The sequence below is a fragment of the Peromyscus californicus genome, unplaced genomic scaffold (assembly GCF_007827085.1).
Source record: "Peromyscus californicus insignis strain IS unplaced genomic scaffold, ASM782708v3 Scaffold_10__1_contigs__length_136768540, whole genome shotgun sequence".
Classification (NCBI taxonomy): Eukaryota; Metazoa; Chordata; class Mammalia; order Rodentia; family Cricetidae; genus Peromyscus; species Peromyscus californicus.
Window position 1 is genome coordinate 117,731,670 of NW_026294391.1, and position 144,179 is coordinate 117,875,848.

Consider the following 144,179-nt stretch of genomic DNA (forward strand, 5'->3'; position numbering starts at 1 on the left):
CACTTATGTGCCAGGGACTGTGTTGGGCACTGTAATTCCAACAAGTACTATATAAGGTGAGTTGTATTGCCCCACTTTGCCAGGGTGTTCTTACATTTGCTGTGAAAAGAAGCAATAAAAGGAAGGAAAGACTGGTTTTGGAGCACAGTTTGTGGGTACAGTCCATCATGGCAGGAAAGCTCCAGTGGCAGGAGCCTGAGGCAACTGATCACATTGTGTTCATGGGTAAGAAACAGAGAGATGAATGCTGGAACTCAGCTTCCTTTCTCCTTTTTATTCAGTCTGGAACACAAGCCTATGGGATAGTGCTGCGCACATTCAGGATAGGCTTTTCCTCCATAGTTAAGCTTTTCTGGAACTACCCTCAGATACGTACACAGGCATGTTTTCATGCTCATTCTGAATCTTGGAGTTGACAATAAAATTTAACCATCATAGCCAGTGATTTAAAAAAAAAAAAAAAAAAAACCTAAAACCCTGAGAAGGAGGTACTGGATAAGGTCAAAGCTCCTTTCCATTGGACCATCTTTATTTATCTATTTATTTATTTACTTGGCGCTGGGCTGGTGTAGCTAGAGTTTTCCTGCCTGGCCCACAGTCAGGGCAAATCTCTCTCACCTGCCAGTCCCACAGCCGCTCAGACCCAACCAAGTAAACACAGAGACTTATATTGCTTACAAACTGTATGGCCGTGGCAGGCTTCTTGCTAACTGTTCTTATAGCTTAAATTAATCCATTTCCATAAATCTATACCTTGCCACGTAGCTCGTGGCTTACCAGCATCTTCACATGCTGTTTGTCATCGTGGCGGCTGGCAGTGTCTCTGACTCAGCCTTCCACTTCCCAGCTTTATTCTCCTCCTTGTCCCGCCTATACTTCCTGCCTGGCCACTGGCCAATCAGTGATTTATTTATTGACCAATCAGCAACACACTTGACATACAGACCATCCCACAGCACACTGGAGACAAAACTAAGACCTCATGTGTGCTATGAGCTCGTGTATGCTTTATCGCCAGTTGGTGGCCGCATACGCCTTTAATCCCAACACTTTAAGAGGCAGAGGCAAGCAGATCTCTGAGTTCCAGACAGCCTGATTTATAGAGCGAGTTTTAGGACAGCCAAGACTGTTACACGGAGAAACTGTCTCGAAAAATGAAATAAAAAATGCTTTATCAATAAGCTGCTCACTCTATTTCACCCTGCCAAGATTTTGGTCTTTTTTTTTTTTCAGATTTATTTATTTATTATGTATACAGCATGTATGAAGGCCAGAAGAGGGCACGACATCTCATTACAGATGGTTGTGAGCCACCACGTGGTTGCTGGAAATTGAACTCAGGGTCTCTGGAAAAGCAGCCAGTGCTCTTAACCTCTGAGCCACCTCTATAGCCCAAGATTTCAGTTTTTTTTTTTGTTTTTTTGTTTTTTTGTTTTTCGAGACAGGGTTTCTCTGTGTAGCTTTGCGCCTTTCCTGGAACTCACTTGGTAGCCCAGGCTGGCCTCGAACTCACAGAGATCCGCCTGGCTCTGCCAAAAGAGCTATCTAAGGCTGGGTGGTGGTAGCACATGCCTTTAATCCCAGCACTCGGGAGGCAGAGTCAGGCAGATCTCTGAGTTCGAGGCCTGCCTGGTCTACAGAATGAGATTCAGGACAAACACAAAAACAACACAGAGAAACCCTATCTCAAAAAACAAAAAAAGGGCGGGGCGGGGGGGGGGGGAGCTATCTAATTTATTATCTCTTAGCCATCGTAATATCTGCAGTTTTCAAAGACATAGTTCAAACTGAAAATGTTTTACCACATTTCACAAAACATAATAGAGACCCATGGCAGTACAACCTCTCATTTTATAGTTTGAAATATACTACCGTTCATTTTGTATCCCTGAAAATGTAGCAATTATACTCAATATCAACCTGGTATCTCATCCTTCAACAGGAAACCAGGTATTAGTGTTAAACTGTGACTCCTCTATGTCTGCCTTTGGTCACTCATCCCTGAGTAGGCCTCTTCATTGGCCAAACAAGGCCAATCCATCATGGTCAAAGTGAAGCCAAGGAATCACTTTGTATTGGCCATTGTACTATCCTGCCACTAACACTAAGAAGGCACTGAGACGAAAGGAATGGAGCACCTCCAAGAGACATTCAAAGAAAACACGTTTTCAATTAGTCATGGATCCAGCATAGCCCACATTCTATCTGGAAAAAAAGGACTTCTTTTAAAAGAAGAAGTGGAGAAGAGACAGAAGACGGAAACTATGCCCAAAAATTGAGAGCGACTTGGGCTCTTCTACATCTTAGAAACAGATCTCCTTCTGCCTGGAAGTGAGGGGTCTTATCAACAGTCTACAATACAACCAAAGCATCAGTCGCCAGCTTCCCAGGCTATTACTGAGCACCTGACACATGTTTTGTTTGGGGGCATGAGAGAGAATGAAGAGTATGAACCAAGCCCTGTTCTCAAGGGATGCCATATTTGGGATGGTGAATACATGCTGAAGTATTGGTACTCAGGGTAGTGCTTTTAGAAAACTGGGAGCTCATTGGAACTGTATTCTTAAAGGAGGAGGAGGAAGATTCTGGTCCTTTCATCTTTTACTTCATTTTGTCATTTGTGATGAGTGGTTTGCCACTACCATGCATATCGGACATAATGTTCAATCTTCCTCACCACAGTCCATAAGTACCCAGGCCAACCAACCATGGACCGGAACTTCTACAACTAGAACCAAAATAACTCATTTCCATTTACAAACTGATACTCTTAGCTGTTTGTTACTGTAACAAAACACTAACTAATAAAAGGAGATGGGCAAATGATTCCAATGAGCAACAGCCAAATAAGGTTCAAGTAAAAAGTACCCAAATTGCATTGGCAGTCAGGACCGGGGATAATCTTATCCTGTTGGAAATATCAGTGAATGTTTCCAGGAAAAACTGTGTTTGAGGTGGTTTTATTTTTTCTAATTTCATTTGTGTGCACTGTATTGACATCATTTCCCCACTCTTCCCTCTAATTCTTCCCATGTTCTCCCTATTCCTTCTAAAATTCATGACTTCTTTTTCTTTAATTATTATTCTTTAATTGCACACACACATAAGAATAAGTACATAAATGCAGCCTAAATCTAAATTAAATTAATCTAAATCCATTTAATGTTGCTTGTGTGTATGTTTTTAGGGCTGACCACTTGGTATTGGATAACCAGTTAGAGCGCATCTCTGGGGAAGACTGATTCTGCCTTTCTTAGAGGTCATGAATTACCTCTAGCTCTTCATCTAGGGGTAGTTCTTGTGAGATTTCTTCCATTCACATTAGCATGTCAACTGGTGTCATTGATCAGGTCTTGTTTAGGTAACTATATTGTTGACACTTCATAGATACAGCTCCCCTGTCATACACAGAAGGCACAATCTTATAGCAGATGTTCTGGCCCTCTGGCTCTTACAGTCTTTCCCCCCTCTCTTTCATGATATTCTCTAAGTTGTAGGTGTAGAGGTTATGCTATAGATGATCAGTTGGGGCTGAAACATGCCCTATGGTCAGCTGTTCTGTGTATTTTGACCAGTGTGACTTTCTGTAATGGTTTCTGTCTGCTGCAAAAAGAAGCTTCTTTGGTGAGGTGTGAGAGCTGCAACTTATCTGTGGGTATAAGGATGGGTATTTAGAATGCAGCTAGAAATTATACTGGCTTGGCAAAGTGGCAGTAATACATTCTCCTTTAGGTTCTGCAGCCTTATCAGTAAAATAGGTAGAATTTCCATACATGACCTTAAGAAGCTGGAAGTATACAGAGAGAAGCAGCGTAAGCAAAACAAAACATGGAAATGCAAAGTGTACAGTATAGTCAGGTCACTCTAGTTCAGCTATAGTATAAGGAGTGTTTACTGCACAAATGGATAAATGAGTGAAATATAAACACGGACAGGCATGTGAGTAGAATCTAAATCAACAGACTCTAAATAACTATTTCACTAGAAAGACTTGTATTGTTAACAAGCAATGTAATGATTTTTAGTAAGTCTAAATGATGCAAAAAAAAATTATCCAGTAAAATATCACGTAGCTTTACCATAAAGCAAAAAAACTATACCAATATTGTATACACTAAGACAAATACCAGAAATAAACAAGCTAAGGAAGAAAACATTGATTTGGACTCATGGTTTCATAGGTGTTGGTCCTATCAGTCCATAATCCCTTGTACTCATGTGCTTAGACAGCGCAACATGATGGTAGGGGACCTAGAGTGGAGATTCTCCATCTCCTGTCAGGCAGAACAGAGGATCCAGGGGTAAGATACAGTCCCACAGATATATCTTCTTTACATCCTTCCCCCAGGTACTCCCCACCTTCTAAAGTTTCAGAAACTTCCCAAAATAGTCTCTCCAGCTGGTCCCCAACCTTCATTAAGTGAACCTTTTCAGAGAACACTTCATGTCCAAACCAAACTTCAGTATTACCCTGCCAGTTACTAAAGCACACTGTATGGCCAGCATGATTGAAAAACAAAATGAAACAAAGAAACAAAAATAGTGTGGTACTGACACAGAAAACAAGATAGATCAATAGTGCAATGGATCTGAACCAGCAGTTAGACAGTCTCTTAGGATGAGAGTGTAGCTCGGTGGGAGATGCTAGCCTAGCCTGTGGGAGTCCTAGGGATTCGATACCCAGCACTCCCCTACTTGTGCTTATTTACTCTCTCTCTCTCTCTCTCTCTCTCTCTCTCTCTCTCTCTCTCTCTCTCTCTCTCTCTCTCTCTCTGTCTCTCTCTCTCTCCCCACTAAACACATATTCTCACACACATAATTTCAGTTAAATACCCCTATGAAGAATGCTGGGGATGTATCTCAGTTGGTAAAGTGGAGTTCAGATCCTCAGCACCCACAAAAATGCCAAGCATGGTGACACAGACTGTTGTTATTTTAGAGGTCATCCTGAAGAATGACCTCTGTCCTTCACACGCACCTGAACAAACAAAACATATATCCACACCTGTGTATATGCACACACACACACACACACACACACACACACACACACACACACACACACTCCTGTGTCACGGATCACTCTTACCTTTCTCAATCTCCATGGAGCCAGAGATCAATTTACTTAAAACTAAATATTAGATTATGTCACTTGTGTACTCTTCCAATGGCTTTTTAGCCTACACTCAAAAGAAAATCCTCAACCCCTAATATGACCTATAAAGCCCTCTGTGTCACGGCCCTTGTTACTTATCCAAGCTTACATATGTCTTTTAAAACAGTGTCTCTAGCATTCCAGGCAAGCCTCAAAAAAACTACATAACCAAGGAAGCCCTTGAATTTCTGATCCTCCTACCTGCCCCTTGGAACTGGGATGACTATGGGCCACCAATGTTTGAACCCTCTCTCCTTTGCTCAAATCATCTGTCAGATGAAGTATCATCCTTCAACAATTATACCTGAGGAAATTAGCTGTTTCCTAGGCTTGAATACAAACCCCCATGTCGCCCACCTCATTGCTAATTTTGTCTCTTTTTTTCCCCACCATGTGGCTAACCTGTGTTCTTATCCAGGTACTATAAATTTTATTTTAACAAGTGGGGCACATTTTTTTTCCAGCGATCTTATTTGGAACTTTAATGTAGAAAATAGATCAAAGTAGAGGTGCTTTGGTTGAAATTGGGGTATGTGTCCCTTCTGTCTGGCCTTCCTTCTATCTCTGTGCATTCTCTAAAGCAGCTCCAGAAAACCCAATTTGCAGATGATATTCTAGTAATATATGATGGCTTGGTGACTCATGTCTGTAGTCCCAGCCCTGGAGAGCCTATGGCAGGACTTTTGCTTTGATTTCTAGGCCAGCTTGGGTCACATAGTGAGTTCTAGAACAGCCTCTGGTACAATGAAAGAGCCTATGTTGAAAAGAAAAAAGGATAGAAGAAAAAGAAAGGAAAAAACATATTCTAGCCAGTTTAAAACATTCTATGTCTTCTGGTATCCCTGGCATCTCATGTACCCCATCCTGGATTTCCATCAAGACTATTAATTCAAGTTAAAATCCTATCTAGATTCTAGGCCTAATCAAATACCACCTTTTCCATTAGTTCATTGATCTTAGTAGACAAACAGGAATTTTCTTTCCTCTGAACTTTGTTTAAATCTGTTTGTTTGTTTGTTTGTTTGTTTTTGATACAGGGTTTCTCTGTATAGCCCTGACTGTCCTGGAACTCACTCTGTAGACCAGGCTGGCCTTGAACTTAGAGATCTGCCTGGAGTAGAGTTTAATATTTTTAATGACATTTACTGTTTACATTACTTCTTTAGTTTCTGTATTAGGAAAACCAGTTATCACTGTTATTGTTGTAACATGGGCTTGTGTGTAGCCCTGGCTGGCCTGGAATTCACTACATAAACCAGGTTAGCCTCAAAACTATGATCCTCCTACCTCAGCCTTCCAACTACTAAAATTAGAGTAAGGTATCAGTATTCCCAGCTTAGGGGGTCATTTTACAAAATAGCATTCTTTAAAGACTGAAAACTCCTTAAAGAAGTGAGCAGTAGGTGATTGCTGAGTGGACGATTCATCTGTGCAGCCTCAGTACTTCTAGCAGCGTCTGGTACCTAGCAGGTGCTCCATACACTTTTGTTCATTTAATCCATGGGTGTGTTTCCTACACTGCATGAAACTGAACATGTTTTATAGTTGAGCTTATTTAGCTTGTTTGTGCTTACTTGTTTTCTTTCTTCCTTCCTTCCTTCCTTCCTTCCTTCCTTTCTTTCTTTCTTTCTTTCTTTCTTTCTTTCTTTCTTTCTTTCTTTCTTTTCTCTTTGTCATAAAAACAGACAATGCATCCTGTCTCCTGTGGTTCCTGAAGACTTCAGTAAGCTGCCAAATAGCATTATTGAATTTATGATTGGATTAATGAAAAGCTTGTAGCAAAATTATCCTAGTGAGGAAATGATCCTTTCGGGGACTTCATTTTCAACTGGTGAGGCAACATTAGTTTTAAATGAAGGAAAGCCTCTCATTGTGCAGACTTAGCCCAGCTGATAATCATGCCGGAAGGAGTTTGTCCCAGGGTGCCCCACAGTAGATGCAAAGAAGAAGACACTCTCTCTAGCAAACTGAAGAAAAGGAAAGCATGTCGTGTGACTTTAGAAAAACTAGCCCCCTTCTTGGGGCCTCCATTTCTCAGGTTTTCAGTGTATTCGTGCATTTTCATTGCAATGATCTCCAAGTTTCCCTCTAGACTACATCATCTATGATTCTCTCACACTGTAAGCAAAACACTTATTTCCACTGGACAGGGTCCCAGACTGCTACTTCTCTCAAGCACCTGGCATTTGGTCATAATTTTCCTTCAGGGAAACCTTTGAGAAACCCTGCTGGATCGAGGGGCGATAGCTAGTTCAGAGATTGTCATTTGCCAATGACCAACTGGATACATTTCCATGGCAGAATAATTCCCTACTCGAGATCTATCTAGCAAACAAAACCCAAGTCATCAAATTGGACAAATCATCACTCTTGCCTGCAAACACTTACGTGTTAAAAGGGAGTGAAACCACCAGCCACAGTCTACATATGATATTTCACTTACTACCTGGTTGTCCCAACCCCAAAACCGTAGTAATCATAGAAGTAGCTAATTTCATGACAATTGCATATCTCCTCCCATTGTGTCTTATGGTTCAGAGTGGCAGGTGTCAGCCATTAGTAAATGGGAATAATTATACCCTCACCTTTTCCCTACATGATGAAAGGAGTACTTCTGTGAGTCCCTTTCCTGCAAGCACCACAGTGAGTTTGCTGGAACTAGTGACCTGGTTATTAGCAATTTGATGCTATCCCACCATTGTTGCTGGAAGAATAAGGAAGTTGCTGTTCAAACAGTGAAACAGGAATGAGACTGCTCAACAGACATGGGTTTGAAATAGGGCTTCATCAATTATTAGCCATGTGGGGGCTGGAGAAATGGCTCATGGGTTAGCATTGTTCTTGCAGAGGACTCAGGTTTGATTCCCAGAACCCACACAGTGCCTCACAACCATTCATAACTCCAGTTCCAGGGCATCAGACACCCTCTCTGGCCTCCACAGGCACTTGAAAAGCACATGGTGCACAAATGTATATGCAGGCAAAATAGTCATACACATAAAATAAAATAAACCTAAAATTCATTTTCAATAGATATCTGTGTGAACCACGTCAAGCTAACTTTTGTGAAATGTGAGTGATAACAGTACCCTCCTCCAAGAGCTGATACTTGCAGCAAAAAACTTAGAAAAGTACCTCATATAAAAATAAATCTTCACCAGGCAGCGGTGGCACACACCTTTAATCCCAGCACTCGGGAGGCAGAGCCAGGCAGATCTCTGTGAGTTTGAGGCCAGCCTGGTCTACAGAGCAAGATCCAGGACAGGCACCAAAAGTACACAGAGAAACCCTGTCTCGAAAAAACAAAAAAATAAAAAATAAAAATAAATAAGTCTTCATTTGCCTGGCAGATATAAGGCCTTGAATTCAATCCTCAGCACCAAAAGTAAGTAAATGAACACTATTTTTACCTCCCAAAATTTGACAGTAAGGCCCTAATACAGAAGACATCACTTGTGTGAGTCATAGAATACAGAGATCTCAAGTTGATACTCAGTGGGAGCCTAGTTCCACCTGGCTAGCTTTCATAATGCTGGAAGATACTAGGCACACTACCAGAGAAGAAAAGTAGTTATCAGCCTTATTCAACTGTGAACCTTGTGAGTTATAATAACATTTGGCCTTGTAAGATATGCCCACTGGTGCAATAGTGGTATGAACAAATGGGAGTAAGCAACCACTATCTGATTGGATTTAAGGCCTGATTCACAAGATGAAACTCTCACCTGACACCATTGTCAAACCAGGAAGCTGAGGCTAGATAGGTCATAAACCCTAAGGAAGAACCTATTATTTTTCTGCTAAAGCATGCACCTTTGAATCCTCATCAAAGAGGCTTCTATTTGCACTTAATGATGACTAATACAGAGACCCACAACTTATCAAAGAGCACAGAATAAGAGACTGTGGAATGCCTCTCCCTAAACTGGACATCTACATCACACTCCCTCCTTCCAAGATTCAGAGATCATTGCAAAGGAGGGACTAGAAAGACTATAAAAGACAGGCATGTGGACATGAGGTCTCACCCCTGGTTGAGAAGCTACTGGCAATTGAAAGGTTCTGGGAAAGGGAGAGTCAGCTTCCTTTAAGAGGGTGACCCCTAATAAATAAACAAAGCTCCAGTGGAAGGCCACACACACTCAAGAATATTTGGGCAGCACAAACTGCACTTGATGGGTTAAAAAATGACACAGATTTGGTTGGGTAGGGAAGGGGTGTGGATCTTCGAGGAGTTGAGGGAAGGGTGAAAATGATCAAAACATGTTGTATTAAATTCTCAAAAACTAATAAGTTTTTTAAAAAATTAAACAAAGGAGTAAATAAATAAAAACATAAATCTCTAACAAATATTAGTTATTGTAATTATTACTAATAATAATGCTTCTTGGGTATATTTAAGCTCCACTAATTCTGAATAAGATGCTACTGAATAATAGCTGAAAATTAGACATCTATTAAAAATCGTCATGATATTCCAATTATATTTAATTGGGGTTTAATATGCATCCAAGTACTATATGTATTTTAACTGAATTTCTAAGACAATCCTATGAAATACACATCTTTATTACCACTCCTTATTATCACCATGTTTTAGAAAGAAGGGTGATAAGATTCCAGTTCTCAAGTGACAAAGTTGGAGTGTGATCCCAAGTTCTGTGGCACTCAAACCTGCATGTTGAACTCCACTGCTCTGCTGCTCTCACAGAATTAACTGTAGAGTATGTGAATGGAAATACACTTTCATCATCTCAAACCTGGTTGTTGTGACCTTTCCAATCACATACTCTCCTATAACAAATGGCCAGTAATTAGTTGTAATTAGCACATTATTCATGAGAAATAGTTGGAGGCAATTTGGTACCATGAGAGGTAGAAACTAGGAAGAAATGTACTTGTTTTCCTCAAGAAAGCAAACATTTCTTCTATCGTGTGTGTGTGTGTGTGTGTGTGTGTGTGTGTGTGTGTGTGTGTGTGTATGGATGTGCGCGCATGCGCATGCAGGTGTTTATGCTGGGGAGGAAACACAGAGCTTCCCATGTGTGAAACAGGGGTTCTATCACTGTGTCACACCCTAGCCCCTTTTCTTCTGTTTTAATTCAATGTAATTTGGCTTACTCACCTTCATTCCCATTTGAGGTAGGCTCGAGACTCACAATATTAATGTTTTTTATGAAAAGGAATTCTTATCTCATGCTTAAGGTTTGCTCATGAAAGTATTTGCAAAATATTGTGAAGTCATTTCTACATCTTTCTCACCTACCTCCCCTCAAATGTAATCCCAAATGTCTGCTTCATTCCTTTGGAGAGAAAGAAATCAAAGAGGCTCCATTTTAATTCATGGTGTGATTACAACATTCTAGGTGCCAGTCTAACATTATGGGAGGGGTGTGTTTGAGTGTTGTGGGTTTTCTTTCTCATTTTCTAAAATTATACTTACGTGTGTGTGTGTGTGTGTGTGTGTGTGTGTGTGTGTGTGTGTGTGTAAATCATGGCCCATTTGTGGCATGTTATCATCTGTGTTTTTTTAATAGTTTTAAAAGTAGAAGTTTGAAAATTGTTTCTGGAAACAACACAAATATAGAGGGACAAGCTGGGCCTCTGTCCTGGGTTCTGTACTTTTGAGGTCCTGCATCTGGCCTCCTTCTAACAGGGGAAGAAGAGACTCTGAATGTCCACCCAGAACCTGGGTCCTCTCCACACTGCTCCTAAACCAGACAGAATAGAAATGTTTGGGTTTGTTGTTTGTTTTTTCTCCATATGAGTCCAAACCCTCTTCAAGGACCTGATTGTCATCCTCCTTTATTTCTTCTCAAAATAACCAATAATGCTGCTAGTGGAAGTGCACCTAGAGTTGACCTGTAATCTAAGTGGGGCAGTTTTGATGAATTTTCCATTTGAGGGCTGAGTCATCTCCTGAATGTGCATGAAGCCTACTGTGGTAAGGGATGAAACCAAGGATAGAGAAAGGATAGGCTATAGGTTCAGGACTCTTTCCTTACAGCCTGGTTCCATCCCAGAATTCCAAAGAGTACAAAAATTGAAATTCCAATTTGGCTTCTCAATTATCATGGATATACATTTATCAAGTTAGGAAGGTAGGACCTATTTTATTTACCAAAATGTTAGTTTTTCTAGTCAAAGCCTTTTCCTAGCCTCACAAAATTTATGTGTGCTTACTGTGTTAGTCAGGGTTCTCTAAAGGAATAGAACTGATAGAATGCATTGTAACTGGAGTTTTCCTGTGTCCACACGGCTCCTGTAGCCGCTCAGGTCCAATTAAACACACAGAGACTTTTATTACTTATAAACTGTATGGCCGTGGCAGGCTTCTTGCTATCTAGTTCTTATATCTTAAATTAACCCATTTCTATTAATCTATAAATTGCCACGTGGCTCGTGGCTTACCGGTATCTTACATCATGCTTCTCATGGTGGCTGGCAGTGTCTCCTCACTCTGCCTTCTTCCACCCAGCCTACTCCTCTCTTCTTGTCCCGTCTACACTATCCTTCCTGCCTGACTACTGGCCAATCAGCATTTTATTTATCAATCAATCATAGCAACATATATTCACAGTGTACAGGACATCCCACAGCAATGCATGGACTTATTAGAGTGGCTTGCAGACTGTGTGGTCCAGACAATGCCTGTGTCTCAGTGGAAGGGCTACGAGTCTAGTAGTTGTTCAGTCCACATGGCTCAATATCTCAGCTGGTCTTTAATCTGCACTGGAATCCTGAAGAAATGCTTCAGCAGCAGGATAGATGAACTCAGAGTGAGGGCAAGCAGGCAAAAAGCAAAATCTTCCTTCTTCCACGTGCTTTTTAGGCTGCTAGCAAAAGGTATTGCCCAAGTTTAGGGTGGTTCGTCCTATCTCAAATGATCCAATCAAGAGAAGAATTCCCAGACATGCCCAGCTACTTGGGTTTTAGTTGATTCCAAATGTAGTCAAGTTGACAACCAAGATTAGCCACCACATTTGCCTCCCCTGTAGCCACCTACCACGGTTGCTTCTTTGGGGGAGCAGTTCAAATCCTGCTCCCAGTTACTCCTTTCAAATACCAACCAGATTGGTTTTCTTCTCACTTTCTCTCATGTTACTTTTCCTCCCACCCCCTCTGGCCATGTCTGTCTGTGTGCTGTCAGTCTTCTTCAGGTGATTGTGACTGAAGAACAGGGTTCATCCATCTGCCTGCCTCTCAGTGTCCTGCCCAAACCCCATAGCTAGGAATCCTTGTTGAGAGTTTTCTATGAGAAAAGAGAAATGAGAGATGGTTATTTTCTTTTGTCATTATTGTCATTGTTCTTCTTTAATGGAAACTTTCCAACACACGAAAAACAGAGAACAGTATAATAAGTTTCCAAAAGCACCTCTTCTGGCTGCAGCAATAATGAGCTCATAGCAATAGTGGGTCGTCTATATCAAGGGTTCTCAACCTATAGGTCATGACCCCTTTAGGATCGTATATCAGATATTTACATTAGGATTCATAACTATACCAAAATTACAGTTATTAAATAGCAATGAAATAATTTTATGAGTAGGGGTCACCATAACATGAGGAACTGTATTAAAGGGTCGCAGCATTAGGAAGGTTGAAAACCACTGGTCTATATCTCACTCTCCCAGACACAAGCCCCCAACGATCATATCATTTCGACCCTAAGTATTGAAGTATGAAAGACAAGAATTTGTGTATCGTGGAGCTGATGCTATCAAGCCCAGCTGAGTTACTGCTAGAAAGTGACAAGGCCTGAGAAGAATTAATTCTGGCAGCTGCAAAGGCTTGCGGGACAGGGGCTCATGCAAGCTGGTAGCCTCTGTGTGAGCAGGGAAGGCAGTCTCTCTCCTTCCCACTGTGATCCCCAGTGGCCAGGAGCTGGGGCAGCGTGGGGCCCATGGCTGTGGCTTCTTACTAAGCTGGTCATCTTTCTTTGCTCGCTTCAAACCCTGTACTTAGTGGTTTTAGACACCTTTGTGCACATCCATACTGACTTGTCTTAATTCTGTCAAAGCCTTCTCCCTCTCCCCTGGAGCTGTCTGGGAATTCTGGTTCATTGTTGCTGGCCGTTTTTTACTTCCTTTGTGCTTAACTTGTTGAAATACGAAAGGGGTTGGACAGTGTCAGACAATATGGCCCCCGTCACGCCGCATTTTACATTGAAATCATCTTTAAGGGCTTTGCTCCTTGACACAGATGGTCTCCATATCCTAGGAGATGGTCTTTTGGCACGAAAATGAAAAAGCTGTGCCCCCTGGGAATCAAGAAACTTGGCGAGTTTATTCTCGCTCAAGTCAAACGGACACATCATTGTCCTAGGGTCTGGCTTCTCAGTTTTACCTCCTCTAGCAAGCATTTTTGACACTTAGTGTTAAATACGTGTCTGAATCTCATTCTTATTCTTACTTAGTAGTGAGCCCTTATTAGTACTAAAGCCTCTCCCTTGTCCTAGGACCCAAAATGGCCTTTACTTTTAATGCCGCCACATTCGGACTCACCTTGCCTGAATCCTCTCTCAGCTTCCCCAAGGCCTATCTGTAAGTGTAAGTACCCATCTTTTCACAGGCTCCTGCAGCAAGTTGTTGTACTCCTGCCCAGACTACTCTGAGGCTGCCACCTCTTGGAAGCCTTACTTTCTAATTCTTTTTTTTTTTTTTCCTGGAAGGTAAGGCTGAGGCTCCGATCACCTTTTTCCTTGGGGCTTCTTCATCAATTACTACCTCTCCAAGTAGGGAAAGTAACCAAATGTACCATCACTCCTCCAGTATCTTTTTCTGACTTGTTTTACACTCCGATGGTTCTGGTTGGGCTTAGACAGCACATCACTGTGTTCATTCCGTTTCCTTTTACTTAAGTCCCAGTTACTCTTGATTTTCTGTCTTCCTTATGGATTTCTCCACCCACTGGGCCAGACTGACATCAGGTGTTGATTTTCCTGGAAAACTCTTTTTCCACCTTATGGATGCATTCCATACTTCTCCTTCGTGGCACATATTAAATCTAAATCTAGTCTCTGATTGCTGAGTTAAATGTTAAATGATTATTCTATTCTTTCCCGCTGCAATTCAAAGAGGAATACCAAACAGTGAACAAATATTTGAAACCTTCTTATCTCTCTGCATTGGTGTCTGTGTGTTCCTCCATGTCTGCCAACATAGCTCAGTAGTAGAGTACTTAGTTGCAGTAGAGTACTTAGCTGCACAAGGCTCAGGGTTCTTTCTCCAACATGAAAGAAACATGTGTGCCACAAGACTGTTAGAAAAGAACTATAGCCACCATGCCCATCAATAAAAGGATGACTAAACAAATTGTAGCATATTTGTACAATGGAAAACTTCATGGCAATGATTAGGAATGAACTAAAGGTACATGCCACACTAGAATGTATCTCAAAAACCTAATATTGGGCTAGGAAGATGCCTCAGTAAGATGCATGCTGCATAAGCATAAGGGCCTTAGTTCAGATGCCAGACTTGGTACCATGTGTCTGTATAATTCCAGTGTAGGATGGAGAAGGTAGAGACAGGCGATTCCTGGAATGTGGATCTAGCCTTAGATTTCCATCAACTGATTAAAGGGTAATGAAATTGTGATGCATATACACACTGGAATTTTGTGCAGTTGTAAAGGAAAATGAAATTATGAAATTTGTACATAAATGGGTGGAACTGGAAAAAGTCATACCAACTGAGGAGCCCAGACCCAGAAAGACAAATGTCACATGTTCTTTCTCATATGTGAATCCTAGCTTCAAGTCCTTAGAACTGTGTGATTAGCTTGGAGTACCTGTAGAAGCCAGGAAACTTGAGGGAGACCAGTGACACACAGAAGAGATTTTAAAGTAGGGAGGCTAGCGGAACACTGGTGGTATAAAGAGGGAAAGAGGTTAATCAGAGGCATAGGTGTAAGTAGGGAACAGGATGGGAGACTAGGGAAGAGAAGGGAGGAGAGGAAGGATAATTAACACTAAAGACGATTGAAAAGCCACTAAGAAACCTACTATTTTAGAAGTTTCCACATACCAAGAGCTTAAGTGTAATTATCCTATCCTCTATGGAAGGAAATATGTTGGCACCATATGTTATCAAATAAAAAGCCCAGTTTAAGTGTGAGATACCACCCTTTCAGTTGGTGGTGGTGATGCCTAAACCCCTTTAAAAAGGGAGTATTGCCACTTATCAGTTTACTTTCTACTGCTGTAATAAAACACTATGACCAAAAGCAACTAGGGGTGGAAAGGGTTATTTCAGCTTACAGCTTACAGTCTACTATGAAATGAAATCAGAGCAGGAAGTCAAGGCAGAAACTAATGCAGAAGCCATAGAGGAAAGCTGCTTACTGGCTTGTTCCCCATGGCTCACTTAGCGTGCTTTGTTTTATAGCCCAGGACCACTTGTCCAGGTACAGCACTGCCCACAGAGAGCTGGGCCCTCCCATGCCAAACATTAATCAAGAAAATGCTCCCACAAACTTGCTTATGGGCCAATCTTTATGGAGGCATTTTCTCAATTGATGCTCATTCTTCGCCAATAACCCTAGCTCATATCAAGTTGATTAAAACAAAATTAATCAGTATACCACTGTTCCTTGTTGCCCACCAGAACTTGATGGTAAGATCCTATTGCTGAACACATTACCCACTCGAGTCAGGACATGGAGAAATTAAGCTGATACTGAATTGGACATTTCTTTCATACTAACTAGATTTCATAGTGCTGGAAAATATTATACAGGCTCTTGAGGAAGAAAAGTTATCAAAAAGTATTACCCAGCTGTGAACCATTCGAGCTACAGTAATGAATAACCTGGCAAGATCTGCCCGTTGGTGCAATAGTGGCATGAATGGGGTAACCAACTACTTCTGACTATGTTAAAGGTTCACCTCACAGGACAGAATCCATTCCTGGTACTGTAAACTTGGCCAAGAAAACTCCATGGCTAAGGAGATCATAGAACCTAGGGAAGAACATATTACTATTACATTGCTAAATCGACACAGGGTCTAACTGCTTTCTAAATGCTTGTCTGTATACCCACAGATTAGTGCAGCTCTCAACTGTCATCAGAGATACTCCTTTCTGCAGCAGTTAGTGATTGATACTGGTACTCACAGCTGGTCAGAGTACAGAGAATGAGGAACTGTGGAGTGCGCAGACCTAAACTGAACATCTATGTCACATTGCCTCCCCACAAGCTTCAGGGAACTTTGCAGAACATGGAACAGAGAGATCGTAAGAGCTGGAGGTTGAGAAAGAGTGCTTCAGCACACTGTTAGGGACATGGCAAGGCTATTGCACCTGTGAATCGGTCAAGCCAATCAAAACTCTAGCATAGGTGGAGGGGGGGCTCATTAAGCTCTACCCCTAGCTGAGGAGCTTTGGCAGTTGAAGGCTGCAGGGGTAAGGGCATCCCATTTTCTTTGGGGAAGTGGCCCTAGTCGGTTGTCCATGCTTCAATGCATAGCTCCATACCCATCTATGTATGGACAATACTAAATGACCTTGGTGGGTTATGAAAAGACATAAATTTGGAAGAAGACTATGGAATGGGGGTCTGAGAGGAGTTGGAGGGCTAGAAGTAAATATGATGAAAATACATATATCCACATATGAAATTCTCCAGTAACTGAATGTAAAATATTTCTAAAGTAAGAAGGTGTTCTAGATTAAGAAATCCTGTCCTCCCAGTATTGTTTGGGAAGGGTTTCAATTCCCTAGTTCTGTGTAAAAATCTACCCCAACACTTAGTAGCTTCCAACTGCTATCACTGGATTCACTTGAGGCTTTTCACTAGAGTTCGGCTTCATCTGGGTGGGTCTTCTCCAGATCTGGTGAGTGGTCCTCTGTGAGGCTGCACAGTGGGAGTTAGAGCAGGTAGCACCAGGTATGGCTCAAATGTTGGCACAACTGGACTCTCTCTCTCTCAAGTAGTCTCAGATGTTTCCTCATCCCTGTAGACTCCACATGTCTCCTGCAGCATGTCCCACATGATACCTCAAAGTTCCTAAGAGCACTGAAACAAAAGCAGGTTGTTTGAAGAAAAAAAGAGGCCCCAGTGAGAATGGATTCCTTCCTATCACAACCCAGTCTATTGCCTGGACCCAATACGAAGGTGCCCTTCCCCACCACCTCAGACACAGGTACTCTTCTATTGCCCCCCTCACTCTAAACAGAGATGCCCCACTTTTGTAGTCCCCTCCATCCAAGCATAGACTCCCTTCTATTCCAGCCCCACACTCAAAACAGGGGTACCCCTCTATTGTTGTTCCCTGACACCCGACAGAGGTGCCTTTCTTTTTTATTATTATTACATTTTTTCTATTTATTTTACATACCAACCACAGCTTCCCCTCCCTCCTCTCCTCCCACTCTCTCCACCCTTCCATACCCTCCCCATCAACTCCTGAGAAAGGACAAGGCCTCCCATGAGAGTCAACAAAACATGACATGTCAAGTTGAGGCAGGACCAAGCTCCTCCCCACTGCATCAAGACTGAACAAGGCATCCCACCACAGGGAATAGGTTCCAAAAAGCCAGCTCATTCACCAGGGACAGATCCCAGTCCCACTGCCAGGGGCCCCACAAACAGAACAAGCTACACAACTGTCACTCACATGAAGAGGACCTAGGTCGGTCCCATGCAGGCTCCCTAGCTGTCAGTCCAGAGTTCATGAGTTCCCACTAGCTTGGGTCAGCTATCTTTGTGGGTTTCCCTGTAATGATCTTGATGCCCCTTGCTCATATAATCCCTCCTTCCTCTCTTTAGCTGGACTTTCCGGAGCTCGACCTGGTGCTTGGCTGTGGATCTCTGCATCTGCTTCCATAGTTACTGGATGAAGGTTCTATGATGACAATTAGGGTAGTCACCAATCTGATTACAGGAGAAGGCCAGTTCAGGCACTCTCTCCACTATGGCTAGGAGTCTTAGCTGGGGTTGTCCTTGTGGATTCCTGGTATTTTTCCTGGCGCCAGGTTTCTCCCTAACCCCATAATGCCCCCCTCTATCAAGATATCGCTTTCATTGCTTGCCCTCAGAGGTGCCTTTCTAGTCTAGCCCCACCACCACGAACACAGGTGCCTTCTATTTTAGTTCCCCAGGCCCAAACAGAGATGCCTTTCTTTTCCAGTCTCCCCCTGCAAATAGAGGTTCCCTTCTACTCTAGTCCCCCAGTTCCAAACAGAGGTTGTCTTCTTTTATAGTTCCCCCCAACCCAAAACAGAGGCATCCTTCTATTCTCATGCACTGTATCACTTAGCAGAGGCTTAGATACCACACACAGGCCACTCCAGGTACTCTCTCTTCTCCACACCTGGGCTCATTTATAAACCTCTCTTGCAAACCTTTCAATCCCATACACATGTATGATATGACTATTTGGGTGTGGGGCACTGTGCTGTTTTTTGGAAACTTCTGAATGAATCACAATTATTTGGATCCTTGAAGAGTTAATAGTGCATCTAGCAAGGAGGGTTAGAATCCATGTTCCGAGATATTAAACAAATGAGTTCAGAGTGACATCAAGGCTAAGTGGTTGCCCAAGAGCCATTGACCTAACAGGCTGAATACTTGGGCAGAAAGAGGCATCTGGTTACCCTAGCAAGGCATAATTTTTGTAAGAATTTAAAGTTGTTACCACTGTGTGGCTTTTTGTTGTGATAGTTAATATCACAAGCTTGACAGGATTTAGCATTACCATGGAAATAAACCTCTAAACATGTCTATGAGAAAAATTTTAGACTAGGTTAATTGAAGACTGAAGAGACACCCAAATGTAGGTATCACTATTCAATCATCTAGGAGTTAGGACTGAATAAAAAAGAGAATGTGAGCTGATTAGCATTCATCTCCCTCAACTTCGGACTACAGATGAAATGTGACCCACTGTCCCATGTTCCTCCCTCATGACTTCCTCACCATAATGGACCGTACTTTGGAACTGTGAAGCCTAAAATAAACCCTTCCTTCCTAAAGTTGCTTTCTTGGGTATCTTGTCACAGCAATACAAAAAGTAACGAATAAAAGTATTTAGATGCATTCTTAGGTTTGTATTTACATTGTTATATATTTAGTGTTTAAATTTATGTATAAGACCTTTGCCCTGTAAGACCTAGAACCACTTGCCTTGTTCATAATAATCACCAATGACACGTTCACTTATTTTTTGAGCAAAGGTTCTTTAATTAGATTTTGCAAATACACTGGAGAATCATGTGATGTTGCCTGCATCGGATGCAATGTTGTGGGATATTCACCAAAAGAGACTATTTGAACATGGGTTTAAACCAACAGAAAATCTTTATTAGCTGGCTGAGGACTATACTAGGTGCTCTGGATCCCAGTGTAGCCCTGAGCCTTTCTCAGGATGAATTTTTAAACACACACACACACACACACACACACACACACACACACACACACACACACACACACACACAATGTACTGGGTTGACACACTTCAGTTAACAAGAACAGTTAGCCAGAAGCAGAACTACAGAAGCCAAAAAACAAGGTTAGTACATTTAGAGACTTTCCCAGAACTATGAACACTGATGGATTAGGTCTTTGCATTTTGGGGGGGGGGGTGGCAGTTGGTGATGTCTATGTGCTGAGTTTTACAGCCTGATTGGCACAACCATCACAGAGTCAGTTGTGCTAAGGTCTGGGGCTCTATTACACAATTCTGCACACTACTTTGTAACTGGACCTGTGGCGGCAGAACCTCTCATCTTGCCTTTATTGTTTACTGTGACCCCTGCATTGTCTTCAAAAGAAAGACACATACTGTCCTTTCTTCAATATTCATTGTTGAATTGCCCCTGCAGGATGCACCTTTTTTTCCTTACTTCTTGCATGCCTTTCTTAACTGTGGCCATCACTGATCACCCACACCAGCACTGGAAAGTTTGTTCAGTTGTGCCTTGATTCCCTTCGCAGACACGAAATACGGTTTTGGCTCCTGTATTGTCAGCATGGTTGATCACAACTCCTACCAGAAGAGCGAGGGAAATCTGAAATTCACTCAAGAAGATGCACCAAGTCCTTGCTTAGACATCTTGAGCACCCAGAAAGTAAAGGTATTTCGTTTTTTGGATTTTTGATAGTACTGGGATTAAACTCAGGGCCTTGTGCATGTTAGGTAAGCACTCTACCACTGTGCTACTTCACTTCCCCGTTCACTTTTCAGCTTAACCTACCCTGTGATTGCTGAATGTCTAGGAAATGCTACTTCACTACACATGACACATACAACGCTGCTTAAAAAAATACTCAGAAAAGCCACACCTGTACTCTCAGTACTCATAAGGCTGAGACAGGAAGATTCCCATGAGGCAACATGAAAAAAAATTTTTTACATAGCTTATTTTAATTGAGGTTTGAAATCCATGCCACAGCTTGCAAAGATATTCTTCTCAATATGGCTGCTACTGAATGAATGAACTTTCTATTCATGACAAACAGTTACATGAGGAGCAGGGCATGTAACTAAGTGGTGGAACATTGGCCTAATATGTGGAAGTTGTTGGGTTCACACCCCAGAAACATACACATGCACACACACACACAACACACATACCTGCTAAATTCTTATATAAAAAATCTCACACAATAACACAGAGCTATGGGACTGGAGAGACCGCTCAGCGGTTAAGAGCAGTGACTGCTCTTCTAGAGGACCTGGGTTCAATTCTCAGCACCCACATGGCAGCAGGATTTAACTCTAGGATAGTTTAACACCCTCACACAAACATACATACAGGCAAAATACCAATGCACACAAAAGAAAAATAAATAAATTATTTTTAAAAATACCACAGAGCTAACTAGTCTTTTCCTGCCATCATCACAAAGTGTTACTGTTAACTACACCAGGTTTTCTCATGGGCCTAAGAAAGTGACTTCTGTCTTTGCAGTAAGAACTTAGTTGTTTAATCATGGCATGGGGGAATCAAACCCAAGACCCCAAATGCTGAACCCATACTCTATCACTGAGCACCAACCATAACCCCTAGGACTTCCCATTAAATGGAATCTTACTAAATCTGATATGCTGGAACTGTGGGCAGAACTGTTATTACCTCTCAGGTAAACGGGAGTTGGAATACACCTACCTTTTTTTTTTTTTCAAAGCCCTGAGTTTTCGTAATGGGCTATACGACTTGCCTGACATCATTAAGTCCCTTTGTCTGGTTTTAATCTGTAGTTTGGACACTGGATAGTGTTAAGCTATTTTCTGTCTTTAAAATGACACAGCTTGGTTAATGGAAGGAAGAAGATGAACCCCTGAGGCTCCCTAACTAAAAGCATTACTTATAGGAGAAATCAGTCTTCTATTTGGGGTGGAGAAAATCAGCTGAAGAGGGGTGCTGAGTGGCCAGGAAATGGCAAGGAATCTGAAGAAAGGAAAATGGGGAAAGAATGAGTCAAGCCATCTCCATGGTCTTCACCATTCTTCTTCACAATGGGATCCTTTCTTTTCTCCAAGCTCCTTCTTTCATGCACAGAGCCTGAGAGCCTAAAATTGCAGGCAGAAGAGTAGTGGTACCATTAACAGCTAAAGGGGAAAAAACTGCCCATGCCTGCCCCAGATCAGCCAAGTACTATGTCTGTCAGCATAAAACTTGAAAAATAAGGGCATGCATAGAGCAGAAAAAATAGCTTTACTTAGAAAGTATCGAAGAAGGGGGAGGGCAAATTACAATTTTAAACTTACTGTGAAAGTGTGTTTTATTCATTCCATTTTCCTGTCTTGATGCATCTACATCCTTACACATGGATTTATGCTATACTGTTACTATTTCTGTTACAATTTTTGAATGAAATTCATAAAGAAGGATTCAATCCTAACTTTCTTGAATACTTTCATTGTTGTTTAATTCTACCGGATCTAGGATTCATTAATCACCTGTCATGTTTTGATATGTGGATCAGGAATTGATCAATAGCTGGCAAAATTTAATAAAAGGAACTCATTTCTGGAGAAATGAGTTCGTTGCCATGCCAACTATCGATCTTCTCAGATGGAAGCTTGGCAGCCAGTTGCAAAATGGGTCCTGTTAGGCAGGCCCTACGATCTGCCCATAGGAAATCACCAGGTCGCTTATTAAATGATTTGCCAAAAATGGCTTCAGGAGAGAACTGGGCTATGCCGGCTTGTGGAAAGACTGTGTGTTGTGATCGTTCCATTGAATGCCTGAGACTCTTGTCGCATAGCTAGATAGGGCACACAGCACTAGTCCAGGGGCTTGTGCAGCCCTGCTTTCTGCTTGTGCATTCCTTAACATCTTAAAGCCGCAGAGAAAGAATGAGCAGTTTAATCTATTACCACGTTATGTTTATGAAGTGTAAATTCGGAAAAAAATCTGTTTACTCTGTGTCATTATGAACACGCTTTCTAGGTGTGAGAAAGATTAATAGCAGCTTTATCAAAGAGAGATCTGGAGCTGCACTGAGTTGTATAACATAAAGGCCAAAGGAAGAAGCGGAGAGGTGGGGGGAGAGAATAGTAATCAAAGAACTCTTTGAGCTTTTGAAACTCAGAAAACTCCTTTAAAGTTAGGAAGTTATCAGAATATTTTAAAATGTCACAGATTCTAATTTGAGGAATTCCAGTTGCTTTTATTAGAACCGAGATAACTTTCAACACAGAAAATTCATTTTTCTGCATTGTTAGCAGGTGAATAAAGTGCTCTACTGTTTGTTAAACGAATACTTATTTGAGCATTCACAATGTGGATAGCGGAACTCGTAGATTCTACTACATGCAGAATATGATACTTTGAGCCATGCTGCCTCATGATAGAGAAGTGAAGTCATTCTGTTTCTAGTCAACAGTAAACTGCAAGTCCTTTGGACATGATCTTTTGTTTCTCAATCTACTAGATTCAAGAAATAGGTCATGCTGGCTGTGGCAACTTACACAGGCAGCAAGCAGATATCTGTGAGTTTGAGGCCAGCCTTGTTTGCACAATAAGTTCTAAGTCAGTGATAACCTGTGTCAAAAAAAAAAAAGAAAGAAAGGAAGGAAGGAAGGAAGGAAGGAAGGAAGGAAGGAAGAGGGAAAAAGGAATGAAGGAAGTAGGAAAGGAAAACAGAAGGAAAAGGAAGATGGAAGAAAAGAAACAGGTCGTAATGAGCACCACACTCAAAATAGAACCAGCCAGTCTATGTTGGGTCTGTGAGTTTTTTATTGTCGTTATTTGAACCAAGGTCTTGTTATGTAACACAGGCCAACCTCAAAGTCATGATCTTCTTGCTTCCATCTACCAAATGCTTGGATTGCAGGCATGTGACACTTCATCCTGCTTTGACTAATTTTTGACAAAGGTGCCCAAACCATTCAACAGGGAAAGGACAATCTTATAAATAAATGGTGCACAAAAATTATGCACCCATTTGTAAGTGAGTGGTTGGTTCTGTACACAAATGTGAGATCAAAAGAATACAGTATTATGGTTTTTCATTTGGTTGGTTGGTTTCATTTGGGGATTTTTTTTTTTTTTTTTTGAGACACGGTTTCTCTATGTAGCCCTGACTGTCCTAGAACTCACTTTGTAGACCAGGCTGGCCTTGAACTCAGAGATCCACCTGCCTCTGCCTCCTAAGTGCTGGGATTAAGGGTTTGGGTCACCACTGTCCGGCTCAGTATTATGTTTTGATACACATATGCCTAGTGAAATGATTACTACAGTCCAGTAAATGAATATATTCATCACCACACAGTTACTTTTTCCCCTAGTGCTGGGCATCAAAATGGTCTCTCTCACATGGTTGGTAGGTACTCTACCACTGAAGCAGATAGTAGACCTCATTATGCAGTCACTTTCTTTTCTTTATAGTAAGAATTCCTGAACTTCACTCAATCAGAAAGTTTTCAGTACAGAATACAATATTGTCAACTATAAGGGTATAATTAATTATCAATTACATAGTAATATTACATTAATTATTAATAATACAATAAAATCATATTAAATTATATGATTTAAATGTAATGGTATAATTGAACTATATGTCTCATAATTTTATTATATCTCTAGACATATTCATTTTATATCACTCCAAATCTGTACCTTTTGATCTTTATTTCCCCATTCCTCTCCTCTCTCAGCTCCCTATTCTATTCTCTATTTCTTTTTTAAATATTTATTTTAATTTATGTACATGGGTGTTTTGCTTACATGCTTGCATGTGCACCACATGCATACGTGGTGCCCATGAATATCAGAAGAGGGTATCAGATTCCCCTGGAAACAGAGTTAAGGATGGTTGTCAAGTACCATGTCGGTGCTGAGAACTGAATCTGACTGGGTTCTCCGGAAGAGCACCTAGTACTCTTAACTGCTGAGTCATCTCTTTCGCCCCTATTCCCTATTTCTTAATAATATAATATACAAACATACATTTAAAAGTATATATATACATAAAACAAAGTTAGAAATTTTATACTCTTTTATAAATAACTTTTTCCATTTATTGTATGTGTGAATATATATTAGTGTGTGTGTGTGTGTGTGTGTGTGCGTGTGTGTTGCAGAGTGGACACACACGCCACAGCACATGTGTGGAAGTCAGAGGACAACTTTGTGGAGTTATGTGCCGAGCTGTCTTACCCCCGCCCTAACCTTGCTTTTGTTGTTGTTGTTGTTTTGTTTTAGGTTCATTTATGTGCATGAGTGTTTTGCCTGCACGTATGTAAGCATGCTGTGTGTAGGCCTGGTACCAAGAGAGGCCAGGAGAAGATCCCCAGGAACTGGAGCGGAACCTGGGTCCTCTAGAGCAGTAAGTGCACTTAACTGCTGAGCCATCTCTCCAGCCTTGGTTTTTGAGATAAGATTGCTCACGTTCCTAGAGCTCCAAGGAGGCTAGGCTGGCTGGCTAGCAAACCCCAGGGAGTTGCCTGCTCTTGTGTCCTCAGTGATGGGGTTACAAGCACATGCCTCCATGCCCATCTTTTTTTTACATGGATCTGGGAATCAAGCTCAGTTCTTTCTGCTTACAAGCAAGCCCTCTATCACTAAGTCATCTTCCCAACCCACTTTTTCCATTTGATAATACATTTTAAGCATTTAAATATCATTATCACTATAATACAACATTATACATTAACATCTGATCTGTGTGTGTGTGTGTGTGTGTGTGTGTGTGTGTGTGTGTGTGTGTGTGTGTGTGTGTAGGGATGCATGCTAACATTCGATGTTAAGACAACCCCTCATCAAGGAAATTTCTCTTTGCAACAGAGACAACTACAGAAAACCACAACCAATCAAAATGCAGAGCTGTGGGGCTCAGTCCCAATGGATACATCTAGAAAACACTCTTGTACCTAAGACTCAGGGTACATTGTGGAAGCAGGGGCAGAAAGATCGTAACAGCTAGAGGATCAGGAACTTTGCTGTGAGACTATGTTTCCTAGTAAGGTCAGGAGCTATATCCATAAATTCTTACCAAGAAACCCACAAGGCTTCAACCCTACACAAAGAACTATGGGCAACTAAGGAATGCAAAGAGGAGGAGAAATTTTCTTCCCTAGTGAGTATCACCCCAGTTGATTTTCCAATACCAAATGATCAACCCTGAAATCATATGTACAAATAACATTATACAAACTGAGCAGGCTATATTTAGGAATGTGTGTGTGTGTGTGTGTGTGTAGTAACAATGAGAAAAGAGGACATGAATTTGAAAGGGAGCAAAGAGGGGTGTATGCAAGGTTTGGAGAGAGGAAATAAAAGAAGAAATGCTGTGATTATATTATGATCTCAAAAAATAAAAATTAAAAAGGAAGTTGAGGCAGGAGGATCTGGACTTCCAGGTCAGCCTGGCTGCATAGTAAGACTCTGTCTCTAAAATAAAACAAAACAAATAGAAATAGATGAATGCAGTTGTTAGAATACTGGATCGAATCTTCAAATTTCTGATTTGATGATAATTTCATCAGTGTGATTCCAAAACCACAGGCAAAAAAAGAAATAGGTAAATTGGAATTTACCAAAAGTAATAGCATGTGCATCAGATGACACTCTCAAGAAAGCAAAGCAGGCAATCTACCAAGCAGGAACAAATGTTTGCAAACTGTATATCTGAGAAGATGTTACTGCTCAAAATATAAGAGAAGAAACTCAGCTGGGTACAATGGCATGGGCCTGGATCTCTACAATCTGAATTGAAGTTCAAGGCCATCCTGGTTACATGGAGACCTTGTTCAAATGAAATGGAGAGGAAGAGAGGGAGGGATGAAGGAAGGAAGGGAGGAGGAAAAGAATTCCTTCCATTTGACAATGAGAAGAACCCCATTTAAGAACGGGCTAAGACTATTTCTACAAGGATTTACAAATAGTCAATCAGCACATGAAAAGATACAAAGCATCATTCCTCCTGCAGAAATGCAAATTACAAACGATGAGATGCCACTTCATACCCACTCAGCTGGCCATAATAAAAAAGAATAAGCCAGCAGTTGTAAGACTGTGATAAAATTGTAACACTCCTGCACTGCCAGTGAGAATGTTAAATGGTACAGCCACTGGGGAAGGCATGCAGTGTCTCAGAAGATTAAACCTACAGTGATCAGCTGGCCCATCATTTGCACTCCAGGTTAGAACCGAAAGAACTGAAAGCAGGGGCTCCGATACATACCAACATTATTCACAACAGCCACAAGGTGGAAACAGCACAAGGGTCTACCAATCAATGAATACAGAAAGCAAATTTCAATACACATGTATACACACAGGGAAACATCACTTGGCTTTAAAAATAAAGGAAATTTAATAAACACAACAACATGGATGAAATTTCAAGTGTGAAATTTAAATGTTAACAGAAATAAGCTGATTCTACTTACTGGAAACACCTAGAGTGGTTGGAATTCTGCTTTGAGTAGAGACAAAGGGAAAGTAGTTAGCAAGGGCTGAGGGGAGTGGTAAATGGAGGGTGGTAGTTAACAATAGAGTGCAGGAAACAATGGAAACTTGGTGAAAATGGATGGTGGGATGCTTTGCAACCATGCAAAGCAATAAGAATGTATTTCATGATACTAAATTGTACACTTTAAAATGGTTATACTAGTAAATATTATGTTTTATGTCTTTTATAATAGTAAAAACTAAGACCTGAGAGATTTCTTGATTAAAAAGAAACTCATCCAGAAATCTGCTATCATGTCCTGTTCTAATTAATGCCCTCAGAAAAAAAACATATTTCTCCACTTTCATTCTAGCGTCCCATGGTGTTGTAATTGTCTGCATCCTTCTCTGTGTTCCCCACTGCTATGAGCATGTTGACTACAGAACAGAGGGTCTCTTTTGTTATGATTACAGGTTTTGAATTCAGTTAGGTCTTCGGAGCCCAACTCCAAATCTTCCACTTGACTAGCCAGGGGACCTTAAACAAGTGATTGAATATCTCTGTGACTGTTTTCTGCCAGAAACTAGGCTCCGTTTTAAATGAGGTGACAAAGATGGCATGGGGATTGAAGAAATGGCTCAACAGTTAAGAGCATTTATTATTTCTCTTGTAGAGGACCCAGGTTTGATTCCCAGCACCTGTATAGTGACTCACAACCATCTGTAACCCCAGTTCCAGGGGAGCCAACAGGCATGCATGTGGTGCACATACATGCATGCAGGAAAAACATTCATACATATTAAGAAAAATAAATACATTCTAAAAATACGTAAATGAGATGATACATGTAATGTGCTAGGAAATATAACTATTCAAAAACTAGTTGCAATAACAATAATAATTTTAATTATACATATTAAAAGATCCTAGTATAAAAATAGCAAATTCAGTAAACATAATGACTTATAGTACAACTATTTGTATTATTTAAAGTTTTTTTTTTTTATTCATGCATGTATCTGTGTCTGTTTGTGGTCCCTGAGGAATCCAGAAGAGGGTGACAGAGTCACTGAAATGAAAGTTACAGATAGTTGAGGCTGCCTGTTTGTGAGTGCAAGGACTAGAACTCAAGAGCAGCAAACTTTCTTAACTGTTGAACCACCTCTCCAGCCCTGTGTTAACTAGTACACTCAGCACCTAACACATAACTGCAAATGTGCTGGTGGGTGATAGAGGACTTGCATTTACCATCCACTAACAGCCAACTCTAATAATTCTTAACTGTCTCCTCTACTACATTGGAAGTTCACTGAAACAGTGCCTTATCTCAGCCAGTACATGGATCAGAGTAGAAACTCAATACATGCCAGATGAATGAACCCATGAATTAATGAGTGCTGTGGGATGTTCTGTATGGCAAATGTGTTGCTAATTAGTCAATAAATAAAACACTGATTGGCCATTGGCTAGGCAGGAAGTGTAGGTGGGACAAGGAGGAGAATAAAGCTGGGAAGTGGAAGACTGAGTCAGAGAGACACTGCCAGCCGCCATGATGACAAACAGCATGTGAAGATGCTGGTAAGCCACGAGCCACGTGGCAAGGTATAGATTAATGGAAATGGATTAATTTAAGCTGTAAGAACAGTTAGCAAGAAGCCTGCCATGGCCATACAGTTTGTAACCAATATAAGTCTCTGTGTTTACTTGGTTGGGTCTGAGTGGCTGTGGGACTGGCAGGTGAGAGAGATTTGTCCTGACTGTGGGCCAGGCAGGAAAACTCTAGCTGCAAATGAGTTCTATTTTTTGAAAGCTGAACTATCTCCTAAAGGCCTATGTTTGGAACACTTGCTTCTCACCTGGTGGTACTGTTTTGGGAGGCTATGGAAACTGGAGGTGGCCTCAACTGTCCAAAGGAAGGCACCATGGGCAGTTGGCTGAAGACTACAACTAGCCTGTTTTACTGTTACTTCATTGTGCTCTACCCATGATGTGACTAGCCCTGCCACATGCTCCTGTCACTATGAGTTCTGTCCTTGAGTTCTGAAACAGTGAGCAAAATCAATTCATCCTCCTTTAAAGTTCTTCCATTGGGTAGATTTGGTTGGGTTTGTTGTTGTTCTACAGTGATGTGATGCAAAAGTAACTAGTAGTATTGGGAACCCACATGAGAAAACCCCCAAAAGGAGAAACCTCAATCCTCTACACTTTCCCTACACTTCTGCTTAAGACTTCTTGATTTATTTTTAATAAGGAATGGTATTTCCTTTTCCATGCTCCAGGCTTAGTTGCCTTGGATTTGCCTGTTTATTTATTTACCTCTCTCCTTTAGACTGCAAGCTCCTGGAGGGAAGACTATCTTTCATTCATCTTTGTATGCCAGCCATTTAAAGCAGTGCCTGACAGATAGTCCCAGGTGCTCAGTGCATGTTTAATGACTTCTGGAAGAATGTGGAATAGAAGTGGATCTGACGTGTGCATTTTACTTTATGATAGGAGACTGCCATGAAGTCTGGGCCTGGTACTTTCTCAACAAAGGAAATTCAGTGAACAGTCTTAAATAAATGATTGCATCTTGTTCCTTATTTATTGATTGATTTTGGAAACAGACTTTCACTGTGTAACCTAGACTGCCATGGAACTTGAGCTCCCATCTCCCCATCTCAGCCTCCCAAAAACTTGGATTATAGGCACATGCCACAATTCCAGACCACTGAGTCCTTATTTACATGGTCAGTGTTAGGCCTGAGGTTTTCTTGAGAAGAGTGCAGCAGAATATTCCTTATTCCATATCTTTTAAATGTGTTTTAAATGGGGTGATTATTATGATCTTTGACATACAAACCAATTAGAATGTCCATTCTTTGAAAGTATTACAGTGGGAAGTAGGAAAGATGAGAGAGTAAGAAGTACATATGAGGTTGATGGGAGATGTCATTCTGTATGCTGTGAAAATGTGTTGCTCTGATTGGTTGATAAATAAAGCTGTTTGGCCAGTAGTGAGGCAGAATAACATTAGGTGGGACATTCTAACTGGTGAGATAGGAGAGAAGATAAGAGAGCAGAGGAGACGCTGCTAGCCGCTGCCAGAAGAATCAAGATGTAAAGATACTGGTAAGCTACAAGCCATGTGGCAAAGTATAGATTTATAGAAATGGGTTAATTTAAGATTTAAGAGCTAGCTAGCAAGACCCTGAGTCATTAGGTCACACAGTTCATAATTAATATAACCCCCTGTGTGTTCATTTGGGCCTGAGCAGCTGTAGGCCAGGGCCATGGGAGCCAGATGGGACCAGGAAAACTTCAACTACACGAAGTAATAGTTAAACCATCAAGAATTAAAACAGCACTTGGGCGGTGGTGGTGCACACCTTTAATCCCAGCACTCAGGAGGCTGAGGCAGGTGGATCTCTATGAGTTTAAAGCCAGGCTGGTCTACAGAGCAAGTTACAGGACAGGCTCCAAAGCTGCACAGAGAAACCCTGTCTTGAAAAACCAAAAAAAAAAAAATTAAAACAGCAAAATGGCAGATAAACAGGCCACACAGTATTACACACCTGAAACCCCAGCCATGAAGCAGGAGGAATTCTGAATGTTTAAGGCCAACCTGTTCTACACAGCAAACTCTGGGGCTAGCCAAGGCTGCATGTTGAAACCTTGTCTCAAGAAAACCAAAAATTAGTCAATGAATTAATAGTTTCAAAAAATGAGAGATAAGGAAGACAAAAAATAAGGAATATATGAGAAAAAACATTCATGGATATCTGTCCCATACAATCTGAAGGACAGAAATGAACAGCATTGTTTTTTATTCAGAATGACAGTATTCTTATTATGAGACAGCCCACTTCTTCCACTCTACTCTTTCTACTATAAGCTCTTAGAAACTGATTGCTTTGTTTTGTTTAATTCGTAGTTTGTGTTTTCTCATTGTTTTCAATTTGTGTTAAAAGTTCACTGACTTGACTCTATTCTATACAGTTTCCCCTGTTTTCTGAGATCATGTGACTTCCTTTTAAAACACCATTTTAGCCCTGGCATAGTGGCTGACGTCTTTAATCCCAGAACTACACAGGCAAGTAAGTGGATCTCTGAGGTTGAGGCCAGCCTGGTCTACAGAGCAAGATCCAGGACAGCCAGAGATACACAGAGAAACCCTGTCTTGAAAAAGCAAAAATGGAAAGAAAAAAACAAAACAAATGAACAAAAAAGTCATTTTAAGACCTGCTGAGATAGTTCAGTGGATAAAAGCACTTGTTGCCAAGCCTAGGGACCTGAGTTTGATCCTCCCTGGACCCACAAGGGAAAAAGAGAGAAAAAAAAATTTGAAGGTTGTTTTCTGACCTCCAGATGTTAATTGTCACCTTCATATACACACACACACACACACAGAGAGAGAGAGAGAGAGAGAGAGAGAGAGAGAGAGAGAGAGAGAGAGAGAGAGAGATTAAAAACATCATTTTAAGATTATCTGGAGCATATGCTTCTCCTTGAATAAGTTTTGCCATCTTAAAATACTCTTTGCTAATAAGCCACCATTCTGGAAAGGGTTTCAGTGATGTCCTTCACCATCACCAATAAATGTACAAATGTTTAGGTTGGCCAGGGAATGGTTTCAGCCAGCAGTATTAACTATGGGTAACAATCTGTTGCATTTGTTTCCATGAGGCTGTCAACTGTCCCTGCAAACAGTACTATGTAGAATCAATCCTTCATGATCAGTGCTGCACTCCATCTGTACTTCACTCAGGCCCTAGAGAGACCTAGGATTTAGCTCCAATAACGAATCCTGTTAGAACAAACTGTGGGCGATAAAGGAGCTCAGCTATGGCAAATAGTGCTTGGAATCCGGTCATCAATGGGACTTCCTGACATTTGGAGAGAGAGAGAGAGAGAGAGAGAGAGAGAGAGAGAGAGAGAGAGAGAGAGAGAGAGAGAAGAGAGACAGAGAGACAGAGAGACAGAGAGACAGGCACACAGACACAGACACACAGATACACAGAGAATTTCTTGTAGCACAAGTTAACCTGGGGTCCTGCCTTGCTTTCTTCCCAAACATGAATATTTGAAGATGGCCAGTTACTGAGGCTACTGCTTTGAACTGATCCTTCTGTTTTAAAATATTTGGAGGCAAAGGCAGGATTAAGGAACACAAAAGTGTCACGTCTCCATTTTCACAAAGAAGAGTTAAGTATTTCTAATTACAAAAGGCTGGGTAGGCTTCAATTTGTGAAAAATGTCAAAGAGAAGACAATGATGCTCAAAGCTTCTGTGGACTTACAAAGCAACTGTACATATGGCAAACCTTTATGTCTCATTATGTAGCCTAATCTCATCTTTCTAATTCCCTTTGCATTTCTGAGGAAAAGCAGTTTGAAAACCCTCCACATATATCCAGGTGTGCCCATTCACACTCTTTCACAACTGCTTAAGCCTATTGTCACTCTGCTTGGAATTTCCATATTATATTAGATCTCATCTTCACTAGGCCATTTGGCATCTCAAACAATCTATTGCCCCAATAATAATACCTCCTTACATCATGAGTACTAGGCATATAGCAGGCCACATTATGAGGAAATAAGGAAGACATAATTCTTTTCTTTCTTTGAGGAGCTCACAGGAAGAGAGCCGAATTGCTATATTCTGTTTTGTGTACAAATAGGGGCACACAGCGCCTCCTTGAAGCTGCTAATTGATTCACTTTCAGATGCATCACCAGGCCAAGAGCAAGGAGTCAATCCAAATCACAACCTTTTCTCTCTTTCATTTTCCTTCCCCCCATCATGTATCTACTTTGCACTGTTTCTTGAAAGTGTGTAGCGGGGCTAGGACCTTGAGGTCTACTTACCTCAGTGGTAGGGTACTTGCTACTATTTCTTAAGTCCTGAGTTCAACTGCAAAGAACAAAAATAGACAGGATAGCATATAGGTAGACAAAAGCTTCCCTTGTGTTTTAGTTCCCAACTTAAAATTTGAAAGGAGCTCTCTTACAGACACAGAGACTTGCTCAGTGTTGTTATTTTTGTGTTTATGTTTGGCTTTTGTCTTTGAAACTGGGTCTCACTGTATAATTCAGTATGGCCCGGAACTTGCTCTGTAGCCTAAAGGAGCCTCTAATTCAAGATCCTCTTGTCTCAGCTTTCTGAATGCTGAGATCACAAGCATACACTTCCAGGCCTGGTTCACAAACAGATTTTGAAGAACTGTATCTGGGCATGGTGGGACACACAGGCAATCCCAGCACTTGGAAAGTAGAGTCAGAGAGATCACCAGTTCAAGCTAGCCTGAACTACATGGCATGTTCCAGCCTAGCCAGACTACAATTTAGAAACACTTAGGAGAAAGAGAAGGAGGATGGGGAAAATATTTTGAACATTGCTCTGGGTACTATGTTAAATGTTTCCTTTTTTTCTTTCTTTTTGTTTTTGTTTGTTTGTTTGGGTTTTTGTTTTTGTTTTTGTTTGTTTGGTCGGTTGGTTGGTTTTTCAAGACAGGGTTTCTCGTTGTAGCCCTGGCTGTCCTGGAACTCACTCTGTAGACCAGGCTGGCCTCGAAATCAGAGATCCACCTGCCTCTGCCTCTTGAGTGCCAGGATTAAAGGTGTGTGCTACCAGGCCTTGTGTTCTATTGGATGTTTCTAGATATTTTCTTGTATTAACTCTTCAATCAACAGTGTCAATACTTACCAGACCAAGTACCAGGAAATGGAAGTAACTCATGGTGACCACACAATCAGTAAGGTCCAGCTTTGAGATTTGTGTGCAGACTTTTCTTTTCTCCTGAAGATGTCTAACTCATACATACACGTTACCTAGTTATGAATTGTCTTTTTTTCTCATCCTGTCACTGAGGTAGGGCATCCTATATTAGGTTTGGAAATTGAAATGCATTTTTACTAAAGGATATGAACCATAAATGGTATTTATGTGTTGCTGAAATGAAATAGAAAATAATCAGGGGATTAAGTTAGAGACAAAAAGCCATGCCAGAAATTACTGACCAATGGGAAAGATGCTACGGTATCCACACTTATCAAAAGGTGATTCATTTCTTCTAAAACAGATACATTGTCACAGGTATCAATTATAATACAGATCCAGAGAACACGGGGGGCTGTAGACCAACACTTACATAAGAACAGATCCCGGGAGCTTAAAGATATTTCTTGCCTCCCTGACCCAGACAGAAAAAGACTGTTAACAACAAAGTGTCATTTCTCCAAAATTATATTCACAGCAATTGAGACTACAACACAGAAAGCCAGGGACACTCAACCCACAGGGCCCAAACCGCATAATTCTACTTGCTAAGCAGAGAAAAGCCACACTATTTTTAGAGGCATTTACCCTAACTACCCTGTATCTTTTATCCAGCAACCCAAAGCAGCAGAGAAGCCAAGTGTAGTTATGCCCCTAATCCAGTGACATACCTATGTAAATACTCAAATATCTGTTTGAGTAAGAATCATGGGCCAAACTCCCATCACATAATGCCAGAACAGTTTAGAATTCTCTTTGCTTTCTCTGCATATAAGCTCAGAAGTTTTGACACGCAGAGAAAAAGTAACACTCATTGAAAACCCAACTAAAAATATGCTGTGAGTCACATAAGGATCCCTTAAAATTAAAAAGCTGCTGATTCCAGAATGATGTATTTCAAGTGACTATTCTAGAGACTTGATAAACACTTACATGGTACAAACCAAAGGAGCACACTGAAATATTTTTCTTCATTGAGGAATATTTTATAAATTCATTTCTCGTATGTTGGGAAGCTATTCTTCATCAAAAAAAGATTCCTTTGGTCAATACATCTGTTTTTGTGGATGGGCATATGGTGACCCTTGGGGCCTATTTCATATGTAACATATAAGTTGAGATACATATGATGGTGCCAGAGAGGTCAGTTGGCTAGGGTTGCCTACTGATAGCTATGGATGACCCTGGAAAATCTGGGAAACATGTAATCTCCAAGATCTCCACCCCCTGATTTTCCACCAGTCAACTACCAGAGAACCAAAAACACAGAATGCAATAAGGCTAGCCAAGGTTACATAAAAAACACCACAGGAGTTTAGAAGAATTACCCTGACTTGGAACACTCTCCAATACAGGTATAGTTAAGGTATACATGATTGAAGGTCAACTGGGAAAAAGATCAAGTGATCATCACCAGGCCACTACTCTCCTCAATTTTCTCTGTTACGTTGTACTACCTTCTGATCTGAATTGTTGAAGTAATGAATTTTATCGCTTATTCTTCTCTTAGGAAATACACTCTTTCCAGAAATAATGCAAAAAGCCTCCTTTACCCACATGTCCCCATTCCACTCCAGCTGTACCCAAAAACCTCTCAGTGGTATTAGTCTGGATTCCCAGGAACAGAAGGCATCATCTGAATTGAATAGAAATGCTTACGTGACTTATCTAAGGTAGAGCTCTGTTGAAGGAAAGAAAAGCCCCTAGTGTTGCAGGAGGTCAGACATTTCCCCAACTCCCAGCATACAAGTATCGAAAAGTGAGTCCTCTCTGGCTGCCTTCTACTTCGGATTGCTTAGGTTGTCTTTTGACCCCTCCAGCACATGCAGGACTGCTGTTGACAATGCACTTCACGGAGGTGAGAACGCACTGGACTGAAAATGAAGGAGTCCTTCTATTGGACTATACTCCCTAGTGTCTGGGTCTTAGGCTGCTTTTTTAGTCCTTATAATGAAAGGCTACAGGAAAAGGGAAGGGTTGCCTTATTCTGGGAGATGAGAAGCTTTAATCTGGTAAGACTGGACTGACTGTGTTTCCAAGTGGAATGAATTGTTTTGGGGGGACCTAACCGCACACAAAAAAAATGTTATCAGTTTACATGATGTGAGGTAGAGTGAAGTGCCATGTTTGTGAAACTATCAAAACAGATTCATCCATTTCTCTCCAAGACTCCACAAACACAGTGGAGTGCAGGAAACACTCTCTACTCTGCCTCCTTTACAAGAGGTTCCTTCATTCATCTTCATAGCTGCCACCAAGTGGCCACTGTTTTGTGCCTCTGAACTCTTATTTTATTTCATTTAATTTATCTGAAAACTCTAAAGATAGGCATTATTATTCACCTTTCAAAAATGTGGAAGCTGAGGTGTTGAATTCCTAAATCATTTGTCCTAGGTCAGAAGTCAGTTAGTAGCAAGATGTATGGGACTTACACCTAATTGGTTAGAGGCCAAAGGCCATGCACTGACCACAGGATTTTTTGAGAAGATGAAAGAATGAATGAGTATAAGCATGAATGAAGTGTGTGTGACAGAGACAGATGAGAGAAAAAAAGGGGAGAGATGTTGGAACTAGGGATGTAGTTGAGTGGTAGAGCAGAGGTGCCTAGAGAGGTATTTGTGATGGGGGTCAGACTGGATTCCCCGTAATCTAAGGCAGCATAAAGGCTGAGAGTCTATTCAAACGTGGTAGGAACTGGTATGGTTTGAGGTGAGGGCAGAATGGGTCACTGTCCTGCTTAGCCTGTTTGACTGCTAGTGTGGTTTCCTGCAGAGCCAATTGAGTTTCTGTCGAAAAGCCCCTCAGGCCATGCCCTAGCTGCACAAGGTAGACCTGTTGAGAGCAGTAATTATTCACTAGATTGCTCCTGAACACTTTGCCCTGGAACCTCAAGGGACAGACAACGTGCTTCATTTGTTTCTCCAAAAAAATAAAACAAGGGTTTGGGGATTTAGCTCAGTGGTAGAGCGCTTGCCTAGCAAGCACAAGGCCCTGGGTTCGGTCCTCATCTCTGAAAAAAAAAAAAAGACAAAAAAATAAATAAATAAAAATAAAAAATAAAACAAAACTGTCCCAGGTGAAGCTCGGAGCAGGCTGAGTGCAGGCTTTTCCTTGAAAGGACTAGGCCCCAGTGGTGCAGGTACACACACACACACACATACACACACACACACACCCCACACCTTATTTTTCCAACAAATCTCCCTGTGGAGAGACTTCCCGACTGACTACCTCTTGTAGGAACAACCCTGTTTATACAACTGTGCCTCTGGGTTTTTTGTTTTGTTTTGTGGGTTTTTTTTCCCCTCTGTCCTGGAGCAAGAGATGTAGTAGAAGGTGACCTTGAACACCTGATCTTCCAGTCTCTATTTCCCAAGTGTTGTAATTACAGACGTGAGCCATCATACTGTGATGGACTCCTGTTTTGTCAAGATGCTAGGTGTGAACCCAGCAATCGCCAAATGCTACCCAGTGTCGCCCTGTTGCTCTGGAATGCAGAACCATTTACGAACTGCCAGGACCCAAAGAGGTAGATTTGAATTACAAGGTGACCAGAGCCAGCTAACTCTCTCATGTACTGCCCGGCCCCTGAGGCCTCCTGGAGTGCCACAGGCAGGCGTGGCATTTCAAAGGCGGCCCCTGGGAGGGCTGGGAATTTCCCAGAGAAGTTTTCCGTCACAGACTACCAAGCTCATACCCACCACCTTGGTCCAAGAAGGATCCCTCAAATTCTTCCTTAGGGCATCAGAATCAGCTAATTTTAACAGTGAGCTGTCCTTAACAGCACTGAAAATATTTTAGCCCCTGATACTGATGTTTTGCAAATGAGGAGGTAATCGATTCTCATTACTCCGATCATAAACAGGAGGAAAGGCAGGTGTTGGCTAGCATAGCTACAGGCTAGATAGCCTGAGCTATATTTTGAGTTCCAGGCCAGTCTAGGCTACAAAGTGAGACCCTGTTTAAAATAATGACAATAACAAGGAGGAGAAAACACAGAGAGGTGACTTTTCTTGTACTCAAGTGTTGCTGCTGGACAGTGGCAGTCTAGATATTACTCTAGATCGCCTAGCTCATGACAAATATTTGCTGAAGCCAGATTCATTGCGCCCTGTGTTGTCCACTCAAAGCCTCTTTAATTTTAGGGCTTCTATTCTAGCCTCGGGATAGGAAAACCAGCCAAGGAATAGAGACATCATACCGCGACCAAGTTCGGTGGGAAACAATTCTGAACTCTGAAACGCGTCACTTTAGGCCAGTGCCTCAGTTTCCCCATGTGTAAATTATTATGGAGGGAGTTTCTTGAGATGATTTACATTCAGCGCCTGACAATCGATGTTAAATAAATATCTGTATTCTTGTTTCCCGTGAGTTCTTTGCTTACCTGGATGTGGTGAGGAAAGCCAGGTGGGGAGGGGACTGGAAGCAGATAATAATAAGGGCCAACTAGTCGAACACGGACGTTTTCAAAAGTTACAAGCACAAAGGGCCAAAGGGGTCAGTCCCTACATTGGACAAACAGAACTAAGTGAACGCGAGGCTTTTTGAGGGCCCGACTTTGAAGATCTAGATTGGGGGCGGGAAAGGGGCGTGCCAGGGGCCCTTCGGGGTCAGATAGTCTTCTGTGCACAGCGCTGTTTATCCCAAGCGTGCTAGTCCTGGATCCTCGACCCCCAGGCAGGGCAAGGGCCACGTTCCTCCCACTTGCCTTTTGGTCTTGGATGTGGCGGGCAGCTCCAAGGAGAAGAGAGCGAACCACGAAGGCACAAGCAACAAAGTAGCTGCCAAGCAGCAAAACAAGCTCAAGCCCGGAATGAGGCGCGAGGTGCTCCAGGCGGGGCTTAGCGGAGCTCTGGAATCCTCGCCTTTCGCCTTGCTCTGGCGGGTGGAGCAAAGAGACTGACCTAAAGTCAGGATTTCCCCGGGTGCAAAAGAAGCTATTTGTGCCTGGTGATCTTCGGCCATGCAGTTTCACAACTCCTCATCAGTCTCAGCCACACGCGAGTAGGCGAGTGGAGCCGGAGCACAGCATCTGCTGCTCTCCCTTAAATATCCAGCTGCTAGCTACCTGGGTTCAGCCTCTTGGAAGGTGTTTGGATCACCGAAATTTTTAATGATGATTCCCAAACATTTAACACCCTCGGTTTTTTTTTTTTTGAAGAGACAATCTGATAACAAAGCAGCCCTTTTGCGCCTCCGGGATGGGAAGAGGGGCACGAACCACTCCTTTTAAGTTAAAGCCCTAAGAAGGCCAGGCAAAGGGGCAATTAAGCCCCTACACCTTGCCTTCCACCCCTGCTGCTGCGGAGAGGCCACTCCTGACCTTCTAGGAATCACTAAGCTCAGGAATTGGAGGATTAATAGAGGGCTTGGGCCGGAGTCTACTCCATGAGACGCTGTCCATCTCCCGTCGAGGCTGTGTAAAACTTCCCTCGTAAGCAGGACTCTGGAGACTTCGGAGAAAATGTCTGTTTAGAAAACAGGCCCAAAGGAAGTTTTTAGAAGAAAGGGTGAAAGGTGTACTAGAGAGAAAGGCAGGAGTCCATTCGTTTGTCCAGGAAACATAGGAGGAGCCTGTGTCTATGGCAACAGACCAAGTACTGTGCTAATGCACTAGAAGGACCTCTTGTTTCACAAAAAGGAAACAAATCTGAAAGGGGGTCAACATTGGCCTAACATAGAAAGTCAGAACACGGCGAAGACTAGAAGGTAGTACCTAGTTTCCCATTTAAATGATAAATGATAAAGCCTCATTTTTCAAAGATAGCATACACCCCATAACATTCACCAACTCCCACTGAAGAGCTAGATCAAAAGAGCCATAGCCACCTCGTTTGTCCAGGCAGCAGTAAATACTCTGAGTCTGCCGGACCTCCAGCCTTCATTACCAAACTTTCCTCCAGAATTGGTCTGAGAGCCACGGGCTCCCAGGCAGCGGTGGCACAGGCAGACTGCAAACCCGGGAGTGTGACTGCCTCGCCAAAATGCTGATGGCAGCCATTCGAATTCTAGATTTCCTCTGGGCTTTCTGGCTTGGCTCTGGAATCCTCCAAAGGACAGACAGACTACCAAACTGTACCAAGAGCTGGGGAACGGAGTGCACTCAAGCTTAGTCAGTCACTGGTAGTGGCTGCCGCTGAGCTCGAGTCCAGCGCTGATGTTTCTTTGTGTTGTGCTGACAGTTTGTGCCAACACAGGCTTCCCAGAACCCAGAACTACCTGTGACATGTGTGTGTGTGTGTGTGTGTGTGCGCGCGTGTGTGTGTGCGCGTGTGTGTGTGTGTGCGTGCGTGTGCATGTGTGTGTGCGTGTGTGTGTGTGTGTGTGTGTGTGTGTGTGTGTGTGTGTGTTGGCAACCCCCCTACTAAAGCTTTGGACTTCACTTGAACTGCTTTACTCCTGGGAAGAGAAACCACAATGCTCAAACCTGACCTGAGTGTCTTTGTTCTAAGAAGGATAATGATGAGTTTGCTACAGACAAGTAATTCTCATATCAAAAGAATCAAGTATTTTTAGGAATTCGTGTGTGTGTGTGTGTGTGTGTGTGTGTGTGTGTGTGTGTGTGTGTGTGTGTGTGTGTTGGGAGTGTTGTTATTTTACATATGTCACAAATTCACTGGCTCCTCCACTGCATCCAAGACTTCAGAAATTTCCTTATGTTCTGTCACTCACAAATAGTTACAGCAAAATCCCAGCTCCTGTCAATTTGCTAAACCGAGGCAGAAGAAATCCCTTCCTGCCTATCTGCTACAGTGGTGCACAGGATCCTGGGCTTCCCTTTTGCTTGCTCTGGGGCCTCTCTCAGCTTACAGAGTTGACAAAAAGCTATAGCAACAAAACAAGAACAAAACCAGCAAAACATAGTTTGTCCCACAAAGCTGTGAAACCAGTTTCCTAGAATACTCCTTCAGGCTTCTGGAGAGATAGCAGTTAAGTCTCAGCTGCAACAGGTGAGAATAACTTTCCTGTTTCCTAGGAGTGGAGAAACCCGCCCCACACCCACCCTCCACCCCCCATTCCCTACCTCCACCCCTGCTCTGCGCAAGGACCTCAGCTACCAATCAAACAGGCCTGCTGTTCACTGGTAGATGGTGGGCAGAACAGGAGCAGAGTTACCCTGGAACCAAGGAGTGCACATAAGGGTTGGGCTACAATTCCCAACTACCTTGTGGACCCAGACAGAGGAGGTTTCATGTGGCTCTCACTGAGACTATTTCTTGGGAAGTAATAGCAAAGAGAATCAAGATCACTTCCAATGAATGACATCCTGCGGATGAGCAGAAATTCAGGGGAGGAGGGCTGAGCACTCCTCTCTCTTTGCTTTCTGCTCCAGGAAGTACCAGAGTCCCAGGCAGTAAATAAATCCTTCTGGGAATGCATACACTGGTGTTGGGGGTGAAAATGAGGATGAAAATGTGGTTTGGGTGTCCAGAGGGTATTAATAATCTGAATAAGGGATGTGTGCTTGTGTGTATGAGACAGAACAAGTTCAAAAACTAATCCAGAGGCAGGATGGATGGATAATTTGCACTGGGTGATTTTCAAATGCAAAGTTTGGTCTATGCATAAACCTCACACAGCTTTTACCAGACCATTTCCTGAGATCATGAAGATTTGCACTCTCTTCGTTCAAGTTCTTTCCTTCTGAGTCAGACAGCCCTTGTGAGGATCAAAAGCTTCCACAATTTCTCAGCAGGATTCTTTCCCCACCCCCAGGCAAACTAAACTGTGGCAAAGGAAGGAACCCATGGAATTCTGGGTCTAAGGGATGGCCTTCACCTATAGCCTAGTGCCCTGGAAAAAGCAGGAATAGACCCTTTCTCTCATAGGTTCTTCACTGCGATCTATTACTGGCTTATTCTTGGCCACACAAAACCAGCTGCAGCAGCCCTTTGGCTCTGTGTTCCACTCAGCTGATAAGAGTCACTGCTGGGGAATTGTTATCTAAGTGCAGTCCTGTCTGTGGGACTCTGGCGAGGATTCTTGCTCAGTGCACGTTGACAACTGCCAGGGGTCTAGGTCATTTTGTAGTCCCACCAGGGCTGAGATGACTTTAAGGAAGTATAGAAGTGTTCATCTAAACTCTGGGCACGATGGAGCAGAAAGAGAGGTACAGAGAGAAGAGACATGGTTGCTTGCTTGCAACCAAAGCCCTAACATGCCCAGAAAAAGTGAGTGATACCTCTGGACGACCTTCTGGTCCATCCCACAGCTCTGGAAACATGCATCTTTAAACGTGCCTTAGGGGCCGGCCCCATGATTCCAGTGGTTGAGGTGCAATGCAAGGTTACTTGGGATCTTGCCTTCCAGGCACACTGGCCAAGACGATGACTATTGAGTCTAGCCCTCAAAAGCCCGCAAGGGCCAGATGACAGCGATCTTGAAGCTTTGCCAAGCCAGGTCCGCAGCACTGACCCTGGTTTAACTCTGGGTTACCACGCAAAGTGATTGCCACGTGAGAAAGTCTGTGAGGCGCATAATGCGCGGCACCTCGTTAGGGCCAGGCGGGCACTCGGGGAGCTAGGCCTGCACCATCCGCGGCCCCATCATTCATTTCCCTGGACGTGCTGGTAAAAATGCATCAAAACAGGCTGCGGATCGCGGTATAAAAGCACAGCGGGATGAGCTGCTTTCCAAAAAGGATCTCGGTGATTGGACCGAGCTCGGAGTGATTGACAAGAGCTTAGTTTGGTAAAGGGAAGACACGCAAGCTTTCACAGCGGGATCTCTTTTCTAAAATATATCACACTAGCCTTTGAAAAGCGCCGCACACTATAAGGAAATAGCGTTTCACGGCTCGCTTTATGGTGCGATGACATTTCTTTAAAACACAGAGAAGATCAAAAAAGAGAGAGAGAGAAATAAAATGTGTTGCAAACACAATGTTTTAATTAGTTTATTCTGCGCGTTGCTTTTATCTGACGTATACATTGCGGGTTCCCCCTTTTAATTAAACAGCCCCTCTTGAGCGGCGGCGGGCTAGGGAGGGAGGAGAGGCACTGCGCCCCTTCGTCCCCTTTGGGAAAAACGGAAGGGCTAGATGGCCTCAGAGCCCAGCTCACAGGCCCCTGAGCCCTCTGGACAGAGACAGGCCTACTGCAGCTTTAGGCTTCGAGAAGCTCTAGGACCGGAGCGCCCCACAGAGGCGGAAAAGAGGGAGGGGAAGAGGAGAAAAAGTGGAGGAGGTGCCCCACAGGGAACCAAATGGAAGGAAAGCTGTCCAAGTAGTTTGGGCTTGGCGCCAGCCTCCAACCCCTTTCCTCCTATCCCTGGCCATCAGCTGACTCTCCTCTCCAGTCCCTCTCTTCTCTCTTGGGTGCGATGTCACGGCAGAGATCGGGCTGAGCTCCGGGGCTCCTAACTTGTCTCTAGCTTTTGCATTCGGATCTGCCACTACTTCACCCTCCCTGGATCCCAAAGTAGCTGATCTTCTGATTCCTGTCCAACCGGAAGACGAGACCCGGCAAACACCAGCCCACCGAAAGCGCGGGAGCCCCAAGTGCTGTCCTAAGTGGTGCCCCCAGAAAGGCTCCGCAGAAGCTACTGGTGGGAGGAAGCACCGTGGACCTAACAAGGCCTGTCCTTACATACACATACACTAAGCTCTTTCCTTTCGTTGTTGTTTTGGAGTTTTGTTTGTTTTGCTATTGAAGAGGGGGGTGGTGTTGGCTTGTTTTTGTTTCTGGCTGGTCCTTACTCTGTAACTTAGTGTATTTGAACTAGATTGGGCTCCACCTCACCAGTCTCCTCCCGTCTCAGCGTTCTTGAGTGCTATGATTACAGGTGTGAGCAATCACTCGGTTTTACAAGCATGCTTCTGAAGTCGCGCCTCAGATTTCAGTTTTACTAATAAAAATCCCGCCCCGCCTTCCGCCTTCCACACACAGATCCTGGCATCCTGGCTTCAGTCTCAGCCCGATGCCAAACCTCAAAGCGCTCTCAATAGAGCCTTCTCTCTATAATCCTTGTGGCTCGGACCTGGATATGCTTGTTCTGGGTGCTTGTAGGCTTAAAAGTAATGTGTTGGCTTGTCAATTTTGTTGCTGATATCTAAAATCTCAGAATAGCCCAAGAAGTCTGGTAAGACAGGGAGGAAGTTGAGTGGCACAGATGCGGCTTCCTAAACAAATCCTAGGGCACAAGCTAGTAAATCAGTGACTTAACAATAAGCCCTCCTCTCCAGCCCAAATGGAATGGGATTGGAAGGGACTGCCCAAGGCTTCCAGCATGGAGGTGAGGAGATTGCAATTGGGGGTAAGGACAGCTATCTCATGGGTGGAGTGCTTCTCTTCATCTTTTCCTCAGAGACATTCCTTCAGATGTGTTTCTCCTCAGACATGTACAGAAAGCACTGTGAGCTGCAAATGCCTCTGTGGCCTGTGACTACCAGTGAGGTCTGTAATGTTGCTTCTCTTGGAAAAGGGAAAGATTCATCAGTTTTTCCATCACATATTTTCTTAATATTTGAAGTTGTGTAAACGTCTGAAATTTCTGTTCCTTAAGATGGAGGACACTGTTTCTACTTGTGCATCCTTTCCATGGAACAGAACATTTAAGTAATAGTATTGTTGAATGGACCTTTTAAAACAACTGCAAAGATCACTTGGTGATAGCCCAAAGTATTCATTTAATGTGTGACTTTTATGAATCAGAAAATTCCATGTTACAGACTATAAGCATACTAAACTTCCTCCGTTGTGTTATCCTCAGGGGACTCTTCCTGTCACTAAATTATTTGCGGTCTAACTAAATTATAATAACAATGAATGAAAATGAAATGCTATGTGTGATGAACAAAGTAGAGCCGAGGAACCTCCCAGAGCAGTTTGCTTCCCAAGTCATCTGTGTATTACATTCAAAATAATAACTTGAGTCCAACAGAGCTGTGGAAGGACAGTATAGTTTATATATGGGTCGATGGAGCTACAAAGCCCCTTCCATGGCTACCCTTGTGCGGTGTGTGTAGTTCTGGAATTGAAGGACTTAAAAGAATAACAATAAGCCTCAAATTGCCGCCAGGTTATCTTTAAATTTGTTTCAAAAGACCCAGAATGTAAGGAATACTAAATTCAATCCTTAATCTTAGAGACTAAGTGCTGCAGAAATAGACAAAAGAAAAATATTAATGAAAGAAGTTTCACTCCAAGTTTTTTTTTTTTTAAAAACAGAGCATGAACTCAAGCTGATTCTTTTTGATTCCTAAAATGCAGAGTCTTCCCATTTGAATGTTTGTCCCAACAAGCATGAAAACATATCTGGATTGAAAAGGGCATAGAAGAAAACGAAGCATCTTTGTCCTAACATTTACTCTCAAACTTGTAAGTGATCAACACAGCAATTAACACACAAAAATATGTGTTCTAAAACTTCAAACCCTAACATTTGTTTTCAGGGTGCTAAACAGTTTTGCTGAATTATGTGCATGACTAGTGACTGGGAACGTCATTTAATCTTACTCTCTCATGGTACTCCAGAATGTCTTAAACGTAGCATAAAAGTTATGTTTTTTGATGAGCCAATTATTGCTTATATCAATAAAGGAAGTCTTTCTTTCTTTCTTTTGGGGGGTTTGTTGTTGTTGTTATTGTTTTGTTTTGTTTTTTGAGACAGGGTTTCTCTGTGTAGCTTTTGGAGACTATCTTGGAACTTGCTCTGTAGACCAGGCTGGCCTCAAACTCACAGAGATACACCTGCCTCTGCCTTCCGAGTACTAGGATTACAGACGTGGCCCACCATGCAAAAGGAAGTCTTTCTATGAAACCCAAGTGTCCCTATTACCCCTTGACTCCTCCTATCTCAAAGAGATGTGCTTGGAACTGAAACCAAGCTGCAATACCTAGACAGCTCTGTTTCTTTAAATTGTCTAGAAACTGAGTGGCATAAAGTTGCCATCCCCAAAACATAAGGTGTATGTATGTAGTTGCTAGGACAGAACGTAAATATCACTAGGGAGCAATTGCAAGTAACACCCCTGTCCCCTTCTCTTTTCTTCTAAGCCTGGAGTGGAGCTGCTGGGATGAAGAAAACAGCCTTGTTCTTCAGGTAGCTTCCTCCCTCACTATGTTCCAGTAGAAATTTTGTTTACACAGCTAAAGCATAATCCTTTCAAAATAACTGTGCCCAGACCCAGCAGCAAACAATTCCTATCAGAATTCCTTGATTTCATTTCCTTCTGATGAGAGCAAGGGAATATTTCTGAAGAGTAGCAAGAGTGAGACAGAAGTTGAAGCTTTTTCTACATGGGAACTTCTGGTGGGCCAACAGATAGGGAAAAAGTCTAGAGCGGGGAACTTCAGGTTTATGGGCAGAGTACCTCTACTTGGAGCAACTGAAACCTGGCTGATAATGCCAGGGCCAAGAAGACAGGCCTGGAACACCTGCAGGAGCAGAGAGACTCCAGATAGCTACCTACAGTAGAATGGTCTCCCATTCCAATTAGCAAAGTGCTTGACAACCAGTTCCCTGGCACCCCTCCCTAGACAGTGAGTAGGGCAGTGCAGGGTGGGGCTAGGTATCTCTTTATTTAAAAAATTCTAAGGTTATTCTAGCCTGAAGCCAGGACTTTCAACCTGGATCCAACCTATTGCTTTTAGAGCAGAAACACAGAATCCCTTCCCTTCTCAGGTTGGTGATGCGGGGAAAAGGAGTGTGAAATTCAGAAAGTAAAACTAGATACTCAATATTCCTCCCTAATTGAGACCCATACAACTAGCAGGTAATGTGGGACCTAGTGTTTAAGTGGGTCCATTAAGACCATGGATACTCCTCCCCTCCTAGGGAGCAAATTACAAACTTCTGTGTATACGTGTCACACTGCTTATAAGCTGTAGATAAGCCACCAAGAACTCAGTTCATTTCAGTAGGCAGTGGAGAGTCTCTTGGCTCCAAAGACCTTAGTCATTAAAACCACTTCAGGAAGATGGAAGAGAGGAAAAATGGTGATCTTTTCTAAAGTAGAGAAGGGATATTTAAGTGATAAGATGAAGAAGGATTTTCCAGAACATTTTAAGGCCTTTAAGCTGCCCTTGATCCTCAGAAGAACTTGACCTTTACCCCTGATCAACTAGTGTACACTGAAGTGTATATACATGGGGGTAGGGAAGACAGGATAGAGAGCTTGGACTCAGGAATTTCATTTTGTCACTCATTTTGGAGGTTTCTGAGACTTTCTCACTGAAACCAGACCTTTCTTTTCTTGAAGTCTTCCCCATAAATTTGAGATAAACAGGGGAAAAGTGTGACACAGAGAATGCAAAGACCCAGGTGGGCATTGCACTCTGATCCTGAAAGACAGAGGGAAAGAATGCTTGAACACACACAGCCAGAGCAAATAGGGAAAGAAGTTCAGGTATACGTGACATGCTGGCAGAAGGATCAAGGCAATGCTCTACACTGAATCTCAAGGTCCCTCTATGTTGGCAGTGTATCTGGTGGGTAGGGATAAAGAACGCGTGGGCAAGAGAGAGTGATCAGACCTCCTGCCCATCTGAAAGCCTGATAACTCCTGTGCTTTTAGAAGAAAGAGAACACGCTGAGCCATATTAGGAATTTCGTACCCTCTCTTTTTAGATCTTCAAGCTACTTTTTCTTCAAGTTGACTTTTCCACAATTATCACTTTGGGAAAGATCTTAGGTGCAGGAAGTTTTCTCCACCTACTTTCCCATGTCACACATGGGAAAAGCTACATTTAAGTACGTTCCTTAATGTGACAGCTTATCCCATCCACACCATTCTCCTGAAAGTAGGATTTTCAAAGAAGATCCAGGATATATACCTAAAGAATGAATAAGATTTTAGTATATATACTTCTTACAGTGTATATAGGGAGAAAATAAAATTGTTCATTTTTCATTACACACACACACACACACACACACACACACACACACACACACATTCAATTTGGTGGCTCTACACGAATTGAGTTGCTAGCTGGGTCAGGAGGAACTCTTTGTCAGGTTAGTCCACTCTTGAAAAGTTAAGTGTAATCTACCAAAGTCAAGTTAAAAGGACAAGTGTTAGGGGAGGAGGAGAGATGCATACATAAAGAAAAATCCCTGATAGGGTCAGAGACAATGAAAAAAAAGGAGGGAGCAAGAGTGATCACCAGAAGAGAAACATGATGGGGCAGTAGTTCGTAAACCAGATTGTTAGAAATGTCCTGGAATCATTATAATAATCTATTGGATTATTTACCTCATTGTTTTCAGAGTTGGTGGGTAGAACCCAGGGTCTAAAGTATGCAAAACTTTCAGCCTACCAGTAAGCTATACGCTAGCCCATCCCATCTTCACAGCCTGAAGACAGGAAGTGCAAGGAGACCTAAAAGTCTACTGGCTGAAGGCATTTGTCTAGGGCAGAAAGGTAGGGAGGGAGCGGTTCTGCTAATGGGGTGTGTGTGAACTCCAAGCCCTGACCTATTAGGGCAGAGTTGAGTTGAGCAGGAGCAAGGCACTGACCTCTGTGTTCCTGAAGGCCCTTTGGGCCTAGGGGATTGAGGTCACTTCCCTCTGGCTTCCTGAAGGCAAGCTGTTCAGCAGCCTCAGCCTGGATTCACATGCCTTGGTTTGGGTGGTGGCTGTGGTTGCCCCTCAGGGTTCAGTCACGCAGAAAGGGTCAATAAACTATGTATCTCTAGCCAAAGAAGAGAGACAATAAAACCACCCTCAGGGTCAGAGGTCACCTAGTCACTGATTGAGATATTCACAACTCTTTTTCCTCATTTCTCTCACTCATTTCATCCCCTCTTTCCTCTCCACAGTTCCCCTTCCTGTGACTACTTTTCACCTTTTCCCAAAGCCAGAGTGATCCTCACAAGTAATTGAGGTGTTTAGCAGTGGGGGAAATTATATCTAATACGAAATGTATCTTGAAAATGAGGGGTGTGTGTAAAACCTAAGAGAATATTTACTTTTCTCTGAGACTACAGTCATTCGCTAGCACAGGTCAGCAGACCTTTCCTGTAAAAGGCCCAATAGACGACGACGACGTTTTAAGCCTCCAGGCCACCTGCAGTCTCTGTAGCATAATCCCCTCTCACTCCTCTTCTCTTTTCTACTTCTAACCCTTTAAAGGTGATTTAAGAACATTCTTGGCTCCTGGACCATCGAACACAACAGGCTATGGAGCCACAGTCAGCTAGGCCGCACAGGTCACAGTTTGCCACTGAAGTCCAAACCAGACATTTGTCTAATTCTCAACTCTGGTTTAGAGGTAAGGGAGAGAGAGGAAGGGGGGGGGCGCTGTGCTTTGTTTTAATATCAAAGTGGCTACCTCCTATCCCCTCACTAGGAAAGGACTAGATAAATGACCAAATATCACTCCTGAACTGTGTCAAGTCCCTGCTCTCTCAACTTCTAGAGGAGAAAAGATAACCAAGGGAACAGCAACCTCTGCCCCATAGTGAGGAGGTAGTTGAAAGTATTGGAACAGGCCTAAATTGGGGGAAATAGGTGTTCTAGAACTAAGCACCAGGATGAGAGTCACTGCCAGAAACCCCACTGCTGTCCACAAATCGGATTCCTGTCACTTAAGGAGCAAGATTTCGTCTCAAAATCGAGAACTGAAGGAACAAATATGGCACAGTAGTCTAAGGCTGCTTTACTTGTCTGAGAACTGAGATCATCTACATTTCAGAATGAACTGAGCATTTAGGAGCTTAGCGATCACCTTGGTGTGCAGAGTAACTGCACATTAATGTGTGTTCTATAATGCTAGGCAAGCTTGACATCCGAAATCTTTTCTCCTTATCTCATCTCTTTGAGTCTCTGGAGAACTTGTAAATGTACCATTGTGTGACTAAAATAGTTAATTTAAAACTGTACCATTGTGTATCTCTTCTGGTATTCTCTCTCTGCCTATCTCCTGGAAGGGGCCACTCCTTTCCTCACAGGGTATTCTTGTCTCAAAAAGAGGGGGGGGGGGGTCCTTTTTCAATGTGACTTGTCCTTCCGGCATCCAAGCCACATGGCTACTGGGAAAAAACAACTGGGTACCCTTGGAGTCAGTCATAGAGGAACTCTTTGGTGACAGTACCTGAAGAGACAGAATCACCGTTTATCTGGACCCTTTCACAGGGCTTGGCTGATAAGTGCTGCCCACCACTTACACTCAGTTTCCTGTACACCAGGAGCTACCTTCTTAATCCCCAACTGGGTTGTGATAGCCTTAGTTTAACTCCCTGCCTTCTGTCTCCAAGTTTAGCCCCATTTACTTCAGCCTATGTCTCCGAAGTTCAAGTGTATCTATCTGTCCTCACAGCCCTGATTGACAAGTGCAATGAAAATGTCTCATTCTTGTCTGGTTTGCATTTCATTACATTGGGCAACAGTATGCCTTGAAACTGCACAGGACAAAGACAAAACAAATTTGTTTTAAGGGGAAAAAAAGCTGATTAATTATATCTATCTGTTAATTCTCTATTAATTTTTAAAGATATTTAGGGCTTATAAAATATCTGCCAAATGGCCAGACCATAGTGAAAACTGATGGAGCCAGTAAAATCTGGAGCTGAAGAGAGTGTGTCCGCAGGTCCCAGAGTCGTTCAGCTCTGCCGCTGAAGCCAATTAAGAGCTTTATCTTAGCATAAAAATAAAGCCGGGTCAAAAATGCATTCTTTCCCCCTCTTTTCTTCCCCCTTCATTTTTTTATTGCCATTTGCAGTTTTTTTTTTCTTTTTAGAAGATCTGGGACTCTGAAGAGAGGGTGGAGATTTATGTAAAGAAATCGTCGTTTACCAGGAAAAAAAAAAACCTGCGAATAATGGTGAGTTTGAAGGACGTGTTTCAACGAGGAATACTTTGTACTCCACTGAGGAGAGGCAGGGGCACCAAATTCAGCGTCTTGGAATAATTCTCTTCCTGGATTCAAAGATTTATTTATTGAAATAAATCAGGAAGCATTGGCAGAACGGAAATCCGCTTGCTGGGTTTAAAGGGTCTTTAAAATGTTGTGAGTGTTAGATTGCAAGTCTTTTCTAAATATAAAACAGAAGAAAAGACCTCAGTGTTTCCCTTGGACTTAAAGAAAATTGCTGGGTCTCTGACTTAGGATCATTTCGTGTCCGCTACAGAATTTTTAAAAATACTGCATGATAACACAATGTACGGCACATATTTTGTTTTTGAGGCGACTGGAAAGAAGGGCAAAATGCTGCGGACTGAGGCTCTGGATTCTATGGAGAAACCAGTTCTACCACCCTGTTACCCCTCACAGGGGTCTTTTTTTTCCTCCTCCTCCTCCTCCTCCTCCTCCTCCTCCTCCTCCTCCTCCTCCTCCTCCTCCTCCTCCTCCAAGATAGATCCTACAAAGAATCAGACTCAAAAGCTTTGCTCGTTTGGCAATGATCACCTTCTCCGATTTTATTTATTGCTTTAGATTTGGGTATAAAAAATAAATCTTTCCCCCCTTTACTGTTTGAACTCAGTGTGAGGGAAAGGATCCTATTATATTTCCTATCCATGCAGACATGTGGATATTTAGACCAGACCACATACAACTGGGGGACACATAAAAGAGATTTATTGGTTAATTTAGGCTGCCTAATACACATGTAAACCCCAGTAAGCCAAAGTTGCTGAGGGAGCCTCAGTTATAGCGGAAAATAAGAACCACGACCCGGGTTCGAGTGGTCCTGCCTGACGCTAAGATTCCTTTCTGCACCTGGGGGAGGGGGAGGGGAGCACGAATGGGAACGCTTTCCACCTCTGGCCCTAGCTTCTGTGTAGGGAAAAATTTGCTCTTTCAAGTCACCACTCAGCTGGCTCTCAGACTGAGCTCCCCAAAGCGCTCTATCCACCCCACCCCCACCCCCACCTCGGCGCCCCGCAAGTCGTCCCAGAGTCTCCTTCAGAAATGCAAGTTGGGAGAAAAGCTGCAAGTCATAAGAAAAAGTTAACTTTTCTCTTGCCCAACAACACTGATTTGTTTTGTGAGGCGCAGGGAGCTTTATTTTGTCATGCAGTGACAAGCTACAGCTGGAGAGACACTGCTTTCCATGGCGATTAAGAGTCAAGGCTTCTCCTCCCCAAATATGGAAACTCCCACCCATACCAACCACAACAGAACTGGAAATGACCTGCCTGTGCCATGCTGCTCACAGAGTCCCCAGTCTCATCCTCTGGGGTGTATCTGGAACCTCTGAGACTCACTGAGCAACTGCACTCATAAGGGGCCTGGCTGCCCCGGGAAGAGCTCTTCCGCCCCGGTTTTGGCCTAGCTGAATCGCCTCAGGTCTGCCCCTTAACTAGGACTCCCCCCTTTCCCTTTCCCACCTTCCCACTTCTCGGTTGATGATCTAATTGAATTATGCCTTTTTGTTCCAGGGACTGCAGAGCACGTGCTGGAGGCAATTAATTATCGGAATGTGGCCGCATCACAACGGACACTGGGTACCGGGTAGGTCAGCGGCGGCAACAACCCCTTGCCCTGCGTTCGAGACTCCTCCCCAAAAAGAGGCATGCTAGTCCCCAGCTGCCAACCCTCTTCTACAGTCCCTTGCCGGGTGGCTTGACCAGATTTCCAATCGTACAAGACCCCCGCTTATCCGGGTATCTGCAGGGACTGCCGGGAAACACTTGCAGCTCTGGTGGCGGGACAGCCGCCTTCCCTCGATCTCCAAGCTTCCAGAATCGCTTTCTCCAGGATCCGCTCATCAAGGGGATTCAAACTTTTTCCCAAGCAGTTACTCCTCCAGGGATGGTAGGGGTGAGAAGAGGTAGAGGAATGTTCAGGAGGAAATTAAGGAAAATAAAAGAAGAGAGGAAGGAAGGGAAGAAGTCTGTCTTTTTTGCAAGCCTGAATCCACGGAATTCATTTGCATGATTTAAGCATATTTGTTATTCTCGAAAACTCCCTACCCCCACTCTCCGCAAAAATAACTCTTTAGAGGAAGAGTGAAGTCATTTTTTTTTTTTTTTTTTTTTTGGAGAGCTTATTTTCGGTAGATGCAATAATTTAAGTCAGTTGTGAATTCACCTTCCAATTTCGGGAGAGGGCTCTGGATGTGGAGGGAGATGGGGTGAATTTGATGTGAAGGGGTGACTACTATAAGATATGGTACCAGTAGCATTTTCTCCAGCAAACTAGAATAGACAGTGAAGTGGTTGGCCAGATCAGGCAGATAGGGGGGCAGAAAGCAAAAAAAAACTGCAGTTATAAAGCACTGCTTGAGGCGTCTCTCCTGGCGCCTCTGAACTTGATCAGATGTTGTTTCCTACAGAGAGATGGCGGCCAGGCTGTGAGGCTGCCTCAAGCAAGGCACAGACTTTGGGGGCTCTGTCCTGCTCGGGATGTGACAATCACAGCCATCTCTCAGCCTTTTCTTCCCTCCTACTCTCCTCCATCCTCTGCTAGTGCTTTGCCGGACAAATCATGGGTGAATTTATAACCCTGTTTATGGTCATTTTGTTCAGAAAAAAACCCTGGCACCCGGAGTAGAGTGGTGGGGTAAGAAGGCACTCCAACAATCCCCTGGAAAGTCATTCCTTAGGGAGTAATTGCTTCCCCGGGTCTCTAGGTGCTTCTCTGAGAAGCGTAGTAGAGAGTAAAGTCCGGGATGTTAAGAGGGGAGACAATTCCACACCCCAGTTTTCCTTTCCACTTTTGCGTTTCAAAACGCTGAAGATTCAAAGCTTGTTGGTTCAGTCACACGGAAACCAGTTATTGTCTGGTGTGTTTACTGTGTGTTTTGTGTACACAGGCTGTGTTCTTGCATATTTAGCACTTATGCATGTTTTCTGATGTGTCTAGGATGTTCGCTGTGCTTTATTTAGTGTTGATACCGTGTTGTGTGATTCCTTTGGTATGTTATGCGTTTTTCATGAGGTGTGCTTATTTTCTGTGTTTCGTTTGAGTTTCCTGCGGTTTGCTTAGGTTGTGTTATATACATACGATTGTTATATTGTGCCTGTTGTATCTCAGGGCGCAGGGTGGGGGGGGGGGGATGTTGCTGAGTAGCAGCGAGTACAGCCGCTAATCACAGACCACAAGGTCACATCCTGACTCCGAAGTACCGGAGGACCGCTCTATGAGCAATCTTTCCCTCTAGTTTGAGCATCAGACGCCTGCTTCTAGTTTGGGGCACAGGCAGGGAGGAAGCTGACCTGGCCTGGTTCGCGGGATCTCCTAATGGGGTGTGGGGTGGAAGTCACAGCAGGGTCAGGAACACTGATCTGCCCCCATTCATGCAGGAATTTGTTCCCGGCATCTTTGGAGGGGAAATGTTTTCAAGGTGGTCAGGCGACAAGGTCCCATGTGGGCACTGGAGTGTCTCCTGGACCGAGAAGGAACGGCAGCGAGAAGAATCTTCTCCAGTCAAAGAGTTTCTTTAGCCTAAGCGGGTACAGAGCGCGCGAGGCGTGCTTGGGACCGGCTTGGAGCCGGGCCAACCCTGGGAGAGGCCCAGCTCTGTCCCGCCGCTTGCCGAAGCCTGGCCCCAGTTCGCCACAGCCTCGCAAGCCCGGCGGAACCCACACAGGGACTCTGAGCAGCCGCCGCCTCACCTGCCAGGCGCTCCGCAGCTACCCAATCAGCTGTGGTCGCCTGGCAGCGGCTGCCATGTTCTCCGCTTCGCGCTGCCAATCAGTGTGGCGATGGCCAATGGGCGGCAGGGCCGGAGGTCAGGTGATCGCAGGCCAGCTGGCTCCCCATTGGTGCGCGCTGCCCAGCCTCCCGCTCGGTTTATGTGCGAGGAGTGAGTGATTGACTTTATCAGTCCAAGGACATTACTCTGGAGGTGAGGAGGCTTGGACTCGGAGGCGAGCGGCGAGGTTCGAGCCTGCTTACTGCCGGCTGCCTTCCCGCTGGCCACGATCCACCTCCGCTACTTGGTGCAGTCGCGCCGGGAAGCCGGTACCCAAGGAGCCTTCTGGCCCCGTGGTTCTGCGCTCTTGAGTAGAGGAGGGGTGCCCGGGACAGGATTGACAAACCCCGCCCTCCACTTATTATTTTGCTTATTTTTCTTTGTGCGCTCCTGTTAGTTTGTTAAAGCAGATTTAGTCCTAGAGTCTTTTCTCCTCCCTTTTCCTCCCTCCTCCTCTCCCATCACCCTCCCCCCAATCCTTTTTCTTCCCCTCCTCCCTCCTGTCCCTCTGCAGGAGACTCTCGCAGCCAAGGAAAGTTGCAGCTCCGGGTAGCGCCTAGGGGGTCTCCAGGCAGTGTTCAACCGCCGCCATCCCTCTCTGACTACAGTCCTTCGGGGATCTCCTCCTTCGCCTGCACCCTCGCTCACTTCAGCCGGATCTTCTGTGTCCAGAGCGCCCCACCTATGACGATGCTCCTGGATGGAGGCCCGCAGTTCCCTGGGCTGGGAGTGGGCAGCTTCGGTGCGCCGCGCCACCACGAGATGCCCAACCGCGAGCCGGCGGGCATGGGATTGAATCCCTTCGGGGACTCAACCCACGCTGCTGCCGCCGCCGCTGCCGCTGCCGCCTTCAAGCTGAGCCCAGCCACCGCTCACGATCTGTCTTCGGGACAGAGCTCAGCTTTCACACCACAGGGCTCAGGCTATGCCAACGCCCTGGGCCACCATCACCACCACCATCACCACCATCACGCCAGCCAGGTGCCCACCTACGGCGGTGCTGCCTCTGCCGCCTTCAACTCCACGCGCGACTTTCTGTTCCGTCAGCGTGGTTCTGGGCTCAGCGAGGCAGCCTCCGGTGGCGGGCAACACGGTCTTTTCGCCGGCTCGGCGAGCAGTCTTCATGCTCCAGCTGGTATTCCTGAGCCTCCTGGCTACTTGCTCTTTCCTGGGCTTCATGAGCAGGGCGCTGGGCACCCGTCGCCCACAGGGCACGTGGACAACAACCAGGTCCACCTGGGGCTGCGCGGGGAGCTATTCGGCCGTGCAGACCCGTACCGCCCCGTGGCTAGCCCGCGCACGGACCCGTACGCGGCCAGTGCGCAGTTCCCCAACTATAGCCCCATGAACATGAACATGGGCGTGAACGTGGCGGCCCACCACGGGCCGGGCGCCTTCTTCCGTTATATGCGGCAGCCCATCAAGCAGGAGCTGTCCTGTAAGTGGATCGAGGAGGCTCAGCTGAGCCGGCCCAAGAAGAGCTGCGACCGGACCTTCAGCACCATGCACGAGTTGGTTACACATGTCACCATGGAGCATGTGGGGGGCCCGGAGCAGAACAACCACGTCTGCTATTGGGAGGAATGTCCCCGCGAGGGCAAGTCCTTCAAGGCGAAGTACAAACTGGTCAACCATATCCGAGTGCACACGGGCGAGAAGCCCTTCCCGTGTCCCTTCCCGGGCTGCGGGAAGATTTTTGCCCGCTCTGAGAACCTCAAGATCCACAAGAGAACCCACACAGGTAAGGGGAGCAGACAGGTGGGCGCGGGACTCCCCAGGGGCACCCTGCCACCGAGCGGACTTGAACAGAGGGAGAGAGAGGGGTGGAGGCCAAGCAGAGGGGCGGCGCCCCGCTGAGGCCATTCAGTAAAGAAGCGCTGTCACTGCTTCTCCACCCCTCACCCTCCGGGAACCTGCGGCGCTTTTGCCGAGTTCTAACTTCCCGGGGGCAGATTGCTGTGGTCTCAGGAACTAATTGGGACCTTCTCGCGCCGAGGAACCAACTGGCGCCACCTCTTTTTGTGTTCTTTTCTGGGTTACTAGGAAGAGACTCCGAAAGTGTTGGGAGTATATTGCTTACAAGCGACTTAGCTCTCTGAACACATTCGAGGAAGGCAACCATAGAAATGCTAATGAAAACTAACTTCGGTTACTTCCGTTCTTTTTTACACTTGATTGGCATATCTCCTAATTAAATGACTGATACTTTTGTCAAACTATTTTTATTTGGAGTTCCAGGTTCAGTTCAGTCCTCTGGAGGAAAGCTAAAGTAGAAAAGGCACTACAGTTTCCGTAGCTTGCTCAGAACCTCTTGTAAAATTGTATGTAGCCCCTGGATTTATACAGTGTTGTTCTCTTTCCGAAAATTAGTAAAACTACCAGGCTTAGCAAAATCTCTATATTTGAAAGCGGTAAATTAAAAGACACAAAGAAGGGGACGAATAGAACTGTCCCATCCCCGGCCCATTGTCCTCCCCAGCTTGGTTACATCACCGAGGTGGTGGCGTAATGTACCCGCACATTGGGAGCCCTGGTTATTTTGGAGTGGAACCACAACTTAGGGCAAACTTGGGAGAATCCCTGAGGTTTCTTGTCCTGGGAGAACAAAAGGATGATCAGGTTCTGGGCCGGCCCTACTCTGCCCCTGCCTCAGATTAGCACTCCCCAACCCAGCGAGTTCAATCAACGCTCTGGGTTTTTCTGCGCGGAAAACAGATGCCACATCTTTCCACAGTCTGCGCTTCCCTTCACGGAAAGACCGCCGGACGCTGAGTCTCCCGCTCTACCACTCTGAGAAGTTTCTGGTTCTGACTGTATTCTCGCCCTCCCCCTTTTGTATTTTTGCCGTTTTTGTAGGTGAGAAACCTTTCAAATGTGAATTCGAAGGCTGTGACAGACGGTTTGCCAACAGCAGCGACCGCAAGAAGCACATGCATGTGCACACCTCGGATAAGCCCTATATCTGCAAAGTATGTGACAAGTCCTACACGCACCCGAGCTCTCTGCGCAAACACATGAAGGTAATTACCTCTTTATTAGCGGTCGGCGGTTTGTAAACATTCTGCCCGACACCGGGAGGCAGAACGGAAGCTCCCGCGCTGCCAACCCTCTATCCTCCACTTTAAATCCGATTTGCTCCAGCACTGACACCTTGAACCCATTTTGAGGATGGGGGTGGAGGGGAGCCAGAAAGAGAGTATAGTTGGGAGGGGGAGAGAGTGGAGGAAACAATCAGTTGTTTACTGGGAAGCTCTAACCGAGCTCGCCAGGGCTTGAGGCATCAGTGGCCACCTCATCCTATCTCAGCCCACTGTGGGAACCCGAAGTGGACGCGCTGTACCCGGGGAGGATCATTCGTTTGCTCCTCGGCTTCCGATAAAACAATAGGGCCCAGGAGCGCAGTCTGATTCCAACACTTTTGTGTAGGAAGCCACAGCACCCAGTCCCCACCCTTACCCCTGTGCCTCTCATTTCTATACCTGCTTTCCCAGGCCGAAATCTGGAAGTGAAATCTGGAGTGACTATTTCATAGGGCCCGCAGAATAACTGCTTGCCCACTCCATCCGCGCAGAAAGCATTTTTGAAGTGGCACGACTAAAATGGAATTCTTTATTCCTTTTCCGGCCTGATTTTTGATGGAAATGCTAGGGGTGTCTTAGGCATCAGTAATAATGAAAAAAAAAATTAAATCACGTTTCTCTTTTAAGCGGGGTCTTGCACTTACAGTATTCAAGTTTGTTGTACTTGTTTGTGGTTTTTATTTAATTTTGCTTTCATATTGCCATTTGGAATTATATTCATTATAATATATACATGTTAATTTTAGGTTCATGAATCTCAAGGGTCAGATTCCTCCCCTGCTGCCAGTTCAGGCTATGAATCTTCCACTCCACCCGCCATAGCTTCTGCAAACAGTAAAGATACCACTAAAACCCCTTCTGCAGTTCAAACTAGCACCAGCCACAACCCTGGACTTCCTCCCAATTTTAACGAATGGTACGTCTGAGGACAACCAAAATGCATTTAAAAAAGAAAACAGACCAATCAGATGGAAATGGAGTTTTAAAGCAAGAGGCCATATACAGGTCTACATCTTGGTAATTGCAATTGTTCAGGAAGGTTTTGAGCAAATCCAAAAGTAGCCATGCCCTTTTCTCAGGATTAGAAAATACATTTTGGCATTTGAAGGATTTTTTTTACAAAATCTTTTCACTGATTGTCCTGCCCCTTCCTCTTGCTCTCTGTACACCCCCTTGTGAAACTCCTTCAAATCACGTTAACACTTGTCCTGTTTCTTGAGGAAGTTATGGAAGGCTTGGTGGTGCTGATGTTAAACTGATGAAAATTCGTCTTCGCCTTAGTGGTGATTGTTTAAACTCTCACAGTCTTAAACCATGCCAAAGTCCTGTTATGTCTTGAACTTTTCTTCAAAGCATTACACTTGTGAATGTATCTTTGTCTAATGGGGTCGAAACTGTTGTTCAGTATTTTTTCAGGCTGAGGATATGATGTTACTCTACACAGATTGTGATGTTTAGTATACAGTTGCCTTTTGTAATAACTTTTTTTTTGTAAATACATATCCGTTGATGCCATATTTATCGTTTGTAATTTAATTATTGCTGCAAGTGCCGGGAACTGAACAATATTTATGGATAAATGTTTTCTAACATTCTGTACAGCTTTTGATTATAACTGCTTTAGCATTAAACAATTATTGTTTTGAAAAAAGGAACACAATTTACAATTTTTGAACCACGCTGACTTTTTTGTTTTGTAACAGCCTCCTACAAATGAGATGTGAGAAAACTGAATCTTATTTGTTGGTATTTATAACTCACTCAGATCCATTTTTTGATTGTTAAATTATTTTTCTATTGCAGTATAGATTCCTTACAATGTCAGTTTCCATCTGGGAAGGACCCTCCTTTCTTTATCTCTAGCTCAGATGGTTGTTTAACTGCGAGTTTAAATGTGTTTGTCCTGGATTTTCGGCATGCAAATCAAATAATACTGATCAATTCACTTAGTGGCCATGACATCTCAATCTTGTACTTCAAAGACTGAGAAGCTGGATTTAATCATCCCTGCCCTACATATATAAACATAAGGTAACCTAATTAGTTTTATGTCCCTTAGTTCTTTATTACCTTACATAAAAATGAAAATTATGGCAGGATGCATGTCTATTGAGATCACTCATATACCTATATGTTTGTATCTATGACTTATCTAATCTGCCTATCAAATCTATTTAGCTCTATATTTTCAAAAAGATAGCACACCTGAAATAATGGCCATGAGCAAGGCCAGTTGAGCAGTGCTTCTCCTGATTAAAGTGCTTCTTCTTAAAAGAACCATAGTCTTTAAATTTTGGATGGCAAAGGCTGATTTGTTTGCTGTATATAGTTCCATTCATGATTATCACAATTATTCATAACATTTATATAGCGGTGTAATAACTGCAGCAGTTCCTAAATGATACTGTGGAAAAAAAATTAGCAAAATATGTTATTTTTAAAGTTCATTACTTGTAGACAAAGATGTTAAGAGCATTGTTTCCATTAAAATCAGTAACAATGAAAAACGGTTGTTTGTTTTGTGATAAAATGTTAACAATCCATTTAATCTTCAGTGAAGCAACTCATTTGAACAAACAGTTCTTTTTATAATAGGTCCATGGAAAAGAACTGATTACTATTTTGGGGGGCTGAAGTGGGTAGAGTTTGGAGACCTTTTTTAGGGTGCTGTTGGTTATTGAGAGCCCAATCTCTTCATAAATAACAGAAAAGTGGAGATGAGGAATTGTGTAAAGTATTTAGAAATGTAATGAATAGGCTTAAGTACCTCTTTCTCTTTAAGGGGCAATGATCTCAGTTTTTGGTGGCAGTCAATTTGGTATTATATAATCATTTTCAATTATAGAATTTTGTTGATTGTTCTTTTGGAAGAAATAAAGTCTTGGCACATCGTATTTATGTTATAACATTTTTGTATTTGGTGCCCAATATTTTTCCATGTTCAAATAAATCAATTTAAAATTGAAATGCTTAGAGAATTTCTGGTGATTTAAAACAAATTTTGATTTCCAGGAATCATTAAAACAATGTTTTGTTATCTACTGATTTTTGTCAACAATTAATTATTGACAATTTTTAATTGCAAATTGCTTTGGAGGCAATACTTTGTTAGTGAAATGGTATCTTTTGCACTTCACTTTGCTAGTATCCATCTGAATGCCACGAACAGAAATTCGGATGATTATACATGATGAGCAGGTAATGGTCAGTTTACCACACCCTACCCAGGCATTCTAGTCTTGACCTTGACATTGAGGGTTTTGAAACATCCATATTTCAGGCTTTCTGCTTCATTCAAACCATTTTAAATGCTCAGCAATTTTTTCAGAAAGCTTTTTATCCATAAGACTCTAAATTTGTGTCATCCTGAAATGGAAATGACTGGCCTTTCTTGTACATATTCAGCGAGCCTCCAATTTACTGTTTTTTTCCATGAGTCCTTGCAGATCCCAATCCTAATGTAACTTTAAGTAGAGATAGGTTGAGTACACTGGTTAAAACCCTTGCTTACATTCATGAAACACAAGAAATATCTGATTAGGAGACACAAATAGTTCTGTGTTTTTAGTGACTTGAAAATATTGTACCATAGATTTTTACAGAAGCACTGTGAGTGTCCTATGAGAAGAAGCTGACAAATAACAATGTTGATAACCCAATAACTATAAAAAATGCTTCTCATGATTCCCTCTTGATTTGGATAAAACAAATTTCTCAAAATTATGCTTTATCTATTTTTTTCTACAAAGAAAACTATTGATTTGGTTTTTCTTAATCCTTTGATTTTCTTGCTCATACTGTGGCATTGGGAATGCATATTCTTGAATTTTAAGTAAGCAATCTAAGAATAAGCACACATACACCCCAAGTCACAAATGCTAAAGCTCAAAGTCCAAGCTAGGTATTTAGTAACCCACTCCTTTAAAATGAGTTAGTGGGTTAACATAAAAGTCTCAATTGTTAGGGGCAGGGAAAGTGGGGGAGCTGTTTCCACGCATGACAGATGAACTCTGGCCTTCATCCAGTTTGGAAGGTTCAAAGATCAGCATCCAGGCAAAGGAAGATAGTCTGAAGGGTGACCTAGTGTTCACAAAGCCTTCCAGCAAAGTTGGTTTACACTACAACACTACACTCTCTTCCTGTCCCCATTTCTGCTTGACTTCTCCTTGCCTCTTTTGCCCCTGCCTTCCACAAACCCATTTCCTGCTAAGAAAACACAACCAAAGCAGAAGTCCAAAGAAATACTAACTTGCAAATATTTGAAAGACTCTGCCACCATCTGAACGGAGTGTTCCGTACTAGTACCTAAGCTTATTTTCTGTCACAAGCCCTGAAGTCCAATGCTCCAGTTGGGCACTAGCTGAGAGGAAGGCTGGGAGGGTACCGCTGAGGGTTTCAAAAGTCCTTGGGGAGCCCAGGGGCCCTGTCCACACACAAAATTCTTCTAAATCTCCGCTTGAGGTTTGGGCAGGGAGGAGGGGACCTCATTTCCTAGGGTCAATTCTCTCGCGGTTTCTGCCCGCTGACCCTTTGACCTCCACCAACAGGGCCCTTGGCGGCCATAAGCTTGGGGATCGCCTTGGGCTCCACGGACGCTTCGCGCCCCATCGCCTCTCGGCCTCATTAGGCTGGCGGGGCTGTAAAGCAGAAATCAGCCTCTGCCTAATCCCGACCTGGGGTCAATACGAGCCCAAACAATGGCGAGCTCCGAAGACTACAGCATCGCGCTACCAGCAAACTTTGTGTTCAATTCCTTTTCCACTGGCGGTGGCAGTGGGGGTGGGGGTAAGGATGTTGGTACCCGAAGGGCGCTTACAACATCCTCATCAGTCCGCAAACGCCCTCTTGTTCGGCCCTCCAAGCTCATTTACGGTGCCCGGGATGGAGGCGGTGAGGCTCCAGCCTGCTCTGAGTATGAGGCTGACCCAAAAGGGGGCCTCCGCACTGGGGACACACTTTGAAGTGGGTTTTTAGCGCGCACGTGTGAGAGCTCGGCCGGGGCCTTAGCGGGGATTCGCAGGGAGGAAAGAGGAGGCTCGGATCCGGGCCTCAACCCCTCCCCTGCTCCCCGTGGCTTCGGCCTTTTCAAGCCGAGACCGGGGACCATAGGGCTCCCCCAACCCCCACCACCGCGGGCGCGACGCGCAGGCGCGTAGCCTTGCAGCCGTCGAGTAGGATTTTGCAGCCAGGGGGTGGGTCGGGGGTGGGGGAGGTTGAAAGCAGCCTCGCGGGGAGGGGGGCCTCGGCTAAGCAAGGGGGGGGGGTAGGGCGGGAGGAAAGGAGAGGGATGTGGGAAGAAGGGTGGCTTGGGGGCGGCTCTTGAGTCAGGAACATGGCGGCCGGATGCGAACCCCCGTGGAGCGCCGCACAACGCAGACTACGGGCTGCCGCACTGTGGTGTCGTTGAAATTCCCTGGTTATTCCTCAGCGCTGGCGCCTCGCGGGACAATGTAGGTCGTGGCAGTTGAACGCAGTTTAAAAACAAACAGACAAAAACGGAAGCCAAGAAGTTCTTCCTGGGCACGCTGGTGGGATATTGATGTGCCCTTTAGGGGGGTTCGGGTTCTCACAGGATTTGGGGCGCAAAACCCACCAGAAGAAGCTCCTGGTACAAAAACATTCCTCTCTCCCGCCCCTCCCTAACGAGCGTGTGTGTGTGTGTGTGTGTGTGTGTGTGTGTGTGTTTTCCAGTTAGCCGTGTCCCTGTTGAGATGCCACAGCACCTTCAAGTCCTTCAAAATGAACAACAGTAGATAGTGTGTTGTCTTCTCAGGACAATGGTCAAGCCGATTAGGATGGGGACTAGGGCTTGTCAACTCGCTTGTACCTTTGAGAGTTCGAAAGCTACCCTTTCCCCAGGCCTCGTTTTCTGCATAACCCATTTAAATGATCCTACTAAAACCCAGCACTGTTAACGCTTTTGTGTGTGTACCCACAGCTGGTAGTCTTAGGTTAAAGGGGAAAGGGGGGCCGAAATACCCAAAACTTCCATTCACATTTTGCTTAACTGCCTTCATGCCGAACTGTGAAACACTCTGGGGTCTCGAGCTCCTGTTTGCTACACAGGAAAATAAAAACGCTACGGATTCATGTTTATATGTGTCCTTAGTAAGGAAAATGACATTTTAAAAGTGTACTTTATCGACTCCCCTCTCCTCTAGGCAAATAAGCTGCAGGAACTCTTCTAGGTGTTCCTAGAGACCGGCGTTCAAGCAAAAGGAGAGGGTTGTCCACTATCAAGCACTCCAGCTACTGAAGATGTGGGGCAGTTCCTGAGGGCCACCTTGGGAAGGGCCCCAGGTGGGTGGGCAGGTCATTAGCAAGTCTGGCACTGATCTGGGGGAAATCTGCAAAACACTGCCTTTATCTGCAGAGAACAATTGATGGGGTTGTCTTTCCTCCTTTTCAATGCACAAAGACAGCGGCTTTGGAGCAAGAATTTGGACTATGCATTTAAGTTGTGGTGTTTTGCATTGAAAACCTCTGGGCAATTAAAATTAGCATGCTCCGTAGTATTTTCTGTGCTTTTATTATGTGTGATTTCTGCATGTCAATGGAGCTGGAGCCTCTTCTGCAGTTTGAAATCTTGTTTTTGAAATTGCCACCAAACTGATTTTTTTCCTCTTTCCTGTGGGTGAAGTTTCCTTCCCAGACTTAGACATTCGTAGATTATTCCACTGTGGGCATGTGGGGTGGCTTTGAGAGATCAAATGAAGTAAACCGGGCTTGCTTTATACTTTATACTTTATTTTTCCGTGCTGTCGTCTGAACCCTGAAATGTGAGCTTTTTCGTGGTTAAATATCTTATCAAATCTGCAAAATAAAAAGTTCTTTAAATTGGAAACGAGCTAGCCACGGGTTAGACAGTTAGAGGGTAGTGTCTTCAGGTACTACAGAACCGGACATTTCTTTAGTTGACTTTCAAAGCAAGCCAAAATGCTTTGGTGAATGGTTTCCTTGGGACACCTGAGATGTCCTTGGGTCACTTCCATGGATGAACTGGTTAATTATATACATACATACATATATATGTATATATATATATAATTATATATATACATATATATGTATATATATGAGTTATGTGAATGGAATTTCTGGAAAACAGGACAAGTTATATTTGTTGATTCCAAGGGCCCTCTTTTTTGTTTCTATCATAACTTCAAATGTACAGCTTGAAAACCCTCAAGTTTGCAGGAAACATAGGAAAGGAGGACTGTTCATACTACTTGGACTAATGGTGACTTAACTAGGGAGCACAACCTCTTTGAAAATTAGAGAGACTTGTTTCAAAACACCTGTTAAAACTAGAGAAGAGGATTCTTTTAAAAAGCATCTGATGGACGAAGCAATTTTGCGTATTTCTAATGTGATACCACTTCAACCTGTTTTGCAATCTGATAAAGAGACAGAGCAGCAGAAGCTCTATAGCAGCTACAAAACACCTTTCAACAAATGGCGAGTTTATAATATTTGCTATCTAATAGGCTATATACATTGTCTAAATTGTTTTTTGAAAATGCAGTCTATTGTAGAGACCATTTGGAAATAAGATGCTAAAAATAAGACAATCCTTCTTGTTTTACTATAAACTAGCCTTTTAAAACAATATGTCCATGTAACATTGTATGCCATTTTTTTTTCTGTAAGAAAATGTGGCCTGTTTTGACCTATCTGCAGTTCACTTTTTGTTTTCTTGCCAGTGTTGTCCTGCTTGGTATCTGGGACAGACTCTAATTCCTGACGAAGAATTTGATACTGATGTTGGTATGCAGCAGCCAGTCCCCCATAACACTACCTATCCTAAATGTAGGGTTAATGCCAAACCTACTGTGCAAGAAATGATTTACTGATGATGTTTCAAAGAAAACCATATCAATTTGGATGTCTGTTACCCTGAAGTGATCATTTTAAGAGTGGTAGCCTCTTCCCCTAGGTCTTAAAAAAAAGACTATTTTCTTCTTTTGATGTATTGCATTCTGTGTTGAGCAATCATTTGTGAAATGAAAAAAGCAAAAGGAGCTCCCCCTCCAATTTAGGATTTTTAAATGGGAAGATGGTGGTGAAGATGGTTCAGAAGTCAGTAGGCACTATCTCGTGCACCGCACCGTTGCAAATCTCCTTCAAATGTATGAGCCCAAGTTTAACTAGAAACGGTGAGTATTTGTTTTGTTAATTTCATAATGTTTGTGTTCAAAAAGCTATGTCCAGGATCCTTATAATTGTTGTTTAACTTAATAAAACCATTTAAATTATTTTTGTGATTATTGTTTTATTACAGTAACAACCATAACCCCTAAATAACTTTGATTAACCTGTTGAATAGGGGCAATTTATATTCTATTCACATTTCCATGTGATAACTGGCTTTTCACTAACCAGTCAACTTGAGAAACATGGAACAAACCCAAACCAACTGTTTTGAGCTCTCAGTTCCCTCTACTCCAGGGCTCAAGGCCAGTTGCTGGGGGTAGAGGGAGGTCAGGGAGGAATTCAGAAGCAAGGATTAATGGCAGTTAGTAGAAGAAAGAGAGACGGGAGTTCAGAGGAACGAAGAACATCTACATAACACTGTTCGAGTGAGGAAGAAAAGGAGACATAGCTGAAGGTAACCACCAAAGGTAAAAGGTATCTGTGACAGTCCTGAGGTGTAGTGGTATTTGCTCCTCCCATGACCTTGGGCTACAGGACCTGAAGTGGGCGGTGCTTCCTGCCGTTGTATTGTAGGGAGTAGAGGGGCTGGGAACTGAACCTGGGTACTCTGGAACTTCAAGTCAGTGAGCTTAACTGCTGAGCCATTTTCCCTCCCTAAGGGATACTTTCTCCAAGCCTTATAGCCCAAGGTCATGGGTGGAGCAAATACCACTACACAAAGGAGACATTTTCTAATAGTACAAGTGTATTTTCCTAAAGACTTCATCCTGATCTTTGGGACAATCTGGCAATTATTGATTAGGACAGTTACAGAATCATGGGACACAAGTGTTGTAAAAAACAGGTTTATTATTAATTAGTTGTAAATTATTGTTAAGTAATTGTTAGAAAGATGAAGACACTTGAAAGGTTCTCCAAACACCACATACTTGATTCATTATTTTTCAATTTGCCATCTGTAATCTAATTTAATCTAATGTAATCTGTTTATATTTGTTATGATTATGCTTTGGTGAAATACCTAAAATTATGACATGAGTATACTGCTATTGGGATCTCACTGATACTATTGTGAATTTTGAGTAGTACCTCATCTCTCTCTGATTTCTGTTCTGTTGTGTATTACATCAGGAGTAGAAGAAATAGTGTAGGGAGTAATAGCACATACCTTTAATCTCAGCATACTGGAGGCAGGTGGATTTCTGAATTCAAGGCCAGCCTGGTCTATAGAATGAATTCGAGGACAGCCAGAGCTGTTACACAGAGAGACTCTGTCTCAAAAAAACAATAAATAAATAAAGAGTAGAAGAAAGGGGTGAGGATACGGCTCAGTTGGTAGGGTGCTTGCAGGAAACTTTACTTAATCCCAAACACCACATGAACCAGGCATGGTAGTGCATGCTTATAGTTCTAGTACTGAAGGTGCAGAAACCAGAGAACCAAACCTTCATATTTACAAGGTTGTTCTCAACTACATAAAGAGAGTTGAAGGCCAACCTGGAAGAAATGAAACCTCTTTTTTGAAGAAGGAGAGAAAGAAAGAAAGAAACCAGTCAAGGAAGTTTGATTTTTGCTTTTTATCCTTTATATTACAAAGTTTACATAATAAAGTTTATAACAATGTTGGTTAGAATTTTGTTCTGTGCTTGTTTTTAAGAACAAAAACTACATTTTGAAATAGGCAATGAAGAATTATAATGGTGTTGTTGAATAAAAACTTTTGAAGCCACACGGTGGTGGCACACGCCTTTAATCCCAGCACTTGAGTTCGAGGTCAGCAAATTCCAGGACAGCCAGGGCTACACAGAGAAACCCAGTCTTGAAAAACTCTTGGAAAAGTGAACTACAAGGTTGTGTATGAACCAGCTATACTGTAATAATAATATATCCCAGCATTGTTCTAAGGACCAAACAAACAAAAAGTGTCCATAAAGACCTTGTCTCTGAGCAAATGTTAGCTCCTTTCTTTTCCATTTGCAGGTTGTTACTATTTTGTTTCTTTGAGGCAGTTTTCTGTTTTTAATAATATGAACTATTTTATTAAAAATGAATCAGAGTTTATAGTGGTGAACAAATCAATACATATTTTAGATAATGGATGGAGACTGGAGACATCTAAGAAATGCCAAACTTCATAAATGTAATCACTAGGTCAAGCATGTAGGTTTATGAACATAGCCATGAATATTTAAACACAAAGTTTATGTTATTAGATGCCTATTGGTTCATTGTGTTCCAATGAACACACTTATTCTTTGATTAAGAACTAGAGTTGAGTACTTCAAACTTGTAAACATAATACTTAAATTGGATCACATTTTTACTCTTGTCTACAACTTGATGCTGACATTAAAATTCAATAGTAGTCTACACTCACATGTAAAAAAAAAAGATTAGATCTTATGTCTTAAATTATTCAGTTTTCCCCTGCTAAATTTATGTTAGTATTATGCGAGTGTGACTATAGGGTAATAAGACTTATTTTTCTGTGGAGCTTGGAAGCTATCTTTGAAAGCAATTCTCAAGGAGATGTCCTGAAATGTTTTGACCAATGTCAGTGTTGTTAGAATAATTTTATGGATTCCTGAGGTGACTGTTGTTTCATATGAGATGAAAAAAATCTAAACAAAACAAATAATAGCCTCTGGTCTTATTACTTTATAGTCATTCTTCTGGTTTCATTATGTTATAATGCATTCATTTATGGGGTGGAGGTGGGGTGGGGGTGGGACATCTCCAGCTCCATAGGAAAAAAGGAGTCTTGATCCAGGTATGACAGGGTGACCTATGTCTGTAATCCCAGCACTCAGGAGTCTAAGGCAGAAAAACCACGAATTTGAGAGGCAGCCTTGAATGCCCCACCTGAAAACAAAGCAAATCAAAACAAGAAAGCCTTAACTTTAAAAAGTATAGAGATGCTCTGCTACAGTATGATTACTATTTTTTTCAGTTAGATCTTTTCATGTCATGAAACCAAACACCACCACCAATACATAGCTTTCTACAGATGAACTATCAAACTGGGAAGTGTTTTTTCCCCTTCCATGTGTTTTGAAGACTTGGAGATCTCAGAAGGGCTGAACTGCATGTTTTAAGAGAGTCTCTCGTATACTGTGCTGGCCTCAAACTGCTAAGACCACAAGCCTGTGCCACCACACCTGGCTATGTCTTTCTTCATTATGTCTTTTATCACTTTTCTTCATCTCTTTCCTCCTGACTCATATTTACCCCATATATTCAACAGGGGCATCAGCCATATAGAACTTATTTTGAGTCATGGTTAGTTGTTATTGAGTATCAGCAAGGTGTCAAATGCCGAATTTCAAAATAATATGTCTGTATTTTCTTCATTGCTATAGTGTCTCCAGTGGCTGGGTAGGAGAGAAGATCTGGCCAGTCAGCACTGAGTTTCCCCATTAGAAGAGAAAGGCAGAAGAACATGCCCTAAAAGCCTGAAAATGTTTTAACTCCTGTTGTTTTTTTTTTTGTACTTTTCTTAGGAAAAAAATAGTTAAATCCTTTCTTACAAGTCAGGTCTTCAGAAACTTCACTGGTAAAATGGTGAAATGTTATTGGTAACAGTTACCTCTGTAAATATTTGAGGCAAAAACAATTGATGGTTATTTGCAGCAAAACATAAATACGTGCATTATGACACCCTGATATCAACCCGAGCATAAAATTCATTTGCAAACTGCCACTGATGTTATTCGCTGCGAATTCACACAGAAAGGCTACTCACTCTTGTCTTGCACATCCATATCTCTGTAGGAGATTACCGAGAGAGAATGTAATTTGCTGGCCAAAAGATAATGTTTCTTTGGAGATCTCACTATCTTTTACAAAAACTGTTTTGCCACAGTGACACCTGACATGCAGTTGGCTTTGGTGATAGCCCCAACCAGAAGGGATTAGTTAACTTTGGACCAATGCTATACGAAATGAAAACACTCAGTTGAGCAACATTAGTGATTTCGATGGACTCATCAGTTGTCAGTATCAAGCTGCCTGCCATCATGTTTCACTTTGCTAACAAGCTGATATCCCACATCTGATGCCAACAATGCAGGTCCTTCAAACAAATGACATGTTTGATAAAGCAATCTTTTCAAAACCATTATGCACTTGAACATTTGTCTTTTATTCTGGCACAGCATCTGTTCATCCGATCTATCAGACATCCATTCCTTGATCATTTCTGAGCCCCCATGATTTTTGAGCTTGATTTGATGTTATCTCAGGGATAGGAAATGAAATCTCTTCCATTGAATGTTAAGATGTTCAACACTGAAAGATGATCTTTATGCCCAAGGCACTACATTTAATATTATAGAAACACTGTCATAAGACTTTCTGATAAAACAATGATGTAAAAGAAATTTAGTATATGGGGGGGAACGACACAAAAGAAATGCTAAATTAGGAAAAATGTTAAGGACATCATTTTTGTTGTCTTTGCTGTGGATTTTTGAAGCTACATTGCTTTCACGGTGATGTAAAGCTTCAGACCTGAAGCTTTGGTCTCTGAACTGGTGAAATGAAAAATTATGTGATCCATCTCGTAAATATGGATGCAATTCATTCTTTAGTGTGCCATGTTTTAACTGCATAATTTCCTTATATGAATAAAAACAAGGAAGTCTTAATCTCTGATTTGCATATATCTGGGTTGCATGTATGTGATTCCCTTTAATTGCATATTGACTAATTGCATAATATTGCTGTCAGAACATCACATTTAAACTCCAATGCTGCCATTAAAAGTATACTCATGCCGGACAGTGGTGGCACACGCCTTTAATCCCAGCACTCGGGAGGCAGAGCCAGGCGAATCTCTGAGTTCGAGGCCAGCCTGGTCTACAGAGCGAGATCCAGGACAGGCACCAAAACAACACAGACAAACCCTGTCTCAAAGAAACAAAACAAAACAAAAAAGTGTAGTCATTTTGCATTAGGAAATAGTTGGAAGGTATTATTTCAGTATCAGAATTGGGGACAAGAATCAACTTGCATCTTTTTTTAATTAATTAAATTTTTTCATTTATTTTACATCCCAATAGCAGTTTCCCTTCCTTCTTTTCCCTCTATCTCCCCCTCCTTTTTACCCCCCCCCCATTCCACTCCTCCTCCTTCTCTGTTCAGAAAGGGGCAGGCCTCCCATTGGCATCAACAAAGCTTGACTCACCAAGTAGAGGCAGGACCAAGTTCCTCCCCCTGCATCAGGGCTAGGTGAGGCAACCCAGCAAGGGGAATAGGTTCCCAAAAGCCAACTCAAATGCCAGGTACAGGTCCTGATCCCACTGCTAGGAGACCTACAAACAGACCAAACTACACAACTGTCACGTACAAGCAGAGGGCCTAGGTTGGTCCCATGCAGGCTCCCTAGCTGTCGGTCCAGAGTCCATGAGCTCCCTCCTACAAGTTCAGGTTAGCTGTTTCTGTGGGTTCCTCTGTCATGGCATTCACACACACACACACACACACACACACACACACACACACACACACACACACACACACAATCCATCCTCCCTCTCTTCAACAGGACTCCCAGAGCTGGGCCCAGTGCTTGGCTGTGGGTCTCTGAATCTACTTCCATCTGGATGACAACTTCTATCTTTTAAAAAGAAAATAAAGTCTGGAAACATCTTTGAATTAGAAAGTAATTCTAAATCATTTTCTGTTGAGTAAATATTAAGTCACAAAATAAATGACCATTGAAAAATGCCAAATCTTGATATATACTAGGTATTTTATTAAATCTATTCTGAAAATGTAATTGTACACTTGATTTTATTATTACTATTATTATTTTTATTGGTTTTTGAGACAGGGCTTCTCTGTGCAGCCCTGGCTGTTCTGGAACTCTCTCTGAAGACCAGGCTGGCCTCGAACTCAGAGATGGGCCTGTCTGTGCCTCCCAAGTGCTGGGATTAAAGGTGTGTGCCACCACCACCCAGCTTACTTGTGGTATTTTGTAAAGGGTATCTGTAGATGCACACATGAACATTGGTTTAGGTTTGAAGAATAGTCTGTTGTTCAAAACTGAGTTGTAGTTGAATCAGGAAAGGGGATGTCTTAAGTAAGGCAGATGGCAAAACTAACTTCCTTAGTGCTGGAAAAATCAAACTGCTATGGTACAAGTATGTTGAGTGATTCAAATGCCTACATCTGACCCTTGTGTTTGCCTTACAGCATTGCTCAGACTTGGTCTTGAAATCCTGGGGGCATGTCTTCCTCCTACCTTAGTGGACTGAGTGCTAAGACTGCAGGAGCATGTCACTGTCTCCAGCTATGGCTGACTTAAAAATTATCTAGAATGCAAAAAGCTGAGGTGCCTCATTGATTCTCAGTTTGAACTTTGGCCTCAAGCTTATTGTAGTGTGTAAGCCTAATTCTTGTGTGTGCCATAGGCTTTTCTTCTTGTAAAAAGTTATATTCGGGGCTGGAGAGATGGCTCAGAGGTTAAGAGCACTGACTGCACTTCCAGAGGTCCTGAGTTCAATTCCCAGCAACCACATGGTGGCTCACAACCATCTGTAATGAGATCTGGTGCCCTCTTCTGTATACATAATAAATAAATAAATTTAAAAAAAAAGTTATATTCAAGGCACAATCTAAGGACCATCTCAGGAACTGCTTTAAGCTTTGAGGAAAGTTCTCAAGGAAATCTTCCAGAGCATTTCCAGTATGTCCATTAGACAGTTAAAACCCACAAGATAGTTGTAGCTAATCAAAGCCAAAATGTCAGTCATATCAGAAAATATTAATCATGAAATTATCGTGCATATTTAAACTGGATTAATTCATTAGGTTAACTAGATGTTGTAATGTTGTATCGAGAGACAACTGTGTTCATATGGACAAAATGGACTAAGAGACAGGGAAATGATATAGATAGATGTTAAAGAAAATTTAAAGTTTGTACTGTTATGTGACTGTCTTGGCACACTGCCCTCCAATAAATGAGTTCAATGAGTTAATAACAGAAATGTTTGTTTCCATGGCATATATTGTGTACCTTAGTTGCAATTATTTTTTATTAGATATTTTCCACAGAATTATGACTCTGGGTTAGCCTTATTTGTGAGTTCTTGTCACCTATATCAAATTTTCTCAGATAGAACTTAAATAAATGAAATTAAATTGCTCAGTGACAAGGCCTAAGATTCTTCCATTTATATAATTGTCCCAGGTGAATCTATTACATATGTACATTTTAAAAATACCATTTCATAGGGAATGATACAACAACCATCAAAACTCATGAATCCATTTATTGCCAACATGTCTACTTATTCATCATCGATGCTTAAAGACTCAATACATCTGGGGTTGGAGATGTAGCTCAGTGGTAGAGTGTTTGTTTAGCATATCTGGGTTCCATTCTCAGTAATTGGAAAAATATTCAGTACATCCAAATGACATAGCCAATCAAGAAAACCCTGAATTTTTGTTTGAGGTGGAATTTTTCTATCGTGTATAACTATTTCAATTCTCTTAATTTTGCAAATAAGATTGGACAACCAGTTGGAGACACGTAGATATAGATTTAGGAACAAATTGGTAACTACAAACAAGAAGTAGATTCTAGATCCCTCAGCAGCTGTTTGTTTGATTTAACATTTAACTTAGAAGGAAAGCCCAAGCCTATTAGTATTTCTGATCATTTCCTATTCCTTAAGCCCAACATCTCCTCTCAGGTTTCTGTATCAATGATCATGACATATTAAAATGGTTACATTATAAATACTGTGCTGTCAGAAGATTTCTAACAGTTCAGAAAAGAATGCCATTTCTTTCCTATAAAGAGAAGGAACAGTAATTCTTTCACTTTCTCTGTAGTTCTGTTAAATAGACGTTCCAAAAGTGTTAGCTGGAAGGAAAATCTAATTCTAAAAATAATATTTAGCATTATGGGTCCTAAATGTTTGTTTTCCCATTATATTAAAGAGGTAACCTGTTTGAACCCAGCAAGAAGAAACCCTTAGCTCATGCACATTTGCTGAGCAATAAAGTATATTCCACCAAATCGTTTCAATACAGCCAGTTCAGTCTAATAAGCAGTTAGGTTCCAAAATTTCCTTCTACAGTTTTAGCTTATTTTAAACCCACCATTTATTTCTCCACAAAAACAGCGATAGTTGGGGCTTCTGGATTAACTCTTCAGAAAGTCTATTTTTCTCTTCTTTTAATGTTGACTTATGGTGTAATCAGATGATGATATCATAATAATTGCAATGTTGGATAAATCAACTGTCCATGTCACAGGCACATACTCTTCGGCTCTCTCAAAGGGGTAAAGGTGGATCTCTTTCCAGATTTCCTTGGATTAGGTGGGGCCAATGAGAATTTTAAATTAGAGGGCATGGGAGGGGTATGGGGAGGTTTGTCTGTGAGGCTCAGTGCTATTTATTAGTGCTAGAACGTGTGTGCTTAGCATACATAAGGCCCTGAGTTTAATTGCCAGCATCAAAACAGAAAGAAATCAGGGTGGAAATGGGAGGAAAAAAGAGAAAGTAGAGACCAACAGGGGTGAGGTGAGGAGATGCTGAATATATAGTATATACTTGTGTAGAAAAATCATAAATGCGATTATCCAAAGCTCTATCAACTCAGTTAAAGTAGACTGTGCTTGGTACTGTGTTTCTGGTGTATCTTTTAAGTGCAGGTGGAGATAAAGAAGGGATTTCCATGTATTCTAACTGGTCTGTAAAGCTGGGCTTTTGTGGCTCACTGTCCTCACTGGTAGAGTATGCAGGTGAGAGGCTCGGGGGTTCCAGCACAGAAAACAGAGTCAGAGTATTTGTAAGGCAGTATCTTCTTTTTTGAGACCCATACCCCTATCCCCTTTGTCTATTTTGCTTTGTGAACTCCCCGCTCCCACACAAGCACACTTCCCAGTACTGGGGAATAAAGCTCTCTCTTATCTTAGTTTAAAGCTTGGGTTTCCAAAGCACATGCAAAATAAACCAGTAAACAGACCAAACCTGTCCAACTTAGAGTCTAATAAAAGAGCAAGGAAAAGCATTTTAGCAGCAACCAATTATTTCTCGACTCCTCACTGTAAAGAAACAGTATCCTTGGCTTCCATTTTGTTTTGTTTTAGCATTAAGTAATCATTTTCACTCCCCCAAAGGAAAAAAAAATGTTCTTGACTTTGTGTATGCATTTTTGCCTCCTGCTCTCAAAACAGGCAGATTTCCTCTAAATGGGTTAGTTCCCATCAAGCCTCTTCTATCTTGAGGACAAAGTACGATAATGCTTACACAAATACTGTTTGCAAAAAAGAACTGTACAAAATCAGAAAGCCCTATTTTAGTCTGTGGCTTTTGGCTTTTTTAGCTCTTGAAAAAAGTTGCCATTTCCGGAGAACTCTTTGAGTATATTATTTACTTAAATGGCAAGTTTGGTAAATCCAGCACATCTAATAGAAACGGCTTGACTGGTAACATGTTTAGTTTTAGTTTAGCATGTTTCTGAGTTTTAATCTAATTCTATAAATCTTCCCATTGTCCCGTGTTTAATATTGATTTTTAAGACATCCATTGTTGTTGTTTTCTTTAACTAAACATTTCACAAAAAGTTTTTAGCTTGTTTTTATTCTCTTTGTTGCTGATATTGAGACAGCCTGTTGCAGAGTACCAGTTGGGTTGGAGCTTATTATGGAGCCCAGATTGGCTTCGAACTCATCATCCTCTGCCTCTGCCTCCTTCTTGTGTGCAGGGAAGTCTTGATCCTTGGATTCTAGAGACTATGAGGAAGGTAGGTGATTGCTAATACTGTAAAGGGACCCCTGTAGTGGAGCTGCCTCCCAGTAGATTTCATTGGTTGTTTGTGAACTTCCCTAGATTTTTAAAGACTCTCCTTATTGTTCCATAAAATTCGATTTCCTTTTTGTCTTTTCAGTTCCTTCTCTGCTGTTTTCAGAATGGTGCTTAAAAGTAAGATGAAAGACCTGATACTTTCTATCACAAAAAAAAGTTTCAATGACAGGTTTCACTAATTAATGTGTAACAACGGAGAGATTAGCCTTTCAGTTAGCTTTGTGTTGAAGCTATACTGTATTTTCAAAGGCTGTAACTCAGAACATATTGGAGTACAACATGTTTGAAATACAAATCTTCACACATGGCTTTGATTATAATATGCACACCAAATACAGGCACAGTACAGTAGGGCTTCCAGAATGCATTAAGACAGGAAAACTTCTTGCAATGTAAACATTTTGGGTCTTAATCCTTCTACTGCTGAAATAGGAAAGACTGTCTTGAGAGTTGGTGGGGCAGGGTGGAGAGTCAGACCTATAATGATTATAAATGAAGACGCTTCCTTGGATTTCTGAGTATCAAAGAAGTGAGTAGAGCACATGCTCTTTTAAATGCTTGCATTTCCTTCCCTCGGTGGAAAAGCACATATTCAATCCTGGATTAATAAAGTCCTACTGCTTTCTTGTGGTTTCCATACCCCCACAATGTGTTTAATGTCTTATTGGAATATTATCTCAAGGGACCAAATATCTGAAGCTATTGAGAGACATTTGATGTGAGTCTTTGTTATTGGGCGGGGAGTCACAGGATAAAATTTGTATGAGTATTATCTATCCATACTTCTGTAGATATAAAAATAAAAATAATCAATAGAATTCTAGAGCAATCAAGCTGGAGGAGAGTGAAGAGTAAGTAAATAGGAGACAACAAAAACCAGGTTTCAAACAAATTAATTTAGATGTGTAGACAGTTTTAAATTAGTGATGAGGTCTTAAGGAAAAAATGCCTTTAATCCTAGCACTTGGGAGGCAGAGATAGGTGAATCTCCATGAGATTAAGGTCAGTCTAGTGGTCTGCATAGCATAGCAAGTTTCAGCCCATCCGGGGCTACACAGTGAGACCTCAAAAAATGCAATTACTTTTCTTTACATTTGAACTTCTAGGTTAAATATTTCTGACATCTCTGTAACTTGCTAAATTAAAAAAAATGGTTCCTGGTGCTGAGGCTGTGGCTCAGTGCTACAGTGAGTGCTTAGTTGGTGCACTGGGTCTTGATTCATTCCTTAGACTCCCACAGAGTGATCCATGATTCATGCTTTGTCGTATCTACTTGTAGCTTCATTTTTTTTTAATACAGAGGGGAATGAGACCCAAGGCCATGCACATGATAAGAAAGCACTCGACCACTAAGGTACACCTATGCCCTTAAATTTCAATATTTTTGTCAGAGGCTTTATTTAATCTGAAGCCTGAACCAGGAAGAACCATGCTTTACTCTGTTTCAGTCCTGAAGATGTAATATTGTGATTCTGCTCCAAGCAGGAACAATCCTCTGTCTAACTTTTAGAAAAGAAAACAGAACAGGACACTCAGCAGATTAAGTCCTGTGTAAGGTGGCCCTAGCTTAACAACACAAGGGGAGAAAAGAGGCAGACTTTGAAGAAATGAGAAAGAGAGCAAGGGATGCCAAGCCAAAGTGGGGTCATTTAGTAGAAGGTCACCCTTTCCTGCGCTTTGGCTCTGGAAACTGATTTAGAAGCATATTGCTTGCATGCTTTCTCAGGGTGTCCTTCCTGCATCTTCATCTCATTCTGTCAAATTCCAAGCACTGTTTCTCACCGATCATTACTGTCTTTGCTTGCTCCAAGGCTCTCCCCTTCAGGTTACCTCTACTCCTGCTTTCCATCCCAAGGTTAGATGACTCTTTCTAACACCCAACACTGTTCGTGTCACTTTTGTGCTCAACAGCCTCCAGAAACTCTCCATTGCTTACTGAATTATGTATGCCTTTCAGAGCTTGCTATGTAAGGTCTTTTTCATATAGGCCCCACCATATTTTTAGCATATACTTTTCCACATATCCTATGTTCCAGTCAAAAACCCTTCGGAAGTGGTCTGAAATAACAGTCCCTTGGGAGTCATTGTGTTGTTTTGGGATAAGCTAGTCTTGTGGCCTCAGAGAAGTCATTTATCTTTCTGAATCTCAGTCTCCTCATCCATGTAAAGGAGATAATGCTGACACCTACTGGGATGTTGTGAGGATGGAACAAATGATAGAAACTTCACATTGTTGGGAGCAGCAGGGTATTTTAGATTATTTCTATCAATCACTCATTGGTGACTTGTTGGGTGACAAGCACAGCAGGAGCTAGTTCTGGAGGGCCCGAGAGAAGCTCATCAAAGTTCACGGCAGTCACACAAAAGGAGTTTCCAGGCTGTCCCTGTCTGAGCACTGTAGAGAACATCTGTTGTGTGTCACTGGAAGGAGATGTCTGGTGGTCAAGGATGGTGGGCCAAAGCTTCTAGGAGGAGGGACTTGAAGAGGGCAGTTTTTGTAGTTTGTTTCGTTCTGGTTTTAGTTACAAATTCTCATATAGTCCTGAACTCACTTCATAGCAGGGCATGACCTTGAACTTACCATCCTGACTCAACTTCCTAATGCTGTCAGATAGGATTAGACAGGCTCTGAAAGGGACATATTCAGAGAAGCAGATCCTGCTTGAGGTAGAGGGGATCTGCCTCAATGAGTTTCTTTTGGAATACAATTCCTTGGTCTTTGTTCAGAAGCAAACAGCTAGTCAATGTGTTTAGTGATGTCAAAATGGGTTTAGGCCGAGTGGTGGTGGTGCATGCCTTTGATCCCAGCACTTGGGAGGCAGAGGTAGGATGATCTCTGTGAGTTCAAGTCCAGCCTGGTCTACAAATCAAGTTCCAGGACAGCTAAGACTTACACAGAGAAACCCTGTCTCAAAAAATTAAAAAAACAAAAACAAAAACAAAAAACCAGTTTACACGCAGTACCGCCTTTTGCTATGGATGGCAGAAGTTTGGATCTGGGAGATGATGGTGCCTTTTGATGCATGGATTTTCTCCCAATAGCCTTCTTGTTGAGAAGAAAAAGAGGTGAGCCTTAAGATGGAAGCAAGACTGACAAGGAACTGAGCTGGGTCTGGCTTGGTGCTGGCTAGACTCCATGAGAGGTCGTCTCGCTTGGTATCATAGAAGATTAAATAAGTCAGCTTTTGGGAAACAGACTGTGGACTCTTGTGATTTGATTTTGTGTTTGTCTCAATGTTATCTGGAGACTCAAAGGGGGATTTCCCTCAGAAGGAAGTGGAGAATCACAGTGTAAATCTTTCAGATGAGAAAGCAGGCCGACTGTCCTTTGATGGGTAGGAAGAGAGGACTTTCTGCTTATTCTGAAGCCACAGGGAACTGTATTTACAATCTCAGTATGGGGATTCCTAAAGATTACTCTTGTCATAGCTTTTAAACTGGCACCTACCACGAGCATACTGCCAGGAAATTGTGGATTGCAAATTATGAACATGAAGTTCTAAGATACTACCTCAGTTGCTATTATGGTACTCTCCGAGCATTTTATAAAATTAGACATTGGAGGCCTAGGGATGAAGCTTAGTGGCAGAGTTCTTACCCTAGTTCAATCTGTAGTAGCCTCCCAAAATATGTAGACCTAGGCCAGTATGACTCAGTGGTAGAGTACTGTCCCTGTCTATGTACCATTCCCAGCACTGCACTGAAGGAAGCTGGGAGAAGACTACATTCTCTTTAAGAGGAAATAAGGGTGCCATCAGAAGTAAGCTTCCTCAAATTTTATGTCACAGAGAAAAACAATATCTCTCCTTCCCCCATCACAAGAATTGTAGGTGGTGACCCTCTTAGAATGAGTAACAAGAGGAGAACAATGATTTTGACCTCCCCTTGAGACAGAATGTCACTCTGTAACCTGCTAGCCTGGAACTCACTCTGTAGCCCATTCTGACTTAAACTGTCAGTGATCCTCATGCCTCAACTTTCCTAGTGTTGAAATTATAGGTATGAGGCACCATGCTTGGTTCAATGAAGTTATTTAATCAAAGTACTATATGACAGGGAGTCTTCAAAATGAAGACCTAGGAACTAAAGGAAATGGTTTTTAAAAAAATTTTTTTTCAAGACATGGTCTCACTGTGTAGCCCTGACTGTCCTGGAACTCACTTTATAGACCAGGCTGGCCTTGAACTCACAGAGATCTACCTGCCTCTGCCTCCCAAGTGCTGGGATTAAAGGTATGTGCCACCATGCTTGGCAAGCATTAATTTTATAAGCCAAAAGGAATCAAGAAAATGAGCAGCCATGCATTCTATATACTTCCATGGCCTCAAATGGGATTTAAACAAATAAAAATAAGGCTGAAGCTGTGCAGGGGGGGGGGGTTATCTCAGCACTTGGGAGGCAGAGGCAGGCGACTCTCTGTGAGTTCAAGGCCAGCCTGCTCTACAAAGCGAGTTCCAGGACAGCCAGGAATGTTACACAGAAAAACCCTGTCTCAAAAAAACAAAATAAATCAATGAATAAGCGAATAAATAAGTAAGAAGGCTGACATGATGGCTCAGTGGGTGAAGGCTCTTGTTGTACAAGCATGGTGACCTGAGTTCTTTTTTTCCTGATTTCTAGTCTATTCTATTTATTTATTATTAACAAATTCTTTGTTCATTTTACATACCAACCACAGATCCCCCTCTCTTTCCTCCACCCTCCCCTCCAACCTTCCCCTGCTAACTCACCCCCCATTCCCTCTTCCAACAAGGTATGGCCTCCCATGGGGAGTCAGTAGAGCCTAGTACATTCAGTAGAGGCAGGTCCAAGCCCTTCCCCCTGCATCAAGGCCTTGCAAGGTGTCCCACCACAGTGGGCTCTAAGAAGCCAGCCAGTTCATGCACCAGGGATGGATTCTGATCCTACTGCCCGCCAGCCCCTCCCCCCCGGGGGGCGCTTAAGCAGATCAAGCTATACAACTATCTTGCTTATGCTGAGGGCCCAGTCCAGTCCCAAGGAGGCTCCACAGCTGTTGGTCTAAAGTTCATGAGTTCCCACTAGCTTGGTTTGGTTGATGACCTGATTTCTCACCCATATAAAGGCAGAAGGAGAGAACTGGGACTCTCTCTCTCTCTCTCTCTCTCTCTCTCTCTCTCTCTCTCTCTCTCTCTCTCTCTCTCTTAAAGACAGGGTCTCTTTGTGTACTCCTGGCTGTCCTGGAACTCTCTCTGTAGACTAAGCTGGCCTTGAGCTCACAGAGATCCACCTGCCTCTGCCTCCAGAGTGCTGGGATTAAAGTATGCCTGGCTTAAAACTGGGGCCTTCACTCCCACCATTCATATATGGGAGTCCAGTTTCCGCACATCATGTACTACTTGTCCATCAACAACTCCATTGGATTGACATATAATCAACAAATGTATTTGTTCTATATAAACCTTTTTAAAACTATCATATCCCTACATGTGCTAGCCCTTGGCTTGATTTTCAACACTGTAGTGTATACGTGACTAAATAGTGCTATGAAACTGCTTGGGATTCACATGCTTGGGATTCACATGCTTTATGTTGTATGGGGAATGAAAGTATTAGATAAACAAGCACTCCACATCTCCCCTTTGTGTGAATACAGAATTATTTATGGCATTTTCTTGAGTAAGACACATGATAGACTATGTCCTTTCTAGAAACTAAAAAAAAAAAAGTTCATATGAAAGTAGAGATTGAAAAAATTTGACACTATTGTTTAGAAACTTAAGTTACATCTGCTACTGAAGTGTCAAGTATTTTAGCCTATCAAGTTTTTTCTTACATATACCACATTATATCAATGTGTAGATGTCACAGTAAGTTTCTAACTTAATTTGTATGATTTGAAGTGTTTCTTTTACTAAGGCTATCAAATATCATGCAGGACTACCTTTTTTCGCCTTTACTTTATTATAGAGTGTTCTTTCAGATACATTAAAACAATCTCAGGATCGGTTTCCTACCATTTGAGCCCCTGCTGCAAGCCTTTCTCACCACCAGGTTTACTTGACCTTGGGTCTAGTGGATTGGAACCCCAAGTGTGAATACTGCTCCTTCTCAGGGGCTGTTAACTTCAAAGCCTTTGGGGACCATTTGAATGGTAATCTGAAGTGCCAGCATAGGAAACAAACACTAATAAAGTGCCTTCTGATCATGCTTTGTCCGCCTTCTCTGTCAGCTCATCTGTCCATTCATTCCTAGCTGCATTTCCCTGCCACTCCTCACGGGAAAGCGGTTCCCTGATTGTTTTATGTCCTCAGTCCTCTTCTTGTGAGAACTGCATTGGGGAGCGCTCTCTTTGGCCTAGCAGATGGGCACAAAGCAACTTTGTTAGAGGTGTGAGTTGAACTTCCGTGAAATTCGAGAGCCGCTCCTACTTGGATTTGAACTTTGAAGACCCAGAGGTAGGAAGTTTCCATAAAAGGATCAAAACACATCAGAGCAGGACTCATTGATTTGGGCTGGCAACTAAGGATGCTAGGATTACTTTACTCAACAGCTCTAGACAGTGGACCCCCGAGTCCTGAAAAACCACTTCACACATGTCTGTGTCAGTCCCAAGGATGCTGGAGAGAGCGTGAGGATAAATCAGTGCAACCTATCTCCATCACTGAAAAAGCAAATCAAAGCATGGCCTAGTGAATATCATCCTTCATTCAACAGCTAATGTCTGTGAGAGACTGTTAGGTTCACAGCAGTGTGGCAAGCACAGAGAAATATAATTGTAGTGGTGTCTGCAGGAGGCTAGTGCCTAGTGAACACGGTGGTATCCAGTGGAAGCGGCAGTGGTGCCCAGTGGGGGGCATTGGTCCCTGGCAGGGGGTGAGAGCAGGAAATGAGGAAAGAAATGGTGTATGGTAGCAGACCTGGGCTGTGGGGAGGGGGAGCGTAGAGCTTGGGTATTGGTGAGGTGCTGCTTGGTGCCTCCCAGAAATACTTGAGGAGTACTTTGCATGACAGGATCCCACAGAAGCAAATGAGGACAGATGTCAGAGAGTATAGATATGTCACCCTGTTGGATTCACAGGCCGGCAGAACCCAAGGCAATTCGCACTGTGTAAGCCATCAGCATAAGAAGTGTGGTGGCCATTCTTGGGGAGCTTCTACACATCCCAAGGAGCACACATGCATGGCTCTAAAAGGACTCGAAGAAACTGACAAATAAGTATTTGGAGGAGTTTGATGAGAAAGAGGTTACTGAAGGCTGTAAAAACTTAGTGAGTTCTCTTAGTGACAAGGATGGGGACTCTTATGGCAAAAAAAGTCAGCTTTCACCATGTAGGGGCCTGGAAGCGAATCTATATGTGCAACTGTGGACCAGCACAGGCCATGAGAAGGAAGACGCCTGACCAGCCTGGCTTCCACGGAGTGCAATACTCAAAGTACTGAATACTTGGTGTATGCAGACTGCTGAGGATTAGGAAGATCCTGCAGGCACCAGCCCAGGACAGAGGAAGGGGGCTGGCCAGGAAGAGAAACTGAAGGATGAGGGGTTAAGTAGGAGGCAACTGAAGGGTAGGCAGCTCAAAAGCATCTATAATAGGAGGCAAAGAAAGTCACAGGACTGGCTAAGTCACAAGTTGGAGCACTAGTCTTCTGTGCACAGTGCCCTGGCTTCCAACCCTAGAACTGCACAAAAAATGGAAATGAAAAGGTGTGTGTGTCTTTCCTTGTTCTCCCACTCTGTTCCTGATCCAGCTGGGACCTCCCGCTCCGCTAAGCTCTCTTTCAAATAGCCAAACTAGTGGAAACACATGAACTGTGAACCAATAGCTGAGGAGCCCCCATGGAACTGGACCAGGCCCTCTGGACAAGTGAGACAGTCGATTAGCTTGAACTATTTAGGAGGCCCCCAGGCAGTGGAACCGGGACCTATCCTTGGTGCATGGGCTGACTTTTTGGAACCTAGGGCCTATGCAGGGACACTTTGCTCAGCCTTGGTGTAGGGAAGAGGGTACTGGACCTGCCTCAACTGAATCTACCAGGCTGGGTTGCTGTGGGATGTTCTGTATGTCAAATGTGTTGCTGATTAGTCAATAATTAAAACACTGATTGGCCATTGGCTAGGCAGGAAGTGTAGGCGGGACAAGGAGGAGAATAAAGCTGGGAAGTGGAAGGCTGAGTCAGAGAGACACTGCCAGCCGCCACGATGAGAAACAGCATGTGAAGATGCCGGTAAGCCACGAGCCATGTGGCAAGGCATAGATTTATAGAAATGGATTAATTTAAGCTGTAAGAACAGTTAGCAAGAAGCCTGCCACGGCCATACAGTTTGTAACCAATACAAGTCTCTGTGTTTACTTGGTCGGGTCTGAGAGGCTGTGGGACTGGCAGGTGAGAGAGATTTGTCCTGACTGTGGGCCAGGCAGGAAAACTCTACCTACACTGGGTTAAATCCCTAGGGGAGACCTTGCTTTGGAGGAGGTGGGATTGAGGGGTGGGTTGGGGGGGGGAGGCAGGGCGGTAGGAGGAGGGAGGACAGGGGAATTCGTGGCTGATATGTAAAATTAAATTAATTATAAAATAAAAATATTTAATAAAAAAAGAAAAGGGGTGTGTGTGTGTGTGTGTGTGTGTGTGTGTGTGTGTGTGTGTGTGTGTGTGTGTGTAACAACCAAAAACAATAGAGAGAGGGAGAAATGACAGTACTGGCTGACAGGTTCTGGGGAACAAGGTGAGTAAGCGAGAAGGAAGATTTTTGAGCATAACCAAGGAACTCCCATGTTGCTGAAATGATATTTTTAAGATTGACTAGAAATTTGGTTGTCAAAATAACTGAGTATGAACCAGATGTGGTGGTGCATGCCTTTAATCCCAGCACTCCAGAAGCAGAGATAGGCAGATCTCTGGTAGTTCTAGGCCAGCTTGGTCTACATACTGAGTTCCAGGACAGCCAGAGTTACATGGTGAGACCCTGTCTCTGAAAACAAACAGACAAAACAAATAAACAGCAGAAACAACAAAAAACTACTTATCGCCCTGGGACAAGACTTCCACTCTACTTTCTTTTCAAAAACTTATTTGTAGAAAACTTTATACATGTTACAATATATCTTGCATATATCTATCACACTACCCCTCTAATTTTCCCTAGGTCTCCCCAACACATCTCCTTCTCAACTTCATGTCCTTTCTTTCTTTTTAAAAAATATAACCCACTGAGTCCAGTCCATACTGCCAATATGCACATGGGGGTGGGGCCAACCACTGAAGCATGGGAAACCTACCAATGGCCAATTCCCAAAGGGTCTCCCTCCCCTGCAGGAGGCCATGTCTGAGGCAGGCAGTGGTGGCGCACGCCTTTAATCCCAGCACTTGGGAGGCAGAGCCAGGCGGATCTCTGTGAGTTTGAGGCCAATCTGGTCTACAGAGTGAGATCCAAGACAGGCTCCAAAAGCTACACAGAGAAACCCTGTCTCAAAAAACCAGGAAAAAAAACCCAACCAAGCAAACAAACAAGCAAAAAAAGAGGCCGTGTCTGTTCTAGATTAACTTTCTGCAATTTGTTATAAAGATGTTGGTGTTTTTGTTTTAATCCTAATGAAAGTATGATATACATAGGCTCATAATTTACCTGAAAAATTATACTCCAGATATCTTTCAGTGCAATTCTGTGTAGTTTTTTCTCATTATTCTTCACAGTTATGTAGCCATCCATGAGATAGCTATAATGCTTATTTCATCATCAGCATTTCAATGCTGCACTTCTCTTTTCTTTTTAAGACAGGGTTTCTCTGTGAAGTCCTGGTTGTTCTGGAACCTGCTCTGTAGACCAGGCTGGCCTCGAAGTCACAGAGATCCACCTGCCTCTGCTTTCTGGATGCTAGGATTAAAGGCATGACCCACTACCACCCTGCTGAACTCATATTTCTTTATGTTGCTCCCAAAAATATCTTGTTACAACCAATGCTTCAATAAAATATACTTAGGCAACTGTTGTAGAATAAATTTCTAGAAAAGAAATTGCTAGGTCAAAGGATATATAGAGTTTAGCAGCATTTGACATATATTGTAAAAAATTTTCCCCAACATGTTTATCTGATTTAATTCTTCCAGGAACAAATTAATCAAGACCTCTTCCTGGATGTCTGTGGCAATTTGTCAACCTGCTCTTCCTACAACCGCAATAAATACCAGTTTGCATCATTGGAAAGGATTATATTAGTCAGCAGATCCTAATGAATGAAGGGTTTCTTAATTAAAATAACCAGAAAGTCATTACTTGTAAATATATAAACAAGTTGATTATAGCAAGAGGCTGAATACTTCTAATAAGCATGTGTGGATATTAAATTAACCATGGTTCACAAACCATCCATGGATGCATGGCTGATTGGAAATAACCACTTCACGGTGGTTACCCAATTCCTCTCTGCCAACTGCCAAATGGCAGTCTGGCTTGTATGGTTATTATAGTTTGATGTAACTCATGATATTCCCCAAACACATGTTACATGTCAAATGAAGGCGTTTTTCTCCCTGGTGGGTATTTAAGAAATTGAAATAAATCTGTCATATTTTCCCCATGTTAATCTGTCTTTTTTTAAATATAGATATGCCAGCTAGGAATCTTGGGATGAATAAGCAGTATATATTATTTTCTTCTTTCACTAGAACATAAAAGTTCAGCAAAATTTAAATTTATCATTATCATTGTCCTTCAATTCATCTTTTAAATTAATAATAATGATGAAAGAAGTAATCATGAGTGGAGGAGCATGCCTATAATCTCATCACCAAGGAGGCTGAGGGGGGAGAGCTGGTGAGGTCCAGGCCAGTTTGGGCTGTGTAAGGAGACCTTGCCTCAGAAATTAAATAAATAAATATTATCCTATCATTCTTTTAATAAATATTTGTTTAGTTTTTAAAAATTACAAGATATATTCAAACCACCTCTGTGTTTAAGTGAGCTATTTCCTTTATTTTACCTAGTTTATGTAATGTGTAGCTTACTTGATAGAGTCCCTTGATTGCTGAAACCTTGGGTTCAATCCTCCAGCACTGCATTATTCCACTTAGCTGAAATCTTCTTCCCTGCTGGCTAGCCCTCATAGTGCCAGAAGGTACTTTACATTCTGCTAGGGAAGATTGTTATTGACTGTCTTGTCAGCTGTGGACCTTGGGTACAGTACTGCTATTGGACCAGAAAAAAATGTGCTCATTGATGTTAACAGTGACAATTCTGTTATGGTAATAGCCAACACAACTGCTTTCTCATTAGATTTAAGGCTTGCTAAGGAGTAAATTCACTTTTGGTACCCATGATGAGGATGCCACTGCCGTTGTTTTGCTAGGTTGACATGGTGTTGCTATCAAATTACCTGATAAATAGCTATATTTATGCCTATAGATTAATGTTTCCATTAGCTTTGGCCATTGAAGTGGCCAATGGTGACTGCAGAAACTCATAACTGGTCAAAATACGATGAGAATAAATGTCTTTTGAATATCTAGTCATAAATAGGACACCTATCAGTGGTTCAGGGAATATCACGAAAGAGAGGGTAGAAAGAATGTAAAAGACGGAGGTAGAACAGGGAGTGGTATGGAAAGTGAACTTCTGGGCGTGGCATAGCTGATGTACCCTTGATCTTATGCTGCTATGATTATCGACATGACATTTCCACACTGGAGGTGCTCAAGGAGCTCTACCTCTCTCTGAGTATTTTTACACAGTTAATGATTAATATATATTTTCTTCAGTAGTATAAATAACAACTGGTAAGGTGTCTATGCTCCTGTGAACAAACCTTCATACATGCTCCTATAACTAATTCTAGTAAAAGTTACTGGGTCACCTACACACAAAAGGAAATGAAAGTAAAGGGAGCTAGTGAGAAAGAGGAAGGGAGTGGAAGGGAGACAAGATGCAGTAAGGAAGATGTCAATGTAATTGAAATACATCATATACATGTATAAACACATCACAATGAAACCCATTATTAGCTATAATTAACATTCTATTATTATCATAAAACAGTTTTTAAATGAACAATAGCTTCAGGAGGTAGGTTCTGAAGAAAGGCCACTTCAGGCAACTTAAGTAATTTGCACAAGGTCTTCAAATTAGTAAGGATTCAAATAAATATTGGGTTCGAATGTGTTATGGTGCTATAGACTGATACCAGCACTTGGAACATGAAGGCAAGAGGATTAGGAGTTCAAGGTCATTCTCAACAATATCTACTTGAGATTCTGTCTCAACCCATCCTTTATGGGTCCAAAGAAAGATATGAGCCCTATTCTTTACATTCCTAACCATACTGAGTTGCTTAAAATCTGCCTCGTGTTGGTAGGAAGGTATTTTAGAAGCCAACTAATAGAACTTAACTAAAGAGATGAGTGTTTGTGGTGGTGGCACACGTCTTTAATCCCAACACTCAAGAGGCAGAGCAGGTGAGTTTGAGGCCAGCCTGGTCTACAAAGCAAGTTCCAGGACAGACTCCAAAGTTACCACAGAGAAACCCTGTCTTGAAAAACCAAGAGATAGAGATAGAGATAGAGATAGAGATAGAGACAGAGACAGAGAGAGAGAGAGAGAGAGAGAGAGAGAGAGAGAGAGAGAGAGAGAGAGGAATGTTTATCTTAATGTAGATAGTAGGAGGACACCACCGACAACTTTGCTTGAAAATTGCCTATGTCTTCCCCTTTACCAAGCAATGTCAAGAAACTGTGGGCTATGGAGTAAATGAATGTCACTTCATTTCTCTTTCTACCTTCCTATCTTTGTTTTGCTTGTAAATAAGGCGTTGCTATGTTGCCTAAGCTTTCCTTTGACCACTGAGTTTGAGTGCATCCTCTGACTAGTACTGCTTTTACTGTTGCCATCCTATGGTGATGCCAGGATCAGAGAACATCTTCCTGGCAAATGTCGGAGAGAATGAAAAGTATAACTGGGAATATTTTTAGAAAATCCTGCTTCACAGATGAGTCTGTCAGATATGCTAAGCCTGTAGGCCAAAGATGATGCCCCAACATTGCAGAGAAACCTTGGGTGACTGTCCAGGCAGCTGGCTGTTTCTGTCATAACTCACATTTTTTGGAAGTCGCTTGTTTGCACTTCCTGTTTTACTAGGTAATATTATTTCCTTCTTGGGTCTCTGAGGGAGTTGAAGATTAGATAGTTATAGTTTTTCTTGTTAAGAAATTCAGAAGAGAAACTCACTAAAGAGGTGTAAAGTATGTAAGTTTGAAAGACATCAAAAGATAGTTTTTAGTTGGTAATGTAAGTTAGGATAGAAAGTGAATTAGGGGGCTGGAGAGATGGCTCAGTGGTTAAGAGCACTGACTGCTCTTCCAGAGGACCCAGGTTCAATTCCTAGCACCCACATGGCAGCTCACAACTATCTATAATTCCCACAGCAAAAAACACCAATGCACATAAAATAAAAATAAATTAAAAAAAAAAGAAAGTGAATTAGGCACATTTTGGACTCACCAAAATAGGATAGATAATGAATATTTTCTCTGAATTTATCAAATGCAAATGGACTAGACATTGTTGACGTATTTATTGTTTGTATATATTGTATATAGTTATTGTGTTTATTGTATATTAGTTATAACTTTTTTTTTCAAGACAGAGTTTCTCTGTGTAGTTTTGGTGCCTGTCCTGGATCTTGCTCTGTAGACCAGGCTGGCCTCGAACTCACAGAGATCCACCTGGCTCTGCCTCCCAAGTGCTGGGATTAAAGGTGTGCACCATCACCGCCTGGCAAATTTTTTTAATATTAGACAAAGAAAATGGAAATGTGGTGATATTTTATCTGTGTACCCCAATAAAGCTTATCTGAGGATCAGAGGAAAAAGTGAGCCACTATATTAAACATAGAAGTCAGACAATGGTAGCAGATGCCTTTTATTCTAGCATTCAGGAGGCAGAGATACGGATCTCTCTGAGTTCAAGGCCACACTGGGAACAGAGCCAGGCATGGTGACACATGCCTTTAATCCCAGCACTAACCATAAAGGTCCGAGGTCTGTATAGACAGAAAGGAAGTGACAGAGCTGGCCAGGAAGAGGAAGTGATGTAGCTGGACAGAGAGAGCAAATCAGATGGCAGAACAGCAAGGCATATAGGAGTGGGTATACATGAAGTAAGTCTCTTTGGAGACTGAGGCATGTGTAAGGTGAGGTTGACTGTGGCTTTTTCTATTCCTTTGATCTCTCAGTTTTTTACCCCAATATCTGGCTCCGGGTTTTTATTAATAATACTGTCTAGCAATTCGTGTTACAAATCTTACTCTTAGCTGTTCTTCCTTTAGCTTAGGTGGCTCTAGATTCAGCTCCACTCCTCATCTTGATCTGGGGATCCACCCACTTGTTCCGTTTCTAAGGATCCCTCATCATACTCATTCTGGACTCCCAGAACTCTTTGTAAAACCAGATCACATTACAGCATCTGTGTCAACTCCAGGGTGGAAGTCAAGAGAAAGAGTTTGCAACCTATATAAATCCTCCATCATGAAATAAACTGGAAAGCTAAGTGTCATTGCTATGAGTGGTTACTGAAAAAGAAAGAGATACCCTAGAAATGCTTTTTGAAGAAATTCTGAGTTACAAAATCAGAACCAGTGACCAGCTTGCTTACTGCCTTTCTTTGAGAAATACTGTGGGTTGTATTGTGAATGACCAAATGATATTTATTTACACTGTGAGTTACTGTAATAGCACACTGTTAACATTCTAAAATATTTTATGAACAGATTTTAAGACATCCACTTAAAAAATTGTTATTGCTGGGTGGTGGTGGCATACACCTTTGATCCCAGCACTAGGAGGCAGAGACAGGCAGATCTCCTGAGTTCGAGGCCAGCCTGGTCTACAGGGTTACTTCCAGGACACCTAGGACAACACAGTGAAACTGTCTTGAAAAAATAAAATGAAATATTATCATTTATTGTTGTTGTATCTTGTCTGTATTTTCAGGCATGTTAATAGCCCAGGTTGACCTGGAACTTGCTACGTCACCCAAGCTGGTCTTGAACTCAATACCCTCCTACTTATGCTACTGGAAAGCTCCAGTGATTAAAATTATTCCTAGGAAAGTCCCTTCAATTTTGTATTATATCATAATGGTGAATGAAAATAAATTTCTCACAGGCATAATACCTCCCAGCTGTAATCCCAGCTGTAATCCCAGCACACCAGAGGCTGAAGCAATAGGATTGCCATGAGTTTGAGACCATTCTGAGTTACAAAGCTAGGCTAGTCTGGGCTACATAGCAAGATCCCATCTCACAAAAAAGAAAGAATAAAGAAAGGCAGAAGAAAGCTCAACAAGTAAGAATGGAAAATGACTGATCACAAGATTATCAACATGCAGTACTTCATCAGTATGGTATAAACGCTCTTCTCTACTCTTCCATAAATTGGAGTCATTTAAAAAAGAATTTTGACTTTTAGGGTGCTATAGTCTAGAATTATAAGCAGCAATTTTAAAGAAATTTAACATACATATACACAAGTTTCCTAAAGCTCAGATTTTATGTGAAAAGTTTCAGACTCTAACAACTGTATACATCCAAATCTTAATCCTGGAAAACAAGCTGTGTAGCATTCTTCACTGGGTTCAAGAAACACCACTATAATTAACTTTGGGCAGCTGCTATGTATTAGCAGTTTTCTTAAGCTACAAAATTCTAACATAATTCAGGCATACGGAAACAAAGATATTCTTATCGAGTGACTCAACTAACAAAAATGGTGAAAAATATGTCAACTTTTAGTATTTGATCAGGCATGTACCCATTTGAGTCTTGGCATTAAATTCTCTTACAAAAACGCTTCTCCTCTGAAAGTCTTCATTTAATGAGGTATGTTAAAAATGTCTATGACTCAGCCAGTGATCCATTTATTTCCAGAAATAGTTGATGCCACAAAAATCTGGTCTAGTTAACACACTTGGCTTATTCTCTCCTGCCACAGGTTTTTCACATCCCATTCTCAAAATTCTCCTTTCATTGCCAGGGATCAAGTGTTCTCATTTCCTTCACGTGTCCACATTGTGCAGGGCTTGAATATCAAATTGAGCTCACTGTATAATGAGTTTCTGGAGGTGTTTTAGGAAGAATATAAGCTCTGCTTCTATTAGGATTTGGATTTGATCATATGTCTTTAGAACATATAAGCATGTGACCATAAAATAAAAGTGAAATGAAGTACTTACAACAGAAAGCAGGTCGCTCACATCATTGGATTACTGCCCTAGAAGGAAATGACCTAGAAAGACTTCAATATCCACTGTAATTTTTTTCTCTCTCAATATTTGCCTGGTTTTATGTTGAGATTTTTGCCCATACTTGTTTCTTTAAGAGTGATGGTATTTGGGAGGCTGGAGAAATGACTCAGCTGTTAACAACTCTGGTTGCTCTTCCAGAAGATCCACGTTCAATTCCCAGCACTTATACAGTAGTTCAACTATTTCTAACTCCAGTTTCAGGGAATTTGACACCCTCTTATTACCTCTGGGGGCACCAGCCATGCACATGGTACACAGACATGCATGCAGACACAACATCCATGCACATAAAATAAGTAAAATATAATTTAAAAAAAGAGCAACATTACTACTTAATGTTCATGACTATAAGGACATCATTTTGAAAAAGAGCTACTATATTTATTTATTTATTTATATCCTAGCCACAGTTTTCCTTCCCTTCTCTACTCCCAACCCCTCTTCCCCACCCTCCCTCTATCCTCATCCCCCAATCCACTCCCGTCCATTTCTGTTTAGGAAAGGGCAGGTCTCCCATGAGTATCAACAAAACATGGCATATCATGTTGCAGTATTTTCAAGGGATTTCCACAGCTTTCTCAGAGGCACAGTCTGGTACCCCTCTCCACAATTAGAGAGTTTCAAAGTTGTTTAATGAATCATTGATGGTGCTCCAAATCAGTATTTGCTGGTCTTTGTTTTGCTTAGGAGTCTTGGAACCATAAAATTGTGGAAGAGATTTTTAATCATTTGTGTAGGTCATTCCCCACACCACAATTTTAATAGATAGTATCTAAAAGCCTGGGTGTGGTAGCATTGATCTTTAATCCCAGTACTTGGGAGGTGGAGGCAGGCAGATTTCTGTGAGTCTGAGGCTAGCCTGGTCTACATAGTGAGTTCCAGGCCAGCCGGACTTAAATGGTGAGATCAAGAGAGAAAGAGAGGGGGGAGGGGGAGAGACATCTAAGCATTTTTAACATTTATATCAGATCCTGGACTTTGGTGCATCTCACATACACAGCAGAGGAAATTCCCCAGCATTGCTACTTTTCTTGAACTCCATTTCTTCCATACCTCATATCTCAGCTGCAGCTCACTTGTTTATACACCGGACAGTGGGTGGTTAAGGCAACTTTTTAGTTACTTTGATGTTTTGTACCAAATACTTTTCTTATGATTCTGAGACTCTGGCCAAAATTTTCCTTAAATTACTTTGTGATGAAATTAGGAACCTTCACTTTACATCTCTATAGGGCTTAGTATGGGACCTGCTCATGTTTTAAGAGTTTAATGAAGAGTGGTTCTAAGACTCAAGAGGTTAACTTGGTCTTGAGAAACATGCTAGAAGGAAAGAGCTGCTGAGAGCGGCTATCTATTCACATAGACAATTTTCAGAAGACAATTAGGAGGTAAAAAGACAGGGACAAAGCTGGGGAAAGTGGAGAGAGTTAGGAATAAGAAAAGGGACTTGTATAGGAGTGATTTTTTTCAAGCTAGCCCAATAGAACTTACCACAGCAGAAGGAATAGTGTTGAATTTCAGAGCATGGTGTTGGTACTATAGAAGAAGAAACTTGGTCCTCAAATTGTGTCCTTTATCACCTGGGGGGCTACTGCCATGCTTTTTGTGTGTGAAGTGGTGCACTTGTGTGCATTAGTGTGCACTTTAGTGCATGTGGAGGCCAGAAGTTAACCTGAGGTACCATTCAGCAGTTTCATCACAAGCTGTTCATATCGCTTTTTGAGACTAGATCTTTTACTAGGGTTAGAGGCTTACCAGTGAGCTCCAGGGACTTCTCTATTTCTGCCTCCCCAGTACTGAAATTTCTGGTACTTGACGCCATGCTTGGCATTTTTACAAGGCTGTTTGGAATCTACATGTCCTCATGCTTCCCAGCCCACTCTCATACTTTAAAATTGTCCTTTTCTTTCTTTTTTCCCCCTCTTTTACAGAAAATAGATTTTTTTACCCCTCACATAATATATCCTGTTTGTGGTTTCTCCTCCCTCTACACCTCCAAGTTCCTTCTCCCCTCCCCTCCCATCAAGACCCATCCCTTTCTGTCTCTCATTAAAAAACAGGCTTCTAAGAGATAATAAATAAAATAAAATGAAATAAAATAAAATAAAATAAAAGTAACAACCAACACATCAGAATACGGGAAAACAAACACGAGGAAAAGAGCCCAAGAGAAGGCACAAGAAACAGATATGGACGCAGAGATCCACTTGTATACACATCCAGGAAATTCCACAAAAACAGTAAACTGGAAGCAATAATATATACCCCAAAAGACCCATGCAGGCCCTGCCTCAGTCTCTGTGACTTCACATATACATACAGCCTGTTTGAAAGGCCTTGTTTCCTTGGTGTTCTCCATCCATTCTGGATAAAAAAGACAATTTTATTTTTTTTTTAACAATGAGATCATGAAATCTGTCGGCAAATGGATGGAACTAGAAAAAATCATCCTGAGTGAGATAACCCAGACCCAGAAAGACAAAGATGGTATGTACTCACTCATAAGTGGATATTAGACTCAAAGCAAAGGATAACCACAATACAATCCACAACCCCAGAAAAGCTAGGTAAAAAGGAAGACACTAAGAGGGACACACATGGAAGGCCCCAGGAAGGGGAAATAGTTAAGATCTCCTGGACAAACTAGGAGGGGTGTAGAAGGGAAGGGATGGGGGATGGGAACAGGAGGGACTGAGAAGGCCAAGTGGAGGGAGAGACAGAGAGGGAGGGCAATGAAAGAGAGATCTTGGTAGAGGGAGCCATTATGGGGTTAGGGAGAAACCTGGTGCCAGGGAAATCCCCAGGAATCCACAGGGATGACAGCAGCTAAGACTCCTAGCAACAGTGGAGAGGGTGCCTGAACTGATCTTCTCCTGTAATCAGATTAGTGACTACCCTAATTGTCAGCATAGATCCTTCATCCAGTGATTAATTGAAGCAGATGCAGAGATCCACATCTAAGCACTGGGCTGAGCTCCTGGAGTCCAGCTGAAGAGAGAAAGGAGGGATTGTATGAGCAAAGGGGGTCAAGATTATGATGGGGAGCCAGGCGGTGGTGGCACACACCTTTAATCCCAGCACTCGGGAGGCAGAGGCAGGCGGATCTCTGTGAGTTCGAGGCCAGCCTGGGCTACAGAGTGAGTTCCAGGACAGCCAGGGCCACACAGAGAAACCCTGTCTCTAAAAACCAAAAAAAAAAAAAAAAAAAAAAAAGTTTATGACGGGGAAACCCACAGAGACAGCTGACCCAAGATAGTGGGAGCTCACGGACTCTGGACTGAGAGCTGGGGAACCTGCATGGGACCAAACTAGGCCCTCTGAATGGGGTTGACAGTTATGTGTCTTGATCTGTTTGTGGAACCCCTGGCAGGGGGACCAGGACTTATCCCAGGTGTATGAACTGGCTTTTTGGAGCCCATTCTCTAGGGAGGGATACCTTATTTAGACTTGATACAGGGGGGAGGAGCTTGGCCCTGCCTCATCTTGGTATGCTAGACTTTGATGACTCCCCAAGGGAGGCTTTACCCTCTCTGAGGAGTGGATGGGAGGTGGGGTGGGGAGGAGGTGAAGGGAGGAGAAAGGGAGAGAGGGGAAACTGTGGTTGGTGGAGGTCTGGCTTGTGAAGTTTCAGACGGAAGCAAAGACTCTACCGGGCCTCTTGTGTGAAGAATCTGTGGTGTCTAGTCAGCTAGATCTGAAGAACCAGCTTTTGACGAACAAGAGACCAGAAACACTAAAGTAAAACCTTTGCTTTGCTGGGACCATGGATGCTGCTCAGCTGGGGTTGAAGAATCAGCTGTGATTAAGAAGAGACCAGCATCACTGAGGTGAAGTCTTTTGGAAAGTGTTTCCTCAGGGTCAGCACAGTAGCTGACCTTGTGTTCCAGAAGTGGCCAAGGTTGTACCTTATGCTGACCACTGAACTTGGTAGTGTAAGAATCACTCAGGTGTTACTGGTTTTGAAGGTATGAAGGGGCCATAGAGAGCTGCTGAGGCTTGGCATTGTGTAGCCAGACTGGAGAACCGGAAGAGAGCCTAGGAGAGGCTGGCTACTGGTGAAAGTGCAGCTCAGTTACAGCAAGGGACCCCAGCATTTTCAGAGATGCCAGTTCCATAGGATGACCTCCAAGAACAGCAGCAGGTGTGGAATGAAGTCAGTCTGAACCTAGAAGACAAGCTGTGTGTGCTGCAGAGGGTGGAGCCAGGGAAGTGACCCAAGCCCATTGGAGGAGCCCAGAAATTTGTGAGTGAATTCCAGATATTAGACATTGAGTTATTTACACTATTGGAGTTTGGTTTTGCGTTTTTCAGATGTGACTGAGCCCTGGTTCTTCCCTCTTGAATTAAGAAAATACTTAATTTAATTTTTTATATTTCAGGAGCCCACAGTTGAGAGACTAAACTTTTTGTTTGTGTTTGTTTTTTGAGACAGGATTCCTCTGTGTAACAGTCCTAGCTGTCCTGGAACTTGCTGTGTAGACCAAGCTGGCCTCAAACTCACGGAGATCCTCCTGCCTCTGCCTCCCAAGTGCTGGGATTAAAGGCCTGTATCAGCACCAACCAGCTGAGACTAAACTTTCTAAAAAAGAGATTTTGGAGTTTTACAGAGAATTTGGATTTTAAAAGAGATTGGATATTTTTAAATAGACAACTTTTAAAGTGTTTGAATTTGTAAGGCTGTGGGACTTTTTAAGTTTTGTAAGATGTTTTATATTGTGATGCCTTTATTAATGTGTAATCTTGGGGATGAACAAGAAAGGAAAGGTTGTAGCTTAACAGTGATGTGTTTGTATGTCAGGTTGACAAGGGGTCAGCTGTTCTGTCTAGTTTTATGTCAACTTTTCACACACTAGAGTCATCAGAGAGGAGGGGGCCTCAATTAAGAAAATACTTCCATAAGATCTGGCTATAGGCAAGCCTGTCAGATTTTTTTTTTAATTTTAGTGGTTGATGGGGGAGGGCCCAGCCCCTTGTGCCACCCCTGGGCTGGTGGTCCTAGGTTCTATAAGAAAGCAGGCTGAGCAAGCCAGTAAGAAGCACTAGTCCTTGGCCTCTGCATCAGCTCTTTTCTCCAGGTTCCTGCCCTGCTTGAGTTCCTGCCCTCACTGCTTTTGATGATGAACTGTTACATGGAACTGTGAGCAAAGTAAACCCTTTCCTCCCCAGGTTGCTTTTGGTCATGGTGTTTCATCACAGCAATAGTAACCCTAACTAAGACACTGAGCAGAACACTGACCTGTAAGTATAGCAAAATGTCATTAGAAGTCATTTTATTGCTACATTATTTTAGTAGAACAGAAGTATTTGGGTTTACTCCCAGTCCCTGGGCTATATAGTCTTAAGTTCTTGGTCACCCAAGCAGTGTTGGGTATGGGTTCCATCTCATGGAGTGGGTCATAAGTCAAATCAGATGTAGGTTGATTACTCCCACAAGCTTTGTGCCACCATTGCACTAGCATAACTTGTAGGTGGGACACTATTGTAGATCAAAGGGTTTGTAGCTGGTGTTGTATAGGTGTTTTCTTCAGCAATAGGACCTTGCTGTCAATTTGTGGAGAGCAACCTATATAGAGTCTTGGCAACAGTCAAAAACCATCCTTTCAAGACCTTTGAAGAATTGTGTTTTATTTTATTTTATTTTTCTGAGACAGGGTTTCTCTGTGTGTAGCCCTGGCTGTCCTGGAACTCACTCTATAGACCAAGCTGGACTTGAACTCACAGAGATCCTCCTGCCTCTGCCTCCCAAGTGCTGGGATTAAAGGTGTGTGCCACCAGCCCCCAGCTTTGAGTTGGAATTTTGGTGGGGACTGCATTGAATCTGAAGATTCCCAAAGAACCATTTGTTTCATTGATTCTTTGTATTGGTTTTTGTTGTTGTTTCTATTTTATTGATTTCAGCCCCAGGTTTGCTTATTTCTTGCTATCTATTCCTTTTGGGTGTGATTGCTTCTTTTTGTTCTAGAGCTTTCAGGTGTGCTGTTAAGTTACTAGAATGAGATCTCTCCAGAGTTTTTTTGTTTGTTTTTGTTTTTTAATATAGGCACTTAGTGCTGTGAACTTGCCTCTTAGAATCTCCTTCATTGTGTCCCATAAGTTTGGACATGTTTTGTATTCATTTTCATTCAGTTCTGGAAAGTCTTTAATTTCTGTCTTGACCCACTTTTCATTCAGTAGTGAGTTGTTCAGTTTCCATGAGTTTGTAAGCTTTCTGTTGCTGTTTATATCCAGCTTGAATTTGTGGTAGTCTGATAGGACACAGGGTATTATTTCAGTCTTCTTGTGTCTGTTGAGACTTACTTTGTATGTGGTCAGTTTGGAAGAAAGTTCCACAAGGTGCTGATAAGAACGTACATTCTTTTGTGTTTGGGTGAAATGTCTGTTAGGGTCATTTGGTTTGTTACATCAGTTAGTTCCAGTGTTTCTCTGTTTAGTTTTTGTCTGGATGACCTGTCTATTGCCTAGAGTGTGGGGTATTGAAGTTTCCCACTATCACTGTGTGAGGGTCTATATGATGTAAGCTGTAGTAGGTTTTCTTTTTTTTAAATTTTTTTTAGAAAGATTCATTTATTTACTAAGTATACAGTGTTTGTCTGCACACCAGGAAAGGGCACCAGACTTCATTATAGATGGTTGTGAGCCACCATGTGGTTGCTGGGAATTGAACTCAGAACCTCTGGAAGAACAGCCAGTGCTCTTAACCTCTGAGCCATCTCTCCAGCCCTGTAGTAGTTTCTTTTATGAATTTGGGTGCCCTTGTGTTTGTTGCATAGATGTTAAGGATGAAATGTCCTCTTGGTGAATTTTTCCTTTGAGCAGTATTTGTTGATTATTGTCATTTTGTTGTAATATGGAGGTTTTCTTCTTTCTTTTGATTTGCTGGTCTGATATTATTTCTTCCTTCTGCTTTCTTGCTTTCTATAGGGCTGGATTTATAGATAGATGTTGCTTAAATTTTCTTTTATCAAGGAATGTCTTTCTCCATTTATTGTGAATGAAAGTTTTGCTGGGTATAGCAGTCGGGGCTGGCATCTGTGGTCTCTTAGAGTTTATAGAACATCTGTCTAGGCTCTTCTGGCTTTTAGATTCTCCATTGAGAAGTCAGATATTATTCTAATATGTCTGCCTTTATATGTTATTGATCTTTTTCCTTTGAAGCTTTTAATATTCTTTCTTTGGTGTTTTCGTTATTATGTAACATTGGCAATTTCTTTTCTGGTGAAGTCCATTTGGTGTTCTGTTTGCTTCTTTTACCTTGATAGGAATCTCCTTTAGTTGTGGAAATTCTGTTACTTTGACCTGGATTTCCTCTCCTTCTGATATTCCTATTATTCATAGATTTGGCCTTTTCATAGTGTCCTAGGTTTCCTGGGTGTTTTGTGTCTCTTTTCTTTTCTAGATTTAACATTTTCTTTGACCAAGATATTCATTACTTACATTTTGCCTTCAGTGCCTGTGAGCCTCTATTCTACCCCTTGTATTCTGCTGTTGAGGCTTGCCTCTGAGTTTCCTGTCCTAGGTCCCAAATTTTAAGGTCTTTTTTTGTGCTTCAGCTATGTTGCAATTCTCAGGGCCTACTGTGGTAGAGTTGCTGGGCTCTAGTGGAGACATGTTGTCCTGGTTATTTTGTTTGTATGCTGACATGTAGGCATCTGGGTTTGGGTTGATTGTAATTCTAGGTGTTAAAATCTACTCTTGTCTTCATGGGGTGAATATTTTCTTCCTTGGTTTCTGTTGCCCTCTCTGATTCTTAGGAGGGTGTGGTGGCTGTTGCTTGTTAGGAAATTAATTAATTAACATCGGGAGTTCAGGGTACAATGTGTTTCCAGGTATTGGAAGCTGACATTTAGAAATGGGGATGGGCTTCGAGAGGGGGGCCTCAAAGAGGGTCCACAGGATAGAAGAAAGCAGTGTTCCACTCATATCTGCTTAGTCCCCTGGGAATAGGGGCAGAGAATGAGGAGAGGCCACAGTAGGTGGCTATAGAGCTGGGGATGAGACTAGGGGATTGGACTTAGAGGACAGAAAGGAGACTGAAGATCTGAAGGTTGCCTACCTCCTTTGCTGGCCTACCTGCTTCTCTGGCAGGCTTGGCTGGTGAGTCTCCAGGAAGTACCTGCTGGAGTTGGGGCTGGAGAATAACAAGATGAGCTGGAAGGAAGGTTGGAGGGGATGATCTGTGTGACATGCTAGAGCTGGGGGGCAAGAAGGCCACAGCAGGTGGTCTACTACTGATCTGGGGTTGAGACTGGGGGACTGGATTTGGAGGAAAGAATGGAGAGGGGAACATCTGCAGTTAGCCTACCTGCTTCTCTGTAAAATGCCCTACAGTGAGGGATTTTGGGGGAGGAGGGTCAAAAACTAAAATAGTACTTTTTTTTTTATCAAGTTTTTAATTTTTGCTGCATCTCTCATCTGAAGGATGAACACATCGGGTCTCAGGGTTTAATGAACTTGCATGTGTTGTAAATGGTGGAGCTGCAATTTGAACTGGAACTTAGTGTGCCTGTGGAATTCTGCTTCTTCACTACCATATTCTTTTACCCTCCCTTCATTTATAGGATTCATTTTTTTAAGCTTTAAACCTTTCATTGATCCCAGTTCATTTACTGTTCTTCACCCTACTGGGATGTTTCTTCATTCTCATTTATGCATAGGTAAGGCCTTCCAGGTTTCTTAAATGGATGGTCAATTAATAACATACCTGACGTCCTTCCTTTGTAGATGCTAGATTTTGAATTCTCTTAAGCATTTACTAGGTGTACCAAGATCAAAACGTCTCAAGATGTATCTATAGATGTGACTTAAAGGAAAGTATCATTACCTTCTAGTCACGTCCTATCTGCTGTCATTTTCCATGTTGCACACAGCAACACAATTTTACTTGAAGCTACTTTGGGAATGAAAGTGGTTTTTGTTTTGTTTTTTAATCTACACATTGTTATCAGATATCTTGATTCTGTTTAGTGTCAATTTCAGGCAAATGTGTGCTTTCCCCAAAGACAAATGTTTTATCATTTTTTGTTCTGAGGAGTCACACTGCTGCATATACATTTTCAATTACTTTCTCTGTCCTGTAGATTTCTGGAGGGTGCCCAGGCTTTCCCTCCTGGGTAATTGGTGTTTTTCAGTAAAATTACTTGAGAATATTGTCTTCTTGTGCATCTGGACTGCTGAGATTCCCTTTCTCTCTCTCTTTCTTTGCCCTGTCAAACACACTATCCTGACTCTGTGTGTGAGGGAGACTTTTCTGTGAAGATGTTCACTGATTGATTAGTCAGCTGTTGACTGCTATCATATTATTTTGTTTATCCAATGTGAAGAGTGTGAAATGTTCCCTTCTTTTAGAATGCTTAAAGCCAGGATACAGAAAGAAAAGCCTATCCGTATTCAGAACAGTTTTGTTTTGGAGACTGGTCTCCAAACGCACCCCTGGCTAGCCTGGAACTCATGTACACACCAGGCTGGCCTTGAGCTCACAGAACTCTACCTACCTCTACCTTTAGAGTGCTGGGTTCTTGAACTGCATGCTTTTCCAAGTGTTAGTTTATACATCCTTTTCCTTTGTTTTGGAAGTGGAAAAAAAGATCTAGTGTTGGTTCCAACTTCAGATTGGAACGTATAGTTGCATATCTTTCCTGAATTTATAATTTATTTGTTTTGGCATATGCAGCCCCTTTGTAGCTCAGGCTGCCCTGGAGCACAGGATGTTCCTGACTGAGCCTGTTGCATGCTGGGATTATAGGGATAGGCCACCGTGCCTGCTCCCCACTCCATCCCTGAATTTTGATTTCTTCTTGCTATGCTAAGGATGAAATTCAGGGTCTTGTATATGCTAAACAAATGATCTACTACTGAGCTACACCCCCAGCTCATGGTTGTTTCATTGGGTCAAAGTGATGGAAAAAGAATGTGGAATTTCACTTAGAATTTAACGCTAGTGCTAGGACAGCACAGGATAAGGTCTGCACCACATAAGGAACCCTGGCAGTGGGTAGAACAGTAATAGAAGGTGGGTTGTCTGTCCTCACCCTTTCTTGAAGTAGTTTATAAAACCTAACTGACCCCCTCCCCATGGGGATTATACAACACCTATATCTTCACCGTACCCAGAAGAAAGTGATGTCCCGTTTTTTGAAAGCACAGGGAAAGAAGGAAGAATTGGAATCAACAGGCCTTATTGTATTGCCCCCATCTTATCCTATTACATCTTTTATTATTATTATTCTCTCATATATTACATCCCAACTGCAGTTTCCCCTCCCTCTCCTCTCTCTACCACTCTTCTCCATCCCATCTCCCCCCACCAAATCCATGCCCCCTCTGTCCCATTACATTTTTGTATGACCATCCACTCTTTTCTTTTTTTTTTTTCTGAGAGAGGGTTTCTCTGTGTGACTTTAGCTGTCCCAGAACTCACTCTGTAGACCAGGCTGACCTTGAACTCACAGAGATCCTCCTGCCTCTGCCTCCTGAGTGCTGGGATTAAAGGTATGTGCCACCACTGCTCAGCTGATCATCCACTCTTTTATCAAACCCATGGAGAAAAGACCTTTGGTCTTTACTTCTAAGTGTGTCTGTGTCATGTAAACTCATATATTCTTTTTTTTTCTTTTCTCTTATTTATCTATTGATGATATCGTTACCATGGAGATTGTAGTAAATAAAGGGAGCACATTGATTTTCTCCCTACAAAAGTGCTTCCCTCTTTCAACAGTTCTTTCTCTCATGTATTCATTTCTAATATATTTATTCAGTATTTATAATGTACAAGGACCTATGTAAAAATTGGGTGCAATGATACACACTGTAGTCCCAGAGCTTGGAAGGTAGGGGCAAGAGGATCAGGAGTTCAAGGCCAGGCCTGGTGTGGTGGCGAACACTTTTTAATCCCAGCATTCTGGAGGCAGAAGCAGGTGGATCTCAGAGTTTGAGGCCAGCCTGATGTACAAAGAGAGCTCCAGGACAGCCAGAGCTGTTACACAGAGAAACCCTGTCTTGAAAAACAACAACAAAAAATGTTCAAGGCCAGTCTGAAGTACATGAGACTCTTGTCTCATAAAATCAGAACCAAACAAGGCAGTAAAACAAAGAAAAATTCCCACCAAACCCAAAACCATGTATCTAGATCTGAAGGAAAATGAAAAAAATCATAATAAACCCAAACAATCTCCATTTAAAAATAGACTAGATGTGCAACATGACAATTTAGTTTGTAAGATGAATATATTTATATTTATATTCTTGGGTTTATCAAATCATAATTGTCAAACTCAGAGCAATAATCTTTTCCTTATTCTGTTGCTTGTATCTTCTGCACATGACAAATGAAATAGCTGAGAGAAACAAGTTTCTGACAGGCATTTTATAATAGCACAGCACAATTAAATCATACAGGATACATAACTGACTTTATTCTTGGCATACTTTGTTTTTTTTTTTTTTTGTGCACGTGTGTGTGACAAAGTTCTGCTCAGTTGCCCAGCCTTGCCTCAAACTCCTGAGCTCAAATGATCCTCCCATCTCTGCCCCCAAGTAGCACCAATTACAGGTGTGTTCCACAGTACCTGGTTTCTCATGGTCCACTGTGGATATCAATATGTTTATGTATTTTATGTTACCCACATATAGGGCTAGAAATAATGCCTGATTTCAATCCTGTTAAGTTGTCCGTTTTTTTCTTTCTCCTCTAGATCTCTGTTTTAGCAGTCATCCTTTCAATATTCGAATCTTCACCACCATCACCATGCTAAGCGCATCATTTGTTGCTGCTGTGCAGCAGCCATTCCACATTGTTAATGGAGCCATTGTGCTCTGTATTCACTTTCCCATATGCCCAAGAAACGTTTCATCTTTTCATCTTTGTTGAGCCTAAAAGGTGACTCAAGGACAGTTTGTTTGGTTTCCATCACTGTGACAAAATGCCCGAAGTAACAAAAAGGAGGAAAGGTTTAGTTTGGTTTCACTCCATGGTTACTTCCCAGTTGTTTTTAGGCTTGTTAGGAAGCAAGATAGCATGAAATATGTGGCTTGTTTCCTACCAGCTTTTCTTAACTTTAAATTAGCCTGTCTGTCTTTTGCCTCTGGGCTTTTACCTTTCTCTATTTTTGTATACCTTTCTTTCTTACTCTGTTGCTGGTTGTGTAGCTGGGTGGCTGGCCCCTGGAGTCCTCCCCCTTCTCTGGCTGCTAGATCTCTCATTCCTCCATCTCTTCCTTCTATATATTCTCTCTGCCTGGCAGCCCTGCCTATCCTTTCTCCTGCCTCTCTATTGGCCATTCAGCTCTTCATTAGACCATCAGGTGTTTTAGACAGGCACAGTAACACAGCTTCACAGAGTTAAACAAATACAACATAAACAAAAGTAACACACCTTAAAATAATATTCCCCAACAATTGGTTGGGGTGGGAGAAGGCATACATCAAAATAGTCAAATGTAAGTCATTAATAATGCTACGTGCCAAACAATAAACAGTAAGTTCCATAGAAACAAATCTTCTCCTTAAAGGCCTCCTGTGAAAATGTGTTGTTGGTGATGGAAACTATTATTCTTTCTCTGCTGACAACGCAATGTTGCAGCTCAAGATTGCTGCAAGCAGTGAACTGTAGTTACAGAATAAACGGGGTTACAATTTTTAAAAAAACTTGAAATTATAAATCAATAGTACCTATCAATAAAAAGAGTCTCTATATAGGCACTTACAGCAATTATTAGAATGTGACTTGGCCATTCAGCACACAGTTGTTTTCTGTATGATGTGAAGGAACTATCTTTGTAGAGTTTTGGTTTCCACTTAAAGACAACCTATGCTCATTAAGGAAAATTAGACAAGTTGAAAAGAAAAAAAAACACCCTTCATTTTCCTGATTTTCGGACAAATACCTATTTTATTTTTTGTTTGAGACTTTCATACACACACAGAAAATTCATTTTGAACAAATCTACCACACCCCAATCCCTCTCCTCCAGCTCCCCCCATAGCCCCAGCACTTTCCTATCCTAACTTCTACTTCTTTTGTACTCCTCTCAGGGGCCAGCCACATCCTTGATGAAAACTGACTCTTCCTCTCTAAGCAGCCATCAACTGCCAATAGCCCCTGAGCGAGGTGTGCAACACAAGATCTCTCTCTCTCTCTCTCTCTCTCTCTCTCTCTCTCTCTCTCTCTCTCTCTCTCTCTCTCGTGTGTGTGTGTGTGTGTGTGTGTGTGTGTGTGTGTGTGTGTGTGTGTGTGTGTGTGTGTGTGTTATTTTGGACAGGATCTCAGTATGTAGTCCACGTTGTTGTCTAATTCCTGACCCTCTTGCCTCAGCCTCCCAAGTGCTAGGACCACAAATTGACATTGCCACACCTGGTCAGCATATATATTTTGTTTGTGGTAAACTAACTGTCCAGCAATGTTTGATAAGAAACCAATCTCATTACCTCATCCCTTGGATCTTTTCTCAGCATATGGTGCTCCCTTAAACACCCAATGAAGACAGAGCAGTGGAGATGAGAAAAAGGCCACCTAATGAGATTTTAGCAAGAACAGATTATGACATCTGGCTGCCAGAGCAACTCAGAGTGTACAAAAATATTCTAAAGGAAATGAACATTAGCATGGGATCCTTTACAATACAAGCGGTGAAAAGAGCCCTGATAGTAATTTAACGTTGAATTAAAGGCATTGCTGTGTACTAGGTTGGTTGTATACAACAAGGAAATGGTTGTCTCTTAAACACACACTAGTAACCCATGCACACTCAGAAATACACAAATAGACTGAGATCCTCCCTTCTCCCAGGGGGGCTTGTTATCTCTACAGGAGAAAGGAATTATAGCATGGGAAGCATTTGTCTGATAGTTTAAAGTGCCTGTGAGATGGACATCACAGCTAACTGACCTGAATTTTTTCTTTTCAAATTGGAAAGAAAAACCAACCTATTTGGGCAAACTAAATAAAAACCACTTAAAAAGTGTTAAAGGAGCGTCCAAAACACTTAAAGGTCAGGAAGTTTCCAGATGGAGTGAGAAGGAGGCTGCTTTAGTAGCAGCCTAAGAAATGATTTGCAAACTGCCATGTAAATAGCGTAGAATTAAGGGGTTGCGCAGCTGAAAGTTCCATTGCTTGAAGTGGTTTGCAAGGCTAAGATGCTGCTCCTATAGACACAGACATGAAAAGCTAAAGCACGAGTAACCATCCCCATCCTTGAATCCCTGGGCCTCTATTTTACTTCTCAGAAGTTGACCTTGGATTTTTTCATTTACTTTTCAGTGTCATTTCACCCAGAGAACAGTAGTTAGTCCTGATGAATCTTACATAAATATTTTATCTAGTGACTTTGAGGTTTGTATTATGAAAGAAGAATATGAAGGGCTTGTATACAAAAAGCAGGTAACTGTCTACTATGATATGAGTAAATTTGGGAAAATAGTCACACCTTTAGCTGAAAATTTGGGAATGTGACCTGAGCTTGGCTAAAACAAACTCTTTTTCTTACCTGCTCCTCCTTTGCACAAATGCATGTGTATGCATGAGTGTGAGAGAGGTGTATATGAGTGGTGGTGTGCTCATACCGCTACAAGCATGTGTACATCAGAGAACATCTTTGGGGAGTCAATTGTCTCCTTCCATCATGGGTTCTGGTTCTGGGGATCAACTCAGGTGGTCAGGCTTGCTTGTCAAGCACTCCCATCCCCAATTGGGCTATCTCGCCAGCCCTTTGACCTGATATTCGAAATGTCAACTGATTTTAGTAATCTAAAGAAAATACCTGTAAATTCCAGGACCACACAGATGATAATTCTTTGGCATGGAAAGCCTGGTAGGCTTTCATGGCTTCTGACTTCTGGGTAGGGCTTGCTGTATCACTCAGTGATAGAGTACTTGCCTTTTATTCAGGAGGCCCTGGCTTCCAACCCCAGCAATACTAAAGCATTTAACAATGGAAGACTGATGGAAAATGTAAAAAGTTAACTGAACTATGCTTCTCTGCAGAAGCAGATTTAGTAAGAAAGAAGCTGCCATATCATCTTTGAGGGAAAGCAAAGCACCATTGGAGATGGTGTGGCATGTTTCATGCTGTCATATGTCAGTTGTGTGTGGATGCCTTCTCTAAGAACACACATGCCTGGAACTTTGCATGGATGCTGTTTTCTCCTCACATATCTTGGTGACTTCTTTGCTTGAAATGCAACACTGAATGTAACATTAAATAACAGTAATGCCTGTATGGCTCTGCAGGCTTGGAAGGCTAAAGATCTTTGCTAAAATTGTGTGAAATGCAGGGAAACAATTAGAGATGAAGGGGGAGAAGTGAATGAAGTCAGAAAAATCCTTAAATGAAATGTTATAAGGGCCTGGGGAGATGGTTCAACTGTTGTTCGAATCTTAGATGGTCTTTTAATAAAAAAACCCAGAGCCAGATACCAGGGTAAAAGCTGAAAGATCAGAGAAGCAGAACAGCCAGCCACTAATTCTTACATACAAAATCCTTAGCCTAAAGAGTGTGAGTTCCTGTTTCCTCATGCCTTATATACCTTTCCGTGCCCTGCCATCACTTCTTGGGATTAAATCCGTGTGTGCTTCCCAAGCAAAGGTATGAGATCTCAAGTGCTGGGATTAAAGATGTGTGCCACCACTGCCTGACCCCTATGTCTAATCTAGTGGCTGGCTCTGTCCTCCTATCCTCAGGCAAGTTTATTAGGGTACACAACAAATTTATTAGGTACATTCATCAGTTAAGAGTGCATATTGTTTTTTGCAGAGGACCAGAGTTTAGTTCCCAGCAGCCATACTGGCAGCTCACAACTGCCTGTAACTTGAGCTCCAGGGAATCCCATGACACCTGTGCTCCACTCCTGTGTGCCTATCTACACATACACACACACACACACACACACACACACACACACACACACACACACACACACACACTTAAAATTAAAAATAAACCTAAAATATGTTGTAAGCAAATAAACTCCATGGCTACACTTGGAATCAAATACTGGTATTTTGAATTTCAGTGTGTAAACCCTTAATATCTCAGGACTATTTTATCATCCAGCCCAGACTCTACAAACCTTCTCCTTGCTCAGTCACTTTAAAGTGCTAGCCAGACCTGAGTTTCAATCCAAATGACACCATAAACTGGCTGAGTCAATTGGGACAAGGTACTTAATCTCCTTTAACCTTTCTTTCCTTATCTATTAAACGAAGATGGTTACATGGCCTTCTCAAGACTGTTTTAAAAACTGAATTCAATAACAAAGAGCTCGCACAGTGCCTGAAGCATGGTAGCTGTCCCTTAAAAGTTTCTTTCATTCATATTAACTCTGTGATTTAAGTGTGATTTTGCTTGTTATTTGCTTGTGGGTTTTGGTTTTTTTGTTCTGTTTTGTTTGAGACATGGTCTCATGTAGCCCAGCCTGGTCTTGAATTTGTTATATAGCTAAGGATTGCCTTTGACTCCTAATCCTCTTGCCTCCACCTCCCAAATGCTGAAATGACAGGTGTGTACTATCACATCTGGCTTAATTAATACAATTTTAAAGATTTCAGTGTAATAACCAGAATATCAATACAAATAGAATAAAACATATTACCTTATTATCAGAAGTATAATGTGAACCAAGTGGCAAAAAGTTTCTAAATATCTGGGTTTTGTTTTGTTTTGTTTTTGTTGTTGTTGTTGTTTCAGGTTCTCTGTGTAGCCCTGGCTATCCTGGAACTCACTCTGTAGACTAGGCTGACCTTGAAATCACAGAGATTTGCCCACTTCTGTCTCCCAAGTCCTGGGATTAAAGGCATGCGCCACCACCCCACTGGGCACTTTATGATGGTTTATAATTCAGTAAACTGGAAATTTTAATCTAGATTTGGAGATCATATATATGTGTATATATATACAACGTTCACATGTGTGTGTATATGTGCCCAATTAAATTATAAATGAACTTACTCTCTGTCTGTAGTTCACTTTGAAAGAATCTTCAATTACTTTTTCCTTGAAACATACAAGTGGGACATTAGAAATATATTACTTCCACTCTTCCACTGAGACTTTCAAGCATTTTGTGAGAATTATTATTACAAAGAATATTATACTGAGTTTGTTTCAAAGCATTGGGTGAATTTCAACATATGTATTCTTAGTAAAGATAGGTGTGATTTGTTGTATGAAATTACACTAACCCAAATTTGCTACCAATGTGGCAGTAGTGGTTTTGTTTTGAGGGGGTATATAACAATTAAAATTCTTTGTCTCTCACTGACTCTCTGTCTCTCTCTACTTATCTATCTATCTATCTATCTATCTATCTATCTATCTATCTATCTAACAATTAAACTATCTATCTGAGACAGGATCATATGTAGACTATGCTGATCTAAAACTTGCTAAGTAGCTGAGGCTGATCTTGAACTCCTGATTTCATGCCCGCTATAATTTATTCACAATAAACTTCACTTTTTTATTATATAGTTTTTTCAACCTTATTTCTTTTATTGAAAATAAATAGATTTTTTTGTACAATATATTCTGATTAGTTTCTCCTCCCCCTCTTCATCCTTCCCATCCACAAATTTTCCATTTTTCTGCCACACCTTGTAGTAAGAACACAATATTAATTTCTGAAAGTAAATGCTGATTTGCATTTCTTAGCTAAGCAGTCAACACAATTTACATAAGCCCTAGACTTGGAAAATAGGTTTTGGTTACATTAGCTACATTTTATAGCTCATGATAGTAAAAAAGTAAATATACATTCAAATAAATTCTTTTCTCAAATAATATATCCTGATTATGGTTTCCCCTCCCTCTCCTCCTCCCAGTTCCTCCCCACTTCCTCTCCCATCTGGATCCACTTCCTTTCTATCTCTCATTAGAAAAGAACAGGCTTCTAAGAGATAATAATAAAATATAACAATAAAATATAATAAGATAAAACAAAAACTATCACATCAAAGCCAGACAAGGCAAGCCAACAGAAGGAAGATAGCCCAAGAATCAGAGACCCAGTTGTTCACACACCCAGGAGTCCCATAAGAACACTAAACTGTAATCCGTGATATATACGCAGAAGACCTGGTGCAGACCCGTGCATGCCTGTGTATGCTGCTTCTATTATGCAATTTTTGAGTGTTTTGCTTCTGAAAGAAAATCTTGTAATGTTATACTAGTTACAATGACCTCAGACTCCTGACTTGAAGGAACGCCTGCCTCATCCTCCTGAGTAGCTGAGATTACATGCTATTTTGCCATCATAGTTCTATGAGTTTTGGCAATTGGCTAGCACCCAAACCAAGAGTCAACACATTTCTATGATGTCCCAGAATTACCCAATTTCTTTTTTTTCACGATAATATTTCTATTGATTACTGATTATTTGGAAATTTCACATCATGCTCCCCAATCATACTTAAGTCCTAGTCCTCCCAGGTCCGCTCCCACCCCTGTGACACCCACACAGAAAAAGAAGAAAAAAGGAAAAAAATGTCAATTCGTGTTGCCTACATATTCACTGGGGCATGGTCAAACTCCCAGTGGCCAGATCCTTAAAGAAAACTGAGTCCTTGCCCACCCCCACCCCTGCCAGAAGCCATCAATTTTGGAGAGTTACAGCTCAGCATCCTTATCCCAATTTTTAAGATTTCTCTTCAATGGCTTTCTGTCTAGGCTGTTATTTTTGGGGGTGGGAGTAGGGGCTGGGAGTAGTACCCAATTTCTTTGTGTAGTCCATTATTACTCCTCCACTGTTAACCGTTTGTCTGTTTTCTACACTTTCATGTTGCCTTTTTTCAGATATCGATATAGACTGAGTCCTAAAATGTAGAGTCGTTTGAGACTATCTTCTTTTACTCAGTATGATGCTTCAAGCTCCATCCACATTGTTTTCTTTCTTTTATTGCTGAATATCATTCTGGTTTATGTATATATCACAGCTTGTTTAGCCACTTGTAACTAAGGTCCATCACTGGGCTTTTAATTAAGTTGGTAACTTTGTGATTACTAGAAAAAAGGATGTGGATTTTTTTTTTACTTTTCCCCTAAGAGTAGATTCTGAGAAATGAAAGGGAAATATTTGAAATTTTCATAAATTCAAATGTTGATAATCTTCCTTCCAAGAATGAAATTGAAGAGACTCTTGCTTTAATGAGAATGTAATTTTAAAAATATTTTCAGAATGGAGTGTGTGTGTGTGCAAAGCTGCATGCTTAAATTCGCTTTCCCTCGCTATTTCTTGGCATTTGAGAATCTCTCCTCCCTTTAGTGCATTTCTGAACAAGTATTCATTTGATCTAGGACATTCAGAAGGTGGAGATCTTACTTTTTCAATTGGTTTTAAATGCAGAAGTATGAAAGCAGAACCAAAGGAGAAGCCTTCCACACACGTAAAGCCACTGTTTCCTTGAAAACTTCCACGTTCAATACCCATTCACAGTGTACTGAACTTCTGTAGTTAATGACTAAATCTGAAACTGATCTTCCCTGTACACTCTTTTTATTTTTTAATCATTATCTGGAAATTCATTGTGATGAAACCGAGTCTACAAAACCATTAAGAAATCCTGCAAATGAAACAGCCAAAGGTCAATTAGGGATTAGTTCTAAATTATATAATTTGAGCATATAAAACATATCTCGATATTCTAAGTTTCTGACTCAGAGTGTACTTAATCCTAAAGTAGTGTTTAGAAGAATTTCTGAAGATGGATCAATTGTATTTTTTAAATGGATTTGGCCTAAGGCAGAGAAAAATCTATTCTTTCAAATAGGTCTTTTGATAAGCTTATTGAAGTTTAGGCCATGTAGCTTAAAAGCTTCAAAGTTGGAAGCACAATTTTCTTTTCTGGGGGTGGGTGGGTGCTGTTCTCCTTTACTGATACACTCCTAAATAAGTCGCTAATTGTTAAAAGGAACAGACGAAAGTGGACACTTCAAAAACCAAGTTTGAATTCCCTTCCTTCAAGGTGTGAGAAGCTAGTCTGACAAGCAAGAGAATGGAGATTTTGAACTTTTTCTCTAAAAAATGAGCTGAGAAAAAGTGTATGGAAAAGTGTAGAGCAAATTTTCATCTCTACTTGTGATAGCTGATCAGTCTGTTTGGAGCAACATTAAATGCTTTTGTGTTCTCATTTCTTACTAAGAGAGGTTATTTTTGGTCTTTTCCCGTTTTAATTACTCCCCACGGCTCAACTTCTGGTTTGGCTTTTTCTGGGCTTGGCCACACATTTCATTAGCCTGTGTACTTTCAGACTGACTGACCCAATTTAAAACTCTTAGTCCCAGAGCCCAGACATCAAATTATCAGACAGTTTATTTTTCCTTTCTGTGTATTTTTCTACATTCAAATAAAAAAAATGAAAAGCAAACCAAACCCAAAGAATTTACTGTTTCTGGCATTTTATTTTCATCTTTCTGTAAAGAAAAAAATCCAAGCTCCAGTTGACTCCAGAAATGGAACAAAAATCGTGTATGGGACCAGGGAACCAGAGGAACAGGGCTTCTCATTCTTTCAGAGGAAACCAAGCAAGCAAGAGAATTAGAAACCACATGTTTACTGCACAATTTAAACAAGATGTTTTCAGACAGCCCCTCCCCCATGCTATTTAATTGGTTTTCATTTTGTCACTTTTTGCTGTAACTGAACCAAGTTCTTTGACTGCTGATCATAAAACATTCTGTGAAGAAGTAATTTTGAAGCTCACAAAAAGACATGCTGTGGTTATAGTCCAGAAGACTTTTTCCTAATAGCTTCAGTTTGCTGATGGTATAGTATAATTCTCACTGTTACCCTCCAAGTACTTTAGAATTTTAAATTATAGGGATACAGATGAAAGTGCTCTGATTTGCATTGTTTAATAAGCACTCTGCTTATTTGACACTTCTTACATGGAAATGGCGTGAAAGCACGAAAATAATTCTAGTTTAGTCGACTTCAAAAAAGAACAGAATTTCAATAAGAAAGAGGGAGATAGTTGAGCTTAAGTTCATAGACTAAGACTTTCTTACCATGTAGGACAAGTTGGCTTGTCATTCAGACAATGAGGATGATCCTTAGCTCATAGGAATGTGGTAAGGATGAATTAATGATGTCTGCCAAGAATTTTTTTTTTCATTTTGAGTACAATATTGTCTGTTGATTTTTGTTTTACTATTCCACAGTGTGCTCTTCTTACAGGTCAGGTGGGTCTATGAGCTTGGTGCCATTGGAATGTGAAGACTGGAGTGGAAAGTAGAGAAATGGGCTGAGATTAGTCCTTTCATGGCATTGGCTTGCTGTGCATGAATGCCAGAAAAACTAGAGAAGCCAAAGCCTGCCACTGCATAGTGAAGATGCCAGTCACCACTATGACATGCTGCATCTCAACCAAAACATAAAAGAACTCTGACTCCTGTGGTCTGTCTACTTCATTTTGGAAGCTGTATGGTTTCTATGTCTTTGAGACTACTTTGGCTCCAGGGGTTGTTTTTATCCTTGTGGGTTCAGAAACACATTTTCTTCTTGTCATCAAGGAGTATTCTTGTTCCAGTGAACGAATTCACTCTTACAAAGCCCACAAGAGACTAAATGTAAATCAGAAAGTTGGTTAATTAGTTTACTATGAGAGTGGCCCCTAGGCTGATAAATGAGACCAGCTGTCTGATAGGCACCCCACTTGGTAATGTAATCCACCACTTGGAAGCTCCGTGAGCAGAGAATTACAGTGAAGAGGAAGAGAAATTGGATTTCTGGGGTATTCCCATCAAGCTCCAGGGTCCTAAAGATTCTCTGTTCTTCACTATGGTGCTTTTTATTTTCTTTTTTGTTTTTGAGACAGGGTTTCTCTGTGTAACAGCCCTGGCTGTCCTGGAACTCACTCTGTAGTCCAGGCTGTCCTGGAACTCACAGAGATCTGCCTACCTCTGCCTCCCGAGTGCTAGGATTAAAGGTGTGTGCCACCAGGCCTGGCTTTTCTATCTAGACTCCTCCAGTTGCTGCCAGCTCTCTTCGGGCTACACTGGAGAACCACTGAACAATTCCTACTCTCTGATTAGAGATCCCCACCCCACCTCCCACATTATATGTAGACACTACAACTTTCAATTTCTTTGTCTCAGAGCTGGGGAGATGGCTTAGCGGTTAAGAGCACTGGCTGCTCTTCCAGAGGACCCAGGTTCAATTTCCAGCAACTACATGGCATCTTACAATTGTCTGTAACTCCAGTTCCAGGAGACCTGACACCCTCACACAGATATAGGCAAAACACCAATTCACATAAAAATAAATCAATCTTTAAAAAATTTCCTTGTCTCTGATTTGTGAAGTTTTATTATTTCAAGAAAGCATTTGGAATTGAGTATATTGCATCTTTTTTTATTTTTATTTATTTATTTATTTATTTATTTATTTATTTATTTATTTATTTATTTATTTATTTATTTATTTATTTATTTATTTATCTTGGTTTTTCAAGACAGGGTTTCTCTGTGTAGTTTTTGGTGCCTGTCCTGGATCTCGCTCTGTAGACCAGACTGGCCTCGAACTCAAAGAGATCTGCCTGGCTCTGCCTCCAGAGTGCTGGGATTAAAGGCATCCGCCGCCGCCGCCGCCGCCGCCGCCGCCGCCACCGCCGCCGCCGCCGCCACCGCCGCCACCACCACCACCACCACCACCACCTGGATTGAGTATATTACATTTTATTGTTTTACGAAAAAATGATTATAATAGCCTGACTGTGTTCCTACCGTTGACTACCAGTTGGACTTTTTCTTATCAACATGCTCAATGAATGTTGGCGTTGCACAAAATCTTTGACATCATTTAATTGAACACTTCCCAGTGCAAAGAGAACTATGACATAGAAGAAGAACAGCCCATTTGCTCAACTTCAAAAATGAGTAAGCAGAAAAAAAAGAAATCTGAAAGTGATAGCAAGTTTAGAACTTGAAACATAACGTAACTCTTCTACGGTGTAATGTTTTGTTTGTTTTGATTTTGAGACAGGTTCTCACTCTATATTCTGTGATGGCCTTGAACTCACTATTATAACCCAGGCTGGTCACAAACTCTCAACTCATTTATTTCCCATGTCATGTTCTTTCATCTTTTTCCTGATCCTTGACAGCCAGTCCATGATCCAACTTACTTTTGCTTCTACTGAACTATTTATCTAATTTATTATTTTTTTTTGTCATTAAGGACTATGCTATACCAGGGCAATGGTGCACATGCCTTTAATCCCAGTACTTGGGAGGCTGAGGCAGGCAGATCTGTGAGTTTGAGGACAGCATGGTGTACAGAGTGAGTTCAGGGACAGCCAGGGCTACACAGAGAAAAAAACTGTATCAAAAAACCAGAAAAAAAAGAAAGAAAAAAAAATGAAAAAAAAGAAAGGAAAAATAACTGTTACTTAATACACAAATGTCAATGTCATTTGTAACTGTAGAGGGGATTGTTCTTCCAACTTCCATACCACCAGTAAAATGCAAGTTCCTAAGCCATCCTTTAGAAAAGTTTCAGGTAACTTGTCCAGACCTGTGTCTGCTCCCCTTTCCTCCCACTCATCAGGAGCAATACTGGTCATGCAATAGCCCTTTAGTGGATTTCCTTGTTAAACTTTGATCAAGAACAGTGAATCATGTTCTTGAAATTAACCCTAGACGCTCTGGTACAGAGATGAGATTTAGTAGTAACATACTTTATTTGAAAACTTTCTCCAAGTGCTGTATTGAATTTCTGGGGTTCCCCACCCCAGTGCAGTGAGCAGCTGAGTAGCCTCTAAACCAGCATCCTAGAAGCAGCCTCCATACTTCTTCCTCAGATTTTACCCTTGGCATTTTACTTTGCATTAAGACTTCTTCTCAGAAGTTCAGTGAATTCATTTACTTCTTACAATCTCCACTTCTACACTACTAGCCTAAGCTATCATCTTCTCCCACTTAGCCGATAAGCTTGCTTATTCCTGGTCTTTTGTTGCTGTTGATGGTGGTGCTAGGCTGGAATCCAGGGCTTTGCAAATGTTAAATGCACTCTGCCACCGAACTACATTCTAAATTCCATGTTTGCGTTCTCATCCCTTCTAATCTGAACTCCAATGTAGAGGAGGAAAGTTCTTTGAGAAAGTGGCATCTACAGCCTATAGACAGTTTTTAATCAATTTCTAATATTCTAACAATAAAAAATTTGCCTTAAATACCATCCCAGCCACATTTACTCCTGTTCTTCATCGTGTTCTCCATTTTCTAGCAATACTGACCCCCTTTTAGTTCTTACCCAAATCAAACTCTCTCCTGGAATTTAGCTTTTGTCCACTCTGTTCATTATGATCTCATTTGAGATAAGATTTGACTGACAGACCGATAAGAATCACACACAGGGAGGTGATTCATTTTAATATTACCGCACTGTGTAAATACTTTCCTAGTTGATCTGGTGGGTGTGCTCAAATCATTAATTTGAATCTGGAATGAGTTCATATTGCCCACTCTGATGGATCACTTAAAGGCATCCCGTCCTCTAAATGGTCCTTCTCAAACATCAAAGCTCATCTCCTATACTGATACTAGGTTCTCACTATAGATAGTTAATATGAATTGCAAATGTATTTCATTTCAGTGGCTTCACAGTAGTATCCGGGCAATTAAACAATAGACATAATATAGGATAAAATATTCCCTCTCTGTAAAAGTGATTGCATACTAATTGTTGTTAACCTGGGGAAGTTATTCCTCTGAGTAAACTGGCAGTCTCAGAAAAACATTTCCTCATTAAGGCTTCCAGGACTCTGTGTAGCATACTGCAGTAGTAATTTACACACTGGTACCTTATTGGCCTCAGAAATTTAAAACAACTCCCAAAGTGCCTGACACACTCATTTTGTTTTCATCACCTCATATATAAGCAAAACAATTCAGAGCCAAGTGTTTGATTGGATTATGCAAGTTTTGGGCAATAGAATTGACATCCAACTAGGTTTTTTCTTAAGTTAATGCTAAAATTAGTTTGCATTGCTTGAGGTCACAATAATTAAGAAAAAACAGGTAAGAGAGATTCTGTGTGTGTGTGTGTGTGTGTGTGTGTGTGTGTGTGGTGTGGTGTGTTTGTGTGTGTGATGTTTATGGGTGGGTAGGTTAGGAGAATAGTCTGCAACCCAGCAGTTTCAAACTTTTTATAGATTGATTGTTTTAATAATATATATAGAACTAGCTACATTGAGTAAAATCCCAACTTAATGCATACGTAGGGTTGAGACTACATAGAAGAGAGATTTTCTACATCAAAGGGAAAGGCAGGCTTACTGTGCTTCAATATTGTTAAGAGCTGGGTAGAAATTGAGAATGTTAAATTTCCACAAGGAAAATCAGTTGAGACCACCGAGACCTCCCACTCTGATGCCACCCATGTGCCACCATTACCACTACCACCACCACTACTACTGGGACCATCACCTCCTGTTCTGGTACAGACAAAGGCAAGAACATGAAAAGGAGATCAGGGAAGGGATAGGTCTAGGACTGCTAGTGACATAGATAATTGAGTAGATGGACAGGGGTCATATGCTCAGGGCCAGCACATGTAAAACAGAATATGAAAAACAAGAAGATACGCCTCCACAATCCTAATCCCAGTGGAACACCAACACATTTCCTATACTCCTCCAGGTATAGAATACAGGTGTGTGTGGGTGTGTGCGTGTGTGTGTGTGTGTGTGTGTGTGTGTGTGTGTGTGTGTGTGTGCGTGCGTGTGCGTGTGTGTATGTGTGTTAGAACTGCAACTTCCAAGTAAGTGGTGTAGTAAGTAGTTTCTGTACCTACAATGCCAGCCACTAACTCACTGCTTGACAATCCTTGCCAAGGTCATCACAGAGAACCCGGAATTTCACAAAAGGATTTTCTGAGACTCACAGGAAGACAGCAACTCCCTGCAATTGGCACCGAACCAGTCACTTCTTTTCAAGGGTTCTGGAGAGCCGATGGAGGAGCGTCATTACTTTGTAAATATCTGAATTCATTCTTTCATTCCTCAAATACATACATGACTTCTGACATGTGCCAGGCAATCTGATGTCCTGGGAATACAGAGAGAAGTGAGAGGATTCTCAGTTTGCTAGGAGTCCCTTAAGGACAGAGACATAGAAATAAATGGCTCTGACATCAAGAACAAAGGGGGAGCTCTGATCTCCTGTGGGAACAAGAGGTAAAGGGCTGGGAGCATTCCTGGGAGGCAGCCATGAAGGGTGCAGGATGCAACCCAGGCGAGTGTGAACTCTGCCTTGCTTGAACACTAGCAAAATGAAGGCGGGGAGTATAGATGGATAAGGACCCAGGAGCCAGGCAGTGGTGGCGCACGCCTTTAATCCCAGCAGAGGCAGGCAGATCTCTGTGAGTTCGAGGACAGCCAGGGCTGTACAGAGAAACCCTGTCTTGGGGGTGGGAAAAAAAAAAAACCAGAGGAGTAGGAAAGGGAAGGCGTGGTGGTGCATGTTGACAAGATTTATTTAGAGAAAAGTAGACGAGAAACAGTAAAGTCTTTGGGGTTCTACCCAAGCTATTTTTGACAGAAAAGGAAATGGATAATCAGAAAGCCTGGGCTGGAAAGAGGGATGAAACTTCTGAGGAGAGGTGGAGGCCTGCAGCCAACGCAAGGGAGCCTGCTGCCTGCCTGGCCCCAGGGAGTGAGTCCTAGGATGTCCACAGAAAGGGAAAGGAGACTTGTTAAAAATGTGTTTCTCCTTAGTCCTGAATTGCTTGGAAGCTTTTTTGGCCTGTTTAGACTCTTTAAAAGAATGAAAGAAGATGATCTCCATGACAAAATGCTGCACGTGCTTTTGAAAAGGCTGCAGAGAGCCGTCAAGATGATTTAGCAGATTCAGAAGAGCCTGATAAATTCCTCTCAGCAAGTATCAAGGGAGAGTACCTCCGAGTTTCCAGCCTTATGTTACAGATGCTCTGAATGGTGAGCTTCCAAAGAAACTTTTGGAGTATCTAATATTTCTGAGAAGAGCATTCTGCTTCCCATTTTACAGCAATACAGAGGCAGCCTTAGCAACTAATAGCTTTTACATCTGGAAGGGCAGCAAAGAACAAAATATTTGGCCAATGACTAAAATATTTCCACATTATCTAGCCTTCGAAACATCACCTATGAGACACTTCAGTTTTAGAGCCGTGGAAGTTGAATAAAGTAAGTAATTAACTCAAACTCGACTACTCTGGGAATACTTTTCAATATTCTTCCTAGTATACATTACGCCGGGGAAAATGAACTTGAATCAGGTGGCTTGGCTGCATATGCTTGCCACTGGAGCTGGAGTGAGAGTGAGAGAGGAGGAGATGGAGAGGCAGACAGAGAATTAATTTAATTGTTAGGAAGGCCTCTCAGGGCTCCAGAAGTAGAGCAGCATTTCTATTCTTTTCTGAACAGCTTCATTTCTTTCCTCTCTTCAGCTTCTAAAGGGCTTGGAAGCTATTCTCTATTGCCCTCTAAACCTCTGCCTTGTCCTCTTCCTCTGACTTTCCCAGGAATGAAGACTGGAACAGAACAAGCTAAGGGCATGGCTGATTTGTTCTATCAACTCTGTTGATGTATATGGGCAGGAGATTAAGGACTGGGGCCGGACTAAATCAATTATAGACTATATTCTAGGCACTGAGGTTCAGGTGCACTCACTACTAGTGTGAATGAGATTGGGTGTGACCATTCCCTTTCAGTTGTACTAGCCATCTTCCCCACTCATCAAATTCAATCACCAAATAGCAGAGGCCCAAAATGGATTGCCACCTGGACAGTAGTGGTCCAGATGGATGGTCAGTGAGGGCATTTTTGACATTAACAATGTCTCTTTGGGGGCTTCTAACCTGTGACTTGAGCCAAAGAAGGAGGGGGTAGATATTGAGATTTGATTGACAAACTAAACCTCATGGATGATTTAGGAACAGATTATCAAGTCTTTCAAATCATCTCCACAATCCACTTCCACTGTGTTGTGTCTGAGCTACCTTTGTGTGAGCACTTTATCGAGGTCATTGTCTAGCCAGAGGGGATTAGGGCCACTGTCTCCATTCTGCTGTATTCTGTCTTGATCTAATCTTGTTTTCCTTTCCCAGTTTGTCTGCCTTCTTTCCGTGTTTGCTGAAGGAAGCTGACAATCCTTAACCATTATCATGAATGCTTGCTATGTGCCAGGTCGTACCAGAAATTCTTTCCATATGCTAAAACTTAATTTTCTAAAATTCCAGTAAGGCTCTTCTTATTGTCCTACCCATTTAGCAGACCTGGAAACTGAGGCTTGGTGATTTTAAGCACTTGAATGTATCAGTCACCTTTTGCTGGGATTCCAAACAACCTCAATATTTTTAGTCTTAAAACAGTGTCTGGCAACTTTTTTCCCTTAAAGGGCCACAGAGTATTTTTCAGTTTTGTATGATATACAAGCTCTGTCTCAACTACTTAAGGGTACCTTCATCATATACATCATGTAAACAGACATGACTATAAAGCTGGGTGTGGCTATATGGGTGAGACCCTGCCTCAAATTATATATATTATTATATAAAGCTCAGGCTGGCCTTGAACTCATGATCCTCTCGTCTTAGCCTCTCAAGTACTAGGATTACAATTATATGCCACCACGCCCAGCTTTATTTATTTTTCCTCGTCTAGCAATGAAGTGTTATTGGAACATCGCTATGTGCTTTCTTTTTTCTTGTTCATTACAATTATTGTGGGCCATGATACAGTATTTTTCTTTCTATGTGTTTCTCATAAATAAGAAATTTTAAAACACAGTGTATAAGCTATACAAAAATGGTGATGGTCGTATTAAACACTCACTTAGGGGCTCAGAAGGGGGTACCTCAGTGGCAGATAATGTATTTGGCATGTATGAAGCTTAAGTTCAATTCTTCCACTGACACAATCACAAAAATACCTACTTATTTCTTGTCTGGACTACATGAAGGCAGAAGTTCCATTTTGAATATGTTGGGCTCTATCCAGCTTAGCTGGGTTTGTGCCCATAATTTTGGAACTCACCTGACAGAGTAGCTGCAGTGTGGGGCATATTGTTTTCACAAGAAAGGAATAAGATAGGCAAAACCAGATCACACAATTTCAACATCTTCCTACAACAAAATTCTCATGCGCCTATAAATGACAGAATTTTGTTCCTCATATTTAGAAGCCGGGAAGTCTACTATCCCAGTAGTGACAAACTCAGTATCTGGAGAAGTCTGCCTTTTGGTTCATGAAGGGTACCTTTCCACAGTGTCCACATAGAGAGAGAATGAATGACCTTGCCTCTGTCCCAAATCCTATTGATAAGGGTACATCTTCATGACCTCACCACCTCTCAAAGGCTCTATCTACCTCCTAAGGCCATCATCTTCAGATTTCAACAACGAATTTTTGTTGTTATATTTGTTTTTGGAGAGACAGGGTTTCTCTGTGTAGTCCTGACTGTCCTGGAACTCATTCTGCAGACCAGGCTGGCCTCGAACTCACAGAGATCTGCCTACTTCTGCCTACTGATTAAAGTGCTAGGATTAAAAGCATGTGCCACCATGCCCAGTTTCAACATATGAATTTTAGGGGGAAGTGAGCCCACAGGACTACTGTAAAGCTTCCTTGTGTTTGTATGAAGTACATGTCATACACTTATATCCTATTTCCTTAAGCAGGTGACATGGTCAAGTCCAAAGTGAATGGGACAGAAAGAGAAGCCATGTTCAAGGGGGAACGGGTCATTGCTAACTAGTACTTTGTCACTTGGAAGATTGTATGGTGTGACTGAAGGGCCAAGGTTTTTTTTTTTTTTTTTCTCAAACTCATTCTGTTAGCCACTTTGCTGTGATGCTGCCACTCCCCTGTGGTAGGACTCTGTTCCTTCCACTCTCCACAGAGTTCTTTATTACCTGCTCTGCAGCACTCTGGTCCTGCCCTCCTAGGCAATACACCTCCTTTTGCCAGTTGCTCTTACTGGGCTCTTAGTGTTTCTGAAGCTGGATGTGTTTCACTGAGTACTGTGCCCTCCTCCAGACCAAGGGAACATGACTCCCAGTCCGTGGAGACCCACACCAGGATTGCCTGACCACACAGGGCACTACTTTGCATTTACTCTCTGCTTGCCCTGTGGAAAGGGCTGTGCAGCCCCCACTTGTTTTATCAGGAAAGGACTGCAGAGGACACAAAGAATAAAGCCCAATTGCTCCCTGACCTCCGGCCAGCCCTCCCCTTCCAGGAAACAATAGCTGCTGCTTGTATCCGGCTTTACAGATTGCAAAGCCCCATCCTGGGTCATTCCAATCAATCCTTGAAAACACATGTGAGGCAGACAAGATTACCATTTTACAGATCAAGAAACTGAGTCTGAATGAAAGTTCAGCTATCTTGATGACCACAGAGTTAATTATATGGTGATGTGGTGAGTTAGTGGTGAAGCTAGATCTCAAACCCGGGGCTCTTTCCACTCACCCAGAAACACACCCTGTCTTTGATGTTTCCTAGTTTCCTCCCTTTAAAGCATTCCTACCACTGCTATGATGCAGGATTAGAGTCTTTCCTCCCCTGGGATTTTAAGAACCTTAAAAGGACTGGCAGAAATGAGGTTTAACTCTTTACTGCTCGCTGTGTGACCATTGCATCAGCTAGGGAGATGGTTTAGTCAGTAAAGTGTTTGTCCAGCAAGCACGGGGAGCTGAGTTAAAGCCCTAGCAACCGTGACAAAAAAAAAAAAAAAAAAAAAAAAGCAGAGCATGGTGGTGCACACTTGTGATCCAGTGCTGAGGAAGAGACTGAGACTCACAGGGGCTCACTGATTATCCAGCCTAGAGTATTCGGGCAAGTTCCAGGCAGTCAAGAGACAGCCCCACCCCCAAAGGTGGATGATACCTGAAGGACAACACCTGAAATTGATCCTGGTCTATATACACACATGTACACATGTGCTTGCATACCCACACAAAGATGTACATGTCAGCACACACATAGACAAATGATCTTGGTCACTGGGAGGTGATAGATTGTTATTGCAGGTATATTGGAATCTTGGACTATTATTTCCCCACTCATTGAACCTATGAAAGCATGCTTTAAGGACACCTTTCCCATCTTTCCTAATGCAAGGGACCTCTTTTCTGCTTAGTCCTGTTCTCCTTCCACAGGCTCCAGCAGTCTGTGTCGAATTTGTTCACTTGCTGGTGCTTTTCTCCACTAAGCCCCTAAGCTCTTCGTGTGCACAGAGCCTCCCTGCGTCCCCTTTGCACTTCCCACTGTAACAGTTGTCTCCCCGCCCTTGCCTGGTTGCTGCCTATGTGCTCTACTGAGCTCTGTAAGAACACACACTGCACACTTACTTGTTTTTTAGCCCTTGCACTCCGAGCTTATGCCAGCCACAATGTCTGGCCCTTGAAAGAATGCCGAGATTCGGTTAGTTCCCATTTGACTCAACTCATCTGACATAGTGGCTGGTGTAGCTCCTGTTCTGCAGCTATCATCAGACATTGCAAAAATACCTTTTTCCTGCCTCAGTATTTTTAGAAAGTAATCAACTAGTCAAATTCAGTGAATGATTGGGAAGGTGGTGCCATTGTTTCCTGGCCACCACAATCCTCAGGGTTTGGCTAGAAATTTATTGTGGAATGGAAGGTCTTAACTTTGCTTTCAGGGATCTCAACTGAGTATGTTTCTTTTTCCCATGGTACATAGTCCTTTGATGCTAGAAGGTGAAGCGCTCAATAAAATCTGGGAGGAGAGTGACAAAGAAGAATGTCATCCCAATTCCTCTTACTTCTTTACTCAAATTCATCATTCAAACCATAGACACAGAACACGGAAAAGGCGAAAGAGAGGGCCAGGGATGGAGCTCTGTTGGTCGAGTGGCTGCCTAGCATGCACCAAGCCCTGGTTTACATTCTCCAGCACTGCACATAACCCCACGTGGGGGCAGCTAAGGTTGTCCTTGGCTACATTGTGGTTCTGCGGCCAGCCTGGGACAAAAGAGACACTGGGGGGAGGGGAGAAGGAGAAGGGATAGGAAAAGTGCTTTTTACCAACCTGCTTTTTGATGATATTCACACCTCATGAACACTTGATTTCTAAAGCAAAGCTCAGCATTTTTTCTAAAATCCCAATCACACTCTGTTCTGCAATTTTCTCGGACAATGGAAAACCATTGTCTTGTCCACGGAAGTTCATCTTTCTCCATCTGTTCACAAACTCCACTTAAAAGTTTTAAGAAACTTTTAGCCTGCTGGGTGAAATCTACTCATGTTCACATCAGAAGTTACAAAGTTTATGTTGTCTAGTAGGCCTTCAGCATACTTCATTCAATATGTGGCAAACAGAACCATGAGTCATACATACTGCTTAGGTATGGTTAAAACTAGGAGACGGCAGCTTTCATCCAATACAGTCAGAAATGCATCCTACAGACAGAAGCCCCGACAAGATGCCACTTTAAATAAGCAGCCCCTACAGTATGCAAATCACCTGCACCTACCCCTTCCCTCAAGCCCCAATGTACTCACTTCACTCTGGGTTTTGTTGTCATGGGCACACACGCAGTTCAAGTCAAGATGCATGATTTAACAGATGTTTTGCAAAAGGTTCCATTCTTCTGGCCATCAGCACATGTGGAGTTGTCAGGAGCCCTGTAAAGATTTTACAAGCCTTATAAGTCATAGTTTATTGAGCTTGGGATGGAATTTAATATATCATCATGGCTCTGGAAGTTCCCTCCTCTTTGTCTGAGATAGCCTATAGCTTTATTTACCTTCTAACTCAAAAATGTTGGATCTAAAAGAGATTGTACGAGCCAAACTCCCCATTGGTGCCCTTGTGTCATCGTTACCGTCTAGGTCTGACTCCTTCTCTCTTTCATGAAGACACTGCTCTTTCTCTTTCCTCAGCAGGGCAGGTGTCTGGTTAGCAAGCCAGACCAGTACTTCAGAAAGCCTTTTGATCATCTGCTCTTCCTTCTGACTGAACTTTTCTAGAAAAGTTCTTGTGTTCTCTCTCTCTCTCTCTCTCTCTCTCTCTCTCTCTCTCTCTCTCTCTCTCTCTCTCTCTCCCTCTTCCAATCAGGTCTTCCGCTGTAGCCCAGACTTGCCTTGAACTTGTGATCTTCCTACCTCCATCTCCTGAGTGCTGAAATTACGCCACCATATTCAGCATGACAAAGTTTCTGTTGATTGATTGCTTGGTTGATGTAGACACGGCCTCCTGTAGATCAGGATGACTTGGAACTTGCTATATAGCTAAAATTGAATTGAAACTCCTGCCTTGATTTCCCAAGAGATAGAATGACAGACATGTGTGAGCAGGGGTGATATGCAGAGCACTCTTCCAACCCGACAGAGTTACAACTCCAGCCTCCATACTTTCTAAACACACCTAAAATCATATCAAATAAATAGTGTCTAAACACACCTAAAATCTTGTAAATTAACTACCAATCTGATTTTTATTTAAAAATATTATGCTTAGCCGGGCTGTGGTGGCGCACACCTTTAATCCCAGCACTCGGGAGGCAGAGCCAGGCCGATCCCTGTGAGATCGAGGCCAGCCTGGGCTACAGAGTGAGATCCAGGACAGGCTCCAAAACAACACAGAGAAACCCTGTCTCGAACCCCCCCCCCACCAAAAAAAATGTGGTTTGTGCTTAAAACAGTTCAAATGTCTCAGTTTTTTGTGTGTGCATATGAGTGTGTGTATGTGTGTATATGTGAGAGAGAGATGACAGAGAGACAGAGAGACACAAAGAGAGATGGGGAGAGATGAGAGAGACAAGGGGAGAAACAGGGAGGAGAAAGACTCTTGCTCTGTAGCCCATTTCGCCCGGATCTCAGGATTCTCCTGTTCTCACCTTCCAAGAAGTATGGATGCAAGTGTGAGCTTCCATAGCCAGCTCAGGTGTCCCAAATCTGATAGAATTCATCAAAACTTGCCTTAAGAACATACAGAGTTTTCTGCAAAATGTGATATTCTAGCCCGGGGGCCTGGCCAGCTCTATACACACATGTGTTAGGCTTGTTTTGATACATTTGAAGATTTTCTTAGCAGATCCATTTTTAGACTGGAAAGAAAACAGAGTAGAAATTATACTGCAGCTATCACTTCCTGAGTTTGTACAGCCCAACAAATCTGTGAGCTAGATTATTTTTTGAAGTCTTGTTACATCTGAGGGACCTGAGGTATGGAGAGGGGAAGTGACAGGCCTGAAGATGACATGGTAAGTCTTCCACAGATTATGACTTGTGTTTCTCTGCTGTTAATTATAATCACACCTTCTACTTAAACTATAGGAGAAACTGTAGTGTCAGTCATGATCTGCAGCAACTTTGGAAAGAGTGAAATATTGAAGAAGACAGTCAAGGGCTCAAACTTCTTCAGGCAAAAATGCATCTCTTCTTTTCTGTCTTCTGCTCCCCTCCCCTCTCGTCATCTCCCCTTTTCTCTCTTCCTCTCCCCCTCCTGTATCCTCTCTTTTTTTTTTGAGACAGTCTCCCCCTGCAGCCCATCCCTTGAACTCACTATGTAATTCAGGATGACCTTGAACCTACGCCTCAGCCTCCTGACAACTGAAGTTACATGTGTCGACCACCACACCCAGCTCAGAAATGCTTTGCTATGCCCTTTTCCCAAGCAGTATCCATCTGTTCCTGAAAGGTTTTTTAACACACTTTATATTGATCTTATTTTATTTATTATTGTGTGCACATGCATGTGGGATGTGCATATGGAATGCAGGCCCTCAGCTTTATATGGCAAACCTGGTGAGCTATCTTGTTTGCCCCTCTTCTTAAAGCTTTTCCCAATCTTGACTTCTCTGCCCTCAATGACCACATGGATCATTATCCTTCTTCAGATCCCTCAAGTGGCCAGGTTGGTGACTCACACCCTTAATCCCAGCTCTTGGGAGGCAGAGGCAGGTGGATCTTTGTGAGTTTGAGGCCAGCCTGGTCTACAAAGAGTTGTAGGACAGCCAGGGCTTGTTACACACAGAAACCCTACCCCCGCAAATCCCTCAGTGCATTTTGTTTCTTTTTTTCTTCTCTTTGTAAAATATTTTAATTATAATTATTTATTTATTGTGTATGTGTGTGTGGTATTTATTGGAAGGACATAGAGGACAACTGGTAGGGATCGTTCTTTCCTTCCACCATGTGAGTCCCAGGGATCTAACTTAACTATAGTCTTTAGTTAGTCTTGCAGGCAAGCACTACTACCTAATGAGCCTTGTCATCTGCCCTGTTTTTGTTTATTTGTTGTTGTTTTTACCTGTTAATCTTCCTGCCTCCACCTCCCAAGTGCTGAGATGACAGGTGTACCACCATGGTTGGTTAGCACTTTCTTACTCTTTTGATCAAAGATTGTTGTATTTGAACTATAGTAATTTGTTCATTCTTTGATTGTAAGTGAAATAGTACACAGCTGATAATTAGACTGGGAAACCAAGATTCCCCAGACAAACCTGCATAGGTAGTATTCCCTACTGAGACTCTGGACATGGACTTGGGAGAGAGACAAACTCAAATTAGTTGATGGCCTGTTAAGCTCTCCTTGCTACGGCAACCTAATCTCTTCCATGCTGCATCTTCTGTTATATTGCTGGTAGCATGTACTATTTAAGAACACCAGTTCTGGAGAAGAAAGAGATTTGGAAGGCAATCATGCTCAAGCTGTTACTGGCTGTGTTACATTGAAGAAAGTATTAAATCTCTGTTAGCTTCAATAGCCATGCTTGTTAAATGAATATAATGATGATAACTACATTGTGGTAGTTGAAAGATTGTGCAAAGTAAATATAGAGGACTTTGCAGGAAAGAATGTGGGACAAAGATCTGATGTGCTCCCCCTAGAGGGATGAGAGAAGAAGAGGGTTAGCCAGGTAAAGGTGGATTTAGATTACAGGCTTTGGGGCTGGAGAGATGGCTCAGTGGCTAAGAACACTTACTGCTTTTCCAGAGGACATGGGTTCAATTCCCAGCACCCATATGGCAACTCATAACTGGCTGTAACTCCAAGATCTGAAACCCTCACACAGACAGGCATGCAGGCAAAACACCAATACACATAAAATAAAAATAAATAATTTTAAAAAAGATTATAGTCTTTAAAAGTGAGAATGAAGGATCTGGACTCTGTTGTTATTAAAATCTTACCTTATGAGAGCTTCATTGACAATCTCAGGGGTGAACAAAGTTGGAGAGATGTGTCTGGTCTCATGGAGCTTTCAGCCTGGGATGGGGAGAGAAAGAAAGAGGTACATTAATGCTGAAGATTGCCAGACTTGTTCTGAAAGAAAGGAAAAGGACAGTAATGGAACTACTGGTAGCAGAGCAGGTGGTGATGGCATGCTTCTATTATATTTAGCAACCAAAGGAGTCCTTTTTGAGGAGGTGAGCGCCGGTGAGACCTGAGGAGAAGGGGAAGAACATTCTGGAGACAGCAATTAGCATTAGCAAAGGCCCAAAAGCAGGAAGGAAAAATTGCGGGAGGTCATTTTGGCTAAAGGGTGGTGAGCTATGAAGACAATACAAGAAGGTGATGTGATAGGAAGTGACAGGAATGTGCACTGGGGCAGATTCTTTAAATAAGGGGTCAGGGAAGGCCTCTGTGAGGAAGAGACATTGAATAGAGGCCTAAGCAGAGACAAGGAGTCAGCCATGCAAAGATCAGGGAGGAAAATGTCCAAAGAGAAAGAATAGCCACTGCAAAGGCCCCTAGGTATAGCATGCTTGGCCTGTTGGAAAGAAAGAAAGGGTACCATTGTGCCCGGACTAAGGAATCTAGGGAGATAAAGCTGTGGAGCTGGGAAGGAGCAGCTAACTCAAGGGCCTTGTAAAGCATGGTAAAGACATCGGGCTGTAATCCACATGAGCGGGAAACATCTGGAGACCTTACATGCAGCAACCACTTCAACCTCTGCCTCCTCTGGAGCCCTGCGAACCCAGATTTCCACGCTTCTCATTAACATCCAGTAGATAGTGTATACTGCTTTTCACTGAGCTACTGTCCTGTCTCCCAAGAGGTACAGGAATCTGGGACTGGGCCTAGGTATTTAAATGTGAAGGATGTGACACACTGCAGGACGAGAGAGGGAGAGGGAGAGAGGGGGAGGGAAGAGGAGAGGAAAATAAGGGGTATCTCCTGATATCCAGCCTCAGTCTAGAAGTATAGATGAAAATACAATGTACTGTTAGCAGAACCCATAAGCAGGGTATTTAGGGATGGTGCCTGGGCAAAGTAACAAGGGTCTTTAGAAATCAGTGTGTATTTGGGTTGTGATAAGTAGGATGCATTATTCTGGACAAGAACCTTGTGTATCCTGTATTTAATATGTGGAAAATCAGTTCTTCTCTTTTTCTATTTTCTGGGTCTGACCTTCAATTTGGGGCCCAGCAACTTGTACCTCTAAAGCTTCAGAAATGAGTGTTATCTTCTATGAAAAGGGGGCTTCTAGCATTCTTTTTTAAATTTATTAATTTTTTCTTTTCTTTTTTAAAAATAATTTATTTAATTTTATTTTGTGTGCATTGGTGTGAGGGTGTCAGATCCCCTAGAACTGGAGTTACAGACAATTGTGAGCTGCCATGTGGTTGCTGAGAATTGAACCTGAGTTCTCTGGAAGGGCAGCTAGTACTCTTAACCACCGAGCTATCTCTCTAGCCTGATTTATTTATTTGAGACAAAGTCACATATAGTCCATGCTGTTTTCACACTCACTGTGTAGCCAAGGTTGACCGGGATTTCTTTATATATCTGCCACCATCTCCCGAGAGCTTGGATTAGAGGTATGCAATACCATGTGTGCCTCTTGAAGGGAGCTTTGAAACACTGTATCATTTCTCTAGAAAGGCCTTCCTAATAATACTATCAATAGTTAATACTCTCAAGTGCTTATTATGTGCTAAGCATTGCCATTTACCTGCATGATTTCATTTCAGTCTAACAACAATCCCATTCTATAGAAAGCTACCAGGCTCACAGTGGTTGTCAGTTTTTCAAGGTATTATATGTATACGATAATAATAATGTACATACTTATTTAGTGCTATGAATATCTGCCTGACCCCAAGCTCCTCTTAATCTTCTATTGCCTCAACCCACCTCACGTCTGCCATGATTTGATTAATTGAGTTAGATCTGCTCTCTTTCCATTTTTCCTGTCTCTCATGGTCCAAGCTCCATTTTCCTTTCATCATTAAAATCCCATGATACAGGGGATTCTGGGCTCAAACAAATGTTATCTAATCTAGACAGGAGCAATGTATTCCAGTTCAGGCCAAAAATCTGTTTACCATGCTTCTTGAAGGTAGCGATCTTATCTCAGTTTTTCCACTGCCCTTATTTTAAAGCAGAGAACAGTCTCAGCCTCGATGCTCAGCAAATGCTTAGCCGACTTCAACTCTGCTTTAAAAGCCTGAGATAGTTTGTGATTATTCCCACAGCAGTGGGATAGGGCTTCTCAAAATGTCTACATGGTTTTCTTTGGGGGCAGAGTTTGGCCAGGTGGAATCCATGATTTATATTAGAGCTGGGAAGACTGGAACTGTCATAGGTTTTGAGGGCTCATGACTGATACAGGAAGGAAAATATGAAATGTACCCAACACTTGTCCCTTTGCTTCATGCAGTAATGTATTTAGGTTACAAAAATATGTAGGGTATTCTTAAAAGCAAAGGCAGGGGCGGGAAGCTCAATAATTTATGCTTTGCCAGTCTCCCCAGCATGCTAACACAGCTTTCTGTTCAGGAGGGAGAAAGAACTGTATACCCTCACTGGGAATTGGGACCCATGCCAATGGCTGCAAGGCACTCACAGTTTAGCCTGTTTACTTAGGTTGGGACTGTCCAGTCTGGCATGTGGATCAGATCAGGGACTAGTAAATGTCACTTTGTTTTGACACTGAATTGTAATGAGGTGGGAAGACATGCCTGTTTCAGGAGATTAAAAAGAAGAATATGTTGGGAAAGTGCCAGCTTGATCTACCATTAACAGAAGAACAGCTGATGTATCCAGGCTGGCTTTACAAGTAGCCCAGAACTACAGGTTGTCCCAAATCTGGCAACAGTTTACTTGTATAGTGATGGAAAGTGACCAGAAGTACACAGGGATTTGAGACTAACAACAGTTCAATTATCTTTTTTTTTTTTTTTTTTAAAACAACACAGCCTGGCTGATTCCAGGCAAGCCTTGAACTTGCTATGTTGTTAAGGATGGCCTTGAACCTCTGATCTTTCTGCCTCTATCTCCCTAGTGCTGGGATTAAAGGTAAGTAGCACCATGCCTGGTTTACTCAGTAGTAGGGATAAAGCCCAGAGCAGAGTATTGTGTATGCTAGAAAAGCTTTCTACTAACTGAGCTACAACCTCAGCCAGACAATTCAGATACCTATATCTATATAACCATATCTATAAATGTGTGTTCCATGTAAATTCAAATCTATAACATACTTTAGATATATAAATAGAATTACTACAAAGTGTATTTTTGTCTACAATAAAAATGCAGTTATCAGTTATTGAGCAGGTTTTATGTTCTAGGCATTACGCTAAGCTCTTCGTGTATTTTGTCTTATATAATTCTCACGTCAACCCTATGAAGTAAATGCTATTATCTACTTTTTATTGCTGTAGAAACAGCTTCAGAGTGGTTAAGGCACTTGCCCTAGGTCACAAAGATAGTGACAGTCACAATTCTGGAGTAAATTTCTGGCCCAGGGGCTTTTAATGAGACTGGATTCAACATATCTGAGGATAAAAACCCAGGTCAGTGTTTAAAATGTTTTGGTGGGGTTTTTTTGGGGTTGTTTTGTGTGTAACATATGTTCTGAGATACACAAGTACAGCCTCCTCACCCTGTATGTTACTTGTATGTATAATTTCAATGCCAACCTTTTGGTATTGCATAACCAATTAGTGTACTTAAGAGAGAAAAGTGGAGTATATATGGGAGGTTTTAGATGGAGGAAAGGGAAGGGGGAAGTGATGCAACTATATAATCTCAAAAAATAAAATGTTCTATGATATACTATATCTTAAGAAATGTGTGGTCTGTGTATGCTATACATTTATTAGCAAAAGGGGGTAATTTTCATTGTGCTTCTTGAATAATGATGTTTTAATTGCCTTAAACACCTGCAGCCTCCCAGTTAAGTGATGTCTGGTAGGAAATAGTCTTGGCAGTTGCTTTTTGAAAATGATGATCAAAAGCACATGAAGAATGGCAGCTAATGCCATCATTATTTACTTAGTATAAATTTACAATAACAGGAAAATATGTTCATGGAAATACAATATCATCTAAAGGACTTAAAGAATTGAAAACAATTCCCATCTTTGTTGTTTGGCCTTACTTTCCTTTGAAAAACAAACAAACCTGTTTATCACTTTGTCATAGGAAACAATGACCATGTTGATACAAAAAAAGAGGTAACCTTAGGTAGAAATAATAAATAACTATCATCGTGGATGAAAAGGCTTTGTTCAAAAAAGGAGTTTTGTTTGGCCCTTGAAATATTCTTTTGAAGAAAGGCATGTGGCTTGAGGGTTAATTAATAAATTAGATGCCAAGGAACTATACCTCTTGTACCCTCTGTAAAAATAACATCCGAATTGATGGTTACATTTCTCTAAAATGAAGTTCATCCAACTGATTTTGCTTTCTCCTTATGTTTCCATAGCTCCCATGAACACAGTAATCCCTGCACTGCGGACTCAAGCTTTTCACTGGCTTCCTTATGTTCCCCACTTCTTGAAGCTCTTCTCCCTCTGTGTCCAAATCTCCACCTTCTTCCAGGTAAGCAGGGGCTCACAACCTCTGGGACGCTACCCTGATACCTTACAGAAACTGTGTCTCTTCTCTGGCTAGATTCCCACAATTCCATAGGAATTTTTCTGTGTTATTTAACAGACAAATAAGAAATTAGAGGCCCTTCATCTTTTCTTTTTAAACTTAATTTTTAACTTAAAAATTTTTATTTTTTGAGGCAGAGTCTCAAACTTGCTATGCAGCCAAGGATGAACTTGAACCTCTGTCCCTTCTGTTTTCAACCCACTCCCAGTGCTGGGTTTACAGGCATGCCCCATCACTGTCTTGGTGATGGAACCCAGGAATTCATGTAAGCTAGGCAAACACTCTACCAGCCAAGCTACGTATCTACCCCACCCCTTTTACTTGCCTTTTTGAAACTGAGTTTTTAGTTCATTTGCCTTACCCTTCTACTAGTCTCTAACTTTTCTGGAGCCAGAATCCATTCTCAGTCAGTTTTGCATGGTCCTCAAACACAGCACAGGACTTTGCCTAGCCACCATTTCTCAATAGTATCCATTTAGATTTGAATGTCAACAATATGGCAGACACTGGTTTAGTTTGTAGGATGAGTAAAGCATCTGATTCCAAGATACTTCTGGAACACAGATGTGTTGGTATAATATTTCAAAATGACCTGGCAAAGGAAAAGCTATAGTCATGGAACAAGGCAGCATGGGAACCTATGGGACTTGACAAAGGAGAATGCCTACACTGGAAGGATGGGTGGTGTATCAGACAGTGGTCTAAATAAATTATGATTTCAACGTTATGCTTCCAGATAGTGGGAATCTGTCTTAGTCAGTGTTCTATTGCTGTGGAAAGTCACCATGACCATGGCAACTCTTATAAAGGAAACCATTTAGTTAGGGCTGGGTTACAGTTCAGAGGTTTAGTCCATTGTCATAATAGAAAAAAACATGGCAGCAGGCAGGCAGACATGGTGCTGGAGAAGGAGATGAGAATTCTACATCTGGATCAGTAGGCAACAGAAAGAAAGAATGACACTGGGTCTGGCTTGAACATCTGAGACCTCAAACCTGCCCCTACAGTGACATACTTCCTCCAACCACACCACACTTCCTAATAGTGCCACTTCTTATGAGCCCGTGAGGACACATTTTCATTCAAACAGCCACAGAAGCTTACTGGGAGAGGGGACTTTTCCAGAAGCTTAAAACCAGGAGAGGCAAGAAGATGCTGGTTCCTTAGGCTACCCTACCCCACCCTCTATATTTCAGAATTTGACATTTGAAGATCAAACAGTTTTAATGGAGTCAGCTACATGGTGCACTGTCTTGGCAGGGAGCCAGTTAGAGAAGGAAGTGTATTCTGTGAAAATACTGAAAATATGGACATGCTTGCTTACAAGTTGAATGAATGTGGATGATGCTGTTAAAATGGGAATGGTGGCAAAGATCTCAGCTTTTGTTTAGTGGACCTGGTGAATTTCATACTCAAATACTCTGAAGTTCCAAGGAAAGTACATTCTCTCAGTAGACTTCTATAACTAAACTTTTTTTTTTTGTAGATTTCTTATTTCATACACAGATTAGTGTTTCTCAGAGTGTGAGTAAAGTACACAAATGCCTCTGAAGGTAGTCTGTGTACTGTTTTGTACTGCTGTACTTCTAACATGATAAATCATTGAAGGTACACAAATATGATGCTTGAAATAAAAAAAAACCTGCATGCAAGCTAGATGTGGTGACACATGCCTGTAGTGCCAGATACTTAGGAGGCTAAAGAGGTATGGTTGCCTACTAGTTCCAGACTGGCCTGTATAATATAGCTAAACCCTGTCTAAAACTTACATGCTAGATTATATTTTAAAAATATCTAAAACTCATTGGTGCTTTCCACAGCAGTGTGTTATCCCTAGGTGTTCAGAGTTTGAATGTATGATGTTCTCCCTCAAGCCCATTTGTTTGAATAGTCTGTCCCTAGCTGGTGGCACACTTTGGGAAAGTTGAATGCTTCTGACGTGGCCCTAGCATATATGTATAGGGTTATCGAGTCGGGATGAAAGAGCGCTGTAGCTCAACTCTGCTTTCAGCCTGACCTCTCTGCTTCCTCATCAACACCGTATACAAAGAGTTGCCACGGAGCCACACACCACTATGCCTTCCCTGCCAGGGTGGACGATGTCTCCTTAAACAATGAGCCAAAGCAAATTCTTTCTTTCCTCAGCTGCTTATGTTGGGTATTCTGTCACAGGATGAAAGACATGGCCAGAATGACTAGCCACAAATGGGTCTTCTGACAGTATGGTCTTTGAAGCTTTGGTTCATAGCTTCCTGATGACAGTTCTAAGGTCACCAGTGCTGGTCAGATCACATATAGATATGTCTCAGCCTTCATCATATTCATTCGATCTGTCAGTACTTTCCTCCTTTCCACTCCCTCCATCTGTCCTCTCTTTCTCATTCTCCTCCTCCTCTTTTTTGTTTTGTTTTGTTTGGCTTTTTTTTTTCAAGGCAGAGTTTCTCTGTGTAGCCCTGGCTGCCCTGGAACTTACTCTGTAGACCAGGCTGGCCTCAAATTCACAGAGATCTGCCTGCCTCTGCCTCTGTGTGCTGGGATCAAAGGCATGCGCCACCACCCAGTTCCCTCCTCCCTAGTATGTTCTACCTTTGCCTTCTAGTAAACTGCAGTCACCTGTTTTTAAAAAGTATTTAATTACCCTTATTTATTTATTTTTTTGTGCCTATGGAGGTCTGAGGACAACTCATGGGAGTCAATTTTCATCTGACTTTGTGTAAATGACTATACTCCATAATGATTTCTCAATGTCAAAATTACCTAATATATTTTTTTGGGTGTTATCCCTGCTACTAGGCAACATGGAACTTTTTATTTTTGATATGAATCCCTTATCACATATACAGTTCTGTAAACTGTCTCTTCCCTCTTTTGAGTGTTTCCTTTGCTGGGAAGAAACCTCACAGCTTGATGCAGTCTCATTAGCCTGTTTTTGCTTTTAGTTAGTGCTTATACTTTGGAGGTGATAGCCAAGAAGTCATTGCCAAGACCAGTTTCAAAAATCTTTTCCTTTCTGCTTTGTTCTAGTGTGTTTCATAATCCATGTTGGGTGGATTCTTCTGTATGGTGAGAGTAACCTCTCATTTCCTTCTTCTCCCTGTGGACACCTATTTTTTCCTGAGCACATTTCATGGAAGAATCTGTGCTTTTTCCATTGTGTATTCTCTGCATCTTCATTGAAGACCCATTGCTGGCAAATGTGAGGATCCGTTTCTCTTCATCTGATGTGTTTTCATGCCAGTACTATGGCATTTTGATGGTTCCAGCTTTGTGGTATATTTTGGAATCAGGTAGTGTATGACTTGAGCTGTGTTCCTTTAGTTTCAGATTACTTGGTCCATTAAGGTTTTAGTAGTTCAATTATTAATTTTAGAGCTTCTCTGTTTTTATGAAAAATGTCATTAGAATAGACATTGTAACAACATTAATTCTAATTTGTGAATATGAAGTATCTCTTCATCTATTACAGCCTCTTTAATTTCTTTCATTAGTAATTTATAATTTTTGTTTTATGTATTTTTCATATTTAAAATACTTCCTAGATATTTTACTTCATAGTTATTGTACATGAGGTTGCTTTCTACAATGCTAATTCAGATTATTCCTTATTGGCATGTAGCAACGCTGCTGACTTTTTAATGTATATTTTGTATCCTGCCACTTTATCAAGTTTGTTTATTCTAATAGTTTCCTTAGAGTCTCCAAAGTTTCTACTCTTCTCCTTCTCCTGCTCCTTCTTTTGTAGACAGGGTCTTACTACATTACCTCATTGGCCTGAAACTCAACAAAGATCCACCTGCTTCTGCCAGGATTAAAGGTGTGTCCCACCTCACCTAGCCTGGATTTTTTTAAGTACTATTATATTACTTTGTCTTTAAACAGGCACAATTCTACTTTTCCCTTTGGAAAAACTTTTGTCTCATTGGATGACTTTTTTTGTTTCTTCCTTTAGTTGCTCTTCTAGGACTTCCTGGATTAGAGTAAGTGGAACTGGTAAGAATGGGCCTACTTGTCTTGTTCTTGAATTTAGAGGAAAAGCTTTTAATTTTTCATTGTTAAGTATGATGCTAATTGTGAAAACTAAAATTCTTAGGGTATCACTAAAGACACTGAAGAGCATTTTCTAAGGCCATGGATGTTGGATGATCACATTCATAAATATCAGACATCCACTGTGACAAGTGATATCAAGTAATATGTTGTGAGAGTTTAAAAGTGACCCAGCCACAGATCACCTGTGTGGACTCTTTTTTTTTTCTTACATAAAAAGCCTTTATTTGGGTCATTCATGGATTCTTAGTTAAAGATGTGCTTTTAAAACTAGATCAAAACTCTAGGTTCGTCAGGCGGTGGTGGTGCATGCCTTTAATCCCAGCACTTGGAAGGCAGAGCCAGGTGGATCTCTGCGAGTTCAAGGCCAGCCTGGTCTACAGAGCGAGATTCGTGACAGGCACCAAAACTACACAGAGAAACCCTGTCTCGAAACAAACAAACAAACAAACAAAAAATTCTAGGTTCAAATTTGATATTGCTCTTACTCTGTCATGAAGAACAAGGGAACAGAAAATAGTTTACCACATTGCATGAAAGTAGACTGCTACAAGTGTGTGGTAGGTTTCTTATAACAAAATTGCTAAAACAAAAATTTAGTTGAATGCAAAATTATTTCTGTGTTTCATCAGCAGTAGGCACTTTAAGTTAAATGTTATGACAAACAAATGTGAAGCAGCCTTACTCCAAGCAGTTAGACTAGCTGCCTTAGGAGCTGCAGGAGAACATCCTTTGTTCTAGGATGTCTAGAAGTCTTCATGTTCAAACACCTCTAGGAAATATAGTTCAGACTTTGTTAACAGGTGGGTATTTATTTATGATGCTCAAGCTTTATTAAAATTGTCCATTGAGTAAGTTTCAGTTAATTTTAGTAGCTGCTGCTATTTAAGTGCTGGAGAGAATACTTCTGCTATTTAAGTTTAAGGAGGTATGTACAAGTGATCGAGAATATAGGAGAGACTACCTGGAGAACCATATAACCACCAGATCTTGTTTCTTTGTTTGTTTGTTTTCAAAAGAGTGTTTCTCTGTGTAGTCCTGGCTGTCCTGGAACTCGCTCTGTAGACCAGGCTGGCCTCGAACTCATAGAGATCTGCCTGTCTCTGCCTCCTGAGTTAATCCTCCTGGAATTAAAGGCATGTACCACCACTACCTGGCAGTCACAAGATCTTTAAAAATAAAATTTCCTCAGAAAACTATGGAGTCATTAAAAAAGACTTATATATACTATACTATGTTTTTATTCAAGAAAATCTTTGTATAATTTCAGGTTTCAGAATTTGATATGGTTTTCACTGTGCCCAGGATTTTGTTTTCACTTTGCGTTTTTGGAAAGTGATGGCTTTAATCAGTATCTGGTTAGGTCTTCTGGGCATAGTAATGAGATACCATACAGAGAAACGGGAACTGCCATATTGGACACACTAGACACACCTGACCAGAGGTATCATAATACAATTTTAGTGTAAAAGAAAATACGGGAGAATCACTGTGCTCCATGCTGATTTAAATAAATGATTCCTAATGAGAAAGTATTGAAAAATACTATGATGAAGCTTTGTGTGTGTGTGCATGTGCTTAGGGTCTTGTGCATGCCAGTCAAATAGTCTAACACTGAGGTACAATTTTTTTTTACACTTAAATATATTTCCTGAGAAGGAATAATTCATTTCAATAATATTTGTTTTGACAGTTGAAATTAGTTCGGAGCTTGGAAGGAAGCTCAGATAGCAGAATATTTTTGCCTAGTTTGCACAAAGGCCTAAGCTCTGTTCTTAACACCACATAGACGGTGCTCTGGAGGCAGAGACAAAAGGGTTAGACAATCCAATGCCATCCTTAGCTACATTGTATGAGATACATGAGACCTTGTCTGAAAGAAAGTAACAGACATAACAAAAGAAAGACAACAGATAAGTGCAGGAGGCTCTCTCTGCAGCCGAAGGGTAGATACTTCCTACAGGTGAATACAATTAGTTGATTGCAAAGCCAAATTGTAATCCTTTCAAAATAATACAAAAATTAAAATTGCTACCAGGTAAACATATAATACTAAATATCTTCCAGATCAATAAATTTAGGTTTGGAGAGTTTAGTGTACAAGACAAAAGTCACAAAGGGAGGACCTTGAATTTGAACTCGTATCTCTTCATTGTCATCTTGCCTCCTTGAGACAGATCCTACAAAGGGAAAGAATAATGCATGCACATAAGCCTATATTCTCGAAACATATGCTCTCCATTTTTTTTTCAGTGATAAAAATGATGGTTGTAAAAATATTCAGACAGCCAAGTGCAGGGAGCTCCGGTTGCAGCTAAACGATAGCTATTTCCTGCAGGCGAAAGGGACAGCAAGTCAGCTTCCAGTGGCTTAGCACTTAAAGCTGGGAAAGTTTGCTGAACTCTTGCTTCTTTCCCATAGCATAGGAAAGCACTCATTCAAAGTCTGTCATTACTGCAGGCCCAAATTTAGAAAGTTATGGCTATGATATTGCTACTCTTGGAGGAAGACATCATACAGAGCAGTTTTGCAAAATGTTGTGAAATTGAGTGCTATGGAAACAGGACACCACCTGACTCCCCTTTGAAACACATGAGGTAATCATTTGAATTATACCTTTGCAAAGGCATGTTAGAATGCATTTCTTATATCGGTGTATGATACAGTGATTAACATGACCTTTGGGGAAGTTTGATCTGCTTGTAAGATGCCTGGAAACACAACAGACTCTAAAAGAGGGTTTATTATACAGGTACTACCGCTGAAAAGGCATGGTGCATGCAGGAAGAGGAAGACAGATTTTGTTCTGTCCTGGTGTGTCTCAGATACTTATTAATCGAGATGACATTTGCAGTGGTAAATCTCATTTCCCCTTTCACATCCCCTCTGGCTGGCATACGATGACAGCATTAGAGCTGATGCCACTTGGCTGATCATGCATTGCTGATCACCATTCAAAGCAACCAGAAGAGACAAAAGAGAAGGCCTTTCTGTCCCCAGAGTACTAATGGAAGGGGAGAAATTGCTCATTTGAAACAGATTTAAAATTTCATTCATTTTCTAAACAATAACAACATGTGTTACTTTCTCTTTATTATGCATTGTCAGGAGGGATGCAGAATGTGGTTTATGAACCACTTGCAAAACTGCTCCTCCCATCTCACCAACCTCCTCCTCTATTATCTTCAAGTTCCCATCCTAAGGACCACATTTTTAAAAAATAATTTATTTATTTTTATTTAAGGGTGTGTGTGTGTGTTTGTGTGCATGCACCACATGTATGCAAGTATGTCTGCATGTGTGGGGCAAATATATACACGTGCTTCTTGGAAGCCAGAAGAGGTGTCCAATCTCTTGGAGCTAGAGCTACAGGCATTTGTGAAATACCTGATGTGGGTGCTGGGAATTGAACTCAGATCCTCTGGAAGAGCAGTAAGTGCTCTTAACCACTGAGTCATCTCTCCAGCCCAGGACTATATTCTTTATTGAGTATTCTTATCTTGGTTCTAGTCTATGCTTCCAGTTTAAACATAACAGGGCTATATGAGACTGATCACACTTAGAGCATCAGGTGCCTGGAAAAAGAGAAAACAAAAAGCATACATACACTACATACACAATACTTGCATTCTATGGGTTCTTCGTGTTTTATTACGCATTCTATTTCTTTATGCTGAACATTACTTACAACTCACCTCTAGATATACTAAAGATTAGACATTTCTCCTCTTTACTAGAGCTCACATGGCAGCTCCCAACTGTCTGTAACTCCGTTTCTATGGTGTCTGACAACCTCACACAGACATATATGTAGGCATACATGTAGACAAAACACCAATACATATGAAATAAAAATAAATTAAAGAAATACACACATACTAAATACTTTTTAAAGTTAAGGGAAATTGTATTGGCTATGTGTATAAAAGATAATACTTTGTGTACTAGCAAATTTCTTTCTACACAATATACGGCTATAGAAGGTGTCAACACGGGCTCAGTGAGATGGATCAGTGGCTAAACACCTCCTGCAAAGCCTGATAACCTGTGTGTGATCCCTGGAAACTACATGCTGGGACAGGATAACAAACTACCCTAAAATGTCCTTTCACCTCACATGAATAACAGTTTGTAAAAATCGAAAAGATTTTAATATGTAGGGAAAGTTGGTGAAGAGTGTCTGGTACTCAGTGAAAGACTTTGTAATATCTTTGCACATCTAATTCTTTCTATATGAAATGTTAAAACACTAACATCATTTTTTTCCAGAGAGACCACCATTTCCTATTGCTATTGTTAAAAACTCACAAACTCATTCATTCTGTTTTCTTTACTGTTTCTTTCTTTCTTTTTTTTCTTTCTAGTTTTTCAAGACAGGGTTTCTCTGTAGCTTTGAAGCCTGTCTTGGACTAGCTCTGTAGACCAGGCTGGCCTTGAACTCACAGAGATTCGCCTGCCTCTGCCTCCAGAGTGCTGGGATTAAAGGCGTGTGACACCACCGCCCAGCCTCTTTACTGTTTCTAATAGTCATAAAATTGAAATGTCTGCTTTCTCCACTCCCACAGCCACAACCCTAGTCAGAAACTACCTCACTTCCCCCCTAGAATCCTATATGTGCTGCTAGTCACTCTAGCTCTTCCTCTAGATCACTTTCCAGTCCACAGAGCAACCATCCTCCTCCAAAGCCAATCTCACATTGCTTATTAAGGAAAGAGCACCCATTCTCCAATCACTGGGGCAGGTAGAATGCAAAAAAAATTATCAACAATAAACATCATGAAAAATCTGTCAAGAACACTGGGGATACAAAGTCCTTTGCTGAGATTTCTACACTAACTGTGGTTGAAACACAAGGCAAAGGATGGATGCAATTCAGACTTTCTTTTCAAGAGTGTAAGGAAATGGATGAAATGAATGCTAGTACAATTTATTTACTTTATTTTTAAATCATATACTTTCAATATCTGGTATGCATTTTACACCTGGAAAGTATCTTAGTTTGGTCTACCTATATTTCTAAAGCTCAGTGGTCACATACAGCTAGTAGCCACTGTTGATGCTCAAACATAATATCTACAAGTCTGGTGCCTTGATGTGGTGATTATGAGGTATGAGAACATTAAATGTAAGTATGAGAATATGAAGGTGAGATAAATGGATATCTGAAGGCATCCAAAAGACCACCATAAAAAAATAGGTTGCCTGTTTTTCTTCCCCTCAAAAATAATAGTTTTGGGGGTATAATCCAGTGGTAGAGCACTTCTTGCCTAGCCTAAGTGATACATTGGGCTTGGTCCTCATTAATTACATAATTTGGGGGAGAGGCTGTGGTTATTGTCCTAGTTAGGATTACTATTGCTATGATGAAACCCTGTGACCAAAGCAACTTGGGGAGGAAAGGGTTTAGTTCACTCACAGTTCCATGTAACTGTTCATCATCAAAGGAAGTCAGGACAGGAACTCAAACAGGGCAGGATACCTGGAGGCAGGAACTGACACAGAGGCCATGGAGAACTGCTTATAGAACCCAGGTCCACCAACCCAAGGTTGGCCCACTCACAATGGGCTGGACCCTCCCACATCAATCACCAATTAAGAAAATGCCCCACAGGCTTCACAGGCTTGCCTACAGCCCAATCTTATGGAAGCATTCTCTCGATTGAGGCTCCCTCCTCTCTGATGAACCAAGCTTGTGCCAAGCTGACATAAAACTAGACAGCACAGTTATCTTCATTAGAATCCCAACTTTTAAAATATAAGACAGTACCACCCTATAATGCTGTGGAGTCAGACTGCATCTGAACAAGCCTTTTAAATAAATCTCTCCATCACTGCGCCTCATTGCAACCCTTCGTCTGCTTACTCACTCTTATTTCTCTTGAATATTTTTATTTTTTTAATGTATTGATTTTTTAAAAAAGTTTTTTTTTTCATTTTACATACCTCTTGAATAGAGATCCGCATTCTATTCTACAATTACCTTGCAGCTATAGGAATGATTTCAATATATAAGCATCCTGGCTCATGCCTATCATCCCAGTACTTAGGAGGATGAGTAAGGAAGATTTCTGTGACATCAAGGCTAACCTGGGTTATGCAGAATACACCAGGCGAACCTAGGCTACAGAGTAAGACCCTGTCTAAAAAATGTAAATAAACTAATAAGTAATAAAATAAAGCAGAAATACGTTTACAGCCACAAAACAAACCAGACTCGCTTTTTTTTTCCTGGCAGCTCCTGTGAGGGAATTTTCAAGGAAACCTAATAACTAAGTATGCCATACTTTCCCCACATGAAATACTTGAGGCCCAGGCTGCCCGCTGTGAAATCAGTCCAAGCTGCCGGACTGATAGCTTTCACTGGAGTTTGTGTACTGGCAAAACAAAACTCTGCCGCTATTTACATTGAGTCCAAATGTATCTTTGGAGCCTCCTATAATTGGTACAATCTGAAAGTCCCACAGTTTAACCTCTGCTAGTATTCCTGCTGCCCCGCTTCAGGTTATTCACCTTTCGACAAACATTGTCCTTGTCCACTGTCTGGCTTGTGTCAAGGAAACAGACACTGTACCTCTAAGGAATGGCAGGACTGAGAAAATGGCTAAATATGCAGATGAAAAGACATCCCTCCATTTTGTTTCCACCAGTTTCTAGTGCTACCTTTCTCTCTGACAGATGTCACAAAAGTCTAGACAAATGCCCGGGAATCTGAAAAAGATTAGTAGATACAAAAGTGCACCACGCAGTTATCAGATGGGTTGGCCGCTGGGTCAAATGTTCAATTCCTACCGCTCCCTCTCTTTTGCCCCTTTGGCTTGCAGTTACACCCGACCACAGAGGGCATATATACAAAAACGGAGGGGGAAATATTAAGTAACCAAATGACAATTGATTCTTCGCTAGTATACGTAAAATTTATGATCAAATTATTTTCCAGTGCTGCACTTATAAATGTAATGAATTTCGAAGGAAACTGGCATAGCTCAGGAAGTGCATCAAGTCCCTGTTATCCTTGCAGGACTCCAAGTTGGTGGTATAGATTTACTCCAACTTGTAAGCAATTCTTATTCCCTGCTCATTGCCTTCATGTTGAATGGCCAGATTGAATACATATCAGACAAGATGTGCTGATAGCGGAGTTCAGCAGCTCAGTGGTGGAGTTCTTGCCCAACGTCTGTGGGGCCTTTGGTTTGATCTAAGTCTGGCAACCAAAGGAAAAAACGTAAAAAGATTAGTAACTGAGATGACTCGTTGGTTTGCCATTCCTTTATTGACTGAGTCAGACCAAGGAATTAATTTCCCTGCAGAAGCCAGAAGTAAACCACTTGCTTGTAGAGCCTCTTGGGTATTCATTAAGCTTTTATATCTCATGCCAGTCCCAACTTTTAAGGAAAGTGGAACACAAAACTCTAGACATAAAAAGAACTTGAAGAAACAAGAGTTAAACGGCCAGAAGCTTTAATTCTGTGATGGTTTTTTTTTTTTTTTTAGCAGCACTCTTGCCCCCAAGGAAAAGTCATGAAATGTGACAGAATCCACTAACAAGAGTTTTATCAAGACAAAGAGAAAGGGATAGATATGACCAGGCCTGTGGAAGGACACATGCGAGAAAGAGGGCAGGGGAACATGGGGCCCATCTTATAAAGGCGA

The 144,179-nt window shown here is 41.9% G+C and overlaps 1 protein-coding gene and 1 pseudogene across 2 annotated transcripts; one reads left to right on the forward strand and one right to left on the reverse strand.

The window, feature by feature from the left end:
• Positions 1-19,773: 19,773 nt before the first annotated feature.
• LOC128117729 (60S ribosomal protein L23-like) lies at positions 19,774-20,213 on the reverse strand (annotated as a pseudogene).
• A 24,700-nt stretch (positions 20,214-44,913) lies between these two features.
• On the forward strand, positions 44,914-60,321 carry Zic3 (Zic family member 3). 2 transcript variants are annotated; one of them, XM_052739886.1, is made up of 7 exons: positions 44,914-45,083; positions 45,762-45,807; positions 50,447-50,530; positions 52,090-52,162; positions 54,862-56,088; positions 57,204-57,367; positions 58,174-60,321. In XM_052739886.1, the coding sequence occupies exons 3-7, from the start codon at positions 50,528-50,530 to the stop codon at positions 58,351-58,353; spliced, it is 1,647 nt and encodes a 548-aa protein (XP_052595846.1). In that variant the 5' UTR covers positions 44,914-45,083; positions 45,762-45,807; positions 50,447-50,527; the 3' UTR covers positions 58,354-60,321. The 2 variants fall into 2 exon arrangements, with proteins under 2 accessions (XP_052595846.1, XP_052595847.1); XM_052739887.1 differs by lacking the exons at positions 44,914-45,083; positions 45,762-45,807; positions 50,447-50,530 and adding an exon at positions 51,708-51,997.
• Positions 60,322-144,179: the final 83,858 nt, after the last annotated feature.

What these genes read in the sequence shown, in the direction of transcription:
- Zic3 (XM_052739886.1), top strand. An exon ending in CAACGGACACTGGGTACCGG is followed by an intron (nt 52,163 to 54,861) that starts GTAGGTCAGCGG and finishes GTCCCTCTGCAG; the next exon opens with GAGACTCTCGCAGCCAAGGA. An exon ending in CCACAAGAGAACCCACACAG is followed by an intron (nt 56,089 to 57,203) that starts GTAAGGGGAGCA and finishes CCGTTTTTGTAG; the next exon opens with GTGAGAAACCTTTCAAATGT.